Below are 144,179 nucleotides of genomic sequence, written 5' to 3'. Positions count from 1 at the left end.
ACAGTGAAGAAATCGCTGGGAAAATGGCAGTAGACTCTGGCCAGACTAATGCCCAGTGTCTACGCCCCCTTGCTTTGCCAATCTGGCTGCCCCCTCCCGGAAGTCTTACAACAAAAGAATAACATGTAATTCTTCATTTATACTTCTCCCACTGATCATACTCCATGCACGCCCAACCATACTGTACAAGAGGCATAGGCAAATCTTGGCACTCTTGACCTTCTGAGTGTCAGTCCCTCTCCTACTACATCAGTTGAGCTGCTCTTGCTCCTCCTCCTTCCTTCATGCAACACAAGTTACATTTTCTACTCCCCTGGCTTTTAGCTCTCCAAACTGGAGAACCAAAACTTGACCATGAAGCCTGGGCCTCTGGTGAGTGACCCTGCCACAGTCAGTACAGCTCACAGTGGAGTAACAGTGCCAAGTTCTGAAGCCTGTCCTCATCTCCAGGCTACAAATTATCAACATAACCAGAGCAAACCAGCTTCAGAAAAGGACAAGGAAGCCACTAAGATTTTTAGTGTCCATCTATTACTTATGTAATTGTTTGTGTGATGTAATAGTAGTGGCACTCCAGAAATGTTTTTGGTCTGGCAATGTTGAAAAAGGGTTGGTCAGAATCCTGACACCGGCATCTAGATAGAGTTAGGATACCGACACTTGTCAGTCACTATACTAACCCTCCCCCTCTCTCTACCTTTAACCCTCCCTCCCCGGTGCCTAAACCTAACCTCTTCCCTAGTACCTAAACCTAATCCCCCCCCCACTGCACCATAAACTTAACCCTCCCCCTTAGTACCTAACCTTAATGCTCCTCCTGGAGCCTAACCCTAACTCCTAACCCTCCCCCTAAACCCAGTACTTACCATTGGTATGTCGGCGCCGGGATTCTAACAGGTGTCTGGATTCCAGCACTGGCATTTTATGCACCCGGCACCCCGACTGTCAGGATATTGCAATTACAAAAAATGGAAACATCTGTAGCCCCCAGTCATCCTTTCACTTTCTCAGTTGCCAGAACTTCTCTGGTCACACGCTCCATCTCACCTCCCCACAAAAACACACCAGACAGTGGACATATGTGCACACAACAACACTGGTGAAATCATAGCCTTTACAATTCTCATTCACTAAGCAAAAGGGAATGGGCATGAAGTCCCGGTGGCTGAATATCCCAACACTGGCAGCCCGCAGGGAGAAGATCCAGACAGGGCAGGTAAGTACGATATCCCTACCCCTCTCCTCCCCCCCTAACCATCCATTAGTGGTGCCTAACCCTAACCTCCCCCCTAGTGCCTAATCCTAACATCCCCCCGGAGGTGCCTAACCCTAACCTCCTCTTACCGCACCGAAACCTAACCCTCCTGGGGTGGTGCTTAACCCTAACCTCCCCCCAGAGGTGACTAACCCTAACCCTCCCCTCTAGGGGTGCCTAACCCTAACCTCTCCCACAAAACCTAACCCTGCTAAATTCCCTAAACCTAACCCGCACCCTTCTGCGTTCCGGGCTGGCGTCCTTCGGTGTTCCGGCATCAGGATTGAGATATAGTAGGCGTCGTATTTCGATGCCTATCTTAAGCCCCTTGTTGGGATTTCCTTGCCAGTATTAAGACTACTACATCCCAGCAAAAGACAATTAACATATTCTCCAAAAATTCTGGTTATCTAGTTCTCTGAGGGGAATGTAAAAGCTACTCGCAGGCATCGGCGAGATCCTAGTGAGTCTGCTCACTTCAACTTCTTCTAGATCTCTCTGCTGCTTTTGACACTATTGACCACTCTCTTCTCATCTCATACAAACACTACAATCCCTAGGTCTTCAAGACACAGCCCTTTCTTGGTTCTCATCCTACCTATCTAATCGCTCTTTCACTGTTCGCTTTTCTGATTCTACCTCCACTTCACTACCTCTATCAGTTGGAGTCCCACAAGGTTCAGTCTTAGGTCCTCTGCTTTTCTCAATCTATACCACCTCTCTTGGTAAACTAATCAGCTCTTTTGGTTTTCAGTATCATCTGTATGTGGACGATACTCAAATCTACCTATCTTCCCCAGAATTGTCACCATCTGTGCTGGTCCGTGTCGCTGAATGTCTCTCTGACATTTCTTCTTGGATGGCATCTCGCCACCTCAAACATAACATATCGACAATCAACCTCACCCCACAAGCTTGTTGCCTTGGTGTCATCCTTGACTCTGGACTATCCTTTTTTCCTCACATTCAATCTGTTTCAAAAACCTGTTACATGCATCTAAAAAATACTCCACTGCCTAGAAGAAGACCCCTAGAGGGTCAAAACGTGTTGCAGCCTTCCACAAATTAATTATATTCTACGGAGAGTGACCAGGAGCCATCTATTAGTGCGTGCACCACCCCCCACTACAGCATTCATCACTAACCAGCCGAAGACAGCTCAAGTGACCCAGAAGTACCAGCCACAGATGAGAGGACTCCAATCAAGCTGAGGCCGGCAAGGGGACACTGAGGCGCCATCGAGACAACAGGGAGGTAAGTCTCCTTACCTGAGGAGTGCGGTCCCTGGTGTCATGAACCTACACCACTACACCTCCTCCCCAGACACACGCAGCCCACCATCGTGCGCCAGCGGTGCTCGTCCGCTCATCTGGGCGGGCGTCACCGCTTCGCACCACCACCGGACTGTTCATCCAGGAGACCCCTATTCCTAGCTTCTCCTGCACCTGATCGGTCACCCATCAGAACACCGCATCCCGGGCACCGACATCTTTCCCTATTTTCAGCAGGCATTGTCATACTGACTAGCGGGACGCTGCAGTCAGCATCATTACTCACCTATTCACTGAGCTACATTGCTCCCTCCTACCCTCCTACCACTCCCAATATATCTATAAGATTATTATTCATCACCATGTGCTCATTGTGACACTCACAATTCTGCATAATCATTCCATTTTATCCTACGAACTGGGTTTCACAGGTCCTCTGCACTGTGACACTATTTATTTTTAATTTTAAGTTGCCAATAAACTACCTAAATACAACATTGATACTGAATCAACATTCATTCATCATTCATCCCTAAATCTAAAAAATATAGCCAAAATTTGACCATATCTTATACAACACTGCAAAAACTATAATCCATGCACTGATTATTTCCAGCATAGACTATTGCAACAGTCTCCTTACTGGTCTTCCCAAAAACAGACTCTTGCTGCTACAATCCATTATGAATGCAGCTGCGAGGCTGATCTTTCTTGCTAAACATTCATTGTCTGCTGACCCACTCTGTCAGTCCCTCCATTGGCTGCCGGTCTTCTATCCAGGGCTGTAGCTAGGGTAGTGCGGCCCGTGCCATCGCACAGGGCACCACAGGTCAGGGGGCGCTGTTTGGGCCTATCAAATTTCAGTTTATTATCATTCTTGCTTGTAGCTGCTTCTTATTTCATCCCCAGCATCTCCTGGCCTCTTCTATCTCTACCTTGGCCCTTCCCCATGAAGCCATGGGCCTTTTTTGGGTGCATTATGTCCCTTTAAAAAAGGAGAGGGGGCGCCAATGCTCTTTCTGGCATAGGGCACCAAAAAGTCTAGTTACGTCTCTGCTTCTACCATATTCAATATAAAATACTTACACTTACACATAAAGCTATTAACCAAACCGCACCAACATACATCTCTTCACTCATCTCAAAATATCTACCAACCCGACCTCTCCGCTCAGCACAAGATTTGCGTCACTCTCTCACCCCCACGCATTACTTTCTCCCATTAGCGGTTACAGGACTTTTTTTGGGTTGCACCCACTCTGTGGAATGCCCTCCCATGCTAGCCTCTAAACATTCAAGCGTTCCCTGAAAACTCACCTCTTCAGACAAACTTATCAGATTCCAGAATCTCCCACATAAACTTCATAGCTTCCATATCTAATTACATCACCTCTCACAGTCCACACATAACCTCATACATAGTCTTTCATTCACATCCTCCAGACCCTAGGAAAACTTTCTAATGTGACTGGATCATACAGCTCACCAAGAACCTCTGCAATCTGGCCCAAAATGCAATATATAGCACTTATCCTTGTGTATCAACACCTATTTCCCTATAGATTGTAAGCTTGTGAGCAGGGCCCTCTTACCTTTATGTCTGTCTCTTACAGCGCAGTCTTGTTCTATTAATGTTGTTTCAAATTGTAAAGCGCAACGGAATGTGCTGCACTACATAAGAAACTGTTAATAAATAAATTAATAAATAAATAAAGTGGCAATCACCAGGGTGGTTTTGCCTTTTAAATGATTGCCACTTTAAAACATTGGGCAGACTCACTAGGATCTCGACAATGCCTACAAGTTGCAGGCGATTCCATCCTCTAAATTTATCTGGGACCACAGTCAGCAATAGATAATATTCCTGGCATACTCATTCTCACTTCTATTTTTGACCTGAACAGCACCATATGGCTCATTGGCCTCAAACTCTCCTGTTTGCAGATATTTGGTATTAGAAAATATAGATCTATAATTAAAGAATAGAAACAACTTATTTTTTAAATTCAGTTAACAATGGTAACATTTTTAATTAAGAACATAGTGATTGGTAGTTGGGGGGGTGAGGAGGAGGCACGGTTACAATGGTGTAGATAGCAGGCTTGCTTGGGTTCTCCTACATACCTCCTGCAAAGTTCCTGATGTCTGGAGATTGATGCTGCTGGGCTGACTTGCTCCAAAGCTCCCCACCGCATGGTCCTGCAGGCCCCTCCATTTGCTGCTACTTGCGGCCCATAGCAGCCTAAAGGTTTATTATGCAATCTAGAGGAGCCCTTATAAGTATATGTGCAGCAGTGCTGGGCTTTGGAATGCTATTGTGCATGTAGCAATTCCATTTTCAATAGCACTTAAGCTAACACTTTTGGATTTGTGAGTACCTACTTCTATAAAGATATATTAGTAGGAGACTGGTGAATTCTCTATTTAATGTATGGCTTTGGAGCATCTGAGCCATTACTCCTGTATCTCATACAAGCCATTTCTCCTGGACTTGTGAGTACTTGCGCTCACTAAGAGATTAAACTCCCTATGGTTGATATGTGCACTATACCTTACAGACTTAACACAACTAAAAACTTAATTTAAAATAAACACACAGACAACAGGAGTTGGATTTAAATTTAAAGGTCAAATTTATTTGGCATCAGATTATTAATAATTAATTAATAATTAATAAAATATTGAATTTTGGCTATCAAATTAGATAATTAGATGTTGCCCATTGAAATTGATTGTGAACTTAAAGTTACTCCGGATTTCCACCCAGCAAGAGCCTGAAGCTCTGATGTTGAAAACCGGAAGCAACAGTAGACGTGGAAGCCCCGATTCAGAACGAATGAGTGCCATATTCGTGCGAAGGTAAACCGAGAGCTGCAATACACTGCTGCAAAAACTGACTAAATTGGTATGTACTAACTGGAACCCAATCCTGATGCGCTTGTTCAGCGTGGGCACACCACAGATTGACAAACGCCCGCACGACCACAATGTCACAATTGCGCAGTCGTTTTGAGGTTTGCTAGCGGGCATGTGTCTTTAGGCAAGCATGAAGACATCCACGTACATACCTCTATTGCTACGATCATGCACACACCTGCAAAATGCTCGATATGGCCATAGTAACGCAATACACAAAGCCGCCCCATCAATCTGGTCAGCAGAGGTCATAGCCGCAGCAAAATCTGCAGAGGAGGAAGAAGGGATAATAGGGACAAAATCCATAGCCACATACACGGACGTAGAAGGAGAAACCAAAAATGCAGCACCAGGACTTGAAACCCCTTGCAAACCGAAAGCACGCAAAAGCTAACCCGTCAGGGGGAGGGGGTGCAGAGTTTCCTGCAAGTGTGCAGATGACTGACCCAACACTGGGGGGAAAGCGATGTCGACTGCGCTGCCAACAAAGGTGCCAAAGCACCTGCCAAAAGCACCAAAGCATTAGCGGCCGCATAAGGATCCGTGTTTGCTGCAGATAGGGAAGGCTGCGACCCAGCGCCAAGTGACCCCCACCAGTGGCAAATGCCGGATTTCTAGAGGGGAGTTTCCCGATGCGTGATTTTAGAGTGAATGTATCCAGTCCATGAAGAGGGTATAATTAGCACTTATCCTGCTTTAACATGCGTCATACAAAATATATTGAGTGTCCATTTTTCCAGCATATACAGGACCAGCGATCGCAATAAGCCATTAGATGTGTCATACATAGTGTATTGTGTATCATAATTCCAGCATATACAGGACTAGCAATCACAGTAACCCATTATATGTGTCAAACATAGTGTATTATGTGTCATAATTCCAGCATATACGGGACCAGCGATCACAGTAACCCATTATATGTCAAAGACAGTGTATTATGTGTCATAATTCCAGCATATACAGGACTAGCAATCACAGTAACCCATTATATGTGTCAAACATAGTGTATTGTGTGTCATAATTCCAGCATATACAGGACCAGCGATCACAGTAACCCATTATATGTGTCATACATAGTGTATTATGTGTCATAATTCCAGCATATACGGAACCAGCGATCACAGTAACCCATTATATGTCATATACAGTGTATTATGTGTCATAATTCCAGCATATACAGGACTAGCAATCACAGTAACCCATTATATGTGTCAAACACAGTGTATTGTGTGTCATAATTCCAGCATATACAGGACCAGCGATCACAGTAACCCATTATATGTGTCATATATAGTGTATTGTGTGTCATAATTCCAGCATATACAGGACCAGCAATCACAGTAACCCTTTATATGTGTCATATATAGTGTATTGTGTGTCATAATTCCAGCATATACAGGACCAGCAATCACAGTAACTCATATGTGTCAAACATAGTGTATTATGTGTCATAATTCCAGCATATACGGGACCAGCGATCACAGTAACCCATTATATGTCATATACAGTGTATTATGTGTCATAATTCCAGCATATATGGAACCAGCGATCACAGTAACCCATTATATGTGTCATACATAGTGTATTATGTGTCATAATTCCAGCATATACGGGACCAGCGATCACAGTAACCCATTATATGTCATACATAGTGTTTTGTGTGTCATAATTCCAGCATATACGGGACCAGCGATCACAGTAACCCATTATATGTGTCATACATAGTGTATTATGTGTCATAATTCCAGCATATACGGGACCAGCGATCACAGTAACCAATTATATGTGTCATACATAGTGTATTATGTGTCATAATTCCAGCATATACAGGACCAACGATCACAGTAACCCATTATATGTGTCATACATAGTGTATTGTGTGTCATAATTCCAGCATATACCAGACCAGCAATCACAGTAATCCACTATATGTGTCTACATAGTGTATTGTGTGTCACAATTCCAGCATATACAGGACCAGCGATCATAGTAACCCATTATATGCATCATACTTGCAGGGGTATTCAATATAAAATCGTTAACTTCGCCGTTTTGACGGGTGAAGTTAACGCCGCACATCGCAGTTTTAAACTGCGTTAAAGTTACGCGCGCGCCGTTGCTTATCCCCGTATTCAATTTGAAAAAGTCGAACGCCCAAAGATACGGAAACTAGCCAATGCTGCGAATCGGGAGGTGGAGACTTTTCGACGAGGACTTGTACGTCACTTGGGATTTGCAAGGGGGTGGGTAACTGAGGGCTGGCCTTTCGCCCTTTTCCCCAGGGTATATAAGGCTCTGATTGGCTGTTGGTGAGCCACCATTTTGATCAGCCTGCAGTGCGGAGAGTGCAGTGTCCCTGATCAATTTGGCTTGCTGACAAGGGCACCTGTTGGTGAACAAAGTTGGCAAGAGAGACAGCAGCAGCAGTGACAAGCAATCCAGGACCCAGAGGAGAGAAGACAGCGACTGGGAGCAGAGGAGTCAGCCCGTGGAGGAAGAGATATGTCATATTTCTATTTGTTTTTTTTAAATGCAATCTGTCCCTATACCCTATAGTGCTTTCCTTAGCCACACCTTGCCCCTTTTTTAATATTTTTTTCAGTTTTAGAAAATCGTCCCCTCTCCTCTCCCCCCCCCTCCTGCCAGCACCCCCCTCCCACGCGCTAGATGGCAGAGATCTTTAACCTATGGCCCTCCAGTTTTTGTAGGACCCCAGATCCCAGGATGTCCTGCCATAATGTTAGCATGGTGTTATGTTAAAAATGTTTGCAGGGCATGCTGTGATGTGTAGTTTTACAGTAGCTGGAGGGCCATAAGTGTTTTGTATTGTAAAGCCATGCACACTTTAAAAATTGTGGGGTGCCTCTATGTTTTTATCTGGCACAGGATACCAAAATGTAGAGGTATGGCTGTGTTTAACGTGGTATGTACCATAACTTTCTGGTGCCCTGTTGCATGAAAAAACATTGGTGCACCCCACAATTTTTAAAGGGACATAATGCACAAAGTACAAAGGAGAATGGCCTCATGGGGAAGGGTCAGGGAAGAGAATGATAATAAGAGAATGATAATAATCAGACATTTCACAGGCCCAAACAGCACCCCCTTACCTGTGGTGCCCTGTCCCATGGCACCGGCCGCACTACCCTAGCTACAACCCTGACGGTAACAAACCGCAGTAAGTACATGAATGGCAGGGCCGCATTTACAACATACAAATAAATTTGCCTAACTTAACTGTACATGATAACATTTGATACCATTTAAAAAATGGAGGGGTGTATTTTTATTTTTAGCCTCTATTTTTTTATTTCTTACATATGTGTCCATAGCTCACTTACTTATTATTTGACAAATTTCGGTGTACACCGTTATAGTTTTTTCAAATTGTTTTTTATGCGTTAGGCTACGAGCAACAGTTACAAATGTATTTGCATATAATATCCTTGACCACTTTAAAAACATTAATAATTGTTTGTCATTTCAGGTACCGAAAAGAAGAAATGTCAAGGGAGAAGAGAGGCCGAGTACCCTCTCGTCCTCATCCTCTGAACAGACTCCGGACACTGGTGACGAGTGGCAGGCGTCAAAGGAAGATGGGTCAAGACAGAGGGAGAGACGAGTGGCAGGCGTCACAGGAAGATGGGTCAAGACGGTGGGGGGGACGACATCACAGGACCGTGGAGATCAGCCTTCGCAGGTAATTTTTCTTTTTTCACACATGTAGGGGTATTCAATGCGTTATCAATATGAAACGTAAACTTCGCTGTCGAAGTTTACGTTCCATTTTGGATTTTTTTCTGGGATAAAGTATCAGGTGTGCGCCCGCTGTATCCAGGTATTCAGATTTCAAATCTAGGAAAAGGGGAAGGTGCGTATTGGGATTTGTGTGAAAAATAAAAAATTTTCCTTGTCAAAATGGTAGGACACCCTAAAGTTGTAATAACATGGGGGATCACTATGGGTACCCTCGTTTTAGCCTGCAAATGAAAGTTAGGGATTTAAATAACCACAGCAGGTTTTTTTTCCCCCCCGACATTGATGAAGTGTTGCAGAAGAGCACTTTGTTTTTTTTCTTCCCTTTTTGTAAGTGCTCCCATCAAATTTGGGGTACATGAAAATGGGTACTAGCATATTTTTATGTCCCTAAAGTACTTTATTAATAATTTTGCATCTATGCACCTTGCGCAAATAACCTATTCTACAATACACCTGCTGCATATTTGCAGAATAGCCCTGAACCTATTTCCCTATTTTGAAACAGGTTTTTTTTTTTTTACCTCAATGTTGTAAATTTTTTTGGGGGGTGTCCCTTTTTTTTTGACACAGTTCTTTTTAAGATGTCATTCCCAGGGGTGCAGGCTTTTTTTTTTAAACCTGCACCCCTAATCCCCAATTCTGCACTATTTTCCCCAACTATTCAGTGGTGACAAGTTATCTCCTTTTTTTTATAGACTTTTTTTGAATCTGCAAAAAGTCGTTGAAATTGAATACAGTGTAAAACTAAAACCTGCGATAATGACGTTATAGGTGCGTTAACGCAAAAATTTAGTTTTTGCTCAATGGTTAATTCAATATGGAGCCATAACTCCTTTTTTTCCGGTAATATCGCACCTATGGCGTCATTATCGCAGGTCTGACGTTTTCTATTTCAAAGACTTTTCACAGGTTCGAAAAATCTTTGAAAAAAAACGAGGATAACTTTTCACCACTGAAAATTTGGGGTAAAAAAGTGCCGATTTGGGGTTTAGGGGTGCAGGCTTTAAAAAAAAATAGCCTGCACCCCTGGGAAATGACATTTTAAAAAGAACTGTGCTAAAAAAAAATAAAAATTAAAAAATAGGGACACCCCAAAAATTATTTTCAACTTTGGGTAAAAAAAAAATAAGAAGGACAAAACTGTTTGAAAATAGGAAAATAGGTTCAGGGCTATTCTGCAAATATGCGGCAGGTGTATTCTAGAATAGATTAATAGCGGCAGGTGTACAGTTGCAGGATTTTTTAAAAAAGTACCTTAGGGACATAAAAATATGCTAGTATCCATTTTCTGGTACCCCAAATTTGATGGGAGCACTGAAAAAAAATAACCTAAGTGTTCTTCTGCATCACCTTTTCAATGTTGGGAATAAAATCACCTGCCACAGCTTTTTAAATCCACGATTTATTTTAGTTTTTATTATTTGTCTGCATTAGCAAATGTAAAATTAGTAAATAAAATGTTTGATCTGCTCAAAGTTTAAGGTCTCCCTGGAGGATCCTGCAAAGTTAATCGTAAATCATATTTTAAATACTGATTGGTGTTGAATGTTTATCTGTATTTTATTATATACCCTTACAACCCCAAGTTATGTTTAATTCTAACCCTTGTTAAAATTAGAAGAGTCGACTATTGAAGAAATTACAAGAGGACCTGGATTGGAAGAAACCCCGGAAGATCGTGAACAACAAGAAGATTTGGGCATAGGTGTGCAAGACTCCTCGGAACCGTTAGGTAAGATGTTTTTTGGGTAAATTCTATGTAATTGTAAACAGTTGTCAATTTTATAACTAGTAGCTGAATTTTTTATTTTTTTGCCATTTTTTTTTAAATCATTGTGCATAATTTTAATTTTAATCAATCTTCTAAATAATTTTGATAGAAAAAAAGTAAGTGTAAACTCTTTTCTATAGAAAACGTTGGACCCTCAACAAGTGGAGGTCTAGCATCAAATATTGGAGCATACTTCAGACCGGATCTACTGGAATCACAGGATGAAGAGGATGTGGATGTTGAACAAATTACGCCTTTGAGACCTACAGCAGTTGGTAAGTTCCAAACATATCTTGAAATGTAATTTCGATTTTTGTTTTTGTATTTGTTTTTTAATATGGGTGTTAAAAATTCAAGAATGTAGTGTTTTTTTGGGTTACAAATCAAGCACACAAAAGACCTATGTCAGGGTCATTGTTTTATTTAATTTTTTTTGATTAAGTAAAAATTGACTTAAAAAATTACACAAGATGGACCTTATTGTCACCCGCTTGCGACCGCATAGCATACACAAGCGGTTCCATAGATGGTCAGTGAGCATGTCTAGCCTCATGATTGTGTGTGGAAGCAGTTTAGCTAATGGTTTTAAAACTTTCAGTGGGACTAACTGCAAGATGGGGGGCATGTTTGCCTTTGAGTGTTCACCACCTGCTTTTAGGTTGTCTAGGGGGGTGCCTGGTGTAATTGAGACTTTTCATAAGGAAGTCCTGTTTTTTGGGTGTCCCTACTGACATCACCTGAGATGTCAGTAGTTAAGTCCCAGCTCTATTACAACAGGAAGTTCACTCGGTCTCGCGGGTGACAATTCCCTACCACAAGGGGTTTTTTTTGCAAAATCATTTTGGTAGTGATAAACGTGACTATGGACAAGCTGGCCGCTAATTTCTGGGATGTAACCGACATGTTACCATACAGGGCTCATGGCCTTAGGCATATCAAATGGATCCACCTTCACTTACAGTGACCGTTTGCATATTGTATTTTTTTATAAAAACAGGTGCTAATTATGTTTTGACATTTTTTTTATTTTTGTTGTAATGTTTTTTTCTGCATTTTTCTAACAGTTTTTCTATTTTATGTTTTATTCCTAGTTCAACAATTTCAAGTAGTGGCTGACGTTCAACAGACCCTTCCACCCGCACAAGTGGACAAGATTGTTGAACTGGCTCAAGACATGGAAGATCGCCAGAACAGCTTCAGGGACGTCGTGGACCGAAGACTGGAACAAATGGATGCAAGCTTTCAAAGACTTTTGGAAGCATATCAAGAGGATCAAATACAGTGTAGACAGGAACATTTGGAAAGCCTGGAGCGATTTCGCGGAATTGAACATCAGCTGTCTGTCATGACCACCGCACTCAATAGGATGGCTGAAAACGCCGAATGTCAAGCCACATGTCAAGCCACATCACAGAGAGACCTCGCCACCAGCAACAGCCTCATCGCCACATCTCATCAGCAAATAACACAGAACATGATGATGTACCTTGGAACACACAGGACACCAACGTTTCATGGATCTCCACGAGCCTATGCCCATTCAACGCAACAGCCATGGTATGGTCAGGAGGCCCAGAAGTTTCATCCACCAGCATATCTCTACCGACGGGTAGCACCGGCATGGCCATCACGACCACGCCGTCCAACAACGCCAGACCCACCAGGAGCAATTGTCAGAAGAGCAGAAGAGGAGGATGAAGGACCCTCATAAAAATATTAAATTTCCTAACAAATATCAGGTTGTATGATTCTTTTTTTTTGAATGTGTAATTATTTTAATTAACATGTAACTTCCTTCCATACCCCCCCTCAAAACAGGATAATTAATGGGAGTTTTGGGCATTTTGAATACATACATGGGATTGTATGTTAAGTGGGTAAATGGTGACAGCTCCCAAAATATTGACTTATTGTAAATATGGTCATATACTTGCTTTCTGAGCCCACTTTTTAAAAAAAAAATCAGTTTTTTATCCTATGAATGTATGTTAATAATGATATTTGTGTATTTATTTTTGTAAACAAATCATTTGTTTATTTCCTTTTTTTTCCCCCCCGTGAGCCATATTATGTGATCCGTCTTTCAAGTACGTTATTTGGTGAGAACTACATGATAACAACCATTTTGAACAATTATACATTGGTGAGTTTTAATGTACATATTGATTATATTTTAGTCTTTCATCTAGATGATTAATTGTAATATGAAGTTTTAAAAGTTTACCTTCTCATGTAATATTTGTCCTTTTTTTATTTTGTAGATTACTGACTGTTCAGAAAAAAAGCAGAACCTCAAGAAAGAAAACATGTTCAAGAAAGTGTTTAGAAATAAAATGAATAAATATGAACTTTACACTTCATTAAAAATGTAATCTAAATGCTCAATTAACAAATTTTTTTCACAAATAAAAATCTACTTTTTTCATTAATGTTTCTGTTTCTTTTAATTCCGATAGTTTATTTGAAGTAATTTATGGGTGTTTTGTAATTATAGATATAATAGATTAGGTTACTGTACTCTGTGGTTGATTTTGCATGTTTTTCTTTTGTTTTGAGGCACACATGGCTCATTTGTATGAGGCTTGTGTGCCTCCAAATGTTAAAGGGATGTATGCAAAGTCTGCCTCAAAACACAGTGTTGTCTTAAGGTGCTTTACTTGTGGTAGACATGAAATAGGGGCCTATTTATCAAAGTTACTTTGAGGTAATTTAACCGAAAACACCTGTTTTCCAGTTTTTGCTTCAAATTTTAAATATCCCCCCGGATGTATGAAAGAGGGACCGCAGAAGGAATCTGGGAAACCTACTGCATTCCCTCCATTGCTGCCCGCAGTCGCCTCCCCCATAGGTTTCTATGGGGGATGCGATGCTGCAAAAAGTATCAATATTGGGAATGCAAAGCATTCCCGATATTGGCTCCAGCAGTTAACGCCATCTGAAGATAGCATTAGCTACTGCAGTCTATGGGTACCTACCGCATTTCAGCCGGCGGAGGGATCTCCCAGATCCCTCTGCCGGCAATGGGGGCCGCTCATGTGCAGCCCGCAGGACTGCGCATGCGCATCAGTCCCGCATGCACTCCGGCCACATAGCAGGGACAGGGCTCCTTTCGGGGCCCGTATCCCTGAATGTGCCAGATTGTACATTCTGCTTGTATGATCACATTTTGCAATGCGAACATAAGTGGTACTGATCCCTATGCAAAATGAAATCATTAATAAATGTTGTTTTTTATGTCCGTTAACTATATTAAATACGGTGAAATTTGGTAATAACCAGAGTGTACATGGTGCTAATGTGTGTGTGTGTATAATATACATATATACACACACACACACACACACACAGAGCTTTGTAAGAAACTTAATATTTTTTTGAGGCCTATTAGGAAAAGAGTTTTTGATAGAAAATAAAGTTGAAAAAAAGCCTGAGTGTACTTGCTTTTAACGAGTGATTATTTATATATCTATATATATTAGGGGTGAGCGGGTTCGGATTTCTGAAATCCGAACCCCCCCGAGCCCCCCCGATCCGAGTCCGATCCGAGTCAGGCTCGACTTTTCCCGCCTGACTCGGATCTGAAATCGAGGCAAAACGTCATCATCCCGCCTTCCGAGTCTCGCGGGTTTTGGATCCTATATAAGTTACCCGCGTCGGCGCCATTTTCTCACTCGGCTGTGGACAGTGAAGAGGGAGGGTGGGAGTTAGGGCTGTGTAGTGTAGTGTAGTGTAGTGTAGTGTAGTGCTGCTGTTGTCCACTACTTCAAAGTCCATAGGGGCTGGCTGTGTTGTGCTGTGCTGCTGTTGTTAATAGGGGCTGTGTCCACTACTTCAAAGTCCATAGGGGCTGGCTGGACTGTGTTGTGCAGTCAGTTCTCCATAGGGGCTGTGTCCACTCCAAAGTCCTGTGCAGTGTCCCAGTCCTAAAGGAGTGCTGTAGTGTTGTCCAGGGGGTGCTCTGTCCATCAGGGGTGCTCCCCCCAAGTGCTAAAAAAATAATATATTTTCTGTGTTTGTGAATTGTGTGCGCAGTAGCCGCACGTGCATCAACAAAGTAGTGCCAAGCGTGCGCCTGTGTCATAAGTAAAGGGCCGGCTGGCTTGACCGTTAAAGGGTGCTGTAACCCCCGAAAGTACACTCCAGTCCAAACCAAAAAAAAATTATTTTCTGTGTTTGTGAATTGTGTGCGCAGTAGCCGCACGTGCATCAACAAAGTAGTGCCAAGCGTGCGCCTGTGTCATAAGTAAAGGGCCGGCTGGCTTGACCGTTAAGGGTGCTGTAACCCCCGAAAGTACACTCCAGTCCAAACCAAAAAAAAATTATTTTCTGTGTTTGTGAATTGTGTGCGCAGTAGCCGCACGTGCATCAACAAAGTAGTGCCAAGCGTGCGCCTGTGTCATAAGTAAAGGGCCGACTGGCTTGACCGTTAAGGGTGCTGTAACCCCCGAAAGTACACTCCAGTCCAAACCAAAAAAAAAATTATTTTCTGTGTTTGTGAATTGTGTGCGCAGTAGCCGCACGTGCATCAACAAAGTAGTGCCAAGCGTGCGCCTGTGTCATAAGTAAAGGGCCGGCTGGCTTGACCGTTAAAGGGTGCTGTAACCCCCGAAAGTACACTCCAGTCCAAACCAAAAAAAAATTATTTTCTGTGTTTGTGAATTGTGTGCGCAGTAGCCGCACGTGCATCAACAAAGTAGTGCCAAGCGTGCGCCTGTGTCATAAGTAAAGGGCCGGCTGGCTTGACCGTTAAAGGGTGCTGTAACCCACAAAGTACACTCCAGTCCAAACCCAAAAAAAAATTATTTTCTGTGTTTAGCCGCACGTATATATCAAATCGATATAACATAAATGGAGGACCAAACTTTCTCCGATAAAAATAAAATAGAGAAAGATCAAGAACCACTTCCTCCTAGTGCTGAAGCTGCTGCCACTAGTCATGACATAGACGATAACATGCCATCAACGTCGTCTGCCAAGGCCGATGCCCAATGTCATAGTAGAGGGCACATACAATCCCAAATGGCAAAGTTCAGGAAAATGACCTTGAAAAAGACATTTAAATCAGCTGAAGAGAAACGTAAACTTGCCAATATGCCATTTACGACACGGAGTGGCAAGGAACGGCTAAGGTCGATCCCTAGTATGTTCATGACTAGTGGTTCAGCTTCACATGACGATGGAAGCCCTCCTCCCACTAAAAAAATCAAAAGAGTTAAGCTGGCAAAAGCACAGCGAAGAACTGTGCTTTCTAAGAAGATATCACAAATCCCCAAGGAGAGTCCAAGTGTGGTGGTGGTTGCGATGCCTGACCTTCCCAGCACTGGACGGGAAGAGGTGGCTCTTTAGACCATTTGCACGCCCCCTGCAAGTGCTGAAAGGAGCACCCACAGTCCACTTGCTGATATGCAAATTGAAGATGTCACTGTTGAAGTACAACAGGATGAGGATACTGGTGTAGCTGGCGCTGAGGAGGAAGTTGGCGAGGAGGATTCTGATGGTGATGTGGTTTGTTTAAATCAGGCTCCGGGGGAGACAGTTGTTGTCCGTGGGATGAAAAAGCCCATCACGGTCATGCCTGGGCAGAAGACCAAACATTCCACCTCTTTGGTCTGGCAATATTTCTATCCAAATCCGGACAACAACTGTCTTGCCATATGTACCATATGTAAAGGTGAAATAAGTAGGGGTAGGGACGTCAACCACCTAGGAACATCCTCCCTTATACGGCACCTGCAGCGCGTTCATAAAAAGTTACTGTCAAGTTCAGAAACTTTGGCTAAGACCGTAAGCAGTCCAGGGACACCTAAATCCCGTTGTCCTGTTGTATCCAAGCGCCTGCAAACCACACCGTCAACTCCCTCCTCGTCAATTTCCTCCTTAGTTAGGATCGGAAGTAGTCCTGCAGGCCATGTCACTGGCATGACTGACTCTCCTATCCGGGATTCCTCCGGAGGATCCTGCATTGCTACGCCTACTGCTGCCGCTGCTGCTGTTGCTGCTGCTGGGAGTCGTTCATCATCCCAGAGAGGAAGTAGGAACACCACTACTTTTACTAAACAATTGACCCTCCAACAGTCCTTAGCGAGGAGGATGAAGTACGACAGCAGTCATCCTGAAGCAAAACGTATAACTGAGGCCTTGACTGCTATGTTGGTGTTAGACGTGCGTCCGGTATCCGCCATTAGTGCAGTGGGATTTAGACAATTGATGGAGGTAGTGTGTCCCCGGTTCCAAATCCCGTCTAGATTCCACTTCACTAGGCAGGCGATACCGAGACTGTACAGAAACGTCAGAAAAAGTGTCCTCAGTGTCCTGAAAAATGCCGTTGTACACAATGTCCACTTAACCACGGACATGTGGACAAGTGGAACAGGGCAGACTAAGGACTATATGACTGTGACAGCCCACTGGGTAGATGTATCACCTTACGCAGCAACAGCAGCAGCGTCACCAGTAGCAGCATCTCAGAAATGCCAGCTCGTTACAAGGCAGGCTACGCTGTGTATCACCGGTTTCAGTAAGAGGCACACCGCCGACAACCTCTTAGAGAAACTGAGGGAAATCATCGCCCAGTGGCTTACCCCACTTAGACTCTCCTGGGGATTTGTGATATCTGACAACGCCACCAATATTGTGCGGGCATTACATCTGGGCAAATTCCAGCACGTCCCATGTTTTGCTCACACAATAAACTTGGTGGTGCAGAATTTTCTGAAAAGCGACAGGGGCGTGCAGGAGACGCTTTGGGTGGCCCGAAAAATTTCTGGCCACTTTCGCCATTCAGCGACTGCGTGCCGAAGACTGGAGCGCCAGCAAACACTCTTGAACCTGCCCCGCCATCACCTGAAGCAAGAGGTTGTGACGCGGTGGAACTCAACCCTCTATATGCTTCAGAGGATGGAGGAGCAGCAAAAGGCCATACAAGCCTATACATCCACCTATGACATAGGCAAAGGAGGGGGTATGCACCTGACTCAAGCGCAGTGGAGAATGATTTCCGTGTTGTGCAAGGTTCTCCAGCCCTTCGAACTTGCCACACGTGAAGTCAGTTCAGACACTGCCAGCTTGAGTCAGGTCATTCCCCTCATCAGGCTTTTGCAGAAGCAGCTGGAGAAAGTGAAGGAGGAGCTAAGACGGAGCGATTCCGCTCGGCATGTGGGACTTGTGGATGAAGCCCTTCATTCGCTTTGCCAGGATTCCAGGGTGGTCAATCTGTTGAAATCAGACCACTACGTTTTGGCCACCGTGCTCGATCCTAGGTTTAAAGCCTATGTGGTGTCTCTCTTTCCGGCCGACACAAGCCTGCAGAGGTGCAAAGACCTGCTGGTGAACACACTGTCAGCTGAAGCGGAACGTGACACGTCAACGGCTCCTTCTTCATTTTCTCCTGCAACTGGGGCTGCCAGGAAAAAACTTAGGTATCCTAAGCAACCCGCTGGCGGTGATGCAGGGCAGGCAGGACCAAGTTTGGACATCTGGTCCGGACTGAAGGACCTGGCAACAATTTCTGACATGTCTACTGTCACTGCATATGATACTGTCACCATTGACAGAATGGTGGAGGATTACATCGGTGACAGCATCCAAGTAGGCATGGCAGACAGTCCATACCTGTACTGGCAGGAAAAAGAGGCAATTTGGAGGCCCCTGTACAAACTGGCTCTATTTTACCTGAGTTGCCCCCCCTCCAGTGTGTACTCCGAAAGAGTGTTTAGTGCAGCCGGGAACCTTGTCAGCGAAAGGCGTAGGAGGTTGCTTCCACAGAATGTGGAGAAGATGATGTTCATCAAAATGAATTATCAGCTCTTCCAGGGAGACCAGCCTCCAGAAGGTACAGAGGGACCTGTGGTGGTGGATTCAAGTGGGGACGAGTTAATACTTTGTGAGGATGAGGATGTACACACTGAAGAGGGTGAGGAATCGGTGGATGAGGAGGATGAGGATGACATCTTGCCTCCATAGAGCCAGTTTGTGCAGGGACACATTAATTGCCAGCTTGTTTTGTGGGGGCCCAAACGAACCAATCATTTCAGCCACAGTTGTGTGGCAGACCCTGGCGCTGAAATGATTGGTTTGTTAAAGTGTGCATGTCCTGTTTATACAACATAAGGGTGGGTGGGAGGGCCCAAGGACAATTCCATCTTGCACCTCTTTTTTTTCTTTGCATTATGTACAGTTTGGGGCCTAGTTTTTCAAACTGCCATCCTGTCTGCCACTGCAGTTTCACGCCTAGATGGGTCACGTGTTTGTGCCGCCCACTCGTGTCGCTTAGCATAGTCATCCAGCTACCTCGGTGCAACGTTTTGGACATAAAAACACTATTGTGAGGTGTGAGGTGTTCAGAATAGACTGGAAATGAGTGGAAATTAAGGTTATTGAGGTTAATAATAGCATAGGAGCAGAAAAACCTACAAATTCTGTGATTTTAGCTGTTTTTATGCTTTTTTAAAAAAAAATACAGATCCAAAACACAAAACCCAGAACCCAAAACACGGAAGGGTGGTTTTGGCAAAACCAATCCAGATCCAAAACACGAAGAAAGATCCAGATCCAAAACCAAAACACAAAACACGAAAAGTGGCCGGTGCACACCCCTAATATATATATACACACCCACAATTACAGCTTTGTAAGAAACCTACATTTTTTTGAGGAATATTGGGAAACTATAGCTTTTGGGTTACAAAAATGTTGACAATATCGTGAGCAAACTTGCTATTAACCTGTGATAGATAGAGATATATATTTATATCTATCTCTATGTATACATATAAAAAAATTATCACACGTTAAAAGCAAATACGCTAAGGCATTTTTTCTAAATTTTTTCCTTTCAAAACCTATCGTTTCCTAATAGGCCTCAACATATAATATGTTTCTTACAGAGCTGTTAGTTAGTGTCTGTGTGTATATGTATGTATGTGTGTGTGTGTGTATATATATATATATATATATATATATATATATATATATATTTATATTAGGGGTGTGCACCGACCACTTTTCGTGTTTTGTGTTTTGAATCTGGATCTTTCTTCATGTTTTGGATCTGGATTGGTTTTGCCAAAACCACCCTTCCGTGTTTTGGGTTCTGGGTTTTGTGTTTTGGATCTGTATTTATTTTTTAAAAAGCATAAAAGATAAACGAAATGACTGTATAGGAGTGGAGAGGGTTAAACTTCCTAGGCTGGGGGCAGACCAGTGTGAGGAATCATGTGATAATTAGGGCCAATGGGTTTTTAGGGTTGTAGGTTATAGCAGGGATATTAGAGATTGTTGGAGGCGGAGTCAGCCTCTTTTGTTCCTGTCTTGGAGTGGGGTAAGTGCTCTTACCTGAGCTGTTATAGTATCTGCATAGCTATCCTTCTCTGTGTTTCTTTACTCTTCTTATCTTTATTCTTCAGCTTCTTCTGCATCTATCCCTCTCTCTTTTCCACACACCCCCCCCACATACTTGCGCTGTGCACTCTCTAGCTACCTCCTAACCCTTATAAGGACTGTGAGCCCCAACCCCCCCCCCATTTGTTACCATGCCCCGCCCACACCGCGCATCGCGGACCCCCGCCCGTTACCGGGTGCAGGAAGAAGGCCCAGGGAGTTCTGGGGAGGCTCCTGCCTCTCAAGAGGGAGCTGAAGGGGCTAGCGCGAGTCGCACGGCCCCACGGCGTCATGGGCGGCCGGGCGCGGCCACGCTTACCCGCGGCCGTCAAGCAGGTGGTGTCAGGGCGGCTGGACACAGCCGCCAGCGGGGGGAAGGCGCGGCTGCTCTGAGCAGCCGCGAGAGGCAGTTAGTGAGCCCGCGGGAGGGCAGAGCTGCCGCGATTAGGGCGGTGAGCGCTCGCCCCCCGCGGGTTCAAAGGTCACAGGCGCACACGCGCACCGCGAGAAGGGCTGCTAATAGCCCTGTTAGTGCCCAGAGGGGCAGGGGGGACTTCCCCACAGTTAATGAAGTGGGGAATGTGGAGGTAGGGGAGATGAACAGCCCTGGCAGCACATTAGGGGCTTTGTCAGACAGGGAGGCAGGCAGCCATTTTAGGACAGGGAGAGCTGATGAAAGGGGGGCGGGGCTTGCACTTAATATGGAGGATGATTGGCAGGCTAGTCAGCAATCAGCAGACAGGGCCATGTCTGGGGCAGCAGCTTCTGGCTATGTGGATACTCAGGTCCCTAGTGGGGGTGCAAGTCAGTCCTTTGACCCTGCAGCTTTTGCGTCCATGATGTCATCAATGACATCTGCTTTTGCTCCCATGGTTGCGGCATTGGCTCCTAGCCAAGCAGATAGTGAAAGGGTGGATCAGAGGCAGCGTTCAATTTCTGCTACTCTAGGGCCAGCGGTAGATCAGTTCATGCAGGCTTGCAGGGCTATGGGCTCCGCTGCGGCTCAGTTGGCAAGACCAGAGGCATCTGGGGCTGGTGCGGCTGTGTCTTCTCCTGCTGTGTCGACCGTGCCCAGGGTTTCGGCCCAGGGGGCGGCTTCATCGTCTGTTTCAGATACTGCTGAGGGCGAAGCTATGGAACAGGATTTCAGCGTCGAGGAGGCTTCATCATCGGTCGTGTCCGGGAGGGAGCAGTCCGGATCGTCAGGTGAGATCTCAGAAGATGATGATGTTGCTGACTCTGCCTCCTCTTCTTCCTCTGTCTCTGACTTGTCGTCGACCTCTTCTTCTCTGGCTTCTTCTGTCAGCAGCGCGAAAAAGGCGCGGAAGAGGGCTGCTAAATATGCGCGCAAGGAGGCGGATAGGCGGGATAAGCGGGCTAAGCGGCAGCGTCAGAGTAGTAGCGCGCGGAAGTCCAAGAAGCGTCAGCATCAACCAGGTGTGGTGCATTGCGACAATACAGCAGTATTGCGGGGTCTGCGCGATTGTTGCAAGAAAAAAATCAGGAAGGGCGATTATGTGGACATGTTCATTTTAACTGAGCAAGCCAAAAAAGATTTCAAGGCAGCTAAGCTTAAAGGCGGGGTGGGGTTGGAAGCTTTTCGTTCCTATGATAACTGGCTTGCTGGGTTTTGCGTATTCGCAGCATGCTACTTGAAAGATCGCCCAGGGGAGCACCTGAACGTAATAAGGTATATCCACCTGATTCATGGGATGCAGCGTAAATCCAGGGGCAGCGCCTGGAGAACATATGATGAGGAATTTAGGCGCAAACAGGACGGATCCAAGCGCTTAGATTTTGGGTGCAAGGACGTGGAAGTGTGGCTTGACATCACGCAACCACCAAAAGGTGGAGTGGAGGATTCTCGGGTAGGCGGGGATACTCATAAGGGGGGGTCTGGGGCGTGGCGCCCGAGTTCTGATCCCTCCCCGGGGCGTCGACAGACGGGCCCCGGTCGGCTTTCTGCGCAGACACCTTTTAAAGGTAAATGTTTTGCCTTTAATAATGCCTCCTGTTCCCAGGGCCAACGGTGTCGTTTTCGACACCTTTGCTTGCGTTGCAACGGATCGCACCCCGCCTCTAATTGTTTCAGGTTGTCAGCCCAACAGGGATCCAAGTCGGGAGGAGGAGCTATTCCCAAAGCGGGAGGTAGCGCAGGCGCTAAATAGGGCACCAACCCCTATCCGTTTGGATGCTATGTCCAGGTGGCTAGGGTGGTACCCTAATAGGCAGGACGCTAAGTTTTTGTTTTTCGGGTTCAAGTTGGGTTTTCGTTTACCAGTTATAGGGGAAGTTCGAGTCGGTTCCCCGAGAAATTTACAATCAGCTCGACTTTTTCCTGACGTTCTTCAGTTAAAAGTCGAGAAAGAGGTTCAGTTAGGACGTATGGTGGGTCCATTTGCGCATCCTCCAATGGGGAATCTGATTCTTTCCCCAGTGGGGGTGGTGCCTAAGAAAACTCCAGGAAAATTTCGGCTGATCCAGCATCTGTCTTATCCATTGGGGTCCTCCGTTAATGACGCTATACCTCCTGAATTCTGTTCAGTGAGGTATCAGTCTTTTGATGATGCTCTCAGTATCGTTAGGGCATATGGACGCAGGGCCCTCATGGCTAAGATGGATGTGGAGTCAGCTTTTCGTTTGCTTCCTTTGCACCCCGAATCGTTTAGGTTCATGGGTTTTCGCATTGGGGGGAATACTTCATAGACAAGTGCTTGCCTATGGGGTGTTCGATTTCCTGCGCATACTTTGAAAAATTTAGCACTTTCCTTCATTGGTGCGTAGAGTTTTCTTGTGGGGGTCATGGGATAGCGCACTATCTCGATGACTTCCTCTGCGTGGGGCCCGCTGGGTCAGAGCGTTGTAACGAGTTACTTGGTTCCATGAGAGCGCTGTTTTTTCATTTTGGAGTACCTGTGGCAGACGAAAAGACAGAGGGACCCCTCTCGTGTTTGTCATTTTTAGGTATCGAGATTGATACCTTGGCTGGATCCTGTCGGCTGCCGCGCGATAAAATTGACAAATTGCGAGATTCCATTTCAGAGTGTTTGGTTGCGCGCAAAATTTTGCTCAGGCAGGCCCAATCACTGTTGGGTTGTATGAACTTTGCCTGTAGAGTTATACCGATGGGGAGGGTATTTTGCAGAAAGCTAGAGAGGGCCACAGCGGGGGTTTCCAAACCTCACCATTTGATCCGTTTATCGTCAGAAATAAAGAGAGACCTGGAAGTTTGGGTTTCCTTTTTGGCAGATTTTAATGGGATCAGGATATGGTTATCCCCTCTGGTGGGCAATGTCGATTTGCAGCTTTTCACCGATGCAGCAGGATCTTCGGGGTTCGGTTGCTACCTGAGGGGATCCTGGTGCAGGTTTGACAAGAGATATGCTGCTCTTAGAACTGTTCCCAATAATGGTCGCCTTGGAGGTCTGGGGCGAGCGCATCTGCAATCGCAGCATTCTGTTCAGATGTGACAATCTGGGCGTGGTGCATGCGATAAACGGGCAGCGAGCAAAGTCGTTGCTGGTTTAGCGTGTGCTAGCGCAGCTGGTGCTTGCCTGTTTGCGCCATAATGTGCTGTTTCGAGCTCAACACGTACCCGGAGTTGACAACGGGATTGCCGATGCGCTGTCCAGATGTCAATGGGGTCGGTTCCGTACATTGGCTCCTGATGCAGAGACTGATGGTGTGCTGTGCCCCTCTTATGTTTGGCAGGTTATCAAGCCGGACTGGAGGGGTTAGCGGAGCTGTCCATTGCACCAAGTACCCTCAAGGCTTACCGTCGGTCTTGGGAAGAATGGGAAGTTTTTTCCCGTAGCCAAGGCCTTGGAGGTAAGGGTCAGCATCAATTGATGCTTGCTTTTATTTGGCAGCTGTATGTATCTGGCAAATCGAGAGCGGCAGTTTCACGGTACCTGGCAGGTATTTAGTTTTTCTCCAAATTGAAGGGAATCCCTGACCTTACAAGGAGTTTTGTCATCACAAAGGCCTTGAAAGGTTGGGCGCGCGCTGAGCCGGTTAACCCCGATAAAAGACGGCCTATAGACATTTATCTGTTACCGTCCATTCTAGGAGCGGTTGCGGACGTGGCGGCCTCCGGTTTCGAAACGCTTTTGTTTAAGTTAGCTTTTTCCATGGCTTTTCATGGTGCTTTCCGGGTGTCGGAATTGGTTGCTCCCTCCAAGTGGAGGGATTCAACTATGCTGCGTTCGGATGTGAAGGTGGGTGAGAGGTCCTTGCTGTGCAGATTGCGTCGTTCTAAGACCGATCAGTTAGGCAGGGGTCGCTGGATAACATTGGTCCCCTCGGCGGATTGTCGAATTTGTCCGGTCGGCTTGGCCACTCGTTATGCATCTGTCAGACCCTCAGCGGAGGGCTCATGGCTGATGCATGGCGATGGGCTTCCGCTGACAAAATTTCAGTTTAGTTGGATGCTGCGGCGATGTCTTTGCAGCGTGGGCCTCTCACCAGGAGAGTTCGGCACGCATTCGTTTCGAATTGGTGCTGCCACTTCCGCCGCTGCTGCGGGATTTCCAGAGTCACAGATTCAAGCTCTGGGCCGATGGAAATCAGCCAGTTATAAGCGTTACATTCGACCGAATCATTGAGGTTAATGTTGTGCATGCACGTTACATATGGTTTGTTATGTTTTACTAAATGTCATTGGTCCTGGTCTTGTTTGTTTTCCCCTGTCTTTGCTACTCGGGGACTAGCTACTCGCCATTGATTTCAGTGGGAGTCTGGAGAGTTTTGACGATTTTTTTTACCTGATCTGACGGATTTAATTCGGCTATTTGGTTTATAATTACAATTATATGTCCCTCAGCAGGTTTTACGTTTTCTCTCTGGTCGAGTTCACTTGTGTTATCCGATATCTCTCCCAACCCCCCCCCCCCTGCTCTCCCCCCCCTTCTTTTTTATTTTAACTTATCCTCTTGTGTCTTCATGTTGCTTCAAATTGGTACAGAAGCTTGTTGATCTTTAAAGATTCAAATCAAAATTTTTTCTTTTTGGCAGATCCTCAGTAATATGTTCCCCGTTAGATATACATGATTAAATATGCTAAAATTTGACAATAACTTTAATGTTTTCTTTGTTTTTCCCTCATTATAGGAATGGCTTTTGATGATTGTACTGTATGGATAATTGGCCATTCATTTGTTTTTTGGGCGGCTAGGTTCATGCAGGCGCAGGACGCGCCGTTGTTTCCGGGGGCTAGTGGAGTTAGATGGATAGGGGTCAGAGGTATGTTGTGGGAGAGCCTTAAGCCTAAACTCTTGCAGCAGGTTCAGCGGTATGGCTTACCGAGAGTCGTGGTTATTCATCTAGGCGGGAATGATTTGGGCAAGAGGACATCTCTGGATTTAAGGCATGCGGTGGTGGAGGATTTGGGTCAGATTATAATGGCATGGCCAGCTTGCACAATAGTTTGGTCTTTCATGGTCCCTAGATTGTGTTGGCGTGGTGTGGTTGACGGCAGAGCCATTGATGAAGCCCGGAAGAAAGTGAACTTTACGGTTTCAAAATTTGTGTTGGAAAATGGTGGGGCAGTGGTCAGACATCCTAGGATAAAATTTCGGTATACTTACCTTTTTCGGTCTGACGGGGTTCATTTAGCGGAGGAAGGTATGTTTATTTTTCTTGAGGATCTGTTTGAGGTTGTGGTTTCTGTGCGTTAGTTCTATGGTGGCGGTGCAAGGTTTCTTTTGGCAGAACCTTGCTTTTGGCGGGAAAGAACGGCAGGTTACCTATTAGCACTGTGAATATTTGTTTACTCATTGTTTTGCTCACCTTCGTTGACTCATAAAGTCTGCTGGACCACCCTGCCGGGGGCAGCATCATCACCTTACCGGGTGGGTAGTCAAGATAGAAGGCTTGAGCGTATTGTGTTGTGGTTGGAGTGTTTATAGTGTTAGGCTTGGGCTGTTGTTAGCCGTTCTTTCTTTGCCACCATATTTAAATTAATTTAATTAATATAGTAACTAATTCATTATATGTTTTAAAATAAATAGCTAACAAATTCTGCCAAATACAAGTCTCCGTGTCTTTATTTCAATTAAGTATGTTATTGTCACTGATTCACACGCAGGTCAATCCTCAGACGATGGGAAGTTTAGATAAACGAAATGACTGTATAGGAGTGGAGAGGGTTAAACTTCCTAGGCTGGGGGCAGACCAGTGTGAGGAATCATGTGATAATTAGGGCCAATGGGTTTTTAGGGTTGTAGGTTATAGCAGGGATATTAGAGATTGTTGGAGGCGGAGTCAGCCTCTTTTGTTCCTGTCTTCCCACCCTCCCTCCCTAAAGTTTATTTTTATGGGCTCTTTTTGATTTGGGTTTGGTGATTGTTTCGTTGGCTATTTTAGGCGGGAAAGAACGGCAGGTTACCTATTAGCACTGTGAATATTTGTTTACTCATTGTTTTGCTCACCTTCGTTGACTCATAAAGTCTGCTGGACCACCCTGCCGGGGGCAGCATCATCACCTTACCGGGTGGGTAGTCAAGATAGAAGGCTTGAGCGTATTGTGTTGTGGTTGGAGTGTTTATAGTGTTAGGCTTGGGCTGTTGTTAGCCGTTCTTTCTTTGCCACCATATTTAAATTAATTTAATTAATATAGTAACTAATTCATTATATGTTTTTAAATAAATAGCTAACAAATTCTGCCAAATACAAGTCTCCGTGTCTTTATTTCAATTAAGTATGTTATTGTCACTGATTCACACGCAGGTCAATCCTCAGACGATGGGAAGTTTAACAGCTAAAATCACAGAATTTGTGGGTTTTTCTGCTCCTATGCTATTATTAACCTCAATAACCTTCATTTCCACTCATTTCCAGTCTATTCTGAACACCTCACACCTCACAATAGTGTTTTTATATCCAAAAGGTTGCACCGAGGTAGCTGGATGACTATGCTAAGAGATACGAATGGGCGGCACAAACATGTGGTCCATCTAGGAGTGACACTGCAGTGGCAGACAGGATGGCAGTTTGAAAAACTAGGCTCCAAACAGTACATAATTCAAAGAAAAAAAAGAGGTGCAAGATGGAATTGTCCTTGGGCCCTCCCACCCACCCTTATGTTGTATAAACAGGACATGCACACTTTAACAAACCAAACATTTCAGCGCCAGGGTCTGCCACACGACTGTGGCTGTTCGTTTGGGCCCCCACAAAACAAGCTGGCAATTAATCTGTCCCTGCACAAACTGGCTCTACGGAGGCAAGATGTCGTCCTCATCCTCCTCATCCACTGATTCCTCACCCTCTTCAGTGTTGTGTACATCCTCATCCTCACAGAGTATTAATTCGTCCCCGCTGGAATCCACAACCACAGGTCCCTCTGTACGTTCTGGAGGCTGGTCTCCCTGGAAGAGTTGATAATTCATTTTATGAACATCATCTTCTCCACATTTTGTGGAAGCAACCTCCTACGCCTTTCGCTGACAAGGTTCCCGGCTGCACTAAACACTCTTTCGGAGTACACACTGGGGGGGGGGGCAACTCAGGTAAAATAGAGCCAGTTTGTACAGGGACCTCCAAATTGCTTTTTTTTCCTGCCAGTACAGGTACGGACTGTCTGACATGCCTACTTGGATGCTGTCACCGATGTAATCCTTTAACAGACAGACGCACGCTTGTCACTGCTGCTTTGAGGATGCAAGTGCGGCTACAGCCCAGACAATTCACAAAGACAGAAAAAAAAAGAATTTTTTTATTGTTTGTGGAGCGCACTTTGAGGGTTACACCACCCTTTAACAGACAGACACACGCTTGTTGCTGCTGCTTTAAGGATGCAGGTGCGGCTACAGCCCACACATTTCACAAAGACAGAAAAAAAAAGAAGAATATTTTTATTGTTTGTGGAGCACACTCTGAGGGTGTCACCACCCTTTAACAGACAGACGCACACTTGTCGCTGCTATTTTAAGGATGCAGGTGCGGCTACAGCCCACACATTTCAGAAAGACAGAAAAAAAAAGAATATTTTTATTGTTTGTGAAGCGCACTTTGAGGGTTACACCACCCTTTAACAGACAGACGCACGCTTGTCGCTGCTGCTTTGAGGACAGTATCATATGCAGTGACAGTAGACTTGTCAGAAATAGTTGGCACGTCCTTCAGTCCGGACCAGATGTCCAAACCGGCCCTTGACTTATGACACAGGCGCACGCTTGGCGCTGCTACTGTGTTGATGCACGTGCGGCTACATCGCACACAAGTCACAAACACATAAAAAAAATAGTTTTTTATTTTTTGGAGCACTTTGAGGGTTACACCACCCTTTAACAGACAGACGCACGCTTGTCGCTGCTGCTTTGAGGATGCAAGTAAGGCAACAGCCCACACAATTCACAAAGACAGAAAAAAAAGAAGAATTTTTTTATTGTTTGTGGAGCGCACTTTGAGTGTTACACCACCCTTTAACAGACAGACGCACGCTTGTCGTTGCTGCTTTAAGGATGCAGGTGCGGCTACAGCCCACACATTTCACAACGAGAAAAAAAGAAGAATTTTTTTATTGTTTATGGAGCGCACTTTGAGGGTTACACCACCCTTTAACAGGCAGACGCACACTTGTCGCTGCTGCTTTGAGGATGCAGGTGGAATCGAGACGGGATTTGGAACCGGGGACACACTACCTCCATCAATTGTCTAAATCCCACTGCACTAATGGCGGATACCGGACGCACGTCTAACACCAACATAGCAGTCAAGGCCTCAGTTATACGTTGTGCTTCAGGATGACTGCTGTCATGCTTCATCCTCATCGCTAGGGACTGTTGGAGGGTCAATTGTTTAGTAAAAGTAGTGGTGTTCCTACTTCCTCTCTGGGATGATGAACAACTCCCAGCAGCAGCAACAGCACTAGGAGGAAGTGGTTCTTGATCTTTCCCTATTTTATTTTTATCGGAGAAAGTTTGGTCCTCCATTTATGTTATATTGATATATACGTGCGGCTAAGGCGCACACAAACACAGAAAATATTTTTTTATTTTTGCTGGAGAGTAGTGCACTTTGTGGGTTACACCACCCTTTAAGAAATGAGCCAGCCAGCTCTTTACTTATGGGACACAGGCGCACGCTTGGCACTGCTCCTTTGTTGATGCACGTGCAGCCACAGTGCACACAATTCACAAACACAGAAAATATTTTTGTATTTGGTTTGGAGTGTACTTTGCTGGTTACAGCACCCTTTAACGGTCAGGTGAGCTGGCCCTTTACTTATGACACAGGCGCACGCTTGGCACTACTTTGTTGATGCACATGCGGCTACTGCGCACACAATTCACAAACACAGAAAATATTTTTTTATTTGGTTTGGAGTGTACTTTGGGGGTTACAGCACCCTTTAACGGTCAAGACAGCGGCCCTTTACTTATGACACAGGCGCACGCTTGGCACTACTTTGTTGATGCACGTGCGGCTACTGCGCACACAATTCACAAACAGAAAATATTTTTTTATTTGGTTTGGAGTGTACTTTGGGGGTTACAGCACCCTTTAACAGTCAAGCCAGCCGGCCCTTTACTTATGACACAGGCGCACGCTTGGCACTACTTTGTTGATGCACATGCGGCTACTGCGCACACAATTCACAAACACAGAAAATATTTTTTTATTTGGTTTGGAGTGTACTTTGGGGTTACAGCACCCTTTAACGGTCAAGACAGCGGCCCTTTACTTATGACACAGGCGCACGCTTGGCACTACTTTGTTGATGCACGTGCGGCTACTGCGCACACAATTCACAAACAGAAAATATTTTTTTATTTGGTTTGGAGTGTACTTTGGGGGTTACAGCACCCTTTAACAGTCAAGCCAGCCGGCCCTTAACTTATGACACAGGCGCATGCTTGGCACTACTTTGTTGATGCACATGCGGCTACTGCGCACACAATTCACAAACACAGAAAATATTTTTTTATTTGGTTTGGAGTGTACTTTGGGGGTTACAGCACCCTTTAACGGTCAAGACAGCGGCCCTTTACTTATGACACAGGCGCACGCTTGGCACTACTTTGTTGATGCACGTGCGGCTACTGCGCACACAATTCACTAACAGAAAATATTTTTTTATTTGGTTTGGAGTGTACTTTGGGGGTTACAGCACCCTTTAACAGTCAAGCCAGCCGGCCCTTAACTTATGACACAGGTGCATGCTTGGCACTACTTTGTTGATGCACGTGCGGCTACTGCGCACACAATTCACCAACACAGAAAATATTTTTTTATTTTGTTTGGAGTGTACTTTGGGGGTTACAGCACCCTTTAACGGTCAAGCCAGCCGGCCCTTTACTTATGACACAGGCGCACGCTTGGCACTACTTTGTTGATGCACGTGCGGCTACTGCGCACACAATTCACAAACACAGAAAAAATATTTTTTTTTTTAGCACTTGGGGGGAGCACCCCTGATGGACAGAGCACCCCCTGGACAACATTACAGCACCCCTTTAGGACTGGGACACTGCACAGGACTTTGGAGTGGACACAGCCCCTATGGACAACTGACTGCACACACAGTCCAGCCAGCCCCTATGGACTTTGAAGTAGTGGACACAGCCCCTATGGATAACAGCAGCACAGCACAACACAGTCAGCCCCTATGGACTTTGAAGTAGTGGACACAGCCCCTATGGACAACAGCAGCACAGCGCAGTACAGCATAACACTACTCTGCACTACACTACACTACACAGCCCAGCCAGCCCTAACTCCCACCCTCCCTCTTCACTGTCCACAGCCGAGTGAGAAAATGGCGCCGACGCGGGTACCTTATATAGGATCCAAAACCCGTGAGATACGGAAGGCGGGATGATGACGTTTTGCCTCGATTTCAGATCCGAGTCAGGCGGGAAAAGTCGAGCCTGACTCGGATCGGCTTCAGATCGGGGGGTCTCGGGGGGGTTCGGATTTCAGAAATCCGAACCCGCTCACCCCTAATTTATATATATATATATATATATATATATATATACATATATATATATATTTTTTTTTATTATTATTTTATTTAGTGCCAATACTTGCCACTAACGCCTATATATTAGTAATTGGAGGTGCTTTCCCATTATAAAATAAACAGACAAGCAGCAGGAGTGGCTGGCACTCAAATCAGTGCTTGAAGTGTGCCGGTATGCAACGGAATAACATACCGCCACTTCCAGCACTAGTTTTTATTTTTCACTTGTCAGTATTGCACAGCTGAGTAAAGAGTCATGCCTTGAGTGCAGAGTGACAGACTCACAAGTGTCACTCAGGCATGCTCCGGAGCCCTGCTGTGCCAGCCGTTCACCGCCACCCTGACAGCATCTGTTACTGGCCGCTGCGGCACAGTCTGGATAAGGGTAATTTTGCCATTAATCAGTAAATCTGGGGCATGTAGCATACTGCTGTTGGCCTTTGTGTCTGTCTCCTGCAGTGTTCTGCGGCCCGCCTATTTGCGTATCTTCTCCTGCCGGACGGGTTTGCCTCACTCAACCACGCTGCAAATCCCTCCAGAGTGCCGCCTGTGTTGCTTTTCCACTGCTGGTGACAGGAGAGCTCGTCAATACAGGTCCGCTGTTAAGACTGTTGGTGCGGATGGCTGAGCCCTGGAGTTATTCCTGATGCAGCAGCCTCTAAGTATAGTATTTGCTGCCACCCACTGTCACCTGCACTGCTCCCTGCTTTGCTCCAAGTCCTCGACAATCTTCTGGATGGATACCTCTCCACTCCACATCATTACAGCCTCAAACATAGTCATACAGTCTCCTCTTTAGCTCACACAGTCTCCACACTTGTGTACCCTACCATCCCTTGTGTACCCCGCCACCCATGTCCCAGGCCTCCTCTGTGTCCCTCGCCCCCCCTGTGTATCCCATCACTCATGTGTGCCTTATTACCTCTGTCTACCCCACTGCATTTTCCTATCCATCGGTGGTGGCCTATGTATTTTTATATTTTCCTATCAGTGCCAATGTGTACATTTCTTTTATGGAAAGTCTGTAGGGGGCAATACACTTCTTCTGGGTGTCGTCTAAAGTACCAGGCGTCCAACGGAGCAATTTAAATGTTCGGTGACCCATTATTTTAGAAGCGCACAGAAGCAAAATATGCTCGCCTAAACTTCTCTAAAGTGATTTTGTAAACACCCAAACTACCGTTTTGCCAATCAAACCACAAACTTTTCTTCTCGCCACGTCAGGATACTGCGAGAACAAATGTGTCTTCGAGAGCTAATGGGAGCTTGACAGAGCAGCAATTGAAATGCTTCATTGGACACCCATTAGCATAGACGCCACCCTGAACAATTGACTTCACCCCATTTGTGTTATATTTATGTTCGTTTTATTTCCTATGGGTCGAAAGGGTAAGAGATGGATGCTGACACCCCCCTTTTGAGTAGCCACTCCTCAAAACACCCAAACTCATTTTTTGGCGTATGCCTTCCCGGCGTACATGCAGGCTACCTCCATACCCCCACTTCATAATTCCCACTTTGACCACTGACTCAAATGGTTAATCAAAAACTACATGGACACACCGTGAGTCTAGTCTAGACTCACGGTGTGTCCGTGTTTGTGTTCATTGGAGTGGCACCCGCTACTGCTGCCTTTAAACATTGTTGGCGTATTCCACTGCAAAACATAATTGTGAAAAACACGTCGATAAATGCTAAAACATTCCTTTATAGCAGTTACTCGACATTTAAGTAATAGATACATACAATTACTGAGAAATGGCAACCCTACATATGATTTTTTAATACAATAAAAGGCAAACAAAAGTTTCCATAAAAAACTTGAAGGTTTATTTTCACAAGGTTACACACAGCGGAATTTGAGCTCAACTTGTACTTTTGAATGTAAATTTCAAAAAAAATTTCACTTTTTTATTGATCAAAAAAATATTTTTATTCTTTTTACAATATCACCAGTACAGATGTGACTTCATCCAATTCTCAAAATAGTTGTTTAAGGTGGTCTAGGAAAAAAAAAAAAAAACATTTTTTTTAGTTTCAACATCTAAGGCATGGTGATTAGGCAACAATTTTAAAAGCATTAATTCAACTACATCTATCTATATTGAAATTACTATAAATGTTGTAATCAATATAATATGTAAGCAAAAATAATTATTTTACATATCTTAAGTACATGAAAACATAGACCTCATTGCTTATTTTGATAATAATTCAATAGCGATGTCATTTACTGCGTAGGTTTAAAAATTTACCAAAAAAAAAACATCCCCACATTTAAATTATTACCCTGTTTATGCTGCTAAACTTAATTTAAAAATAAAACCTGACATACTTTGTTGGCTGACAACAATTACAGCTTTCTGCACATGTAGACGGGCAGGAACTTAAGATGGACAAATACCTTTGAACACAAGTTTCTGGGGAAACCTACGTTCGTGTGATAAAAATGGAAATATCCAATGTCTACAGTGGGTAACATTACGTTCAAAAGTTGCAAACTACAGTGGCCAAAACGGAGATTACTGAGATCATATGTACATACTACTTTGCCAATTATTGCAATGTACAGACACAATTATCCAGGGTTGCTGCTAATATCAGCCATACATGTTGTGCCTTGAGAAATCTATTAATTTTTGAAAATAAAAACCCCACTACTACCAACAGTGACGACTATTTACTTCACATTAAAATTATTATATTTGTTTTATCAAATAAAAATTAGTTTAACATTGCTCCTAAAAAAAAACCCCAATGACAGCTATATTGGCGCGGACACTTTGATAAGACATAAGATTTGCAAAATAAATGTTAAAAAAATACCTTTAGTTGTATATAACAAATCCTAATTTCCAAGGGTCACAACCAGGCAGTGTCTCTTCCTTGAGGATAACATATGAAATGGATGTGTTTTTGAAAGTAGTAATTTGATGGTCAATATCTTCACAAGGTATTTCTTCCATTCTGAGTTAAAAAAAAAAAATTGAAAAATAATGTTTACACTGTAATGATAGTGTAAAATACCATAATATGATTAATTGACAATGCCTTCTATTTAGAGCAAACACAAATGGTGCATACAAATATTAAAGGTCCTCATTTAGATACTGAGAGGAGAATTGATCATAGAAGCAATGTGGCATAGATATTTTTACGATACTAAACAAGAATGAGGATACTTACTGGCAATAATTGAAAAGGCATATATATAATTCAAGTAATCCAATGACTATCTTGGTCCAAAGGGCGATGGCCAGGAAAACAGCAAGCAAAAATGGAAAAATATCCCATAGGACATCAGGCAAAACTCCACCATAAGAAACAAAAAAACACATACATCAAATTAGAGTTTAGAATTGCACATTTACTAATAACCAACAGCTCCATGCCTCTATTTCACTTCAGCTCACCAACATTATTCTGCAGCAACTTACGTCCTATCAGCGTTGAGACTGGAAATATAGAAGCAGGGTGTAAGCTCTTGTTTGATTGGTGTAGCCAGAAATACTTTCGGTATCAATTAGTAAAGTGGATTTTCCAACTGCATAGGCTTAAACATACATTCACCAAACGCAACATTGCCTGCCATGAGATTCTTCAAAAGTCCTGAGTGTGACTTTCACAGGGTGGGTTTTCAAAGGAAGCTGTGTTTTCTGGAATACATTTGTATAGGTAAAAAATAAAGGGGAAAGATTAAACACATTAATATTAAACATATAACAAATTGCTTTACAACATAAGCCATCTCACCTATTTGACACTATAGCATACCTGTATAAGACAGGTGCCTATTTGTTCTTCTTATGCACCGAGCCTTGGAAACAACCATGCAGGTTGAAGTCCTTCATTTGGGATGGTGAGACAAGAGGATGTCACGGAAGGCGAGTGGATAATGGTTAGCTTGGGGGACTGCAGAGGCCTCAGGATACTTTCTCCAATCGCACTCAAGCCAGGCAGGGAATTGTTGGACTCAGGTGCCATGCACTCTCCATGGGTAGGTCCTTGAATGACAGCACGATTAGCTGAAATAGATGAACATAGGAGTAGCAGGGAAAAATAAAATGCAAAATAACAAATGGCTGATAAATTTATAAAAATTCAATATGAAAAATGCATAAAAGTATTGGAGTTTTGAAGTGACTTATCGCCGTTTACAAGACAAACTAAACTAAAATACAACACAAACTAAAAAGCCTGGTTAACATTGTTTAAAAACCGACATTTACATTTTCACCAAGTACAACATAAAAATCACAAACATCCCTTCAACTCACCATGTTCAAAGTGCTGCGTCTTTGTTCTACTTAGCGGCGAGCCTTGGAAACAACCGTGCAGGCTGAAGACCCTCATTTTGGAGGCATTGACAAGTAGTCATAGAAGCTGAGTGGATAAGGTTGCTTGAGGGACTGTAGAGGCCTCAGGATACTTTCCCCAATCCCACAAAGACATCAACCAACCATCCCAACATAATAATTTGATACAGGAACAGAACTACAAAAGCGAAAAATTTTACACATTTTTACTTAATACACATTTTACTTAACATTTTATTTTATTCTTCGTTTTCACATTCAAAACGTACCTTAAGATAATACCACTTCCACAACTGGCAGAAAACAAACCAATTCTTCAAAATAAAAAAAAATTGAGCGGCAATATTTCAAATACAAATAATCCAAAAGAACCATCATGCTAAACACCAACCAAAACAAAAATAAAAAAACAATATTAGGAATTAAAATTTACCCATTTTGGAAATTACATAACATGTACTTATTATATAAAAATGTCATACTTACAATTAAAAAAATCCTCGATCAGTGCTTGGCGCGAAAAAGACTCCGTTGTCCATACCTCCCGGCGGTGCTGAGGAAAGGTCAGCATCCTGGCAATTCTCAGGATCAATATGCACCGGAAAACGGTTTGCAACACAAATATTGTGTAATATGCAAAATGCATTAACAATGCTGCAAACCTTTTCCGGTGAATAAAACAACACACCGCCACTACGGTCTAAGCACCGAAAGCAGCTTTTAAGTACACCGAAGGTCCTTTCTATTACACCCCTCGATGCTATGTGTGCTGCCTGATACCTTTTCTCAGCATCACTTTGGGGATTGGATAATGGGGTCAGCAACCAGCTTTTATTGGGGTAACCCGCATCACCTAAAAGACAAAAAAATAAAAAAAATAAAATAAAGAGTAATTAATGCCAAAATATGATTTGAAAAATATAACAAAAAAAAATATTTTTTTACCAACATCAATTATTTAGATCCAAATTCAAATCAATAACATAAGTTTTTAAATAATTCCCAGACAATGTTTAACACATTTTCATAAAAAAAAAAAAAAATGCTACTCACTCAAAGTCCCGCGCTAATGTCGACTGGCTTAAGACGAAGGAGTCGTGGGCCGACCCAGGAAAGCCCACCAAAAGATCGGTTATTCTTAAGTTGGCATCGCAAACCATTTGGACATTGAGGGAATGGAAATGTTTTCGGTTGCGAAAACATTCCTCCGAATGTCTGCATGGTTGGACAGTCACATGGGTGCAGTCTATCGCGCCCAGAATGTTGGGGAACTGAGCAATTTGAAAAAAAACAAATTTGGTCTCCCTCCATTCACTATCATGATCAGGAAATTTAATGTACTGGGTCGTCAATTTTAGGAATGCCTCGAGGATCTGCGTTAAAATTAGAGATGTGCAGGCTCGGTTTTACTCGGATTTACTCGGATCTCCAAACGGCATTTTATTGGCTATCGCCTATCATGTGTTTTGGATAGCCAATATAATAAATCCGAATTTGTGGTAAAGTGGCGATAAGAACCGAGTAAATCCGAGCCTGCACATCCCTAGTTAAAATACCCGAATATGTTGGTTGGGAAAAACCGGCGACTTGGGACAGGGTCGGCTGGAAAATGCCTGACGTAAAAAAAAATTCAAGGCAGCCAGGAGCTTTGACATGCCACTGACTGCCTTGTTTGAGCGCTTCCGTGGTTGCAGGTCCAGGTCCATTTGATCATACAGTGCATAGATTAACCAGCTAGATAAGCGATAAATCCTTATCACTTCTACCTCGGGGAGACCATCCAGCTCACGCGGGCTGACGCGGGCGTGAAATTGACTCATGAACCAACTCACTGGTGTAAAAAAATGTACTTTTCGTAAGTAAAATACCTCAAAAGTGTTGGAAAACGCAAAGTTTATACAGCTGATTGCACAGATGCTGCTTCTCCCTGAATGTCCCTACCCAGGAGTGATTGACTTCCTGTCAGTGACAGGAAATACTCCTGAGGTCAAATCAGGAAGTGTGGTGAGGTAATATTAAAAACGCTGATTTAAGAGTCCCAAAAACTCGTTTTGTCAAAAAAAAAATACACCCATTACTGAAATCCCTCTACCACCTCAATACCACAGGTGAAAATCACCCCAAAAATGTTTTTCAAATTTTTCACCACCCTCTGATTGGCGTGAAAAAACGGCGATAAGTCACTTCAAAACTCCAATACTTTTATGCATTTTTCATACTGAATACGGAAACGGCATTAAGCAATTAACTTCAATAGGAGACGTATCGCCCGCCGAAAAGCCATAGCGCCGAAAAGTTTACGCATTTTTTTTTTGCGTAAACTCAAAATTGAATACGGTGTAAAAGTCACATTGCCGAAAATGATGTCATTTCTGCAGAAACGGACTTATCGCTCCCATATTGAATACCCCTAATAGTGTATTATGTGTCATAATTCCAGCATATACAGGACCAGTGATCACAGTAACCCATTATATGCATCATACATAGTGTATTATGTGTCATAATTCCAGCATATACAGGACCAGTGTTCACAGTAACCCATTATATGTGTCATACATAGTGTATTATGTGTCATAATTCCAGCATATACAGAACCAGCGATCACAGTAACCCATTATATGTGTCATCAGTGGTCGAAGTGGGAATTTGGTGGGCGTGCCGGGGGCATGGCTGCCCAGACGGAGGCGTTCCCATGGGAACGCCTACCGTCTGGGGCCGGACCCACTGACATCACTAGTGATGTCAGTGGGAGTGCATTTGGCTCTGATAGAGCCAAAAGCACTCCGGGGCTTGCGGCAGCGATACCCTACCGCAAGGGTCTCGTCGCAAGCCCGATGGTATCGCGACCATAATTTTGGCCGCTCGATATAGCTGTGGGTGGTCACCCATAGCTATGCAAGCGGCCAGGAGGCCGCTCCAAAAAGTGGGAGGGACGGCCCTGATTCAGAGCGAGCGCTCTGTCAGTGCGTCTGGCTCTGAATCAGGGCCTCAGTGTGTGTGCCTTTGGCATGCGGGAAGAATGGGCGGGACCACGCATCACAGGGGTGTGGTTATGTGTCATAAGGGGCATGGCCACTCAAAACGGGGAGTGTCATGCATCCATCTCTCATTTTTTCCTCTCATCTCTCAAGCTTTGCACCTCTCACTCCCTCCCTCCCTCCTTCCATCTCTCACCCTTTGCACATCTCACTTCTTCTTTCCATCTCTTTGTAACCTCCTGCATCGCTCAATTCCTGTTTCCTTTTTTCATCCTCTTTACCTCTTACTCTCTCCTTCGCTCTCTCACTCCCTATATAATGTTACTGAATGCTATAGACAGGATGTACACCGCTCATAGATAGTACATACGCGTCATACTCATTACCTAACTCACTGCAGCATACCTGGAACAAAAACACATGCAAGGGATTATGTAATTGGTTGTGATCTGCAGTATGCAAGTGTTCCCGTATTTTTAAAATGGCAAACATTTTAAAGGCAAAACTACCTTGGTTTTGCCTTTAAAATAATTGACACTTAAATAATACGGGAAGACTCACATAAATCCCTGCTGCAGATGCAGTTCACAAACTTATTACATAAGGCCCATAGGCTTCGCAAGTAAAACACACAAACATTGGCATTGATAACAAACAAAACACATAGGGCCCAAATATAAACATGCATTTTGCATGAAACACACATACACAGGCTTTACATGAAAACAAAACTCACATTAGCACCAACAAGGGAATAAAGAAATACATAGGCCTTTGCAGAAAATATATAAATCACATAAGCTTTGCAGACAAAAAAAAATAAACACAATGGTACCCATATAAAAAAAAAAGCATAGGGCCCCTGCAGAAAATATATCACATAAGCGTTGCATGGAAATAAAAAAAAAAAACACTCACACACATTGGTACCAATAGGAAAAACCAAACACATAGGCCCCGCCGCAGAAAGTAAAAAAATCATATAAGATTTGCATGGAATAAAAACACATTGGCACCCATAGGAAAAAAACAAACTCATAGGCCCCCGCCACAGAAAAATAACTAAATCAAGATATTTACATGAAACAAACATATAGGTTGCCACAGGATATATATAAATCACATAAGCTTTGCATGAAAATTAATCACACACATTAGCACCTGAAAAAAAAAACACATACAGGGGAATTTAATTGTTCTGGGTGGCACCTATGCTAATAGGCGCCCGATGCATCAATTCAAATGCTTCTCCTTCAGGCATGCATTACTCTGGGTGACACAATGCTTCTCGCAGCATCCTGAAGGTACAGGTTTAGACAGGTCTGGCCGCTATGCACAGCTAAACCCAGTGCTTCTGGGTGCTTCAAAAGTAATGGACCCCCGAATAAATATAATTGATCTGTTGGGCGCCCATTACTTTAAACAACACCCAGAGGAATTTCCCCCATAGGTTTTGAGTTCCCAGTCGGGAGATGCTGGTTAGTGCGCCCTAAGCAAGGTATTTAGACGCGCAACCTGGCATTTTCCAACTAAAGTGCCTGTTGCAAAGCTGTCAGTGCCTCGCTAAACTGAAAAACAGCATCACTAACGTCACTTTAGTTAGATTTCTGCTCACACGTTCAGGAGGGTACAAGCATAAATCCTTTAGCCGGACTAAAGTTGAGTACACATTAGACGACGTGTGTAGCCAATGATGCGACCGGCGACTCCCCTACCAACAGGCCGACATATTGGGTGGCCAGTAAACATTAGAGAATCTTGTACCCGATCACCCGATATGGCAGCCCCCGCCACATCCTACTTCATGAGGTCATCAGCCCAGGGGCATGTCTAGAGAGGAGGGGGCCTGTGTGCAGTCTCCGACACGGGCCCCCTACTCTCTGCGAGGCGGCCGGCAGCGCACTGAACTGTGCGCAGCCAGCGCCGGAGTTACAGACTCTGGGCACTAGAGTGTGCCCAGAGTCTATAATGTATGCACAGGTCACCGGGAAAATGACCACGGCAGCCATTTTCCCTGTACTGTGCATGCGCAAACAATGGGAAAATGGCCGCCGCGGCCATTTTCCAGTCGTTTTACAGCGCTGGACCCCTGCGCTGACATGGGACTCCGGAGAGGTAATATTATGGGTTCAGTGTGTGCGGTGAGGGGTCCCCCTGGACCCAGGGGCCCGTATTCCCTGCACACCCTGCACCCATTATAGATACGCCCCTGCGTCAGCCATATAGTCAGATTGAGCTGCATGTAGGGACAACCTGATGACGAGTAAACGGGAGCGCGCATTGGCTGACCTAGTAGTTACACATTAGACTATTTTGAACGATTTGTCATTCCGATCCATCGGAATCACCCAAATCGTTCAAAAAAATCATGTAATGTGTACCCAGGTTAACAGTCCGAGCAATTGAACAGCTCCGGGAACCCCAGAGCCGGAGCTATTCAACATCATGTTGACTTACCCTCAATAGCACCAATAACAAAATAAAAAATACATAGACTACAGGAAAAAAAAACACACACACATAGGCACCAACAGGAATATGTTGCAAGGTACACAGGGGTAAGGATGTACACAGGGGTGGGAACCTACACAGGGGTGGGAAGGCACACAGGGGTAAGGATGTACACAAGGGTGGGAACCTACACAGGGGAGAGAACCTACACAGGGATGGGAAGGCACACAGGGGTAAGGATGTACACAAGGGTGGGAACCTACACAGGGGAGAGAACCTACACAGGGATGGGAAGGCACACAGGGGTAAGGATGTACACATGGGTGGGAACCTACACAGGGGTGGGAAGGCACACAGGGGTAAGGATGTACACAAGGGTGGGAACCTACTCAGGGGTGGGAAGGCACACAGGGGTAAGGATGTACACAAGGGTGGGAACCTACACAGGGGAGAGAACCTACACAGGGGTGAGGAGGCACACAGGGGGTGAGGAGGCACACAGGGGGTGAGGAGACACACAGGGGTGGGGAGGCACACGGGGAGGGAAGGCACACAGGGGTGAGAAGGCACACGGGGAGGAAAGGCACACAGGGGGAGGAAAGGCACACAGGGAGTGAGGAGACATACAGGGGTGAGGAGGCAGACAGGGGGTGAGGAGACATACAGGGGTGGGGAGGCACACAGGGGGAGGGAAGGCACACAGGGGTGAGGAGGCACACAGGGAGGAAAGGCACACATGGGGAGGAAAGGCACACAGGGAGTGAGGAGACATACAGGGGTGAGGAGGCACACATGGGGAGGGAAGGCACACACTACTTACATAGGAAAAATAACAAAGCAAGTATTACTCACCAATTGCTGCTGCAGCAGAGCTGAGGAGGAGGCTGGCTGACTTCATCTAGGTGGAGTGGAGAAGGGGTTTATTCAGAGGAGTGAGGAGGGAAGCTGGGAGAAGTACAGGAGTCAGTGGCACCAACAGCTGGAGGGGGGAAGCCCCAGCCCCCAGCAGTAGACCAAGCCTCAGGACTCCCTCATCCAGCGCACAGTAACCGCTGAGGCCAGTATGAGGGGCTGTTTGGCTGTGACTCCTGTCACTGAAATCGGCGGGGGATGGGCACACACAGACGGCTGGGAGGGAGGGCAGTGATGGAGACACAATTCCGGTCTCTGCACCTCCTGCAGCATGTAATGGATGCTGCAGATCTTCCGGCAGACACAAATACCAGGCATGAGGAGGTGGGGGAGAAGCACCTAGGCAGACACACGCTGGTAAGTAGGTGGGCGTTGATGCTGCAATCTGACTTTGCAGATGGGAAACAGCACCCGGGTGTGGGCAGGGATTTGGAGCCACAAGCCAGTAACCACAGCTCTGGACTGGGGACTCGCTCCAGAGACCTCCCGACGGGGGACGGCTCCCAGCACACATGGGCGGATGGATGGGCGCGAATGGGTGGGCTGATAGGTGGGAATGGGCAGGCAGCAGCACACTGCAAACAGTTCACCCTTTTCATTGAGCCAGCCACAAAAACAAACACTGCGGTTGGCTTTAGGGGCTGTCCCGCTCATACATCTGTCCTATTAACTTGAAAAAATGTTTATTGCTTGAAGTGCCGGTATGCCATACCGTTGTATACCGGCACACTTCGAGCACTGTGTGTCATACATAGTGTATTGTGTGTCATAATTCCAGCATATACAGGACCTGCGATCATAGTAACCCATTATATGCATCATACATAGTGTATTATGGTCCTCATTCAGAGCCACTCGCTAGCGGCAGTACGCTCGTTCCGAGCGATGTTTGCACATCTGCGCATGCGTAGGGATCGTTATATGCATGCGCGAACCAGTCAGTGCGGCCGAAATTCATGTGCTCGCAATATAGCGAATGCCTGCTATTTTGAGTGACAGAATGAGGCGTATGTGGGTGGTAACAGGGGAAGGTGCTTGAAAATGGGGAGTGGAGATCCGAACGCAGGCGTGCTTAAAGGTCAAAACGGGCGTTTTAAGGGAGTGCATAATTAATCCAGCAGCGTCATTGACCGCGTCACTTGGTTTTTTTTAACTCAGAACTGCTCGCAAAATACTGGTTGAAAAAACCAACCACAAGAATAGCGAGCAGTTCATACGCTGGTCGATGTACTCGATTAATCTAATAAATAGCGGACATGACGTATGGTGCGAGCGGCCAGGGGGCGTTTTTAACAAATAAACGAGCGTATGTTTTGCTCGCTTGTTCAGACTTAGAGGTGTGAACAGACTGCAATTTGCGAACGGATCATTTGAATAGCCACCCCTTGTTTTTGAACGAACGACCGCAAATAGCGAACGGGTCTGAATCAGGCCCTATGTGTCATAATTCCAGCATATACAGGACCAGTGATCACAGTAACCCATTATATGCGTCATACATAGTGTAGAAGGGACTAAAGCACCCTGCTGTGCCACAGTTGTGGAATCACTCAGGGAAAGTCACCTAGGAAACACACGCGAATTACGGAGGCGTTCCCACCTCATGCGCTACGCCAACGGGGAGGGTGGTGTATGTGGAACCTAGTGCAAATGACCAAAAGCCGCCCTCCCTGCAGCCACCACCTCACTCTACAGTGGCACAGTGAAAGACATCTGGCTGTGTGCAGAACCCATGCCCACCTGCGTTGTAGCACTCTGCAGCACTGGGGGCCCGGAGCCATCCTGACCACCATGTTGATCCACGTGGGCCACAGCAGGGTTCCTACTTCCATTCCCTGTCCTATTGCTCCTTCAAGGCGGGGCAGCAGCGCACCAGAGCCCCGCCCCCTGACCTGACAGCCGCTGACTCCGTCTGGAGCCAGCAGCGCCAAAAGGCCTAACAACCCTATTCACACCAGCAGCGGAGGGAAACAGAGGCCCCGCCGCCGTTATATACAATGCCCCTAGAGACGCGCCCGCAGCAGTCGCGTGGGACACATCTCTCATCATTATCCTGCGCGACAGGGCCCGTTGACGGCGTAAAAAGCCGGCGCAGCTGTCACAGGCAGTGATCCGCCGCGACCGAGAGTGACCACCAGCCGCGCAACTCCCGTCTGGTTTCACTCCAGCAACAGAAGCCGAGCAGGCAGCACGCTGACACAGGCGGTGAGGCATGGCAGCAAGTTACTAGTGTAGGCAGAGAAGACCTCACAGACGAGGGAGGGGGGAGAGAAAAACAGCAAAGGATAAGTCAGAGAGACAACGGAGCAGAATAAGGAAAAATCAAGAGATAGAAGAAGAAATAAAGGAATGACAAGAGATGAGTTAAAGAAATAAAAAGGAGAATAAAGAGTAGAAAAGCGTCGACAGCAATATGCACTGATAAATCAATATACATAGACCACTTCCCAACTCTCCTGCTGGAAATTTCCAGAAACAAAGGCTGAGGGCCTGATTCAGACCCGCTCGCAAGCGCACAGCGATCGCAAGCGGGTCAATGTTTGCCCCCTACGCATGCACCGCGCCTGGCGTGCGCATGCGCGAGCCCCAGCGAGCGACTGAAGTTCAGTCTCTCCAGGGCTTGCTACAAGATGGGGCGGCTGTCGATGTTGATTAACAGCTCGCCCCATTTTGTAGGCGGGTAGGAGGGGTGGTTAAGCAAACGCAGGTGTTCCCAAAGGAACATCTGGTGTTTGTGGGAGGCCCTACTGACATTACTCGTGATGTCAGTAGTGGACTTCCTGCTCTATTAAAGCAGGAAGTCCACTCGGGCTTGCGGGAGCCGAGACCCTACCACAGGGTCTCGTCGCAAGCCAGATGGTCGCGATAATCGCGACCATCTACAGCCCGCTCGCACAAGCTGTGGGTGGGCACCCACAGCTTAGCGATCGGGCAGGAGAAGAAAAGTAAATAAAAATCCCCGCCCTGATTCAGGGCGAGCGCTCGCAAATAGCAAGCGGCTCTGAATCAGGCCCTGAGTCTTTGGATAACAGACCTAATATACCAGCAAGGCCAAACCCCCAAGGATCCCTATAGGCTAACACTTATGATTGACACCAACATCAAAGTCCTTAAAGGTATACTGCTACCCAGTAGCGGCTCCAAGCACGGGCAAGCCGGTCCGTCGCCCGGAGTGCTACTGTTTCCGGAGGGCGCAGGAAATGCCCACCTCCCTCCCATTGCTATGGGATATATTTAAGCTCAGAGGGGAGGGAGCGGAGGAGGGAAGGGGTGGCAACACCGGATGGTGCTGGGCGCAGCGCAGCCTAGCGCCGGCCCTGCTACTACCACAACCACGGGGTTTAAACTGGCTCAGTTAGATTGCACATGCCTTACGCTGTCCTTCAGTTGGAGACTTCATTATTTGTGCTCCTTTGGAAAGACTCAGTATTATTACTGCCGCAAGCTCCTGTGTTTTATACTTCAAAGTTTTCTACTGTGCTGGCAGCATCTTCATATGCTACAGTATTTAAGTTGCTACTCTCTGATTTGAGAATACATATTTATACTAAGAAGCAGCAGTGGGAGCTTAGCAGACAGCGGAGTGTGCCCTGGTGGGAGAATCAAGTAACATTGCAGCAATCATTTTTTGTGTTTTATATCTAAAAAGTCTTCTTTTTCTCAAAGTCATAAACTTTTATTATATTGCAATATGGGCAAACAAAATGCAGCAGCAGCAGCTAAGCTTGAAAAATTTGCCAGGTCTTCAACATCATCTTCCTCAGGGCCTTCTGGGAGAAACTCTCTTGGGACGTCTATGTCAGCTGCATCTGGTTCCCAATCTCCACCTGAGGTTACACTACAGTAGACAGTTTCTGATGCAGCACAGATGGTGTAATGGTTAGCGTTACTGCCTCACAACGCTGAGGTCATGGGTTCAATTCACACCACGGCCCTACCTGTATGGAGTTTGTATATTCTCCCTGTGCTTGTGTGGGTTTTCTCCAGGTACTCCGGTTTCCTCCCACACTCCAAAAATATACTGGTAGGTTAATTGGCTCCCAACACAAATTAATCCTAGTATGTATGTGTGTGAGCATGTGATAAGGAATATACTGTAGATTGTAAGCTCCACTGGGGCAGGGACTGATGTGAATGGCCAACTATTCTCTGTAAAGCGCTGTGGAATATGTGTGTGCTATATAAATAACTGGTAATAAAATGTATCTCTTTAATTTAAGTTTAGGCAGAATGTTGTTGTGGAGGGGATGTTGCTTTAGACATGTAATTTCAAATAATATTTTGGCTTATATGGTGTTAGATCTATGGACAATAAGGATATATGAAGAGGCCCCTTGCACTGGTGGCTGTTTTTTCTAATTATCCTTTTTTTTTCTACTTTAGTTTTGTTATCCTTGCGTCAGTTAAGTCAAGGGAAAAGTATACCTCAGGAAGGGGCTTGTACAGGTTGGGGGGAGGTTGGGATTGAATTGTTTTTGTATGTTCTTTTTCTTCAATTCTTTTCTGTACTTGTCTCTCCTTTTTCTTTGTAATATTTTTTGTTATTTTTAATGTAAAATTTTATAACTTGGGGCTCAATTCAATTCAACACAAATTGAATAGCGCCGGGAAAGAGCTCCTGAAGCTATTCAATTCAGTGCGCTCATATGTTGGAGAATGCCTGTTCTTGCACCTTAAACATGGTGTTTATTCGTTAGAACCGGCATTCTCCGACTTAAGTGCTTGCCGTGATGCTGTTTTCGCCACTCTAATGGCAGAAAACAGCATTGTGCCAGGAGTTTTGTTGGATTTCTGAAGAAATTCTTCTGTCAGGCTTAACAGCGCACCGAACTGAATAGCTCCGGGAGGTCCTTCCCGGCGCTATTGAATTTGCATTGAATTGAATTGAGCCCTTGGAATTGGAATATTAGAGGTGTAAATGATCGCCTGAAAAGGTAATTGGTTTTTAAGATACATAAACAATATCATTCTGATATTTTGTGTTTAACGGAGACACATTTAGAGGGGAGTAAATCATTGATGCTTAAACGTCCCTGGGTAGGTTGGGCTTACCACTCTATGTACACTTCATCATCCAGAGGGGTCTCCATTTTGATTAATAAAAAGGTTCCATTTGTGCTACAGTCATTACAAATTGATACTTATGGTCATAATGTTTTTCTTGCCTGTAATATTTCTTCTATATTTATTTTGAAGGTTTATAGTCCTCCTTATTCATTTGATGTTTTAAGACAGGCTGACTGCTTTATTGCAAAATCCCCTGATACACCTATGGTATGCCTGCAAAACTTGATTGTTGTTATGGACCTAGTCTTAGATATGAGCTCCTTTAGTCAGAGTGCTTCTGGTTTTTCAAATTTTGTAAAAGAATTGGGGTGGGTGGATGTGTGGAGACTTAAACATCCTGAGGTTAGCTAATTTTCCTGTTTCTCTTCCACCCATCACACTTTTTCACGTATAGACCTTGTCTTGGTTTCTTGTATATTGTTGCCCAAGACATTGCATACGGAATATAAAGCAAGAGGTGTATCAGAGGTGTATCAGACCATTGACCGTTGGTAATAAAATTGTATTGGGGCGTTCCCAAAGGATTACGATAATGGAAATTACATCCATCATGATTACTACAAATGGGGGCAGAGTTAGAGCTGGAAGAGATGTGAGATGGATATTTTGCAGTAAATGTTGGTAGAGCCCCGATGTCAATTGTATGGGACGCCTTTAAAGCTTTTCTTCGAGGGTCCTTTATACGGCGAGTGGCTAAGATTAAAATACAGTATAGGAAAATTGAAGTGACATGCAAACTACAATGCAATATCTTGGGGACAAACTAGATTCTACCCGTATCCAATGGATGGCATCCCTATTGAGGTATATAAAAAAACACTCCAAAAAATTTGTTCCGAAATTGTTAGAAGTATTCAATATGATCTTTGAAGAAGGTGTGGTACTCCAGAACCTACTGTAGGTGTGCCTACTGATACTAGGTCCTATGTGAGTTATATATTTATATATAGATGTATGTATATATAGTGTCAATATTCATATTGTTGTTGTTTATTTACTATATTGGGGCTCTGGACCTCACATGGATAACCCAGAGCCAACAGGAGAAGAGAGGAGGAGTGATTAAGTGGTGAGCAGCAGCAGGTCACATGACATAGAACCAGTTGAAACCAGCTGTAGGTGGCTGACGTGGACAGTTAAGGCAGTTACGGAGAGTCCAGTGAAGGAACAGCCAGCAAGCAGGCCCTCCGCTGTGAGGAGGTTACCTGAGGTTCTCCCTCTGGTTGTTGGTCAAGGAGACGGCAGAGTGGTGGCCTCTGGACACAAGCAAAGGCAGTGAGGGATGTAACTGATCCTCCTATAGGTTAGTAGGAAGGCGGTACAGGTGGTTCAGAACAGACAGATCTCCATAAGAGGCGAATGGAGGGGGATCTTCTCCCTCACAAAGACTGAGTAGGAGGCAGCTCACTTATCCTGATGGACCGATGGTGAAGCAAGGTGCAGCTTCTATAAGGGAGATAAGCAGGGAGAAAGAACTCCTCCAGAGACTTCCCTCTCCAGGACAGCTGGATGAGCTTCTGGACCAGGGGCCTGATTCAGACCCGCTCGCGAGCACACTGCGCTCGCAAGCGGGTCGATGGTCGGGCAGTGCGCATGTGCGGGGTGCTCACTGCGGACCTGCGAGCCCTGGAGCAAGTGAGAACTTCACTCGCTCGGGGCTCGTAGCAAAACGGGGCGGCACAAACTGAGGCATTCCCCAGACTTCAATCACTAACTCCAGATGAAGCCTTGGAGTTCTGTGATTAATTCCTCCGTTGGGTATGGAGATTCAGCTGGTACTGGTCCATATGTACTGTGCGGTCAGTGGACCGGTGCCAGGAAAAGAAAAAAACCTTAATTTCTCTTGCCAACCTCAAGACATTTTTAGACCCCTCTTCACACACATGTATATGTATGGGTGGATATGTATCTATGTGCATATATATGTGTGTGGGAATGTATGTATATATACATGTGTACATCTACCTCTGATCGGTATACCGAATATGTCAATTAATATAACTATTATGTAAGGCTCGCTCTTTCCTTTTATCTTATCTTTTCGCTTGCAGTGGGGATGTGCATTATCTTGCTCTCAGTTAGCTCACCCATATGTCTGAGTTGCTCTGGGCTACCAGCATATGACCAGACATTATTTTCTCCGTACAGTGTTTCTCCCTGATATATCGGTTGGGTCTCATTAGAGATAGTCCCATTCTCATATCTTTAGCCACATTGTATAATATCAGGTGTCTCTATTCGATAAACCAATTCTACTAGGATCGATATTGATATTTGGATAATTGGTGCTCTTCCGTGAGTCTAGTATTACTACGGATGCTAAAATATTTCATCAGTATTACCATTAGCATTATTAGCATTATACTATATTTACATCATTCAATAATAATAATATATATATATGTACATATGCATATTTGTGTGTGTGTGTGTGTATATATATATATATATGTGTGTATGTGCTTACATACATGTATGTGTGTATATGCATTTGCGCTTTTATGGTATGTGTATTAATTTAGTTGTTCACTTATTTACTTTATTCCAGTTCATGTCCAACTTATTATGTTAACGATATACTGGAATTCAGATGCTATTGTTCGATGGTGATCATCGATGGTCAGCTACATGTTTGTTAGATATAGATAGGCTATTTTTTCCTTTCTCTTTTTTCTTGTCTCTTGTTTCCATTTATTTTAGTATACTACTCAGGATATCGCAAAGTAGCTGATTCAGCACAGGCGATGTTTTAATTAATCATTAATAATGAAGCTCTATATAATTTATATTCTCCGATGGTCTATATTTCTCTGTCATGTTTATTGTTGTGACATAAGGGTAGACAGCTAAACATATGGTCACACTTGTTGACATATGGGGGCTGAAATAGGTATGCTTATATATGTATACATACGTGTTATATGCACATAGCTATATATGCATACTATATGTATCATCATACGCCTATCACTAATTGATTTTAGTTGTTTTAATAAATATTTTTCTTTTTTCTATATTTATTGAATGTTTTGTGTTTAAGATGCCTTAAGGAATATTAAGACTATATTGGTAAATGATATGGATACATCTTTTTGGAACCGATCGTTAAGGGTTAAGGAGAGTTGGATGGTTAGTAAAGTAATTATCTAATTACCCAATGGGTTCCACCCTGATATACTATATATATATCATCTAGCCATGAAGGGGAGCATTACAGCTTGAAAAAGGCTACAGTAGTAGCCGAAATGCGTTGCTGCTCTCCACACCAGCCACTGAAGCTACTACCCATCTGGAACCAGGTGCCGCCACATTGAAAACTAGCCTGAAAGTTTTTTCCTGCGAGATTTGAACCACCGTTAGACAATTGCCCAATCAGCATCCTCCGGTGCCCACTCCAGTTACGGAACCGGGTCACGTGGCCGCTGACGGAGGCCTCGGCAGCTGTAAGCACAGGACGGGTGCTGATGCCGAATAAGAGACCAGCAAGCGGCTTGCAGACCTGTCGGACATCAATGCTTAGCACATCTTGCTGAAATACACTGGTCATTTTCAGTTACTATTTCCTTTGTGAAAATGACGACATAGTCCCTATCTACAGGTATCTATCAACAGCTTTAAATATTTAAGTACCCAGCAGAACTTTGCGTGACTGTCTATTGCACAGTAGGGTACTTTTCTACATGTTATATACAGGCTCAACTTCGGGAACATATGGTCAACCTTATTAATCACGCTTGAGATTGGCTATATCACTTGTGACTTTGATACAAAACTGGAATTTTTTCAACGGGTTCCACTAATATCATTATTGATACATTGTTGGGGATAGCTATCAGTGGCTACAGGCTTCACCAGTGCCTTAACAATTCACTTGCTACAGCATTATACAGCTCATTCTGCACAGGTATATGGTGTAGCTATTCTCACAGGAGAGTGTGTTTAGATCTGGGAGCCTGATCAACTCCTACATTTGCATGCTTGTCAATTTCCTGTTTGCTATGAGCTTCTAGCAGGCTCGCTTATTTTTCATATTTATCTTTGTGTTTATACATGTGTCTTTGTTTTTTATTATTATTATTATTTTAAGCATTAAATTCTTTTAATACATTGATGTGTTGTTCTTATGTCCCAACATAAATATCAGAGCGCAGTTTTTTTCTTCTATTGTTTATGCTTGTGAGGTTGGCAATCACCTCTTTTAACACTGCTGCACTGATATTTGAATTACTGGCTCATTAGCGCTGAGGTGTTTCTTGTGAATTCCCGAAGGAACGCCTACCGTTTGTGTGCGGCTCTACTGACATCACGCGTGATGTCAGTAGTGAACTCCCTGCTTTATTAGAGCAGGAAGGTCACTGGGGCTTGAGGTGGATGAGACCCTACCACAAGGGTCTCATCGCAAGCCTGATGGTCGCGATAATTGCAACCATCGCCAGGCCGCCCACACAAGCTGTGGGTGGTCACCCACAGCTATGTGAGCGGCCTGGAGGCGGATTTTTGTTTTAAAAAAATTCGCCCTGATTCAGAGTGAGCGCTCGCAAATAGCAAGCTCCTCTGAATCAGGCCCTAGGTCATTCCACACAGCCCGCACTACATGTCTACTTACCAGCTGCAGTTTCCAGAGACTGCAGGAATGTAATGGGCAGGGAGCAGCATAGCTATTCAGTGCACCAATGCATAGCTAGATACTATAATAGTGCCGGACCCACTGTATAAAATACCATCAGTCGCAGAAAACAGTAGGTAGCCTAAAGACTGGCCATTCACTCAGGAGAGTTGCTCACATCTTAAGCCTATTTCAGCCGTGCAGGAGCTATTTATCTGTCACTCGTCAGCACAGGCAGAGACAGCTCAGAGAGCCAGTGCAAATTGCAGCAGGCAGAACCGAGGGAGACACAACCTGGATGCCGGATTGCATTCCTATAAACTAAGCTAGAAGAGATAACAGTTAGCTCCATTTACACAATGAACTGCATCACCCTCTCTATCAGCGCTGATACAACTCTGCTCATTGATACAATATCAGCAAGTGCACCACCTTTACAGAGAGCACCTGATGGTGTTATAGACAGTAACTTGCATGCATTCAGCGAGTATTAGGAGGGAGTGAAGGAAACTGAATTCAGTTGATATAGTACCTAATGGGGCAAATAATTTTGCATATTTGTAATATATTGTGGTAATATTTATGTTGCTGACTTAAAAGCCTGGTCAGGTGAACCAGGTTTATTGTGAACTGTCTTATGATAATGTTCAACTGTTTGTGTTTACTGAACTAACCTATTAATCCACAGCTTCCCAAGGCTACTGTTATCGCTGTAGCAAAATGATATACAGCTGTTCCAGTGATCCAGAGTAATAAAACATTCATTTTTTAAGTGTGTTTTACTAGCTACAGAGTATTTTGACCTGTTGATGCATGCGATTTGCAAAAAACATATAACGTTTAATCATTTCAAACCCTTATTTGAAACTATACTGGTGACGATCTGTGCCTGCAACTATCTCCCTACCTCTCCCATACATCCAAAGGACCAAGAGATCTGTTTAGTCCTGGTAAGATAGAACCATTGCACCACACCAGTTTTAATCTATTAGCGGGGTATTACAAAGGCTGCCTCCCTTCATCTATGTCAGACAGTGGCATCACAAGGGGTGTGTGGTCAGCACCCGGGTGTCACCCGCCGAGGGATGACACCAAGGTGTAGACTCCCCATCACTGACAGGAGCCGGGTTCTGCACTGTAGAATTATTAAGTGCAGCCCTCAGCTCCTGTCACTGAGGGAGCCAGCTGACCGGCACTGCACACAGGGACCTCCTGCACCCCCCCTTCCCTCCCAAGTTATAGGCACGGGTAAGCACGTGACCACGCCCCATTCTTTCACGGCAACGCCCCTTTTGCCAATGCACAGCAGTGCTTCGCGTACATTGTCTCTCCCCGCACCAGGTGGCACTGCGGGGAGGGATGCCTTTGATATCAGAGGCAATTATTATTGCTCTTCCCAAATCAGGGAAAATCCCAAACTTTTGTATTCCTACCGTCCTATTTCATTACTTCCCACAGACATAAAGACTTTAGCTACAATCTTGGCCATCCGTTTAAATGGTTATAACATCAGTGATCAGTCTGGTTTTATGCCAGGTATGTCGACCGCAGTTAACATCTGTCGGTTATATACTCACTTGCAGATATCCCATGTTGAGGAGTCCTACTCGGTTATAGTGTCATTGGATGCAGCTAAGGCATTCAACTCCGTGGAGTGGCCCTTGCTGTAGGAGGTAATGCATCAATTCGGATTTGGCCCAGTATAACGGAAATGGGTACAATTATTATACGACAGGCCGAGTGCCAGATTCTATGTGAAGGTTCTATTTCTTCCCCTTTTTTTTCTTCCCAAGGCATGTGCCAGGGATGCCCATTGTCTCCGTCTTTAGCATGTATGCTACGGTCTCATTCAGACATTATAGGTTTGCGAGTAGCTGGAAGGGAAGGGTGGCTTTATATGCTGACAACTTATTATTGTTTTCATCTTATTCTGTAATCGGGCAACCATCAGCTCTTGAAGTCATAGATTTATTTGGAATGTACTCTGGCCTAAAAATTAACTGGGATATATTCTGCCACTTAGAGGTAGCTGTTCAGTAACCCCTTTAGTCTCTTTTCCTTTTTGTTGGGTAGACCATTTTAAATATTTAGGTATTTGGATAACAAATACACCTAGTGATTTTGATTCCCTTAATATAAACACTTTAATTATGTTAACGATAAAATTAGGGTGGTGGAGGCAACTCCCCCTTACAGTTATGGGTTAGGTCAATTTAATAAAAATGGTCCTGAGACCCAAGCTTTTATACATACTTCAACATTCTCCTGTTTTTCTTTCTTCTGGTATATTTAGGAAACTAAATAGTAGAGATGAGCGACTCCGGTTCTCCGAATTATTTCCAATTCTGAGTCGGGTTCAAGACTGGCCTGGATTTTCCCGCGTGACTCAGATCTCAAAACGAGGGAAAACATCATCTTCCAGCTGTCGGATTCTTGCGGGTTTTGTATTATATAAAGGTCCTCACGATCTGCGCCATTTTCACTCCGGCTGTGGAGAGAGAAGCTGTCAGTCACTCAGTGTGTGTGTCCAGTCGAAGTCTTGGTCTGAAGGCTGCTGCTGTGTTGTCCATAAAGGGGCTTAGGCTGCAGTATATAAAATGGGGCTTCCTTCAGTGGGTGCTGCAGCTGCTGGGTCACTTGCCCTGTCAATTAACTGTGCATGCTGCTGTGTTGTTGTCCTGTCCTGTAGTCCATAAAGGGGTGCTGTGTTATCCAGGGGGGTGCTTTGTCAATCAGCGGTGCTCTTCCCCAGTGTAGAAAAAAATAAAAGTGCTTTTTTCTGTGTGTGTGTGTGTGTGTGTGCATTAGCAACTTAGCTGTGCTGTTATTGTTTAGTGACACTACCTGCCAGAGCGCAGTTTATCGTCCACGTATTTGTGACTCTGCACTGCAGGTGGTCTGTCCGCACTCGGAAGGGGTGCTGTCTGTGTTATTCATCAAGGGGCTGCTGCCTCATTCAGGGTGCTCTTTCCCAGTGGCAAAAAAAATAAAAGTGTTTTTATTTGTGTGTGTGTGCGTTAGCAACTTAGCTGCGCTATTATTGTGGTGACACTGCCGGCCAGACCGCAGTTTATTGTCCACGTATTGTTACACTATAAGTTGTAATGCAGTGTGTTTTCCTTATTCATAAAAAATATTGTAACACTGTAAGAGGTAGCGCAGTGTTTTACTCATAAAAAATATTCTGACACTGTAAGTGGTAGCACAGTCTAATATTTAACTTTTCACTTCTTTCCTCAATCGTGAATAAATGATTATTCTACATGCCGACTACAAGACCACAACAAAGTGCTAAATAACATGCGTTATACAGTATATAAAACATAATGCCATCACTGTAAGTGGCAGCGCAGTGTGTTATTCTTATTCATAAATAAGCTTATGACACTGTAAGTGGAAGCGCAGTGTGTTATTCTAATTCATAAATCTTGTGACACTAAGTGGAAGCACAGTGTGTTATTATTTTCTTATTCATAAATAAGCTTATGACACTGTAAGTGGCAGTGCAATGTGTTATTCTTATTCATAAATAAGCTTATGACACTGTAAGTGGAAGCGCAGTGTGTTATGCTAATTCATAAATCTTGTGACACTAAGTGGAAGCACAGTATGTTATTATTTTCTTATTCATAAAACAATCGTGTGACACTAAGTGGCAGCACAGTGTGTTATTTTCTTATTCATATCAAATATTGTTACACTGTAGGTCATTGATACCACAGTGTAATATTTTAAATTGGTACAAATTGACGTGTGTGCTGTACCCCACTTCATTTGTGTTTGTTAATATGGAGAATGATCAGTTGAGAGGATGTAAGCACAAGTGAACATGCTGACATAGAAATCGAGGATGCTTCTGTGGAAGTGCACCAGGATGAGCAGGATATTTGTGTAGCTGACGCTAATAAGGATGTTGTTGATGAGGATGTTGTTTGTGTAAATCAGGCACCAGTGGAAGAAACAGTTGTTGCCCATGATAAGGAAAAGCCCATTGTCATGCCTGGGCACAAGACAAAAAAAAATCAATTTCTTATGAGTGGAATTATTTCTACTTAAATCCAGACAACAATTGTTCATCTGTACCCTTTGTAAAGCCAGAATAAGTAGAGGTAGGAACCTTAACCATCTAGGAATCTCCGCCCTGTTATGTCATGTGCAGCGCATCCATCCAAAAGTTTTTGTGTTGACTCATCTGCATCACCAGTGGGTCTTTTGGGAAAGTTTAGTTTTTTCTTGGCAGATGCACTTGCTGGAGAAACTGAAGGAGAAGCCATCGCTGCATCATGTGCCACTTAAGCTGACAATTTGCTTACCAACAGCTCTTTGCATCTCTTCAGATCAGTGTCCATTGGGAAGAAAGGCATAACGTATGACATCTTAAATCTTGCATTTTCTCTATTCAGCTTGCCCAATGTCATTTACATGTAAATGTCATTTACTGGTACAATGGCATTTTGGAGGCCACTAATTAAGTTTTTTTTAATGTCCCTGTACATGTTGGGAATTGCTCTTCTAGTGAAGGGATTTGGTAGCAGGGACACAGGACCTCAATTAACTGTACAAAACCCACTGCATTATTGGCAGATATTGGACGCACATCTAATACCAGCATAGATGTGATCTGCTATGCAACTTGGTGACTGCTGTCATACTTGCTCTCCCTTGCAAAGGAGTGTTTAACAGTCAATTGTTTTTTAAAGTACTACTAGTAGTCATCCTGGTCCCCTTCTGGGATGAGAATCCACTCCCAGCAGCAGCAGGTATAGTGCTCAAGGATTCTTCTGGGGCAAGGACTGATGTGAATGATTTCAATATTTTGCTTTGCAATAAAAAATTTTTATTACATTTACTACTAATCAAATATTCCTTTCCCTGCCTTCAACTATATACATACTCCAACTCCCTCAGTCCTCTTGAATAATAAAAACATTTGTTTCCTGATGTGCCATGGAAGTTGAACTGCCACTGCTGCTGCAATCTTTGACATACGGTTCCTGAATGCCAAAACTGTCCAGAAATGTTTATGGCCACAAACAGCATCTCCTGCATGCCCCTTTAATTAAAAAAAATATTCTGAACTACCATGTTGAATTTGTGGGCAAAACATATAGTTCACCCATGCTCTCCCCTCCTCCCTCATAAATTTACTTTGGAATCAAAAAATGTAATTACATTTACTACCAATCAATCATTCCTGTCCCTGCCTTCAACTACATACATACTCCAACTCCCTCAGGCCTCTTGATTAATGAAAACATATGTCTCCTTATGTTCCATGTTGGAAGTTGAACTGCCACGTGTTTGTGCCACCCACTGCTGCCACTTACCTTAGTCAGCCAGCTAGCTTGGTGCAAATTTTGGGCCTAAACTGGATGAAAACAATATTGTGAGCTGTGAGGGTCAAAATTGACTGGAAACGAGTGGAAATAAATGTTATTGAGGTTAATAATACTGTAGGATCAAAAAAAAGCTAATTATGTGATTTTAGCAGTTTTTATCAATTAAGAAAAAAATACTGATCCAAAATCAAAACATGCAATGGACAGTTTTGGCAAAACCAAATCCAGATCCAAAACACGAGAAGATACAGATCCAAAACCAAAACACGGGGGTCAGCACACATCCCTAGTATAATTGTAGTTATTATTTCAGCATACACAGTATACTGTATATGGTTTAATAACGGTAATTAATAAGTTATTCATAGTCACTATTATTGCGACTATATTATTAGTTAGTAAAATGATAGATATTACACCTATAGTTAATACACTTATAGTTATTATAATTGTAGTCAACAGATTATAACTGTTGATTATAAATCAGAGTCATAGTCCTATATGAACTGATTCATAGAGACTATATTGCCTCCACTTTGTATAAACTCCTTGTAGGCATAAATTTAATGGTATAGTTAGTGCTCACCGATACATTTTAGGGCTAGTTCTCCCAATGTTTGTCTCAATGAGCTGGGAGACCAAATCTTGTGTTTGCCCGATGTAGAGAAACAGCCTTGTGTTTTAGCAGCGGTAAGTATAGTGTGCCGGTAAGGGGACTGTGGTTTACAGCTAGTTGTGGAGAGCCTTGGATTTTTAACAGCAGCAGTATGGCAGTTAAGAACGCCGATTCTCTGTAGCGGCCAGAGATCGTGATGAACAACCCCTATCATGTGTCCCTTTGCTAGCTGTGTATAGCACACCACTGTAGGATTCTCCTCACCTTGCTACCACAGTACTGGATGGACTCCGACCATGGGTCAATTGCTGGGATCTCCTTTATAGTGGGGAGGCAGTGGTAAGCCGCAAAGAATGAGAACAGCCCGTATAGGAGGCAGCAGGAACTGGAAATCAACCATTTCAAAAGATTTAGAGAAGCCTCTTTTATTGTGATCAATCAAGTATTTATATATATATATATATATATATATATATATATATATATATATATATATTAGGGGTGTGCACCGGACACTTTTCGTGTTTTGTGTTTTGGTTTTGGATCTGGATCTTTCTTCGTGTTTTGGATCTGGATTGGTTTTGCCAAAACCACCCTTCCGTGTTTTGGGTTCTGGGTTTTGTGTTTTGGATCTGGATTTTTTCTTAAAAAATAAAAAAACCCCGCTAAAATCACATAAATGGGCCTTTTTTTGTTCCTACGCTATTAATAACCCCAATAACATTAATTTCCACTCATTTCCACTCTATTCTGAACACCTCACACCTCACAATATTGTTTTTAGGCCAAAAGGTTGTACCGAGGAAGCTGGATGACTATGCTAAGCGACACAAGGGGGCGGCACAAACACGTGGCCCATCTAGGAGTGGCACTGCAGTGGCAGACAGGAAGCCAATCAGCGTTATGGTGCCCATTTGCATGTAGCACGAACCCGGGAGATCCGTGCTACATGCATCTGTGTGATTGGCACAGAGCAATGACAGGTCCGTGAGACCCGTCTGTGCTGCTGTGGTAAAAAAAAAAAAAAAAACCTGTGTAAAAAAAGAAAAAAATGGCGTGCACCCCCCCAAAAAAGAGCAACCAGCCCCGGGCATTAGTAACCCAGTGCTGGGTGTGCTTAAATACAGGGGACAAACGACGTAGGGGTCCCCTGTACTTAAGCACAACCAGCACCGGGCTAGTCAGAACCAGCGCTGGTTGCCAAAATACGGGGGACAAACGACATAGGGGTCCCCTGTATTCTGCGCAACCAGCTCTGGGCTCTGATCCGGTCCTGGTTCTGGAAATATAGGGGACAAAAAATGAGTAGGGTTCCCCTGTATGTTCCAGAACCAGCACTGGACTTTTTCTAGCGGGGGGCTGATGCCACAGCCAGGGGAGCCCTTTCACCGGGCCCCCCAGCCGCAGCATCAACCCTGACCGCTAGTCAGCCCAGGCCGGGGATCCCTGGAGAGCTGGGGACCCCCCCAATAAAGGGGTCACCCTCTCCAGGGCACCCCAGGCCCAGGCTGATAGCCCGGGGCTATCCCCGCCACCCCTGGTGGCGGTGGGTGGCGGGTTGATTGTGTGGTGTGGTGTAAATAAAGAATATCAAACATTGTCTTTACAAGTAGAACTGCAAGTCCCAGCTAGCCTGCCCCGCATGCTGGTACTTGGAGAACCACAAGTACCAGCATGCAGGGCATTAAGGGCCCACTAGTACCTGTAGTTCACCTGTAAAAAAAATGTTTAAAAAAACACAGGACACACACACCGTGACAGTATAAGTTTATTAAACATACATACACACACACACACACACACACATGTACACATACTCACCTATGTAACCCTGTAGCATCGGTCCACTTGTCCGGTAAAGTATCCATAGGGGACCTGTGAAAAAAAACATACTCACCATCTCCTATGCGAGGTTCTGTCCTCTTCGTTCCAAAGTAGGCATCCCCGGACTTGGCAAAAAAAAAAAACGAAAACGCGATCCACGAACTTAGTACCGTTCTATAGAACGGTACTTCCCGAATGAGAGCTTAGCGGCGGGGTATCACCATGGAAACCCCGCTGCTAAGCGTTCATTGGCTGAGAGAGGTCATCTCCCGTCTCTCAGCCAATGAACGGCTCCCTCCATTGTAGTCAATGGTGGGAACCGCAGGGTAAACTTTAATAACCTTGCGGCTCCCAGCATTGACTACAATGGAGGGAGCCGTTCATTGGCTGAGAGAGACGGGAGATGGCCTCTCTCAGCCAATGAACGCTTAGCAGCGGGGTTTCCATGGTGATACCCCGCCGCTAAGCTCTCATTCGGGAAGTACCGTTCTATAGAACGGTACTAAGTTCGTGGATCGCGTTTTCGTTTTTTTTTTTTGCCAAGTCCGGGGATGCCTACTTTGGAACGAAGAGGACAGAACCTCGCATAGGAGATGGTGAGTATGTTTTTTTTCACAGGTCCCCTATGGATACTTTACCGGACAAGTGGACCGATGCTACAGGGTTACATAGGTGAGTATGTGTACATGTGTGTGTGTGTATGTATGTTTAATAAACTTATACTGTCACGGTGTGTGTGTCCTGTGTTTTTTTAAACATTTTTTTTACAGGTGAACTACAGGTACTAGTGGGCCCTTAATGCCCTGCATGCTGGTACTTGTGGTTCTCCAAGTACCAGCATGCGGGGCAGGCTAGCTGGGACTTGCAGTTCTACTTGTAAAGACAATGTTTGATATTCTTTATTTACACCACACCACACAATCAACCCGCCACCCACCGCCACCAGGGGTGGCGGGGATAGCCCCGGGCTATCAGCCTGGGCCTGGGGTGCCCTGGAGAGGGTGACCCCTTTATTGGGGGGGTCCCCAGCTCTCCAGGGATCCCCGGCCTGGGCTGACTAGCGGTCAGGGCTGATGCTGCGGCTGGGGGGCCCGGTGAAAGGGCTCCCCTGGCTGTGGCATCAGCCCCCCGCTAGAAAAAGTCCAGTGCTGGTTCTGGAACATACAGGGGAACCCTACTCATTTTTTTCCCCTGTATTTCCAGAACCAGGACCGGATCAGAGCCCAGAGCTGGTTGCGCAGAATACGGGGGACCCCTACGTCGTTTGTCCCCCGTATTTTGGCAACCAGCTCTGGTTCTGACTAGCCCGGTGCTGGTTGTGTTTAAGTACAGGGGACCCCTATGTCGTTTGTCCCCTGTATTTAAGCACACCCAGCACTGGGTCACTAATGCCCGGGGCTGGTTGCTCTTTTTTTGGGGGGGAGGACGCCATTTTTTTCTCTTTTTACACAGGTTTTTTTTTTTTTTATTTACCACAGCAGCACAGACGGGTCTCACGGACCCGTTAGTGCTCTGTGTCAATGACACAGATGCAAGTAGCACGGATCTCCTGGTCCGTGCGTGCATCTGTGTCATTGAAATACACAGCAGCACAGACGGGTCTCACTGACCCATCTGTGCTCTGTGTCACTGTCAGTCACACAGATGCATGTAGCACGGATCTCACGAGTCCGTGCTACATGCAAATGAGCACCATAATGCTGATTGGCTGAGAGCCGTGACAGACGGCTCTGTCAGCCAATCAGCACTTTGCCCATTAAAGGCAAAGGCATTTTTTTTTAAATGGCCGCTCGAGGCAAAACCTCGAGATCCGACAGCAGATCTCGAGGTTTTGCCTCGGGAGAGGGATCCGGGGCAGACAGGGAGATCCGAGCTTGGGCTCGGATCGCCCCGGATCCCCGAAGTTCGGGTGGGTTCGGTTCTCAGGGAACCGAACCCGCTCATCCCTAATATATATATATTGTGGCAGTATCACCAGATATGGTGCTGGTGAGCAGCAGATTCTGTGTGGGCAGGAGAGATCCACCCACACAAAGAATAAAAGGATTCTGGGAAGAGGTGTAAGGGCTGCCGAGTGAACTCAGGGCCTGATTCAGAGCCGGACGCTCTGACCAGAGCGCTCGCTCTGAATCAGGGCCCTCCTCCATGAAAATGGAGCGGCCTCCTGGCCGCTCGCATAGCTGTGGGTGACAACCCACAGCATATGCGAGCGGCCATGAATCGCGACCATCGGACTTTGCGACAGAGTCCCTGCGGTAGGGTCTCCCTGCCACAAGCCCTGGAGTGATTTTGGCTCTATCAGAGCCAAAATCACTCCCACTGACATCACTAGTGATGTCAGTGGGGCCGGCTTCAGATGGTAGGCGTTCCCATGGGAACGCCTCCATCTGGCAGGCTCGCGCACCAAAGGGGGCGTGCTATCAATCAACTTCGACAGCACGCCCCCTTTGGTGCGAGACCCGGAGCGACAGCTTGGCTGTCGCAGTCCGGGTCTCGCGCATGCGCACAACGGAGCTCCCTCCGTCGTGCGCATGCGCAGTGGGGAACATCGACCCACTTGCGAGCGTACTGCCGCTCGCGAGTGGGTCTGAATGACCCCCTCAGTCCAGGGAGGACTGAGGCAGACCAGTCAGACGGAGCTCACTGTGCTAGCAAGCCAGTGAGGGCCAGGAGGCCTGAACCTAGACCTGTGAGATACAGGGAAGGCTATCAAACTCTGGGACTGAGCTATGGTACCTGCAAGGAAGCAGGTCAGCATGTAAGAGGCGGCAGCCAACAAGCTAAGGAAGCCATACCAGGCCAGGAGGCCAGTGTCCAGTCCTGCATGTGGTAGGAAGTACCACCAATCTCAGAGACTGTGAGACATTCATGCAGAGTAGCTGCTTCTGTAGAGAGGGTTCAAGAAGTGAGCTAGTGCCCTAAGATAGGGCTAGGCGTTTGTTATTTTCTGTTTGTTTCCTGATTATGCTGGAAGTAAAACACCACATTCATTTGTTTTACTGGAATGCCATGAGTGGAGTCTGATTCTGCACCTAATCACTGCACCACTGACACTAGTCTACCAAGCTAATTACCCCAAGTTATCACAATATATATATAATATATATAATCACCGGCACTTGTCCTGTCTTCTTTTTACAGAGATCTCGTTTAGGGTTTGAATGTCAGTCCGGCAACTGACCTAGAGATTCGCAGCACTGCTAATTTGTTAGTACAAAAATTATATATATATATATATATATATATATATATTCTTTTTTTATTTAATTTTTTTACTATCCTCTCTTCAATAAATAAAACGTGCTTCTTCACCTGATTCGCAAAGTAATCACTGATTTGGAAACAGCGTCAAAACCAGCGGCCAAATATTCACGTTTATAAACTTTTGCAGAACAGACTGAACATTTCTCTAAAAACTATGTGTAGTTATTAATAACTATGTGTATTCATTAATAAAGTTGAGAGAAATGTTTGTTAAAGTACTTTAAAACATACCACACGAGCAAATGTAAATATTATTAAGAGTAAACAGAACTGTTCTGACAGCCAAAGAAAATAACCACAGTAGAACATCCCACCTCTGAAACATTCCCAAATATTATTGTTGTTCTGTCCATATACATCTATAAATGCATGTATCAGAGGCCGTGCACATCTCACCAGGCCTGGACGTGCATCACCAAAAAACAGGAAAACATTGTAAATCTATAATTAGAATGGTTAGGACCTGGGTGTATGAGAAGTTGTACAGAGCAATTCTGTTGAGTATTGCAGAGGGTATTCCTACAATAAATAATAATAAGGGTAAGGGTCATTTGGAAACTGTAAAACAAAAATGCAGATTTGCATCTAATACATTTTGGGTCAAGTTACCCTTGAAAGTGGGCAATGCATGGAGCCAACAGAGGGATGCACCTCTGCCAAAGTGGGTGCTGCCAGAAAACAATGCATGTGGCTATTGCCTTAGACTAAGTACGCAGCTTTGCGATCACTCTTTTGATACAATATTTTGTTTGACTTAACTCAAACCGATCAGAAGTCCCACTCATAGTCCCGATACATGCATACACACCTATACAATCTTACTTGCTACCTTTGATCCCCAGCTGCCAAAATATCGAAAGAATATGATTGTACTGCCGTACACAGCTCCCGATGTTCCAGGTTACACTCACAGTTGATGTACCAGGAATTACCATAATGGGCTGGAGAAGGGCACGAATACAGAACAAAAACAAACCTCCCAGAAGAGGACAGCAGAACTAGAGAAATCATGTGACCATTCTCTACAAGGATGCCGAGGGCAGAATACGTTCATCCTTTTCGTTCCCCATCAATAAGTTTGAACAGAAAAAATGCTTGTGCTTATATTGTTGCTGCTGATATAAGTGGTCAAACACCATGAAATATGGGCTGCAATTACAGTAGCAAATAAAAGATGAATCACAAAAATAGATAATCAATCACCAAATGTTTGTCATGGATATACAAAATGTAAAAATAACAAAATAGTTTTAACTATTGTAGACAACAATGGTTAGAGGAATAGTGAGTTGTATTATGTTATGATGCCATTAATCTAACTGATAAATCATTTCATTATTGATTATCTATTTTTTGTTAGGTACACACTCTTGCAATATCGAAAGAACTGGTAGAAATCGAAAGAACGGCCCGACGATTGTGTAAGTGTATACCCAGCTTCAGACAGTGCCGGACCACTGCCCAATCCCTTCCGTACCAATATATCAGCAATGCTGTGTGTACTACTCTTCCATGAATAAAGCAATGTGAAGCAATACATACTGGGGTAGATGTATTATCTGTCGATATGGGGTAGAAGTGGTATCATCGCACGTTATGTGCGCTGATACCACTTCTCCCCCATGTATTTTGAGGGGTTGGCCAGTAAACGACAGGGCAATATGCGCCCTTGTCATTATCGGTGCTGCAATATACAAGATTGGGCAATGTATGAACGGTCAGTGACACTGACCGTTCCGACAGCTGCAGCTATAGATATCGACAGCTGCAGCTATTCTTGCCCTATCACCACAGCAGGGAGAGCACGGTCCCTGCTGTGGCGGCTGCCGGCTTGGGGGCTCAAGCAGGATCTTGCGATGCGCTGGATCTCACAGGAATCATGAGAGCACGCACATGCCCAGTAGAGCCGACAGACAGCGCATCAGAACTAGGCTGAGGGGGGACCTTTCACTCCCCAACTCCGGCAGATTAGATGTTCCGGCATCCATGGCGAACATCCATTTGGACACCGATAATTAACATCATGAATAGACCCTTATAACTGATGAGTTATAACAAATTGTTTTTTTCCCTAGTTTTTATAAATAGGTAGAATGATGTAAATGAGTTTATCTAATGTGTACAGCACAGTACATTGTGAGATAGCAGAAGTGGTTTCTATAGAAAGATGTGAAAGGCAGCCATTGATGCGTAAACAGGGATGAACGTGCCAGCCTCATTGAAGTGGCACTGATGTGCTCAGATGAGCTGGCTAAACCATCATTATGTACCAGGGAGCTGCTGGCTCCAGCTACACTTGTATGGGACGTGTTTTACATATTCATTCCCTAATTCAGTTTAGTAGATTTGGCTACATTTTGGGAAGACAGCTATCTCTACGTGTTACATACATCGGCAGATGGCTTCACCCCACTAGGAGAAGAATCGAGCATTCTCAGCATTTTGCAGATTAAAGTACAACTAGGTGCTTGCTGAGTATGATAAACCTATATCGGTGCCAGCACTATGTGTGGTTGGGAGATATTAGTATTTGCAGACTGTTGGGCTGAGAATAAATGGCCTGGAAAGGCAATCACTTACCAGGTTGTTATACATGTGCAAATTGCCCAGGAAAAAATTAAAATATCTTCTGAGTTGTGATTTGGCAGAGCCGCCAGAAATATTTCCTGGGATGTGACAGCCTTTCTCCTCTCTCTAGCTTTATCCACACAATCACCAACTGTATTAAAATGTATAATAGGAGTAGTAGAAAATATGATTTATAACTCTCAACTAAAAAAGCAACATTGATGAAGGCATCAATCAATAAGAATGGATAAAAAGATTTTATATTCCATGTGGATTGCAACGGACCATGCAAGGGGTTAATGCAAGACTAGCTATGCATTAAAAAATGTAACTTAAAATCTCAATTCTTTTAGTTCAATTATAAAAGAAAATGTTTATAGCAAATGGTAAAAATAACATACAAAAGGCAATAGAATAAACTCCTTTCATAAGTAATCTTCCCCACACTGGCCGTGTTTCTGTTTGAGCTTTATATTTATATAGTATATGTGGTTAGCATCTGTCTGTTTGATTCTTAGGGGCATATTTATTAATAGTTGCAGCCAACCTCCACAATTTGTGTCAATAAAGGATCCTTATTCACCTAAATGTATTACTACTGAATCGCCGATAGCGTTAGTTGCCGGGGCCAAACTCCGGAATACTTGGCATTCCCATACTTGGTAAATCTAACAGCTCCGCAACAACCATAGAGCCATTTACTAACCAATCCTGCTGCAAATTTCCTTCCTGATTATCTTCATTAAAAAAGTACATTAAACTTAAATACAGTATAGAGGTGGTTGTTACTGGTGAGATAGCTGAAACTGCAGCTATCTTGTCTGTCATCTTTTAAACAGATGACATCAGTAGACAAGGAACCCATCTCCCCTTCAGTTAAAATGGTGCCGGTGCATTTTCCTGGTGATATTATTACCGTGCATGCTCCACTTTCCCAGTGTTTTCTCCAGCACCATTGGAGAGGTAAGCATTGTGAATGGTTGCAGTGTGTGCTGTGTGTACCCAGCTGGACTGCCCAACCTGCACCCACTATAGATACACTTCTGCTATGCCTAATTCCATGTGCACCCCCTTATTTTAATTAATAAGATTTGTGTCACCTTATTTTTTGTAATAAAATATATTCCTTCTATTCAATTAAAATTTGTGCTCGTTCATAATAAGAACTAAAAATACTAAAAGTAAGATTAATGATCCATTTATTTGTTAATATAAATATTTAACTTTCTACTTTTTATCTTGTTCCTACATACTCCCATGATCAAGGCAGACTGCTTGCTTTAGTTTCCTTATGCAAATGAGGTAAATTTTGCTAATCCTGTCTACTTTATAGATGGGCAGCCAATCAGGAGCGGTCACTCGTTGTGGATAATAAAAGCTTTTTGCTGCATGCAAAATAGGTGTCTGATATCACCAGACATACAGTAACTGCCCATCGACCGGGGATTAAACCTCCAAACCACTGTATAAATAATCCATAGGTATTGGAGGTCAATGTGCGGCAATATGCAATTAAAACTCGCTGGAAAAAAAAATCCTATGATAAATTAACCCCTTAAACTGGGTACACATTAGCCGATGTGTACCCAGCGCGATATCGCAGGTGACGAGACTCGGCATGCAGAAGCTGCATACACACTTGCCAATGCGGGGTCTGATGGGGGGAGGTATGTGCCATACTGCATTCTGCAGCATGACATCATTAGCGACATCCCCCATCTGCCCTGCAGTAGGGCCGATGGGCGATGTTGCTAACGACTCATGGGAGCGTGCATATCATGGGTACACACTAGACAATGTACCCGATACGTTGCTCTGATCTGCGGGACCTTACGGCATATAGTCTAGTGTGTATCCACCTTAAGTGAAATTCCTTTAATCTGACCAATACTCAAAGCCCTACATAACCAGGGTTCAAGGCACCTGAAGCAGGTTCTGATTCCTTACTGCCCCACTCGCTTACTTCCATGTGCAGATGAAGGCGTATTAGCAGTACCTAAGAATCTCCATTGATTCATTTGGAGGTCGAGCTTTTGGCTTTGCAGCTCCGACTCTATGGGGACAATTCAATTGTGGTGCACGCCCCCCCCCCATAGGCCATTTATAGTAATGGGCGTCTAGCAGCGCAATTCAATTGTTTCTCAGTTAGGCGCCCATTAGCTGTGGTAGTGACATTTTTTCTCGCAGCCTCCGGAGGTGCGAGAAAAAATGTGTCTAAAGTTAAATTTTTTGGGTGCCCCAATGGCTAAACCCGGTGCTTGTGGGTGCGGTATATGCTAATGGGCGCCTGAATGGAGAAACAATTGAATTGCTCCGTCAGGCGCCTATTGGTATAGACACCCAGCAGGGGGTGCGCTCCACAATTGATTTGCCCCCTATGGAACTTGCTTCCTTGCAGTAAGAGGCCTCCACTCTAGAATCCTTCAAATACAGACTCGGGACTTAAATGTTTACCAACAAGCATTTCACCAATGTCCCTTTAGTTCCTCAAAAAATACAACCCAAATGCTGAGTTCTCTTTTCTGTTAAGTCTATTTTTTATCCTGTGTTTTTTAAATGCAGATGTAAAGAACTTTTAGCCCTATTGGGAGAAAAGTGCTATGTTATAACATTATTATTACTATTATTGGGCCTCATTCTGATGTTGCATGCAATGCCATCGCGCAGTAGCTAGAAATTGCTCAACCATACAGTATGTACAGAGCCGTAACTAGACATTTTGGTGCCCTGTGCCAGAAAGAGCATTGGTGCGCCCCTCATTTTCAAAGGGACATTATGTACCCAAAAAAAGGGCCATGGCTTCATGGGGAAGGGCCAGGGAAGAGACAGGAGATGCTGGGGATGAAATATGAGGAAGCTACAAGCAAGAATGATAATAAACAGAAATTTGACAGGCTCCTTCAGTGCCCCCTGACCTGTGGTGCCCTGTGCGATGGCACCGGCCGCACTACCCTAGCTACGGCCCTGAGTATGTACATCAGCATTATATGTGTCTCAGAATCAGGCCCCTAGTGTGCTTTCTGTACAAACACGGTTTTTAATTAAAACAATTATTTCTGTAAGTATTTATCTAGATTGGGAATTTACAGAAGACAAATTTAGAGTCAGTGGATATTATTCTCTGTAATTTACTGCTATTATTATTACATAGAACATCCTTGGTATACTGTAGAATCATTTATTTGGAATCAGTGTGCACATTGTTCCATTAAGAATTGAAAAAGAACAGGACTGTTCAAAGAACACTAAGGGGTCTATTTACTAAGCAGTGTTAGGAGTGAAAAGTGATAAGAAAGTGATAAGGTGCCAGCCAATCAGCTCCCAACTGTCATTTTTCAAACACAGCCTGTGAGATGACAGTTGGGAGCTGATTGGCTGGCACCTTATCACTTTCTTATCACTTTTCACTCTGTCTCCTAACACTGCTTAGTAAATAGACCCCTAAGCTACTTTTTTTCTCCTCCTCTCCAAGAGAAGCCTGGAGACAGTGGCGTATCTATAATGGGTGCAGTGTGTGCGGGGCACACGGGTCCAGGGGGGGCTGGCACCGCACAACCTGCACCCATATTATTTTAAACGTACCTGTCCGTGGTCCCACGATGGCTGTCAGTGCTGCTCAAAACACTGGAAACTTGCCGCCGCAGACTTTTTCCAGTGTTCTGTGCATGCGCAGTAGACTCCGAGCACACTCTAGTGCCCGGAGTCTACAAATGCTTCGGTGGCTGGCCAGCTGCATCAGTCAGCTGCCGGCCACCGGGGAGAGAGGAGGGGTCCCCGCACGGGGAGTGCACATGGGCCCCCTCCTCTCCTAAGATGCCCCTGCCTGGAGAGGAGATGCAGATAATCATGCTGGGGGTGGGGCCAATCCCTTGACATCATTAAGCCTCGCCTCTCCCTACAGACCCTTATTATTCATCCCTGCTTGACCACTTCATTAGGAAGTGGACGGGATGCTGGAGATCCACCCACTCTCCTGGAGGTCTCGGGGACTTCTCAAAAATCATGAGTCTCCGCACCTTCTGGGAGGGTAGGTAAGTGTGTTTCAAAGGCAGGATCAGAACTAGAAATGTTTGCACCCAGGGGCAGAACTATGGGAGACAATGGAGGCGCCTGCCGCCGGGCTCCAGCTCTGAAGGGGCACCTCCTCCATTGTCCACAACATATTCACCCCACTTAGGGCTGTAACTATGTACCTGTAGTGTACCGTCACGGCCACCCAATACATGTCACCCCTTCCCGGCACCTGAGAAGCCCCAATACACTAGTGGAGAGCTCAGTGTTAGACCATCAGTTGCTGCCTTCGTCTATCTATAGCCTGTCTGCATGTGAAATGCTACATTACAGTGTCAGCGGCTGTGGCGGGGGGTGGCACTAAATTATAATTTGCCTCTGGGCGACTGGGATGAACTTACGCCACTGTTTGCACCCCATATTCAAAGCCACAGCAATGCCTGCTCCTCTCACAGTCAGTATCCAGATAAGCTGGCCACACATCTAAAGATTATCTGTCCAACCAGCCAACTAATTGATTGGTTGGAATGAAAATCTGGTAAGGTATGAAAGCAAATGACAATCAGCAATTTGCTCCCAAACACCGGAAAATGGACCAAAACTGTTGTTTGAACAAATTGTTTAGATCAAACATTTAACAAACTTGTCTGACGACCATTTTCATTTGTTTTCTGGCATTTAGGAGCAAATTGCTGATCATCATTTACTCCTATACATTACCAGTCAACTAGTTGGCTGGTAGGACAGATAATCTTTAGATGTGTGGCCAGTTTAAGGGAAAGTACTAACCATATTAGCTGCAGTCTAGCTCATTAGTCTGAATTGTACATACTGTACAGTAACTTTTTCTGCATTTTTGCAATCCTATAACTGGCAACGTACATTAATTATAAAGCCATATTGCTTGTGCTTTAACCACTTTTCCGATCACACCAGGGTGTGCGTTATCTGATCTGGTCGCAATAATGCGACCAGTCAGATACACAGTATTAGCTGCTGCTCTCAGGGGGACCTTCCGGTCCCTCTGCTTGCCTGCACCTTCCCCTAGTGTCTGCGGTGCTGCCGATCACTACTGATCGGTCAACACAGCAGGACCCCCCAACCAGCAGGACAAGCCCAAGACAAAGACAAATATCCTATACCTAGTGGCAACAACTAAACCATAGAGTGAGAATATGGATATACTTCAATTAATTATATAGCAATTATCGCACACTTTTAATGAACTATTTTCACACAGTTTTGCACAATTATTCTCCCAGGCTATGGCCAATGTAGAGTGCACACATGCCTAATCTCTTGAAATCTCTGGGAAATTCACGGAGGTGGGCAACCTCCTTGGATGCCATCTAATTCCTCAGTGAAGTGGGCAGCTTGGGCTGTGATGACAAAATTTGATGTTTATTGAGTCATTGTGGCCCTGTCCCCACTGTTAAATGCATTTTGCTGTTGAAGCAGTGCAGGGATGATGTAATTCACAGCATCACGCCCATTGCCCCTGGGACCTTTCCTACAGAGGAGGGTAAGTGTGTAAGTACGGTATGGTGTAAATAATTGTATTATGATCAGGTCATGTTGTGCAGGTGCAGTGTTCTTTGTTTGTATAGAACTGAATAATTATGGCATAATGCACTACCTACTGTATGTCTATGGATATTACACAAATCACCAAGCTGTAGGCAGCTGTAGGCAGCTGAAAAAGCTGTAGGCAGAGTGCTTTTGTCTCAGAAATTAGAGGTGACTTCTAATATAATAATTTACAATATACCTTATAAAGATACAATATTTCCTAATAAGTACTGAAGTGATAACATCAGCGTTCAATGTTTATACAAATAATATAACAGAAGTGCTGTTTATACATGTATAAATGCTTGTAAATAACAACTGTATAAATAGAGTTCTGATGTAATTGCTTTTAATCGCTGAGTTCTGATTAAATTCACTGTTAGGAATAATGCATCCCTAACAGTGAATTACTGTATTATGGTTATTAGAGAAGTCACCTAATATTGCTGTGGCCTGCATAAAATCACTTTTGCTACAACCCTGTGTTCTTATATGTTTACTGAAGTTCTTGGCACAGGAGCTAGGCTTTCTATGAGGTGAGGGGGGCTTAATTAACTTTTTCCCAGAAGCTGCTAATTTCTGCAGCCGCTGGTTGGGGGGGTCCTGCTGTGCTGATCGGCAGTACTGCAGACACAGGGGGGAGGGTGCAGGCAAGCAGAGGAACTGGAAGGTCCCGCAGAGAGCTGCAGCTGTGGGAAGATTCTCTTCCTGCATCCACCCACACTGTGTATCTGACTGGTCGCATTATTGTTACAGATATAATGCATAAAACATCACAGTGAACTCCATTTAATACAGAGAACACTGTGCCTGCAATTTAACACAGAAATTATCACTGTGACCACCATATAATGTGGAGAGCATCAGTGACCACCATATAGTACAGAGAGCATTAGTGATAATACAGAGAGCATTAGTGAATGACTGTATAATACAGAGAACATCAGTGACCACCATATACTACAGAGAGCACCAGTGGCTGCTATATTATACAGAGAGAATTAGTGACCACCTATAATACAGAGAGCATTAGTGATCACCATAAAATAGAGAGCATCAGTGACTGCATTAATATAATTACAATCTAATTCATTGCATTATAATTATAAGTACAGAGAGCATCAGTGACCACTGTATAGTACAGAGATCATCAGTGGATGCCATGTAATACAGAGTGCATCAGTGACTGCCATATAATACAGAGAGCATCAGTGTGCTGCTATACAATAGAGAGAGTATCAGTGACTGTGATACAGTACAGAGAACATTAGTTTCACCACCATATAATAAAGAAAGCATAAGTGACTACCATACAATCCAAAGAATCAGTGACTACCATATAATACAGAAAGCAGCAATGACTGCAATACAATACAGATAGCTTCAGTAACCACCATACAATAATGAGAGTAGTTTTAACTGCCATATAATAGACAGTATTTTTTATTTTCTTATATTCATTACCTTCATAATCACCATTATTAATTAGTCCCAACATCATCAAATAATTCAATTTATATACATTATTGCCATAATGACCTCCCTCAGACTCATTAATTAACCCCAGTACAGCATAAAGAATTAACCTTTTATTCTAAATATGACCTTCCATAATCTATACCCATTACCCGTATACAGTAATGTACCCTGTTGGTTATCTCATCTGTTGCTCTTTTTGTTATCACACAGCATTTGGGCAGGTCCTGCTGAGGCCATGAGTGAGGAAGAGGGGCCACAAGAAGAGAGGTACGGTCATGCAGCCTATTGGTGCAGTGTGCAGTCCCTGGGAGGGATAAGGCTATACTGCCATCTGTCCTACCTTCAAACTCCCCCCGAAGAGCTCCCTGATTTACAAAGAATAAAATACTGAATTTCTCATCCCACCCAGAACAGAGGCTCCAGCTGGCACCTTCCCCTCTCTGTCAACTACGGAATGTTCTCCATCTGCGCCCCTACCTTGGTGTATGTTATATCCATATAGTTTTACAGTAGGGAGTACATTATCCTATAAATTGATATCACTTGTGAATTATAATTGTTTTAAGACAAGGGACCAGATTTTTCAAATCTTGGAGAGATTGGAGATAAAGTGCCAACCAATTGTATATATACATGTTTTTATGTATAAATGTCACCAATAATACATTACATTGCTAGCTTATAAGATACAGGTAAATCATCATCTTAAATGCCCTGAGAACTGTGAGATAACTTAAACAGAATGAAAATGAAAAGCTTGAGGAGTCTATTCGTTATCACTTAATTTCTACAAAAGCAGGTGAAAATTAACATTTTCACCTGCTTTTGTAGAAATTAAGTGGTATATTTACTAAAGTGACAGTCTTTAGAAGTGGAGATGTTGCCCATAGCAACCAGATTCTACTTAACATTTATTTAGCACCTTCTAGAAGATAATAGCTAGAATCTGATTGGTTGCCCTGGGCAACATCTCCATTTCTAAAAACTCTCACTTTAATAAATATACCCCTTAAGTGTCCGGGCCATTCATCGCATGCGCAGAAGGACACCAGAGTGGCTTCTGGGTCATAGGGGATGCAGTTAGATTACTGGCGGCCGGGATGCCAGCAATCGGAATTCCGACAATAGAAACCCGGCTGGGAGTGCAGATAGGTGTCGAAATCCCGACACCAATATTTAGCCCCACACCAATATCCCAACAGCCGGCATCCCGAGCAAAGGTAATCGGGGACAGGTTAGCGTTAGCCGTGCGTGGGGGGGTTAGCTTTTGCCACCCCGGGGGGACTTAGGGTTAGGCAACCCCCTGGGAGTGTTAGGGTAAGGCTGTGGGGAGGGGGGTTAGGGTTAGGCACCACCGGGGGGAGGTTAGGGTTAGGCACCCCCATGGGAGGGTTAGGTTTAGAGTGCGGGGAGTTGGGTTAAGGTTAGGCACCACCAAGGGAGGGTTAGGGTTAGGTTGGGGGACAGGGGAGGGTTAAGTTACTTACCAGACAATTTTTATTTTCTGACTACACCTAAGCACCAGTTAATACTACATCTTACTTTTTGTATTTCCTTTTTGTCTTTGGGTAGGACCTAGATGTTATAGGAGGCTTTCAAAGGTTGAAGCACCACTTGTGTCCTTTACCTAGATCTAAATATATATATTCATCCATATACAGTGCTGTGCCCATCCCAGCATTTGGGCCGCACCTATCCGTGCACTTAGTTTCATAGCCCCCATTATTACCAGTACCTACATGTACCAGCCTTGTTCCTCATGCAAAAGATACAGCTGACAACAGGTGCATTTACTGCTCACATGCACCTCTCTGTAATTCCATCAACATGTCCTCTCTAGACTTTGCCTACGTGAGAACACCCCATTACAGCAGAGTTACACCTACTCTGCATAACCCATAATTGCATACTGTTGGATCCTGTGCATGTGAAAAAGGACTTGCATTCAGCTCTGCATCAGTCCCATCATTCAAGGCACCAGTTAACCTTGCAGGTAGTTATCCCTGTGTGGTTTAACCCTGTCCAGTTATCTTCAATTGTACATTTATAGTACTTTTCAGCTCTTGCAGTGTGTGGGCAAGATGTAAGCATCCAGATGCACAGAGGAATTCCTCACCACACAAAGGGCAGATTGGGAAACGGTGAGGAAAAATCCCACCCACTGTGACACAGAAGATGGCAATGATGGAATTACTCATGTCAGCATGAGGACTTCTGCTTCTTTGAGGAAATATATGCCTGTTGGCAAACATATTTTACCATTGACCTGTCCTGCATCTCTGGCTGTTTGTGTTGCAGAGTACTCCTGAGAAGATGAAATAGGTAGTGTTTGAAGACTGCTTAAAGTTGCAAAGTTTTAACTATTGTTAATTTCTAAAATGATACTACAGTGTTTGCACATTTACAAATAATACACCTGACTAGGAACCTTGTTTAAAAAAACATAATCAGGGTGTCCTCTTGCTTATATAATGCACATATATTTTTATAATCAAATTGCTTAAATCTTCTTCATGACACCTAAGATGGGGGTCTTGAAGTCTCCCTTCTGTTGTGATCCAGGGTATTCTAAGAAATAAATCATGTGTACAGTAATAATGGAACTCAACCGGAGAGTTGTTGCCAGCAGTCATATGGGAAACACATCCAGATTGAAACTCTCAAGGGGCAGAATAATGCACAACTTTCTTGTAGAACACACAAGAAATTACAGCAGTGATTTTACAGTAAATGCCATAAAATGGCTTATACGTTATCTGGCAAACTTCATCAGATTAGGAAATTTGGCTTAATTATCAACACAGCGTATTATCCCAGAACTATTGCTAATGAATTTTGATACTACTACAAAACTGGGAGTCAATTACACAAACTGCCAGATTATTGTGCTATTCCGCCATGATTCAGCATTTCTCTGTATTCTGATGCTCATGCATGATCTTGGCTATCTGTGACTACCCTCACGGCTCTCTGGCTATCAGTTCACTGACTTACATAGGAATCCTTACTTCAGTCCATTAGACCCAAACTTCCATTGTATCAGGAAGTCCCTAACACTGATATTTCATAGGAAGAAACATTGTAGCCCCAGGCAACATAGTGGTGATTGCAAAACCTGGGAGAGATTCCATACTCTTAGTAAATTATAGGCCATTATCAAATATGGACCTACATACTGTATGTAGGCTAAAGCACTTGCAATCAGTTATAATTCAAGTCTCTCATTTTGATTTACTTAGATCAGGTTGGTTTAGTCCAGTTCTAGAGCTTGACTCAGAAAACCCATTGTGTAAAATTTCCTCCCATATTTCATATCCTCCAGATGATTTGTTCTTCACAGGAAAATATAATGACAGACTGATGAGCTACATAACTGCCATACAGCTACATAACTGTCATACAGCTATATAACTGCCCTACAGCTACATAACTGCCATACAGCTATATAACTGCCATACAGCTACATAACTGCCATAAAGCTACATAACTGCCATACTGTTACAATCTAAGTTAACAGAGTTACCGACCTCTTTGTGTGATCACTAATAACACAATATAAGATGTCCCCCTCACTATTAATATTTTCACTAGGTTACAATGAATGGACCCCTTAAATACTTTTTGAAAATTATGACATTACAGGTGTAAAGGTAGGGAATTCACACAAAACATCCCTCTATGTGAATGAAGTCCTATTAACACTCACCAATGTGGAACTCTCCATTCCAAATCTTTTAAAGAAAAATTGATAAGTATATGAGAATTATTCAGTATATATATATAAATAAACACCCCAAAAACACAAGGTCTTGGATTTCTTCATCTCTAACATGTTAAAAAATATATTCTAGCAAAACTTTCCTTTCAAGTGCCACCTAGAGAAAATAAAATACTTTAAAATATATATAACCATGCAATATCGTCAACGCTAATTTTCCAAAACTGTTATATGTATTAGATCCTCTTCTGGAGTTATAATTTTATCCTCTGGATTTATATTAATACATAAAACTGAATGTATTAACGAGACTCCTTTACTTATTACAAACCCTCCCCTTCCATATACACCTCTGAGTATTCACATTTTTAGAATCACTTCATAATTTATATAAGAAATACCCAATGCTCAGAGACATTGTCACACCAATTACACGTGCACGTTTGGTTGTTAGATAACTGCATCTCTGCTTAGAGCCATACACACTGAGGTCAAACATTTTTTAAAGGACTCCTGGGAACACTTCAATTCCAAAAGCCCTCTGGTGAACATACAAAAGTCTTGTTAGGCCCTCTTATATGAGACTATTTTGCTCCTTATCAGGGTGAATACATTCTTTATATACTTAGTGATTGCTACATTTTATTGGATACATCTGTACTCTATTACAGACACTGGCTCGGCTTTATGGGACTTATGTTACTAATCAGAGATTTATTTTTGCTATTTTTAAGAACGCCTTTTGCATAATGTCTGGAAATGAAATTACATTACTCCACCTTTTGGTTTGATACTCTTAATAGGAATGATGAAATCTCACTTAAATGGAGAAATATACATATTGCTGTCATTGCAGCTGCATCTAGCAAAGTGAAAAATTTTCATGTCATCTTATGCCGTACATACACTGGGGTAGATGTATTATAGCGGCCCTTAACGTGCTGCTATAACGCTTCCCGCTTCGCCTCTTTACCGAGGCGAAGCAGGAAGCACTACCGATGAGATGTATAAACATCTCATCGGCCGGAGAGGGGGAGTGTTAACTCCCCCCTCCGGCGCTACCCGCTAGAGACAGCAGCGCATCAGCCTAGTGCTGATGCGCTGTGTCTCTGTCCCGGCCGGCTCCGCTGAGCATGCGCGGGATCCCCGCGTTGAGCCCTGAAGCCAGCAGCTGCCGCAGCAGGGGCAGCGCTGTCCCTGCTGTGGAGATAGGGCAACGCCAGGTTGTAGCTGTCGATAACAACAGCTACAGCCGGCCGAACGGTCATGCATTATGACCGTTCGTACATGGCCCTGCCGTCTGCGCTGCTATCTTGTAGATAGCAGCGCCGATAATGACAGGGGCGCTCATTTACCGCCCAGACCCCCGATCATACATCGGGGAGAAGCGGTATCAGCACACATAACGTGCGCTGATACCGTTTCTGGGCTTCGTACATCTCTCCCACTGTCTGATTAAAGTCACTATCAGACAGACAGAAACTGTCAGACAGCATACATCACCAGATACACTGTCAGATAATTCGGCTCTCTGTCTGATGATGAGTATATCGACTGTCAGATCCAAGCAACAATTATCAGAGCTTTCAGGCATGTTGAAAGATTTTTTATGCCCAACCATCCGATCCAATCAATGGTGCTTGGTCACAGCCATGCACTGTACAATTATCAGCCCCATCAGCTGCTAACTTAAACCATATTATTTATATTCAATCAAATTGACATAATCTTCAATATATATTGTATTTTTTTATACAATACTGTGCTTTTTATGTTATAGAGAGTTTGTCCTTCTCTACTATATGTTCTTTTTAACATTGCACTAAATGGCAGTGGTGTATTTAATACCATACATTGTGATGATTATTATTGTTTTAATTTGCACCATAGCCAGCTGCATCTACTTTAGCACCACAATATCTTTTTACTTGTTATTTCCATTGTGGGTAAGCAGACTATGTACCAGTATGTACTGTCGCTGCAGGATCCCACAGCCCATATTTATCAAGACCTGTTGTAGAACACAGCTTCAGATACGGCTTCAGATAGAGAGAATGGAAAGGTAAAATCATCTTTTCACCGTCCTTTCTACTATTAATTTAGGTCCAAACCTTAATTACACTATACTTCATGCAGTACCATTGCACTTATTTTATGTCTAAGCTATGAGAGTGAGGGGACATCCGGATTGTTTATTATATTTGAAACTATTATATGTATATTTGCATTTTCCAGTATAAAATTTGTAAGGTGCAAAAAGTGTCCCATTGAAAATATAGGTTGAGGGTGATGATCGGTGGCCACTTAATAAATCTACCCCTAAAAATCAAGTGCAAAAGTAAAGTCCCTTTCTATTTTATTTTTTTGCAGGGAGATGCCCAATGGTCCCCTGCTAACCCTGGATTGCTGGCGACTGTCTTCCCTCCACTCACTGTGGCTCTTTTCAATATGTAATAAATATTAGATATTTAAATACGTTTTCCTGAGAAATTAAATGTTTTTGCAGATTATTTTAATTAGAGATGAGCAAATCGGTTTTGCTAAAAACCGAACACACCCGAACCTTGGAGTTCCTAGTCAAACCGAGTGCTGGCTCAGATCACTGTGGGGTTCCAAGTAGGACCGAGACCCTACTCGTTTCTTCTCGCCAAGTTTGAAGTCGGATCTAAAAACCAGATCTTGCATATTTTTGATTCCAGCCATTGTGATTTCAGGTACAGTGAGGTGGTCAAAATTGACTGGAAATGAATGTTATTGATATTAATATTACTATAGGAACAAAAACATGTTCAGGTTACATGATTTTAGCTGTTTTTATTAATTTGTAAAGAAATTCAAAATCAAAATCGAAGCAAAACACATGAGGGTGGTTTTGTCAAAATCAAAATATGGAATTAACGTATAGATTTGAAGTGTTCAACTCCAGCCTGCTTTCAGCAAGGAGCGTTCCAATGTTGGTGCTTGTTTGCATAATGCACAATATCTATACTTGCTGCTGCTAATCCCAGTTTATCTAGTACAGTACTATAATGCACTGTGATATCTGTGGTGATCTAGTTTATTGGTCTGAGAGATGAGAGACAGGATCACTCGAATTTGGTCAATCATGTAGGTGGTCAAACTCTTTGGCCTTTAGCCATTCAATATTTGGCCCAAATTCCTGGAATACATCCAGTGTCACAGAGGCCGTAAGAGGAGATGTATCAAACTTTGGAGAGAGATAAAGTGGAATAGTTGCCTGAAGCAACCAATGAGCTCCTGTAATTTAAAAAGAATAGTGGGCACTAAAAAATACAGGAATTCTTACATTTACCTCCAGTGAATAAATAATAACACCAACAGGTCCAGCTGCCCCTACAATGTGGGTCTGGATACTCCATAAAAATTATGCAAGCTAAGAAAAGAAAGAAATGGTAGCACATGGACTCTGCTAATTTAGAATATGAAATTTTACTTCAATTGAATCCATTAAAAAACACATAATTATAAACAAAGGTTCACAGATGGCATAAGTCACAGGTTCTCAAACTCGGTCCTCAGGACCCCAAACAGTGCATGTTTGGCAGGTCTCTTTACATAATTACTAGTGAAACTGTTTGGGGTTGACCTCACGCCACCAGTGCATGCAACACTGTGGAGATGAAGCAACAGTGACAGCCTGCCTTGATTTATTAATCCTCCCCGACGTTAGGGAGAGGTAAGAATTGTCATACACTGCTGAGGATATCCTCCGCGTATAAAGGGTAGAGCTAAGAACCGCACTATACATTTATATCTTGTCACTAAGCCGTGGACTGGTTCCAATGTATTGGAGTTGACTACATGATTACCATCGCTAATTACCAGCTGGTTTACTAACAACATTCTATGCATGCATGCACTGTTACAGAGATTAACCATGTAATCATTTGGACTTTTGTTTGTGCTCTGCTACTAAATACTGTATATCGCTTGTTAACTTACCACTTCACAATTATCCTCATTACATCCAGTAATGAATATGTGCAATAAGTTGTAAGTTATAAGTGTTAACTTATTCCATCTGTGAACCTTTGTTTATATTTATGTGTTTTTTAATGGATTCAATTGAAGTAAAATGTCATATTTTAAATTAGCAGAGTCCATGCGCTCCCATTTCTTTCTTTTCTTAGTTTGCTGTAATATAAAAGACTGTGCTAGATAATTGGCAGTTAGAAGCTGATTGATTGCTTTGTGGAACTTCTCCACTTGAACTCTCTCCAAGGCTTGATACATCTCCCCCCTAGTGTGACTAGAAGATGTATGCACACTCATATCAATAGCAGTTATCATCTAATGGTATTTACAACATGCTTGTATACTGAGCCTATTGATTTTAATAGGGTACCAGTGCATGACAAGGAGGTACAGGAACGCGCCTACATGGTGTGGCCATACCCTCTCCAGTGGCACGATGGTGCTCTATGGTAGCAAAGCTTTGTAGTTGGTCCTAAATGTTCACAGGAGGATAATCTCCTATACTTCGCAAAGTCCCCTAAAAAGTGTTGTTGACCAACAGTTTTTATGAAGTCCCTGTACAGCCCCTGACCCTTAGTGCATACAGATATGTCCTCACACATAACCCAAACAGCCCTCTCGGCTCGCCATATCACGTGCAACTCTTTTAGCGCAGGGCTTCTTTTTTGTATCTTCATTGCCGAAAATACTTCTCATACCCCTTTTACACCTAAGCTAAAATCCGGGTTATTGCAGGGTTAACCCGGGTAGCTCCTTGGTGTAAAAGGGGACAGGGTTGGATTCCTGGGTGGAGTAACCTGGCAATCCATCCCAGGTAACTTGCAGTGTTTTACATGGGAATAACCCGTAAAACCCTGCAGTGTAAACGGCGCGTTCCGGGTCACGATGACCTGGATCGTGCCACATGCCTGCTGATTGGCATCTTCAAGTGTCCACTTCAATGCCAAAAAAGCCGGGTCACTGGAGACCCGGCTCCGGTGTGAACGGCGTTGAATCGGGAAAATCCAGGGTCGGCGCCGGCTAAATTCCGGGTCTGATCCGGTTTGGAACCCTGTTCCAACCTCGGGTTCAGACCCGGAATTTAGGTATAAAAGCAGTATTAGTTACTTACAATATTATGAGACTAGGATGCACCAGGAGACTTCGCTGATTAACCTGATATGTGACAGCTGTATATCTGTGTGTGATTGAGTCTCTGAAAAAAGTGTCAAAATGATGCAGTGGCCACGGCTTTTTTTTTTCACGCCAAGTGCTATTGAACTTCGTATACAGACTCAGTCACACACACAGTTGCACAGGACCTGGTGACATACTCATGTCAGCCATCTTGCTCTGCGTGGCATATTGATGCTATGGGGTAAATTTACTAAAGTGAGAGTTTTTAGAAGTGAGTTTTAAAAGTGATCTTGCCCATGGCAACCAATCAGATTCTACTTAACATTTAACTAGCACCTTCTAGAAGATAATAGCTAGAATCTGATTGGTTGCTATGGGCAACATCACTTTTAAAACTCACTTCTAAAAACTCTCACTTTAGTATATTTAACCCTTGATTTATGAGGACTAGAGATGTGCAGATTCTCAGAGAACCGACAACAACTGAATTTAGGGGTTCCGAGTCTAACCGAGTCAGAATCACTTTGGGGATCAGAGACCCGGTTCAAATCTTCCCGTAGTTCGGAACTCGAATTTAAAAACTGATCTTTGAATGGATTTTGGATTGCATGTAAACAGTAAAAATTTAAGTAATTTTAGCTGTTTTTTATTTAAAAAAAAAAATAAAAAAACAGATCCAAAACCAAAACCCGTGAGGGTGATTTTGCAAAACCAATACATGAAGATGAATCTAGATCCAAAACCAAAACATGGGGGTAGGCGCACATTTCTAATGAGGACACATCTGTATCTCCTAAATTAATAATTCTATTTGAGCTTTTTAAAACTACTTGATTTTTTTCAGTGACCATTTATAAATATCTTTTGTTAGCAATTAGTCATTTGTCCCAAAAAATTGCCCACATAGTGAAAGTTCATCCCTGATTGCCACCAGGGCCAGATTAACAATGGGTCAGATGGGACTACAGTCCCAGGCTTCCACATAAAAATAGGCCCATAATCATGACATCATCGAATTGAGTGTGAGAATTATATGACCAGCTCGTCCTAACCTGGTACAACCTTTTCAGAGAGGTATATCCTGTTGCTGGTGTTCCCAGCTAGGGCCATATTAACAATGGAGCAGATGAAGCTATAACTCCAGGCTTCCATATAAAAATACAGTAGGCCCATCTTGTTGATGACCAGCTGTCCAGTTAGCCATAAACCATAAGTATTAAAATTGTTTTTCTAGTTTTCTCACAAAGGGCTCTATTTACTACAATCCGCATATTGAATGCGGATTGTAGTGTGATATTACCGAGTGAATTCGCATTGCGAATTCAGGCAATATCACAGGGATTTACTATAAATCCCTTGCAGGGACAGAGCTTGCGATAAAGCTCTGTCCCTGCGGATCCCATCCGCACTCTAGTCGCGGTATTTTCAGAAAGAATACCATGACTAAGAGCCCGCGCATGCGACAACCCGTCGCTGCTACCCCCACTGACGCTAAGTCCTGCCCCCCGCGATCGCGGACCCCCGCGACCCCCCCCCTCCCTTCATTACACTTACCTGCATCCTCTTGGCCTTCGGTGATCTTCTCCGGGATTCCCAATCAGGTGATCTCCCATACTGCACTGGGACCCGATCACCTGATGACCGGGCAGCAGTGCACTGTGGGAGACCAGCTGACCGGAGAGGAGCCATCACCGAAGGCCTGATCACCGGTCCCTGGAGTCAGGTAAGTAAAAAAAAAAATTTTAATTTTTTTTTTTCTTTTTTTTACAGCAATCAGCTTGCGTTCTGTTTAGACCACACAGCTGATTACTGGTACCGGCTCCCGCCTCTGCTCTCCCCGTTAGAGCAGAGTGGGAGCCCGGTAACCAGGGGAGACCCTGGATAATGCCACCTCCAGGTGGCGTTATTATCACACGGCTTCCCCCGGTATTGTTTTACAATTTATTTTTAGTAACTCTGGTCGGATCACATTTCCCATTACAATTATGGGAAATGCGATCTGCTTTACTAAAAATAAGTGATACTAGGGGTTGGAGTAGAATTTTACTAATTCTACTCCAATTGCCCTGTAATAACTACAGGTGAAACTAAAATAATGTGAAAAGGGTGTGAAAACACCCTTTTTCACTTTATTTTAGTCAAAATAATGTTAATAAATAGAGCTCAAAATGATGCAATGTTTCTACTTTTATGTATCTAGGGAGGCACTGGGGCTGATAGTGTTAGAGGTATACATGCCCTTGTAGCTCTGGCCGCACCCACACAGCACTGCTCACAGCACCTAAACTTCTGATAAGACAAACTGAGTGATTCCATGAGAACGGAATGGGTTATACTTCGAGTCTGGGGGCTGGCTTAGGTAACACCATGTGACTTAGTTTGCCCTATTAGGATAGGTGTGTGTGCTCCCTTTTTTATCCCATTCCTTTTCTTTCCTTTCCCTATCCTCCAGTGCCCTCTCCCTGCATCTAGATATCCTCCTCTGGTCCCATGTCCCGCTCGCGCCGCTCAAAAAAAACCCCGCGCCGTTACCTAGACGGAGCCGGGTCCCCTCCCGCTGCCGCCACCTCATCTGGCATTTTTCCAAGCCAGGGTGGCCATGGAGTGCAGGTGCGCGTGCCCGCCATGGCGATCCCGGCTTCTACAGCTGACGGCTCCCGCGTCGTTGATGCTCCGGGGGCCACGGCTGCTGGCTCTCATCGCCGGGCCGGTCAGTGCACGTCTGTTGCTGTGCCTGTCTGCCCGCATATCCCGGCTTGCAGCAGTGCTGCGGGCTGTGGATGCGCGCAAGAGCCCGTATACCGTCTGGGATGTCTCTAGTGAATGAGGAGGTGGACGCGGGTTCGAGACCAGTCCGGTCTCAGGCCCTGGCTCGGATCTCCAGGAAAAGTAGGGCCCACAGAGGCCCTCAGGCCCAAATTGCAAATGGTGGCCCTGCTCAGCTCCCTAAGCCTGCTTGGTTGGTGGGGCTTAGCCACCATTTTAGTTATGTGAATCAGAGCTTGGTGCAGGTGGGCTCTGCCAGCAACTCTGCAATGATGGATAGCCAGGCTCAGGGTGCTAGTCAGAGTGGTGGGCCACAGGCACAAGGGGCTAGTCTTAGTATAAGGCCCCCCAGCATGAATGCTCTTACAATGCCCATAAGCTCTGGGGATCCTGCAGGAGTTATAAATGTCATGTCCTCCATGGTCATGTTATTTTCCCCTTTTATGGCTGCCTTATCACAACTGCATGCGGCCGGATCTCCAGCTTGTGCAACCCCGGCAGCTCCTACATCTCAATTACCAACACCCATGCCCGAGCAATTTCTGTCAGCAGTGCGCGCACTTGGGTCCTTAATAGCACAAGGTACCTCAGGAGCGGTCCCTTCCCTGGTTTCGGCCAATTCAGCTGCACCTTTGTCTGCATCGGGGGCTGTGGCGCCAGATGCTGTGTTACCCTCTTTTTCAGATGGCGATGCCATCGACAGTCCCGAGGATGCAGCGGTGGATGAGGAGGTGACTTTGGCCGATTCTTTGGGTGGCGAGCAGCCGAGTACATCAGGTGGGTCTCCTTATGAAGAGGATGATGACAGTAGCAGCTGTTATTCCTCTTCATCGTTGGTGTCAGATGCCAGCAGCTCTGCCAGGGCATGCAAGTGGGCTGCTAAATATGCTAAACGCGAGGCCGACCGGCGAGATAAGTCATCTAAGCGCCATAGTTCACGTTCGCATGGCGCTTCCCACAAATGTTGTAAATAGTTACTGGTGGTCCGCTGCGATAATACGCCAGTTTTGCTCAGCTTGCGCCCAGGCTGTAAGCGAAAGATAACTAAGGGCCTCTACATGGACATTTTTGTGCTCACCGACAAAACAAAAAAGGATTTTAAGGTGGCGAAGACTGAGGCAGGAGTTTGCCTGGACGCTTTCAATTCCTTTAGTAATCGGATCACGGGTTTCTGCTTGTTTGCCTCTTGCTATTTAATAACGTCCTGAGGAGCACTTAAATATTATCAGGTATCTGCATCTGATTAATAGCATGCAGCGCAGTTTGCCTGGGGGGCTTACGATATTAGAGTTTCATCGAAAGCAGGATGGCAGGCCTGTGATTGAGTTTGCTGGTAAAGACATGGAGGTGTGGCTGGATGTCACTCTGCCGCCGCGTCTTCCAGTCGAAACTACCCCTATGCGGCATCCACCAGGACCAGGTAGTTTTTCCGCTCAGACTCAGAATAAAGGCAAATGTTTTGCTTTTAACAATGCCACCTGTACCCAGGATAAGCTGTGTTGTTTTTGTCACTTCTGTTTGCGTTGCGGCGGAGCCCATCCCATGTCCAATTGTTCCCGGTCGGCTGGACAGCAGTCTTCCAAGCCACCCAGGAATACCGGGGCTAAGTAAGGCATCGTCCCTAGTGTGTTTGGATGCTATGACCAAATGGTTGGGTTGGTATCTAAACCTTGAGGACGCGCGTTTTTTGTATTCCGGTTTCACTTTTGGTTTTTGGTTACCCATTAGGGGTGAGGTTAGGGTTGGCCCCCCGAAGAATCTGCGGTCAGCGCGAGTTACCTGATGTCCTAAAAGACAAAATTCAGAAGGAGGTGAGCCTAGGGCGAATGGCAGGCCCATTTGAACAACCTCCGCTGGAGGATTTGATTCTTTCTCCAATGGGAGTTGTCCCCAAGAAGTCTCCTGGTAAATTTAGGCTCATTCAGCATCTGTCATACCCATCAGTGTCATCGGTGAATGATGCAATATCTCCGGAATTCTGTTCGGTGGTGTATTAGTCATTTGATGAGGCTTTGGAGATGGTTAGGTCATATGGCCCCGATGCTCTCATGGCTGATAGATGTGGAATCAGCTTTTCATCTACTTACCCTGCATCCTGACTCCTTCAGGTACATGTGGTTTTGCATTGGGGACAGATATTTTATAGACAAGTAGACAAGTGCTTGCTTATGAGATGCTCTGCTTCCTGTGCCTTTTTTGAAAGATTTAGCACCTTTCTTCATTGGTGCGTGGAGACTTCTTGCGGGGGTAACGGGATAGCTCACTATCTCGATGATTTTCTGTGCGTGGGCCCTGCCGATTCGGACCATTGTGCGTTTTTTTTGTTTTCTTTGTGAGCTCTGTTATTCCATTTCGGGGTACCAGTTGCCGATGAGAAGACTGATGGCCCTCTCGCTTGCCTATCATTTTTGGGTATCGAGATTGACACCGTGGCAGGGGTTTGCAGGCTTCCTCAGGACAAGATGGCAAAACTGCGCGACGCGATTGCTACATGTTTGGCTGCAAACAGAATTTCTTTGCGGCAGGCGCAATAGATCTTAGGTCTGTTGAATTTTGCCTGTAAGGTTATCCCGATGGGCAGAGTTTTCTGTCGGAAGCTGGAGCGGTCCACGGCTGGGGCGTCCAGGACGCACCATATGGTTCGCCTGTCCTCTGAAATCAAGATGGATCTTTCCATTTGGGCATCTTTTCTTGATAAATTTAATGGTGTGGTGATTTGGATGGCTCCAGCTGTCAACATCTTTCAGCTGCAGCTTTTCACCGGCGCGGCGGGTTCAGCTGGTTTTGGTTGCTACCTTGCTGGGTCCTGGTGTTCGGCACCTTGACCTGAGGAATGGGTGCATTTGGGTCTCACACGGGACCTGTTGCTCCTCAAACTCTTTCCAATCATGGTTGCATTGGAAGTGTGGGGCGAGCATTTGCGTAAAATGCAGCATAGTGCTCAGGTGTGATAACCATGGCGTTGTGCATGCGATTAATCAGCAGTGTGCTAAATCATTGCTAGTGTTGCGAGTTTTGGCACAGTTAGTCTTAACTTGCTTGCGCTGCAATATTTCATTTAGGGCGTGACATATTAGAGAATTAAATTGCTGACGCGTTATCTCGGTTTCAGTGGCCTAGGTTTCGATCTTTGGCCCCTGGGGCTGATGCTACTGGTGTGCTTTGTCCCTCTTATGTTTGGCAGGTCATCAAGCCGGCATGGAGGGCTTAGCACACCGGTGTCTCGCCCCGGGTACTCTGAGAGTTTACAGCCAGGCTTGGGAAGAGTATTCCCATCGCCACAGACATGGAGGTAAGAGCAGGTATCAGTTGATGCTTTCTTTTATTTGGCATCTCTATGTCTCTGGCAGATCCAGAGCTGTGGTTTCGCTTTATTTGGCAGGTATTTCATTTTTCTTTAAGTTATAAAGCCTTCCAGACCTGACAAAGAGCTTTCTGATTCTGAAGGCCTTGAAATTTTGGGCTCGTTCAGTTCTGGTTGCGCCCGACAAGACGTCCTATTGATATGTCCCTACTTCCATTACTCGTCCGCGGCCACAGCAGCCGTGGCGGATTTGGTTTTTGAAGTTGATTTGTTTAAACTAGCTTTTTATATGGCCTTTCATGGGGCTTTCCGGATGTCGGAGTTGGTGGTGGTCTCCAAACGAACCGATTCTGCGCTTCTTCGGACGGATGTTCTGGTGGAGGGAGAGGCTTAGGCGCACCAAAACTCATCAGCTGGGTAGGGGACGTTGGATTTCGCTTCTGCCTTCCAAGGACTTGCGTATTTGCCCCATTGCCCTGGCCAAGCGTTATCTTCAGGTCAGGCCTGCTACTGCGGGCTCTTGGCTTCTGCATGTAGATGGTTCTCCAATAATCAACTACCAGTTCGGATGGGTTTTGAAGCGCTGTGTCTCTCGTGTTGGCCTCTCCCCACAGGATTTCGGTACGCATTCATTTCGTATCAGGGCAGCGACTTGCGCTGCTTCAGTGGGATTTTCTGTATCCGAGATTAAGGCTTTAGGCTGTTGGAAATCCTCCTGTTATAAGCGCTACATTCGGCCTATGCATTGATTGCATTTCGCATTTAATAATGTTATGTTTATTCGACTGTTATGTTTTTTGTTTGTTTACCTTCAATGTATGGTCTTGTGTGTCTTGTTTGTCCTGTCTACCCGATTTGGGATTAGCTGCTTGCCACTGTGGCAGCGGAAGTCTGGAGGCATTTGGCCTTTTATTTTTGCCTGAACTGACGGACCTAATTCAGCTTATTGGCATCACTAATTACAATTCATATGTCCCTCAGCAGGTTTTTCAGTTTTTTTTCCAGCTGAGTCATCCATGTTTCCCTGCTTTCCCCCCTCCTCCCCACCCCCTTTTACCCTCATGTGTCTTTATGTTTGCTTTGAATTGGCACTGAAGCTTGTCTAAATTTCAGCCTGGCAGCTGGTTACACCAATATTTTTCATTTTGGCAGATCCTCCGCTAATTAATTATGATTGCAAATTCATTTAATTTTGCATTCTTTTTTTTTTTCCCCCTTCAGGTGTTAAGCTTGACTCTCTCAAAGTATGGATTGTTGGCCACTCATATGTTTTCTGGGCTGCTAAGTTCATGGATGCTTGTGGTGCTCCTTCATTTCCTTGCTCTGATTGTGTGCGGTGGATTGGTGTGAGAGGGATGTTGTGGCAGGCTGCCCTAAACTTTTAGAATCTGCAAAGCGTTTTGGGACTCCCGAGGTTATGCTGATTCACTTAGGTGGAAATGATCTTGGTAAGACGACTGGGTTGGAGTTGAGAATCTCCATGGCTGACGACGTTGCTAGGATTTTGTCAGCATGGCCTTCTTGCAAGATTGTATGGTCGTGTATTGTGCCTCAGCCTGACGTGAGGTGCAGAATAGTAGGGCGATTGATGAAGCCATAAAGAAGGTGAATACAGCAGTCATAAAGCATGTGTTGGCCTCTAGTGGTGGTATTGTTGTGCATGACAGGATACGTTTCCGGCATGCATACCTGTATAGGAGAGATGGCGTTCATTTGACCGAGGGGTTTTTTATTTTTGTTGAGGATCTGTTCAAGGTTATTTCTTCAGTGTTTTAGTTGTGGTATTGTGGCGGTGCGTTGGTTCTGTAACCAGACCTTCGCGTTGGTGAGAAAGTACGGTACGTCACCGCTTAGGGTGCAAATATCTTTCAGTTTGTGGTATTATAGTCTTTGGGTGCGCTCATCCTCTTTGACATGTTAAGTTCGCTGGATCACCCTGCCGAGTGGATTAAACTTTGAGTCTGTGGGCTGGCTTAGGTAACACCATGTGACTTAGTTTGACCTATTAGTATAGGTGTGTGTTTTAACTTGGAATGTGAGGCTGTGTGGGCTGAGACAAAGCCTCTTTTGTTCCTGTCTTCCCACCCTCCCTCCTTATGTGGATTCAGTGGGATTGTCTGTAGTTATCTGCTTTCTGTGGCAGGAAAGAACAGCAGGTCGTTGCCAAGTGTGCAAATTTCTTTCAGTATGTTGTATTATAGTATTTGGGTGTGCTTAACCTCGTTGTCTTGTTGAGTTCACTGGATCACCCTGTCGGGGATAGCGTCATCACCCTTCCGGGTGGGTAGTCATGTTAGAGGGTTGAGTGGATACCTTTTTGTTGACAGTTGTTTAGTTAAGGTTTGCTCTGCACCTTGGGCGGTGTACGCTTGGTATGCATGTCTGTGTGCTGGATGGCTGGAGTAAGCTGAATGTTGCCGTCCTTTCTTTGCCACCATATCTTCAATCAGTTTAGATTAATTTAATACTCATTAGATAATTTTATAAATTGCTAACTAATTATTCTGCCAAATCTCATGTCTCCGAGTCTTTATTTCATATAATTTATTAAGAAGGTGTTTTATCGCATGGTGTTACACAGGGCACACCTCTGACGATTGAAAGTTTATAGGTCCTTGACTATTTCTGGCCTCAGGACCATGCAGGCCTTAATCCAGCCCTGCCTGCCACATTAAAGTAAACCATATAAACAAATCTAGCTAGGATAACAGGGAGTTCTTTGAGGCAACTTGTAACCTGAGGCAGCAGGTTTTTCTGGGGGCTGTGAGGGACAAGAATGTGCAACAATAGCTGAGTTTGTCCCTGTATGGACACTATAGAAATATATAGCATTTTTTTCTTTAAAATAAAATCTGAAAAATAAGCTATCTGCTAGTAACAAATTGTTAGCTTGTTCAACATTTACACTTTCCAAAATGAAGTGTCAGTGTCCTTGGATCTTTCTTTTTCTGTTATTAATAGGAAGAAATGCCATTGCTTTCAGAGCACAACTTATGTATCTGACAGTTCCATAAATCAACTCATATTCTTTAATCCAACTAAACTCTTCATTCATCTGGATGACAGACTCCTTAAGGGTAAGAATGTTTGCTAATTATGACAATGCATTGGAATGGCCTCAAAAATGTTTACATGTTTCATGTAAATCCCAATAACCAAACCGCAACTAGCCAGATGTTGCTTATGGAGCTACATCTCGAAATAACAGTGTTATAAAATAAAACTCAAACTGGGCAGGTTTATGTGTCATTTGGTAAAATAATACAATAATTGACAGTTCATATGCTGTCAGCACTCACACAACAGTGAAGCACACACGAAAGATGCCACAAGACTCTATTGTGTCCCTAAAGTTGTTTATGCTCTGCACATCATCATATACTGCCAGCCAACACCTGCTTCACTGACAGAAGTGTCAGGGCCCAGTGTGACTGCTGGATTCTCATCCTGGGAGTGACTGTGGGGGGTAACTGCGCAGTAAAAGTCAGAGCCTAGTAGTGGTGTAGCCACGTGATGTATAGATGTGCGCCGAACCCCGTGCTTTGGTTTTGGATCTGAATTCATCTTCGTGTTTTGCTTTTTCAAAACCACCTTCATGTGTTTTGGTTTTGGATCTGTATTAAAAAAATAAAAAAAAGCTAAAATGAGGTCATTTTGGCCTATTAGCATGCAATCCAAGACAGAGTTCGGTTTTTAAATCTGAGTTTCAAACCGCAGGGAGATCCGAACCGGGACTCGGTTTAACTCGGTACCCCAAAGTGATTCCAAACTGGGTTTGACTCGGAACCCCTAAATTTGGTTGTTGTTGGTTCTCTGAGAACTGGATCCAGACATCTCTAATATGAGGTAATTGGTCAGAACAGTCCCTTTTCCCACATACTATAAGGGGTAAATTTACTAAAATGAGAGTTTTTAGAAGTGAGTTTTAAAAGTGATGTTGCCCATAGCAACCAATCAGATTCTAGCTATTATCTTCTAGAAGGTGCTATTTAAATGTTAAGTAGAATCTGACTTGTTGCTATGGGCAACATCACTTTTAAAACTCACTTCTAAAAATTCTCACTTTAGTAAATTTGCCCCTAAGTCTCAGTCGGATAGGGTGCCCCACTGCACCATCTCTGAGTCTTCATCGCTATCACAGTTATGCTGCATACTACTAAACTATATGTAACTATTATTTTGGATCCATCATTTGCTAGGCTGCTAGCTATTGTGTCCAGTGCTGCAGGGGCTTTTTTTCCTATCTGCCTTGTCTCTCTCTCTCTCCCATGTCTCTTTCACCCATGTTTCTCTGTTCCTCCTGTGTGTCTGTTTTGGATTCGCTAAAAGAAGGGTTGGAGCAGCAGGGAACCGAAGAACCAAATGTGGTTCAGTTTGCGACCCTGATGTACTGTATGAAAGGCTAGAAAAGATAGGGCCCATAGTACGCCAATATGGTAGAAAAAAAGTTATGAAACCACTGCTGTGATTGGGACTTTCAGTCCTGGGGATAAGGTCCTAGTCCTGGTACCTACCTAGGAAAGTAAGCTCTTTGCTCACTGGGAAGCCCCTTATGAGGTAGTGGAGGCTGTTGGTCCTGTAAATTATAAGGTCAGTGAACTGGGAAGGAGAAAAGAACAGATGAACCACATAAAATTTCTGAAACCTTGGCATGATGATGATCCAACACAGGGGTTGTCAGGCACAGTAGTTAAAAGGTGTGAAGTTCCCATAGAACCTGCTTTGTCTATGGGGCAAAGGCAATTAGCTGAGGAAATGGTACAACAGAATAGGGATGTCTTCTCCCCCTTCCCAGGTATACTATTGTATTTTAATCGAACATGGCATTGTAACAGCTCTGGGCGTAATTGTAAAACAGATACTGTATTGCATCCCTGAGGCTAAGCGAGCTGCGGTAAGGAAAGAATTGGTAAACATAATCCAGCTTGGTGGGATTGAGGAGTCCTTCAGTGAATGAAATAGTCTGATTGTGGTAGTTATAAAGCCCAATGGAACATATGATTTTGCAACTAGTTTAGGCAGTTGAACAGCGTCTCCCAATTCAACTCATACCCGATGCCATGAATGGTCGAGCTTGTAGAAAGTATTGCTGGTAGTAAGAATTTAACAACCTTCAATTTCACAACTGGTTATTGACAGATTCCTCTTACTCTCTCAGCTAGGAACAAAACTGCATTCTCTACCACTGATGTCCTCTTCCAAGCATTTGGGGTACATAGGGCCTGATTCAGAGCTGAATGCTCTGACCAGAGCGCTCGCTCTGAATCAGGGCCCTCCTACCTTTTTTTGGAGCGTCCTCATGGACGCTCGCATAGCTGTGGGTTACCACCCACAGCTATAGCGAGCGTCCATGATGATGGTCGCGATGGTCTTGACCATCGCGACCATCGGGCTTGCGATGGAGACCCTGCAGTATGGTCTCGCTGCCGCAAGCCCTGGAGTGATTTTGGCTCTATCAGAGCCAAAATCACTCCCACTGACATCACTAGTGATGTCAGTGGGGCCAGCTTGAGACGGTAGGCGTTCCCATGGGAACGCCTCTGTCTGGCAGGCACGCCCCCGGCATGTCCACCAAAGGGGGCGTGCTGTCAATCAACATCGACAGCACGCCCCCTTTGGTGCGAGACCCGGAGAAATGGAGAGCCCGTCGCTCGCTCTGTCGTGCGCATGCGCAGTGGGGGAACATCGACCCGCTTGCGAGCATACTGCCGCTCACGAGCGGGTCTGAATGACCCCCATAGTCGGGCAAGGACAAGTGAAACCCCAGGTAGACAAGTTTGAAGGCGTGAAAAATCGGCCAAGTAATAAGAAACAAAGGTGATGCCTCACAGGACTAGAACATTATGATATAGTATATTTTATATACTGTAAGCATTGTTGATGGTCCTCCCATGGAGTAAAGTAATGATTAAATATGACAGGGACATGCCAAGCTAAAAGGCAGGATAGAAAGAAGAAAAAACTATTTTTGGGGGGGGCACACTTGTGAAAAAAAAATATAGTTTTAAATATAACATTAATATTTGTTATAAAAATAGTCAAAAAAGAGAGAGGCTTCGAAATATATAAATAAAGAGGTGGTGTTTTTATTACAGAAAGAGAATCTATACCGGGGCCAGCTCAAGACATGTTCGACCAGTGCAGTCGAAAAGGGGTGCCACCCCATAGAGGGCGCTACCCTCCCAGCCATTCCTGATTTCAGCAGGACAGTCCCCTTTTTCTGGCACTGCCCCGCTGTTCCACCTACGGGACAAAGTGTCCTGAAGGCAATTGGGGGGTTGGGCACGGCGAAGAATGGATGCCGCTCGCATGACTATGACATCCATTCAGTGCAGAGAGAGGGTAGCAAAGCTACTGACGTAGTGCTGGGCTCGCCCCCAGCCTAATGTTAAATGTGAAGCATGCCATGGGGGCATGCCCCCAAATAGCTTCATTTAGGGGGCATGGTCTATGGTAATTAGGTCACACACCCTTTTTGGTCGCATGCAGCGGAGGTTTGGGGCATCCGGGTCCCTCGCTGCACAGGGCGCGGCTCCAGCTGGAGCCAATCCTGATCTCTACAACACCATCAAAACAAGTATTAAACATGGGTTATCTTACCAAATGACCGGATAAAATTACAAAATATAGATATGAATATAGATAAATATTAGAGATGTGTGCTGACCCCCCGTGTTTTGGTTTTGATTTTGGATCTGCATCTCCCCTGGTTTTGGAACTGGATCAGTTTTGCCAAAACACCTCCGTGGTTTGTTTTTCGGTTTTGGATCTGGATTATTTCTTAAAAAATCATAAAAAATGTTTGTTCAACTGTTTTTTAACTGTTCAGAAATCACACGTAGTTATAACTACACTTTGTGCATAACTACATCAAGCTGCAAACCCTAATTAAGCTGCCCTTAAGACTGATTGTTAAGAAATAGAATGGTTGATTAAGACACTGGCCTAAATCTGAGCCAATTGGTCAGCTGATTGAAATGCAGATTGATCAATGGACATACATTGCACTGTGGGTTTAAGCAAACAGGCAGTATGACACTATAAACTATGTTTCAGTGATCCCCATTAAAACACAGGTAATGACTATTGCTAGCAAGTCATAAAAGATTCACATACATTTAAAACAGATGAATGATAGTAGGTTGCAGATGCAGAGTTTGAAAATGCTTGGTTGGAAGAATCATATACATTTAAAACAGCTGAATAATAGTAAGTTGCAGATGCAGAGTTTGAAAACGCTTGGTTGGAAAAATCACATACCTGGGAGATGAAATGAGATGAAGAAAGATGATTAGTCCAGTGTCATGCAGGATATAACTGTTTTTTAACTGTTCAGAAATCACACTGTTATATCTACACTTTGTGCATAACTACATATAAATATATATAAATGTAAAGCCGGCACTCCACACTTTAGGGGAACAAATGCCCAGGTGCCCTCAGCGGGATATTGTGTAATACCCAAATAGATACACAAAGAAAAACTGCGGCACTCACAGGTCCTTTTGAAAGAAGATTTCCAGACAATGCTGTGTCAGTTTCAACGTTTCAGTCTCAACGACTTTTATCAAGAACAATAGACAAAGTGAACAAGACATACCTTTATACCAGAAACCTATTCATGCAAGTGAAGCCATCCATGTCCTCATGCAGACTATCCGGCACGTGATGTTATCAGAGACGGACCGGCACGGACGCACTGATGCCATCACATCAGGCGTCCACTTGTCCGTTTATACCCTTAATGTAAACATCACTGCCTGTGTGTCGGACATCGAGTTTAATATGTTAGCATGCAATACAGAAAGTGTAATAGACAATAAATCACTTTGCCTGGTATCAGGTGAAAAAGCATAACTTGTTTATTCACATGCATGCGGGTGTCTCAGCTCAAGGGTGGCTGGAGAGACAACTTGGTACAGATATTCAAGATATCCTCAGGTTCTTCTCCCGGTGGAACAGAACGGACCTTTTTGCAAAGCGATGCATGAATCCAGGTGGACTTCTCTCTGACCTTCACTGCTGTGGGAGTTGTCAGCAACACCTGGTACGGTCCTTCCCACTGATCTGATAAGGAACTGGAACTCAAAAAGTTTTTAATCATCACAAAGTCACTAGGCATTAAATCATGACAAGCCACAGGATTACTAGGCTGTTGAGAAACTATAGCTTCATGTATCTGCTTGAACTGTTTGCTCATGGTGATTAGATATTTAACTGTGACATCTTATACTGTAGAAATGTTTGGAGCAGGGACCATCATAAGGTTAGGTAGTTTTCCAAATAGAATTTCATAAAGTGAGATATGCAAGGGTCTTCTGGGTGTGGTTTGGATTCAGGCCAAAGTAATCCAGTCTGTGTCATACATTTTTGTAACTTAGTCTTTATGGTCTGATTAAACCTTTCAATCTTGCCACTGGACTGAGGATGATACGGCACGTGAAGATTTTGTTTTATGCCAATCATAATGCACATTTCTCTGAATACCTTTCATGTAAAATGTGTACCTTGGTCAGAAGATATGACATGCGGTAGCCCATATCTATACACTAGCTCTTGTACTATTTTCTTAGCTGTTAAACTAGCTGTTGCTGTGGCCACTGCCCAGGCTTCGACCCACCCACTACATAAATTGATACATGTCAACACATTTTGCAGTTGTCTTACCTTTGGAAGCTGAATGTAATCAATTTGTACCACCTGATATGGTCCCTGTGTGGCAGGAAGGTGTGATGATATTGTAATCACTGTTCTCCCTGGATTGTTTTGTAAACAAATAAGACTACTCTGAAAAAATTTAGAAGCCAAAGTGGAGAATCCAGGAGCGTACCAGTAGGCCTTGACTAAATTAGTCATAGCAGTTTTAGATGCATGGGTCAGACCATAAGTGACCTCAGCTAATTCAGGTAAAAGTGACTTAGGTGCTACCGTCTTGCCCTCTTTACTGCGCCACAAACCATCAGCATCTGTCTGGCATCCTTCCCGCTCCCAGGTGGAGATTTCCTGTGGACAAGAAGCTGATTGCATAGAGATTAATATTTGCTCATCAGGTATACAAATTACAGACATTAAATTTAATGGTTCTTTTGAAATTGCTGTTTGTTTAGCGATTTTATCTGCTCTGGCATTTCCTTTAATTATCTACTCTGGCATTTCTTTTAGTAACTTCATCTTTACCAGTGGTATGTGCTTAACATGTAATTATGGCAATTTGCTTAGGTTTAATTACTGCATTCAAAAGTTTCTGTACTGCTTCAGCATGTGCAATGGATGTACCATTAGATGTTAGGAAAATTCTCATTTTCCACAAAGTTCCAAAATCTTGTACTACCCCAAAAGCATAACGGGAATCAGTATAAATGTTCACACTCTTATCATGGGCCAGTTCACAGGCTCTTGTTAAAGCTACAAGTTCTGCTGCTTGAGGTGAGTGAGGGGCGGGCAGGGATCTGGCTTCCAGGGTGTCAGTTGTTGTGTATACAGCGTATGCAGACCCAAGATTGCCATTCTCTCATCTTAGACAGCTGCCATCTAGAAACAAAACTAAGTCTGGATTTTGTATAGGTGCATCAGTGAGATCTGGATGTGGGGAAAAATGTTGTGGTACAATTGAAAGACAATCATGTGTACTCCCATCCCCACCCTCCTCCCTCTGAGTCTGTAAAGACTCATCATCAAATGACAGAAGGCTTGCAGGATTTAAAATGTTGCACCACTGAATGATGAGATTACTGGCTGCAAGTAATGCCAATTCCCATTTAGTGATCCTTGAGGTAGTTAGGCGCTGAGTTTGTTTGCAGGTAAGTAAAGTAGCTCCTGCATGAGGTACATACAAATACAACAGCTGGTTCAGGACAATGTCTGCAGATTTGTCAACTAGTGTAGCAACTGCTGCTATGACTCTCAGACAGACAGGGAGAGCCCTCGCTACTGGGTCCAGGACAGTGCTGTAGTATGCTACTGGACACTGTTTGTCCCCATGATGCTGAGTTAACGCTCCTGCAGCACAGACCAAAACTTTGTGGCAAAAAAGAGAAAAAGGTTTGTTGTAACTGGGAATTCCTAGTGCAAGTGGCTGCAAAAGTGATTCCTTTAATGCTTGGAAAGCTTGTTTGGTTTCCTGCGTGTGCTGTAAAGGTTCTGGGATAGCATGTTTTGTCAATTCATACAAGGGTGCAGCTAATTGTGAAAAACCAGGTATCCATTGTCTGCAATACCCTGTCATTCCCAAAAAGGCATATACATGTTTCTTATTCTTAGGCAACTGTACTTGTTAAATTGCTTCAACCCACTTTGTTGTTACATGCCTGTAACCTTGAGAGATACAATGTCCTATGTATTCAACTCTGGGGGAACACAAATGCATTTTATCTTTTGAGACTTTATGTCCTCTGTCTGCCAAAAAACACAACAAAGCTTTGGTGTCCTATTCAGACACTTCAAGTGACGGTGAGCAGAGCAAAAGATCATCCACTTATTGAATAAGAGTGGAGCCACCTGTGGTATAAAATGACTCAAATATTAATTTAGTGCCTGACTAAAGATTGTAGGAGCATCTGTATAATCCATAGGTAACCTGGTCCAGGTGTACTGCTGACCCCTATAGGTAAAGGCAAAGAGGTATTGACTGTCTGGGTGTATTGGTATAGAAAAGAATGCTGAGCATAAATCAAGCACAGAAAAGTAGGAACTGTCTGGTGGTACTTGCTTTAGAATGGTAACAGGATTTGGGACCACGGGGAACAAAAGGAGCACCACTACATTAATGGCCCTCAAATCCTGTTCGAATCTCCACACCCTGCCATACCCCTTTTTAATAGGATAGATCGGTGTATTGGCAGGACTTAAGGTTTTAACTACCACCCACTGCTCTAGAAGCTTTTGCAGTATGGGAAAAATACCTAGCTCTGCTTCTGGCTTGAGTGGATACTGAGGTAGTTTGGGGGGCTGTTTGTGAGGTTTCAGGGAGATGCATACTGGTTCTACAGATTGTATTAGTCCTACATCTGCATTGTCTGTGGTCCACAATTGTTCAGGGATTTGTGACAGCCAGCTGGGTAGCATCTGTGAAACAGGTATGAATCTACATTTGTCGGGCTGCCATAAGGCATCCTGCCCCATGTCAGCATTATAATCTGGCACGTGTAGGTAGACTCCATCAGGTGTACAGCTGATTGAACATCTGAGCTTTGTTAACAGATCTCGACCCAGCAGGCTAATAGATGAACTTGTGGACAACAGAAATGAATGTGTCTCCGTGAGGGGACCAAGTGTGACAGTTAAGGTGAACACACACATACCGACATTTTACACGATCTGGCCGATTTCGACAAATCGTGACGACGAATCGGGTAAAAAAAGTACAAATCATGAGTTAATACTCACGAGCACGATGCCGATGCGCGTCCCCGCTCATCGTACATCGCATCTTCTGATCTGCCATGCTGTAGGGCAGATCTGCCAACCATGAACACGATGGAAGCCAATCGTGAGGGTTTTTTCCCTCATGATGAATCGTACGATTCATCACACAATGCGGAATTTGACTGACAGAAGCCTGGACACGCCCCATCGCCATCGTGTGCAGCATCGTGTATGGAGCAAGACAGTCACACATTGAGGAGCTTACACACTGGATTCTTGTTTTGGACAATTTTTGGTGAGTATTGGTACAGTTTAAATACAACCACACTGACCACCAATATGTGCTCCCCACTGCCCACCAATGTGTGCCACTAGGTAATAAATGCATGACCCAGCCACCGCCCCCCATATTGAGGCGGGCGGTGGCTGGGTAATGAATTAAGCTCCCCCACTGCCCACCAATGTGTGCCCCCAGGTAATAAAAGCATGACTCAGCTACCGCCTGCCGTATTGAGGCGGGCGGTGGCTGGGTCATGCATTTAAGCTCCCACTGCCCACCAATGTGTGCCCCCAGGTAATAAATGCATGACCCAGCCACCGCCCGCCGTAATGAGGCGGGCGGTGGCTGGGTCATGCATTAAGCTCCCCCACTGCCCACCAATGTGTGTTATATAACAAAAAACTAAATAAATAAACATGTATTTTCCAAAATAATCACCATACATTACATTTAAAAACACACATTATTTAAAGCTGGGGGTCTTCTACCTTTCGGTCTCCAGCTGTTGTGGAACTACAGATCCCAGGATAACCTGCCACCCACCTTTGTAATTGTTTTTAGGACATCCTGGGATCTGTAGTTTTAAAACGACAGGCCCAAAGGTGGAAAACCCATACTGTCAAACAAAGAAAAACATTATATTACCAAGCAATGAACACATGACATTCCTGTAAAAGAAAACACGATTAGAATACCATAACAAACCTTTAAAAACCTGTAAAAAAGAAAATATTAAAACATTAAAAATGTGAACTATAACAACATTACATTTAACAAAACTATATACACAAATATTTAAATGTCCTTTTTTTTCTTATTCATAGATAATGTCCATGGATTCTGAACGTGAATTCATTACAGGATTCATTGAAATCCTGCACTCGAAGTGTCTGTGGAAGATCAGTTCTCGGAAGTACCAGAATAAGTCGCACAAGTTGGCCGCACTAGAGGAACTTTTGGTGTATACGAAAAAATACATATCTGATGCAGACCTGAAAACTGTACGGCAAAAGATTTAAAATCTCAGGACAGTGTACATCAAAGAAAAAAAGAAGGTAGATGACTCCAAAAAATCAGGAGCGGGCACAGATGAAATATATAGTCCTGCACTGTGGTACGACCATATGATGTAATTCATCAGTGAACAAGAGCCTCAAAGGGAATCTATCGTCTTGATGGCTGAGCGTGAGAGAGAAGAGGAGGTTGCAGAAGTCTTGATAAGTAGTGACACATTTTAAACCAAAATCCTGAATGTTTTTGTTGTTAAATCCAAAATGTCCAATTTAGTCAGTAGTTCACAGACAGTCCTCCTGCCATGGTACAGCACCTGGTACATTGAAATAGGTCATGTACTCCTCCCTCACTTCTTTGGCACATGCAGTGGATGTTGTTGTAGTTGGTGGTGCAGACACAGATGTCAAATGTTCAATGTCCTCCAGGAGTCCTACATCTTCTGGTCTAGCTGGGACTGGTCCTCGTTGAGTAGATTTTCTTCGCAGAAAGTTGTGCAGCACACAGCAAGCTATCACGACCCATTGTATCTTCTCCACATGTAGATTGATGGTGGTGTGGAAAATGCGGAAGCGGTTGCTCATTATTCCAAACGCATTTTCCACAATGCGCCGTGTCCGGGATAGACGGTAGTTGTAGATCCTCTTCTCTCTGTTCAGGCCCCTGTGTGCAAATGGCTTCATCACATGTTCATGTAATGCAAAAGCCTCGTCTGCAACGAAAATTTAATTTAGGCCGTGCTTTGTCTGGTCCAGTGAGGGCAAGTTGAGGGTTTTGTTGGCGAGTCTCTGGTAGAAAGCCGTCTTTTTGAAGGACCCACCATCCAAAGCACGGCCATTCTTGCCGACATCCTCAAACAGAAATTCATAGTTGACATTCACCACTGCCATGAGAACGATGCTGAAGAATCCTTTGTAGTTGTAGTAATATGATCCGGAGTTGGCAGGTGGGTTGATGCGGATGTGTTTCCCATCGATGGCTCCTGAAATTCCAACGTTGTTAAAAATCTTCCACGATGCTGGTCCACTCCTCCACAGTGTTAGGAAACTGTAAAAATAATAAAAAAAGGGTTAAAACATGACTATATTTTTTTTTATATCTCTTTTTCCTATATAGACTCCCACTCAACACCCTGATTTATCATATACACCAGACCTCAGTCTACTCGGTGGTGACAGTGAGCCGGAGAATACCACACAAGTGGAAACTCCACTTCCACCTGGACCCTCATCTTCTCAACAACCCCAAAAAAAGAAAAAAAAAACAAGGGAGAAAGGAGAATCTTACAGGACAATTTTTTCCAAAATGCAGAATGGCTGCTGCAGAAACCCCCAGATGCAATAGATGATTTCACAGCTCATGTGAACAGCACATTGAGAAATATGGATACAGATATCCAAATACATTTTCTAAGGTTAACCCACGACCTGTTGAGTCGCTGTATGAGCAAAAATCTCACAAATTCTACATACATTGCAGATCTAATGCTATTTTCCCCTGCCCCAAATAGATATGTCCGTCCCCCCCCTGCCCAGTTAGATATTACTCCCCCACCAAGTACCCCAAGCACCAGCACGACCTTGTATAATGCTCTGCTGGATACAGCAGATGAGTCGCCCCAATATAGATGTAAATTTTTTCTTGCTTTTAATGTCACCAAATTTTATGATTTCTAATAGGTGCTTGCTGCATGGGATAGGGTGGTGATGACGCCATTTGGACAAGGTCACTACACACACGGCACAAGTACACATTGCTGGAAGCCGGGGCCACCATGTGTACTTGTGCCATATGTGTATCGGCCTGTTCAAACTGGCGTCTGACCCACCCTATCACATACAGCTGGCTACCTATTGGGATTCATAAAATTTGGTGATATTTAATTTGGCTGTTTTTTTGTCTTGCTTTTAATGTCACCAAATTTTATGATTTCTAATAGGTGCTTGCTGCATGGGATAGGGTGGTGATTACGCCATTTGGACAAGGTCACTATGCACGTGGCACAAGTACACATAGCTGGAAGCCTGGGCCACAATGTGTACTTGTGCCATATGTGTATTGGCCTGTTCAAACTGGCGTCTGACCCACCCTATCACATACAGCCGGCTACCTATTGGGATTAATAAAATTTGGTGATAATGGGCCTGATTCAGACCCACTCGCGAGCGGCTGTCCGCTCGCAAGTGGGTCGATGTTATGGACTGAGCATGCGCACGACGGAGGGAGCTCCGTCGTGCGCATGCGCCAGACGCGACGAGCGAAGGAAAGTCCTTCGCTCGTTGTGTCCGATCAAAGGGGGCGTGCTGTCAATGTTGATTGACAGCACGCCCCCTTTGGTGGGCGTGCCAGGGGAACGCCTCCCGTCAAAAGCCGGCCCACTGACATCACTAGTGATGTCAGTGGGAGTGATTTTGGCTCTGATAGAGCCAAAATCACTCCGGAGCTTGCGGTTGAAATCCTCAACCGCAGGCTCCGGCTCGCAAATTCGATGGTCGCGATGGTCTCGACCATCGCGACCATCACAATGCACGCTCGTATAGCCATACAGCTATACGAGCGTCCAGGAGGACGCTCCATGAAAATGGAGCCCGGCCCTCATTCAGAGCGTGCACTCTGCTCAGAGCGTACGGCTCTGAATGAGGGCCAATGTTCTTTTGTGAACTTGTTACAAAAAAAGTATATTGCACACAGTTTAGTGCACACTTTCAGTTGCCTGCAGGTCAATGCAGATTGTACTAAATGAAGGCTATTTTTTGCTTTATGTTGAGTAAAAATTTAAAAAAATTCTTTAAACAAGAAACCAATGTGTGGTGTTTTTTTTTAACTTACCTTGCAATACTGGTACTGTAGCACTTTTACGATGGCTTTGCAGGTCTCCGGAATGATGACGCCCAAGGACTGAGGTGAGATGAGTGTCCCAAAGTTCAGGTCTTCAAATGACCTTCCTGTAGCCAGGTACCTTAGGGTAGCCACCAGTCTGTCTTCAGCAGGGATTGCCCTCCGCCACCTTGTGTCCTGTCTCTGGATGTGGGGGGTCACCAGCTGCAGCAATTCTTGGAAGGTGGCGTGATCCATGCGCAGGTAGTTCCGATAGTCGTCCAGGTTGTTCTCCTTGATCTCCATCAGCAGGGTCATGTGAGAGCGGGTATCCCTTTGTAGAAGCCACTCCTTGGTCCAGCATGCTCTCGTCCTTCTTCGCTGGGCCCTCTTCCTAATCTCCCGGACCCCAGCTTCAACGACCGACACTCTATACCGATAGGGATGCATCAGTACAGAATTCAGGAACAGGATAGAATGCAGGTAGCACACACTTGCAGGTAGAATAAACTTTGTAAAAAGCAAGCCAAATAGAAAGAGCACAGTAGCAATGTACAGGATTCAGCAGGAATACACCTAGCCTCATCTAGTAGCAGAGCAGAATGTACACAGAGTTTAAAGGGTGCCTGCTTTTTATACTCCCTAGATAGCCCCTCCCATTGTTATGGCTATTTAAATTTCCCACCAATAGTTAAGAGCCTGTTTTTTGTTTCTTTTAAACTCACGATTTGTTATGGCCAATCTCACGATGCGTACGATCCAATAGATCGTGAGATCATAAAACAGATCGGGTGTCTTTTTTCCAAAATCGTGATCACGACAGCAAGGGAGCTCCCGTGAAAGTTCATGAGGAAATTGGACAAAAAATCGTATCGTGAGCACATCGGTATGTGTGTGGGCACCTTTAATGGTTCAGAAGTCATCATTTCAACTGGATTGTTAGATACCCCTACTGCTGTGACTGTCACAGGAAAGTTTAGGTTCCCTGCAAGTACAGAGGAAGTGACTCCGGTGTCAATTAGACAGGGAATTAATTTATCATTTACAATTAAACTTACCATTGGGTCATCACTGTCTGCAGTCTCTATTGGACACATGGAAGCCACAGCCTCCTGTCAATTATTATTTACTCTAGTCTGGTTAACATTCCTTTCAAACCATCTTAGTTTCCCCTATCTGGGAGGTCATCTACAGTCATAGGACAAATGTCCCTTCTCCTGACAGTTGTAACATATTACCTCTTTCTGGAAAGTTGATCTCCTCACTTGGGAAGTGTCTGTTTGTCTGCTGCGCTGTCACTTCAGCTGCTTTAATCTGTACATTCATAAGCTTATGCTGTCTGTTTGTGTCTTTTCCAAACAAATTTATTCTCATGTTGCCTACACCATTCAATAATGTTGTTTAAAGTTTTAGTTTTCCAGTCTGGTGCTTGTGTCTTAAGTCTAGACTGTATAGGTTTCTTTAAACCTTCTACATAAGATGTAACTAGTAAAGGAGCTAAGTCCTGCTTTCCCTGAATGTCTGGAATCCCACTACGGCATTGTACAGTTTTAAAGAATCTGGCAGTGGAATCTACTACTGATTCCTTAGGATCTTGAGCAATGCTCATTATTTGTATCTAGTCTATGATAGCAGGGAAAGTCTTGTTGAAAGCTGTTTCTAATTCCATCCACAGTTTCTATATCATCAACAACGTCAATAGCCTGCCAAGTCAAATGCTGCTTTAAAGAGGCATAGTCATTTGTTTTCAATAAGGCAGGTAACAATTGTAACAATTCTTTATAATTTGGACTGTGTATATGTTTTGTTAAGACTATGTGATCCCATGCAGCTTTAGGATTTTTGTGTGGATCAGGCATTTTTTCTGCTAGGGCTCTAAGATCAGATGCCGTCCAGGGATCGTGCTTGAAATACGTAACTGCTGGTCCTCCGGCTACTGCCACGGGAGCAGTAATGAGTATCGCAGGGTTCAATAACTGCTGTGACACTTCAGGTGCTAATGGTGTGGACGTGAATGGTATCATTCGCCAGCCTCTTCCCTCAGATAGAGGTGTTCTGACTGATTCTAGAGTATGCATACGAGATGAATCTGGTGACTGAACACGGCTCGGAGATGCTTGTAGTGTAGTGTCATTAGGAGGAGGGGAAGGAGCACTGGCAAGCAGCTGGGAATTGTCCGCAGCCTGAGCACCTTCTTCTGGTTTAGTCAGAATCTGATGGAGGTAGGGATACGCCTCCTCCCTCCTGTCATCCTCATCTACAGTTGTTCTTAAAACCATGGTTTGTTTTGCATAGGGTGGGGGACATAAAGAAGGAGGTAACATTGCAACAGATTCAGATACCCATAAACAAAAGGATTTCCATTCATCACAAGTTCTTACAACATTTTCTAGAGTATTCAAAATTGCTCTGTCAAATGTACCTGTAAGGGGAAAGGTTACATTATCATGTGTTCGCTTATTCCAATTCTTCAACTATTTCACCGCAATCATACCATGCTTTTGATACATATCACTGGCTAGGTAATTCAGGGGATAATTCCCCTCGACAGATCGTCCCTGTCCCATTCTCTTTGTCACACTTTTGGTGCACTCTAATCCTCTTAACCCAGCCTTCCCCAGAAAAATGGGACCCCCTACTGCAATAGGAGATGGGAACAGTATTTCAATGACCCAGTCAAACCTGTTGTTGCTCTGTCCAGCAAAATACGGAACCTTAAAAGCTAAATTTCCACCTGAAATAAAGCCCGGACCCTTTGTTTTTCACAAGCGTGTGTGAATGCTTGCTAATTCTAACCACAAGTCCTCGTACCTTAAGTTTCATTCACAACTGCAAAACACACTCAGCTGTCTGCATAGGTCTTATTTCACTCCCAACACTTCCCAGTTATCACAGCTTCTCCAGTCATTCACACATTTACAATAACACAGGATTTTCTAGTGGCAATAAAATACTTTTTCGCTTGGTATTCACTTATTATTGAAACAATGCAGAGATCATGGAACCATTATCATGAAATATAACGACCTAAAAACATGACATATGAAACATGAAATTCACAGTTCAATAATTGTTCAATTCAATAATCAAAAAAACACAATAAGCAATAATTAATAATAGGAGAACGTATGCATTCGCCTGTCCTCACCCCAAAAAAGGAGTCCATTTTGGAGTTAACTTCACTGTATTATTCCATCACAGAAAATGAAAGGTAAAATGAAAAGTATCTCACCTGCAGCTGCGTTATTTCTGCGACAGAAAATCCAGTAGCCATATTGTCCTGTGTAGGCAAAGATTCTAAGCGGGCAGTAACACCAACTGTAATAGACAAGGATATAGCACAGTGCTATATCCTTGAAAAAAGATTAAATATCTGAAACATTGGAATTCAAGCCTGCGACTAGCAGTTTATAATTTCTTGGTTTAAACAAGTCCCGTGAGTGGCGCTATACTTTGGATACTATATATATATATATATATATATATATATATATATATATATATATACATACACACACACACATTTATAATTTATATATAAAGTATATAGAAAACATCTATATATTATATATAACAAACATATACACACATTAACACATCGATACACATATAAACTGACTAACATATACAGTGTACACACACTAACACATATATATGCACTATCATACATACAGATACATACACACCAACACATACATATACACTACCATGCATACACACCAACACATATGTACACACATACATACACATATATACACACTAACATACATACACACCACACATATATACACAATAACATACATACACATATATACACACTAACATACATACACACCAACACATATGTACACACTAGCACATACACACTAACACATACAGGCAAATACATACTGTATATACACATATACAATATTCGCACATATGCACTAACATACATACACAATATACACACTAGCAGATACATACACACCAACACATATATACTAACATGCATACACATATATACACACTGACATACATACACACCAACACATATGTACACACTAGCACATACAGGCAAATACATACTGTATATACACATATACAATATTTACACATATGCACTAACATACATACACATATATACACACTAGCAGATACATACACACCAACACATATACACTAACATGCATACACATATATACACACTAACATACATACACACACACCAACACATATGTACACACTAGCACATACACACTAACACATACAGATACATATATACACACTAGCACATACCTACAAAACCATACAGACATGTACATACACATGCTAAAACACATACATACTTTTAACTTACACTTCTGAAGCAACAGCAGCTTGATAATGGGGGCGGGCACCTTGCCTCATTAGGCTCCGCCTCCTCTGGGATGATGAGAATCGTGGACGTACGGGGCTTACTACTTTGGCTCCGCCCCCATTTTGATCAGACTGAACAGTGAGGGGAATTTAATCGGTGCAGCGCAGGGGGCTCTGAGGTTGGAGTTGGAGCAAGTGCAGGCAAACGAGTAGTGTGGGCTGGCGGGCGGTAGCAGCACCCCACAACAGTTTTAACTCCTGGGGGTAGTGCGTGCTATGCATTGGTGGTAGGAGCGGGCGGTACTAGGTAGGAGCCGCGCGGGCCCTCTCTCATGCTGACGGGGTGCGGGCCCGGGACTCCAGTCCCGGCAATCCCCCACTGATGGCGGCCCTGAACACAGCTGAAAGAATTAACCTTTACACATTCAGCTTCCATTTTGATCCATATTTCCCTGACAAAAGTGACCAACTGCATGTTAACAACATATAATAAAAACATGAGTCTACAATGTGAAAAAGAGGGAAAAAAAAGGGTGGTACAATGGGAAAAACAAGTAAACAAGTGGAGGGAATGCTTACACATAAATAAGAAAAACACGAAAAACATAACATGGAATAAAAACACATATCGGTGCAATATACATCTTCTTGATGATAGTACATCCAATGCCATTATCACATGTATCATGGAAACCGAGCTCATATATATATATATATATATATATATATTAGGGGTGAGCGGGTTCGGATTTCTGAAATCCGAACCCCCCCGAGCCCCTCCAATCCGAGGCCAATACGAGTCAGGCTCGACTTTTCCCGCCTGACTCGGATCTGAAATCGAGGCAAAACGTCATGATCCCGCCTTCCGGGTCTCGCGGGTTTTGGATCCTATATAAGGTACCCGCGTCGGCGCCATTTTCTCACTCGGTTGTGGACAGTGAAGAGGGAGGGTGGGAGTTAGGGCTGGCTGGGCTGTGTAGTGTAGTGTTGTGCTGTGCTGCGCTGTGCTGCTATTGTCCATAAGGGCTGTGTCCACTCCTTCAAAGTCCATAGGGGCTGGCTGGACTGTGTTGTGCAGTCAGTTGTCCATAGGGGCTGTGTCCACTCCAAAGTCCAGTGCAGTGTCCCAGTCCTAAAGGGGTGCTGTAGTGTTATCCAGGGGGTGCTCTGTCCATCAGGGGTGCTCCCCCCAAGTGCAAAAAAAAATAATATTTTTTCTGTGTTTGTGAATTGTGTGCACTGTGACTGCACGTGCATCAACAAAGGAGCAGCGCCAAGCGTGCGCCTGTGTCCCATAAGTAAAGGGCCGGCTGGCTTGTCCGTTAAAGGGTGCTGTAACCCCCAAAGTACACTCCAAACAAAATAAAAAAATATTTTCTGTGTTTGTGAATTGTGTGCACTGTGGCTGCACGTGCATCAACAAAGGAGCAGCGCCAAGCGTGCGCCTGTGTCCCATAAGTAAAAGGCCGGCTGGCTTGACCATTAAAGGGTGCTGTAACCCCCAAAGTACACTCCAAACAAAATAAAAAAATATTTTCTGTGTTTTTGAATTGTGTGCGCAGTAGCCGCACGTGCATCAACAAAGTAGTGCCAAGCGTACACCTGTGTCCCATAAATAAAGGGCCGGCTGGCTTGTCCGTTAAAGGGTGCTGTAACCCCCAAAGGGCACTCCAAACAAAATAAAAAAATATTTTTTGTGTTTGTGAATTGTGTGCGCAGTAGCCGCACGTGCATCAACAAAGTAGTGCCAAGCGTACACCTGTGTCCCATAAATAAAGGGCCGGCTGGATTGACCATTAAAGGGTGCTGTAACCCTCAAAGGGCACTCCAAACAAAATAAAAAAATATTTTCTGTGTTTGTGAATTGTGTGCACTGTGGCTGCACGTGCATCAACAAAGGAGCAGCGCCAAGCGTGCACCTGTGTCCCATAAGTAAAGGGCCGACTGGCTCTGGCTCATTTCTTAAAGCATGGTGTAACCCACAAAGTGCACTAGTCTCCAACAAAAATAAAAAAATATTTTCTGTGTTTGTGTGCACCTTAGCCGCACGTATATATCAATATAACATAAATGGAGGACCAAACTTTCTCAGATAAAAATAAAATAGGGAAAGATCAAGAACCACTTCCTCCTAGTGCTGAAGCTGCTGCCACTAGTCATGACATAGACGATAACATGCCAGCAACGTCGTCTGCCAAGGCCGATGCCCAATGTCATAGTAGAGGGCACATACAATCCCAAATGACAAAGTTCAGGAAAATGACCTTGAAAAAAACATTTAAATCATCTGAAGAGAAACGTAAACTTGCCAATATGCCATTTACGACACAGAGTGGCAAGGAAAGGCTAAGGTCTTTCCCTATGTTCATGACTAGTGGTTCAGCTTCACATGACGATGGAAGCCCTCCTCCCACTAAAAAAATCAAACGAGTTAAGCTGGAAAAAGCACAGCGAAGAACTGTGCGTTCTAAGGAGATATCACAAATCCCCAAGGAGAGTCCAAGTGTGGTGGCGGTTGCTATGCCTGACCTTCCCAGCACTGGACGGGAAGAGGTGGCTCTTTCCACCATTTGCATGCCCCCTGCAAGTGCTGAAAGGAGCACCCACAGTCCACTTGCTGATATGCAAATTGAAGATGTCACTGTTGAAGTACAACAGGATGAGGATACTGGTGTAGCTGGCGCTGAGGAAGAAGTTGGCGAGGAGGATTCTGATGGTGATGTGGTTTGTTTAAATCAGGCTCCGGGGGAGACAGTTGTTGTCCATGGGATGAAAAAGCCCATCACGGTCATGCCTGGGCAGAAGACCAAACATTCCACCTCTTTGGTCTGGCAATATTTCTATCCAAATCCGGACAACAACTGTCTTGCATATGTACCATATGTAAAGGTGAAATAAGTAGGGGTAGGGTCGTTAACCACCTAGGAACATCCTCCCTTATATGGCACCTGCAGCGCATTCATAAAAAGTTACTGTCAAGTTCAGAAACGTTGGCTAAGACCGTAAGCAGTCCAGGGACACCTAAATCCCGTTATCCTGTTGTATCCAAGCGCCTGCAAACCACACCGTCAACTCCCTCCTCGTCAATTTCCTCCTTAGTCAGGATCGGAAGTAGTCCTGTAGGCCATGTCACTGGCATGACTGACTCTCCTATCCAGGATTCCTCCGGAGGATCCTGCATTGCTACGCCTCCTGCTGCCGCTGCTGCTGCTGCTGGGAGTCGTTCATCATCCCAGAGAGGAAGTAGGAACACCACTACTTTTACTAAACAATTGACCATCCAACAGTCCTTAGCGAGGAGGATGAAGTACGACAGCAGTCATCCTGAAGCAAAACGTATAACTGAGGCCTTGACTGCTATGTTGGTGTTAGACGTGCGTCCGGTATCCGCCATTAGTGCAGTGGGATTTAGACAATTGATGGAGGTAGCGTGTCCCCGGTTCCAAATCCCGTCTAGATTCCACTTCACTAGGCAGGCAATACCGAGAGAGACTGTACAGAAACATCAGAAAAAGTGTCCTCAGTGTCCTGAAAAATGCCGTTGTACCCAATGTCTACTTAACCACGGACATGTGGACAAGTGGAACAGGGAAGACTAAGCACTATATGACTGTGACAGCCCACTGGGTAGATGTATCACCTTACGCAGCAACAGCAGCAGCGTCACCAGTAGCAGCATCTCAGAAACGCCAGCTGGTTCCAAGCAGGCTACGCTGTGTATCACCGGTTTCAGTAAGAGGCACACCGCCGACAACCTCTTAGAGAAACTGAGGGAAATCATTGCCCAGTGGCTTAAATCTCTTAGACTCTCCTGGGGATTTGTGATATCTGACAACGCCATCAATATTGTGCGGGCATTACATCTGGGCAAATTCCAGCACGTCCTATGTTTTGCTCACACAATAAACTTGGTGGTGCAGAATTTTCTGAAAAGCGCCAGGGGCGTGCAGGAGACGCTTTGGGTGGTCCGAAAAATTTCTGGCCACTTTCGCCACTCAGCGACTGTGTGGCGAAGACTGGAGCACCAGCAAACACTCTTGAACCTGCCCCACCATCACCTGAAGCAAGAGGTTGTGATGCGGTGGAACTCAACCCTCTATATGCTTCAGAGGATGGAGGAGCAGCAAAAGGCCATTCAAGCCTATACATCCACCTATGACATAGGCAAAGGAGGGGGTATGCACCTGACTCAAGCGCAGTGGAGAATGATTTCCGTGTTGTGCAAGGTTCTTCAGCCCTTCGAACTTGCCACACGTGAAGTCAGTTCAGACACTGCCAGCTTGAGTCAGGTCATTCCCCTCATCAGGCTTTTGCAGAAGCAGCTGGAGAAAGTCAAGGAGGAGCTAAGACGGAGCGATTCCGCTCGGCATGTGGGACTTGTGGATTAAGCCCTTCATTCACTTTGCCAGGATTCCAGGGTGGTCAATCTGTTGAAATCAGACCACTACATTTTGGCCACCGTGCTCGATCCTAGGTTTAAAGCCTATGTGGTGTCTCTCTTTCCGGCTGACACAAGCCTGCAGAGGTGCAAAGACCTGCTGGTGAAAACACTGTCAGCTGAAGTGGAACGTGACACGTCAACAGCTCCTTCTTCATTTTCTCCCGCAACTGGGGCTGCCAGGAAAAAACTTAGGTATCCTAAGCAACCCGCTGGCGGTGATGCAGGGCAGGCAGGACAAAGTTTGGACATCTGGTCCGGACTGAAGGACCTGGCAACAATTTCTGACATGTCTACTGTCACTACCTATGATACTGTCACCATTGACAGAATGGTGGAGGATTACATCAGTGACAGCATCCAAGTAGGCATGTCCATACCTGTACTGGCAGGAAAAAGAGGCAATTTGGAGGCCCCTGTATAAACTGGCTCTATTTTACCTGAGTTGCCCCCCCTCCAGTGTGTACTCCGAAAGAGTGTTTAGTGCAGCCGGGAACCTTGTCAGCGAAAGGCGTAGGAGGTTGCTTCCACAAAATGTGGAGATGATGTTCATAAAAATGAATTATCAACTCTTCCAGGGGGACCAGCCTCCAGAACGTACAGAGGGACCTGTGGTGGTGGATCCTCTGTGAGGATGAGGATGTACACAACACTGAAGAGGGTGAGGAATCGGTGGATGAGGAGGATGAGGACGACATCTTGCCTCCGTAGAGCCAGTTTGTGCGGGGACAGATTAATTGCCAGCTTGTTTTGTGGGGGCCCAAACGAACGAATCATTTCAGCCACAGTTGTGTGGCAGACCCTGGCGCTGAAATGATTGCTTTGTTAAAGTGTGCATGTCCTGTTTATACAACATAAGGGTGGGTGGGTGGGCCCAAGGATAATTCCATCTTGCACCTCTTTTTTTTCTTTGCATTATGTACAGTTTGGAGCATAGTTTTTCAAACTGCCATCCTGTCTGCCACTGCAGTATCACTCCTAGATGGGTCACGTGTTTGTGCCGCCCACTCGTGTCGCTTAGCATAGTCATCCAGCTACCTTGGTGCAACCTTTTGGACATAAAAATACTATTGTGAGGTGTGAGGTGTTCAGAATAGACTGGAAATTAGTGGAAATTAAGGTTATTGAGGTTAATAATAGCATAGGAGCAGAAAAAACAACACATTCTGTGATTTTAGCTGTTTTTATGCTTATTAAAAAAAAAATACAGATCCAAAACACAAAACCCAGAACCCAAAACATGGAAGGGTGGTTTTGGCAAAACCAATCCAGATCCAAAACACGAAGAAAGATCCAGTTCCAAAACCAAAACACGAAAAGTGGCCGGTGCACACCCCTAATATATATATATATATGTGTGTGTGTGTGTGTGTGTGTGTTGGATTAAATAAAGAATGACAAATTGTATATAATCTATAAAGTTCAATGGTCTCAAAAGATCTAATGTGACTGTGGAGGATACTCAAAAGAGAATAAAGATGATGAATATGTTTTGTCCAAGGAGTGGTATCAGTGCCGATGGCTGTTCAAGTTATCTAGGCAATTTGTGTTGGCATCAACGTACAGAACCTGGTGTTCCAAGTCGGTCTCCCAACCAAGTACTAGCCAGGCCACACACTGCTTAGCTTCTAAGATCTTACGGTTTTAGACGTGTCCAGTGTGCTTTGTTTGCACACAAGAGCCAGCTAGAGCACTGCCGAGTACTGCCTACAGCATGAATCGGATGACCCAGTATACATGGCCTCCACATATGTGACCTGTGTAAATCACAGAAAAATAATGGATATTAGGTTAGACTGGACCACAATATATGAGGTTGTCATGATCAAAACAAGACATGTATTTGTGTAGCAGTTAAAGAGTGCTGCTTGATGTCACACCATTGATTAGGCTATGTGGCAGGCTATAAACCACAGAACAACTAAAGTACGTAACAATGTAGTAGCCCAAAAAAAGCTGCTTCAAGTAGGACAAAGTGTAACCAATGGTATCTGACATGCATAAATCTGACCAGAAAAAGAAAACAATGAATGAGCTCAGCAATATTAAGGGGAAATAGAACCCCAAAACACAAGAATGCAAAAACCAACGAAGGTCAAGAGAGAAAAAAAGGCCAAACCTCAAGAAATCTCATGTGAAATATGAAAAAAGACTATAAGCGGACTACAAAAAACACGAAAATGATAACTGTTCATTCAGACCAAACGGAGACACATTGGTTATTCTGTATATCCAAAACGCCTCCAATTGTAATAGCTTTTTGTCTCTGTCACCTCCTCGTTTCGATGCCGGAATGTGATCAATAGGTTTGTAGCTCAATGTGGCTAATGAGTGTCTTTGTTCTTTAAAATGTCTCGCCACAGGTTGGTCACTATCTTTCCAATCCAAAGCTTGTCTAAAGGCTGTTCTGTGTTGCGCCATCCTAATTATTGCTGTACAGGTGGTCTTCCCGATATATGCTAATCCACACGGAGAGTGGATGATATGGATTATAAATTTGCTCGTGCTAGTCAGATTGTGTCTGATAGGGATTCTTCTGCCAGAATGGGAATGGACCACCTCTTGGCTGGTTTCCATATAGCCGCAAGTTGTGCAGCCAATGCATCTATAACAGCCTGTTTTTTTTTTAGAGAAAGTGTAGTTTAGGATTTAGGATAGATAGATGGATAGATAGAAACATCTTACACAGGATTTAGTAACTATATAGTAAAATATACCACTCAGCCTATGACAGGGTACATACACACACTGACTGACACACGCCTCATGAATGCAGCAGACATATAAATACAGCCAGCATGATTTATTAAAGACTCCCCTCCCCCCAGTAGTGCCCCTTATACAGTGCCCCCAATAGTGGTCCCCCTATGCAGTGCCCCTTATAGTGACCCCAGTAGTGCCCCTTATGCAGTGCCCCATATACAGCGCACCCTATGCACAGTGCCCTCCCTCAGTAGTGCCCCTTATACCGTGCCCCCAGTAGTGGTCCCCCTATGCAGTGCCCCTAGTAGTACCTCTTATACAGTGCCCTCAGTAGTGCCAGTGCCCCAGTAGTGCCATTTATGCAGTGCCCCCAGTAGTACCCCATATACAATGCCCCCCGTAGTGCCCCATATACAGTGCCAATTATGTAGTGCCCCAGTGGTGGTTCCGCTATGCAGTGCCTCCAGTAGTGCCCCATATACAGTGCCCCCAGTAGTGCTCCATACAAAGTGCCCCCAGTAGTGGTCCCACTATGCAATGCCCCCAGTAGTGCCCCTTTAGGCAGTGTCCCTTTATACAGTGCCCCCAGTAGTGCATACAGTGCCCACAGTAGTGCCAGTGCCCCAGTAGTGCCAGTGCCCCATATACAGTGCCCCGTATGTACAGTGACCTCAGTAGTGCCCCCTAGTAGTGGTCCCCCTATGCAGTGCTCCCAGTAGTGCCCGTTATACAGTGCCCCCTTATACAGTGCTCCCAGTAGTGCCTCTTATACAGTGCCCCCAGTTGTGCCCCTTATAAAGTGCACCAGCAGTGCCAGTGCCCCCATTAGTGCTCCTTATGCAGTACCCCCAGTAGTGCCCCATATACAGTGCCCTCCTATGCAGTGCACGAGGAGTGCCCGTTAAACAGTGCCCCCAGTAGTGGTCCCCCTATGCAGTGCTCCCAGTAGTGCCCCTATTACAGTGCCCCACTATATAGTGCCCCACTATGCAGTACCCCCAGTAGTGTCCCTTATATAGTGCTCCAAGTAGTAGTCCCCCCTATGCAGTGCCCCTTACATATATAGGACAAAGACACAAAAAAAAACCACTTACCTGAATCCCAGTACCTGCCGCTATCTGCTCCTCCGTCTTCCTGGCCCACTCTGCACTACAGATGTCATGATGTCTCTCCCGTCACCCACTGCGGGAGCCGTGAGTTAGCTCCAGCCCGGCCGCGGCAGCCAATGAGAGTCTGTCTCACTCTGATTGGATGCTAAAACAAACACATTGCTGCCAGGTAGTACAAGTGTACTACCCGTCGCCAGCGGTGGTGTGCTTGTTACTGTATAATGCAGACCGCACTCACTACGGTCCGCACTACACTTACTGATCGGCGGGCAGTGGGGGTTTCTAGGTATTCAGAAATGCCCCCTGTGTGCGCATATGTGCAAATCTAATTTTTTAATCATCTTTATCTTTTTTGTTTGAAAAAAAGTGATGGTTTGTGCTTTTTTAATCAATCTTTTGCTGTAACCTCTTTCCCTGAGTCTTGATGCTAATTCCATACTATTTTCTTTGCAGATCTTATCTTCAGAGCAATTGCATGTGAGTCTCAGAAATTCTCCTCTATGTATATTGTTAACCATTGGTGAAAAATGGGAGCAAGTACTATGCAAGAGGCTGTTAATAGCCATTTCTTTCCTATGTTATCCTGTTACCAACATGTTGTTGTGATCCTTATATATGGTGAGATCTATGGAAAGTTATCTTCTCATTGCTGATATCATGTGAGAGTTTAGGATTAAGATTGTTGTCATTCAGGGAGTTGATAAACTCTAAAAGACCCTCCTTGCTGCTGTCCCATATGACAATGATGTCATCAATATATCTAATCCATGTAATTATGTGTCTCTTGTAGTGGGCATTGTTTTCATACAAAACCTTTTCCCAATCCCATCAACCCATAAATAGATTTAGGTGTGGGCACAGGCTGTCCCCATTGCTGTGCCCCTCACCTGCCAGTAGAAATGATCATTGAAAGTGAAGATGTTTTTATTGAGAATAAAATGAAGAATATCTAGTAACAATTCTTGGTAAATCATCTAAACCCACCATGGTGAGAAAGTATCTCACTGCGCAATGCCCAAATCATGTTCTATACTGGTGTATAGAGATTCAACTGACTGAGGCCTGCTAATAGGTAGTTATTCTTCATCTTGACATCATGGAATTTCTTCAGTATGTATCGCATACATATAAAGGTAATGCAAGAACATTTTTCCTCAAAAGAATATCAACAGATGTGCTGGCCTTCACTGAGAGTCCACCAATGCTTGAAATGATTTGTCTGCCAGGGGGATTTTTGATGTTTTTATGGTAATATAAGTAGAAAGTTGGAGTCTTGGGGTGTTCTATCTGGGGATATTGATGTTCATGTTTGGTGATGGTATTATCATGTTATCATGGAGGGCTTGGTTTATTATTTTTGTGTAATAGATACTACAATTGTCTGCAAGGTTAAAGATTGACTGTCAATAAAATTTGGGATCATCTACTTGTTTTAAGTCCTTTTGTATGTACATGTGTTTTTGGCATGGGGTCTCAGCGAAGCACAGCGGGACCTCCAGCTGAAACATTTATGGAGTTTAACGCACATTCACTGTTAATCCCTATAAGGTACCTTTCTCCTTTTTTTATACATGCTCTCTCACAGAGTGAGATCCTGTCTGAGCTGCACTGCAATACTTGTTATCAGTGCAGTCTCTGCTTTTCCTTCCCTACAGTAGAAACATCTCCTTCTCTTTTCTGCATTCCTTCAGCCTGTGAGTAGCCCTATCATCCTTTCACTCACTGCGCAGCACATAAGTGGCAACAGTTACTGGAGCTGTACCTTTCCATCTCCTTTACTCAGCCACATTTCTGTCATTTATCTTAAGGAATCTACAATTTATTTTTCTCAACACATTGAAATCTATGGTTACACATTATCCTACATGTGATCATTATCCTGCACTTACTTTTTTGCATGCAATCAATGCTTGCAAAAATACATTTCTTTAAGCTGATAATGTAGAGCAGAATATTTAAGACAGATGAATTGTTGATATTCAATTACAGTTTATTTACATATTACATGTCAAATTTTTTCTGCATGTATTCTTGCAACTTAATTACTGTCTGCAATCATCACATAAGCGGGTTTTGTCTATTTAAAGAACCATCTATGCCAGGACATGTATGTCCTTTTGCTTTTCTGAAATTGATTGATGTTCACTTTTTGAGGGTACACACTATATATATGTAGAGACTAAGGGGTCTATTTACTAAACTGTGTTAGGAAATAAAGTGAACAGTGATAAAGTACCAGCCAATCAGCTCCTAACTGCCATGTCACAGGTTGTGTTTGAAAAATGGCAGTTATGAACTGATTGGCTGGTACCTTATCACCGTTCACTTTATCTCCTAACACAGGTTAGTAAATAGACCCCTAACAGACAGTATTATCTCTTCTTATTGACCTTCCTTCTTTGTGAGTACCTGTTGTTATTTCATGACATGCTGCCTTGTAACACAGACATAAAACACTACACATATGACATACTATTTTAGAAAGAATGTCTATGTTTTTGCGTCTGTCTATGCTGCTTCTTCACATGGTAGATTCCTGTCATAAAAATTAGCCAAGACCTGGAACAAAGTCCCAGCTGAGAACCTTCTTAGGCTTGGTAGGTTACTACTGATGGTTCATAAACCATTTTGTCAAAAGAACATCTCCACTGACAAACCATTTCAAAAACATTGTCCAGACTGTTTAGAATGGTTTAATTTTTTAGAAAGGGCATAGGCAGTTATTCTCCTAGCCCTCTGTGCAGTAGGCACTTGATTTTGGCTGCAGGTTTGTCCTACAGACAGGTTCCTCCAGTGTTGGGTTGGGCGCACTCCTGTAACAGGAATAGGAGAGGGTAGTGAACTCTGTAATTATTACCAAGGGAAAAAGAGTATGCCTTCATAGAGAAGGAGTGCCTTGCCATAAAACGGGCTACAGAAGCACTTCATTATTATCTCTTAGTCAGAGTGTTCACCCTAGTAACAGACCATTCACCATTGTGGTGGATGCAGAGAAACTGCAAGGGAAACGTCAACGTAACCAGATGGTTCTTAGCACTACAACATTTCAGGTTCACAATAGAACATAGACCTGGAATCTTGTAGAAAAATGCGGATGCCCTATCACGGAAATTTGCGCTCTTCATAAAGTCCACACAGCCTGACTTGTCAATGCTAGGAGGAAGGATCTGTAATAAGGGGAGTGGTTTCCCACAGAGGACTCAGGTGTTTAGCTGACAGACCCCAGGGAATACCTGCAGGCAGAGTTGCACACAGGTGCAGCACTGCATCTAACTAAAACATATGCAAATCAGAGACATTTACTTGTGGTAAAAAATAATGAGACTTACCTGTCTTGTTTTGTCTAAATACATTTTCTCCAACAGCTTTCAGCAGCTGACAGGTTGTGGCTGGCTAACAAGAGCACTTGAGATCTCCCTTGAAAGGACAAGGTGGGAGTATCAATCTAGGGGAGGGGGTCTAATGTATTTAACCTGTCTGTGGCAATTTTCTGGAAAACTGATGCCAAATTATTTGGCCAGTGACTAGAGAGGTGATCTCTGTTAGCTAGTGGTAGTGCCTTTGGGGAAGATCCTGTAATGTTTGACTGTTGGTCTTCATGTAATTTTGACAAATAAACCATGTGGATTGAACCTGAAAGTGTGTGCATCCCCTATATGGTGTCCTTGCCATAAGTGGTGTCAGAAGTGGGATACTAACATTTCACCCAAAAGAGAAGTGTTTATTTTCCTATGGAGCATATGTGTTAATTATAGGGTTTTAGACCCGATATTTATAATTTCTTATAGCCGTTTATTGTGGCAATAAGAAAATATGTTTCACTGGAATGTATTAAAAAACACATCCAAGGATATCGGCTCAAATAAGAGCTTATCCCTGTGATTTGTACAAACTAAAGTGATTGCTAATGTGATCACTTTAATTGCTGTTTCAGGGACCAGTAACGCTATTGTGCAGTCATCAGACCACACAAGTGTAAGAGCCCATTACCATGAGGGGCCTACCTACCTATTGATCAGGATGGCACTCACCAGGGGCGCCGGCCTAAGGTGGGGGCGCCGCCCAGCAGTGCCACCAGCAGCCAAGGAAAGGGTGAGAGTAGTGGGTGGGAAGGTAGTAAGTGGGTACTTTGTAATGTACCAGCAGCACTAGTACCACTGACTCTGTAAGTGTTGCTGCAGTAGCGGCACCAATCTTCCTCCTTCCTCCGGTGATGTCACTGCCACTGGGCCGCTGTGCTGGGAGATCCCTCCTGCATGGAGTTCCTGGTGTCTGCACAGAGCCGGAGCAGTTAAGCGACTAGGTGGCAGGCAGGCAGTCATGGAGGCCAGGAGTACACCCGCCGCACACAGCTGCTACTGAACAGGTACCACAAAGGTGGGTCACAGGGAATCTCTCAGCCTCAGCCACTGATACAAGAAGTCTGAATCATACTGTCTCTGTTACTGCAGTCAGTGCAGACTCCTCAGATCACTGGCTAAGAGTTCCGAGGAGTCATCATTCCCTGCCCCTTCCTCAGTGCTCAGCCCCTCCATTTCAGTCCTGCCCAGCAGCAGCTGCAGAACGAAGCAGAGAAATAGCATGGCAGCCAGCAACCATCCTTCCCGGTCAGAGGAGCCAGCTGAAAGTGAAGATGGTGTCAAGTAAGTGCATTGCAGACTGTGAAGGGGGGCAGCAGCTGCTGGGATGGGAGGGGGGGGAGGGGAGGGGGGAAGAGCACTGAATGTAAGAAGATCAATATGGAGGGGGAAGAACCAGCAGCAGGGGGATGGAGGGGAGCAGTGAGCATAGGCAGACCCTATGGGGACAGGGGAGTACATGGGATTTTGATGAAAACAGGGGGTATACAGTGTGGGATGTGTAAGGGGAACAGGACTGTACAATGTGGGATGTGGAGGGGTGAACAGGGGCACACAGTGTGGGATGTGGAAGGGGAACAGGCGCACAAAGTGTGGGATGTGGATGGAGGTACAGGACTGTACAGTGTGGGATGTGGAGGGGTGAACAGGAGCACACAGTGTGGGATGTGGAAGGGGAACAGGCGCACAAAGTGTGGGATGTGGATGGAGGAACAGGACTGTACAGTGTGGTGATGTGGAGGGGTGAACAGGAGCACACAGTGTGGGATGTGGAAGGGGAACAGGCGCACAAAGTATGGGATGTGGATGGAGGAACAGGACTGTACAGTGTGGGATGCGGAGGGAGGAACGGGACTGTACAGTGTGGGATGTGGAAGGGGGACAGGACTGCACAGTGTGGGATGTGGGAGGGGAACAGGACTGCACAGTGTAGGATGTGGAGGGGGGAACAGGACTGTACAGTGTGGGATGTGGAGGGAGGAATGGGACTGTACAGTGTGGGATGTGGAGAGGGGACAGGACTTCACAGTGGGGGATGTGGAAGGGAAACAGGACTGCACAGTGTAGGATGTGGAGGGGGGAACAGGACTGTACAGTGTGGGATGTGAAGGGGTGAACAGGAGCACACAGTGTGATATAGGGGAGGAGAGGAGCACACAGTATGGGATGTAGGGGAACAGGGGAGCACACAGTGTGTGATGTAGAGGAGCACACAGTGGGTGATGTAGAGGAGCAGAGGAGCACACAGTGTGGGATGTACAGGAGCAGAGGAGCACATAGTATGGGATGTAGGGGAACAAGGGAATAGACAGTGTGTGATGTAGGGAAGCAGAGGAGTAGACAGTATGTGATGTAGGGGAGCAGAAGAGCACATAGTATGGGATGTGGGGGAACAGGGGAGCACACAGTGTGATGTAGAGGAGCAGAGGAGCACACAGTGTGTGATGTACAGGAGCAGAGGAGCACACAGTATGGGATGTAGGGGACCAGGGGAGCACACAGTGTTACTGCAGTCAGTGCAGACTCCTCAGATCACTGGCTAAGAGTTCCGAGGAGTCATCATTCCCTGTCCCTTCCTTAGTGCTCAGCCCCTCCATTCCAGTCCTGCCCAGCAGCAGCTGCAGAACGAAGCAGAGAAAGAGCATGGCAGCCAGCAACCATCCTTCCCAGTCAGAGGAGCCAGCTGAAAGTGAAGATGGTGTCAAGTAAGTGCATTGCAGACTGTGAAGGGGGGCCGCAGCTGCTGGGAGGGGAGGGGGGGGGGGAGGGGAGGGGGGAAGAGCACTGAATGTAAGAAGATCAATATGGAGGGGGAAGAACCAGCAGCAGGGGGATGGAGGGGAGCAGTGAGCATAGGCAGACCCTATGGGGACAGGGGAGTACATGGGATTTCGATGAAAACAGGGGGTATACAGTGTGGGATGTGTAAGGGGAACAGGACTGTACAATATGGGATGTGGAGGGGTGAACAGGAGCACACAGTGTGGGATGTGGAAGGGGAACAGGCACACAAAGTGTGGGATGTGGATGGAGGAACAGGACTGTACAGTGTGGGATGTGGAGGGGTGAACAGGAGCACACAGTGTGGGATGAGGAAGGGGAACAGGCACACAAAGTGTGGGATGTGGATGGAGGAACAGGACTGTACAGTGTGGGATGTGGAGGGGTGAACAGGAGCACACAGTGTGGGATGTGGAAGGGGAACAGGCGCACAAAGTGTGGGATGTGGATGGAGGAACAGGACTGTACAGTGTGGTATGTGGAGGGGTGAACAGGAGCACACAGTGTGGGATGTGGAAGGGGAACAGGTGCACAAAGTGTGGGATGTGGATGGAGGAACAGGACTGTACAGTGTGGGATGTGGAGGGAGGAACGGGACTGTACAGTGTGGAATGTGGAGAGTGGACAGGACTGCAAAGTGTGGGATATGGGAGGGGAACAGGACTGCACAGTGTAAGATGTGGAGGAGGGAACATGACTGTACAGTGTGGGATGTGAAGGGGTGAACAGGAGCACACAGTGGGTGATGTAGAGGAGCAGAGGAGCACACAGTGTGGAATGTACAGGAGCAGAGGAGCACATAGTATGGGATGTAGGGGAACAAGGGAGTAGACAGTGTGTGATGTAGGGAAGCAGAGGTGTAGACAGTATGTGATGTAGGGGAGCAGAAGAGCACATAGTATGGGATGTAGGGGAACAGGGGAGCACACAGTGTGTGATGTAGAGGAGCAGAGGAGCACACAGTGTGTGATGTACAGGAGCAGAAGAGCACACAGTATGGGATGTAGGGGACCAGGGGAGCACACAGTGTTACTGCAGTCAGGGCAGACTCCTCAGATCACTGGCTGAGAGTTCCGAGGAGTCATCATTCCCTGCCCCTTCCTCAGTGCTCAGCCCCTCCATTCCAGTCCTGCCCAGCAGCAGCTGCAGAACGAGGCAGAGAAAGAGCATGGCAGCAACCATCCTTCCCGGTCAGAGGAGCCAGCTGAAAGTGAAGATGGTGTCAAGTAAGTGCATTGCAGACTGTGAAGGGGGGCCGCAGCTGCTGGGAGGGGAGGGGGGGAGGGGAGGGGGGGAAGAACACTGAATGTAAGATGATCAATTTTTAAGGGGAAGAACCAGCAGCAGGGGGATGGAGGGGAGCAGTGAGCATAGGCCGACCCTATGGGGACAGGGGAGCACATGGGATTTGGATGAAAACGGGGTATACAGTATGGGATGTTTAAGGGGAACAGGACTGTACAGTGTGGGATGTGGAGGGGTGAACAGGAGCACACAGTGTGGGATGTGGAAGGGGAACAGGCGCACAAAGTGTGGGATGTGGATGGAGGAACGGGACTGTACAGTGTGGGATGTGGAGGGAGGAACGGGACTGTACAGTGTGAGATGCGGAGGGAGGAACGGGACTGTACAGTGTGGGATCTGGAGAGGGGACAGGACTGCACAGTGTGGGATGTGGGAGGGGAACAGTACTGCACAGTGTAGGATGTGGAGGGGGGAACAGGACTGTAGTGTGGGATGTGGAGAGAGGAACGGGACTGTACAGTGTGGGATGTGGAGAGGGGACAGGACTTCACAGTGTGGGATGTGGGAGGGGAACAGGACTGCACAGTGTAGGATGTGGAGGGAGGAACAGGACTGTACAGTGTGGGATGTGAAGGGGTGAACAGGAGCACACAGTGGGCCTGATTCAGAGCCGGACGCTATTTGCGCTCGCTCATTCAGAAAAAGTGGCCGGATATTTAAATAGAGCGCTCGCTCTTTGCGGTCTGTTGACGCCTCTATGTCTGAGGGAGCGAACGAAATATGCGCTCGCTATTTTGTAAAGACGCCCCCTGGCCGCTCGCATCATACGTCATCTCCGCTATTTATTTGATTAATCGAGTACATCGAAAGGCATCTGAACTGCTCGCAGTGCTTGTGGTTGGATTTTCCTGCCGCACTCATGCGAACAGTTCAGGCTAAGAAACAACCAAGTGACGTGGTCGATGACGCTGCTTTGTTAATTATGCACACCCTTAAAACGCCTGTTTTGACCTTTTGGCACGCCTGCGTTCGGATCACCACTCCCCGTTTTCAAGCACCTTCCCCTGTTACCACCCACAAACGCCTCATCCTGTCACTCAAATTAGCATGCACTCGCTATTTTGCGAGCGCTCGATTTCCGACCGCAATGACTGGTTGGCACATGCGCATTACGACCCATACGCATGCGCAGATGTGCGAACATCGCTCGGAGCGAACGAGCGGCCGCTTACGAGCAGCTCTGAATCAGGCCCAGTTTGTGATATAGGGGAGTAGAGGAGCACACAGTATGGGATGTAGGGGAACAGGGGAGCACACAGTGTGTGATGTAGATGAGCAGAGGAGCACACATTGGGTGATGTAGAGGAGCAGAGGAGCACACAGTGTGGGATGTACAGGAGCAGAGGAGCACATAGTATGGGATGTAGGGGAACAAGGGAGCACACAGTGTGTGATGTAGGGAAGCAGAGGATTAGACAGTATGTGATGTAGGGGAGCAGAAGAGCACATAGTATGGGATGTAGGGGAACAGGGGAGCACACAGTGTGTGATGTAGAGGAGCAGAGGAGCACACAGTGTGTGATGTAGAGGAGCAGAGGAGCACACAGTATGGGATGTAGGGGACCAGGGGAGCACACAGTGTGTGATGTAGAGGAGCAGAGGAGCACACAGTGTGTGATGTAGAGGAGCAGAGGAGCACACAGTGTGTGATGTTGAGGAGCAGAGGAGCACACAGTGTGGGATGTACAGGAGCAGAGGAGCACACAGTATGGGATGTAGGGGAACAGAGGAGCACACATTCTGGGATGTACAGGAGCAGAGCACACAGTATGGGATGTAGGGGAACAGGGGAGGATACAGTGTGTGATGTAGGGGAGAAGAGGAGCAGACATTATGTAATGTAGAAGAGCAGAGGAGCACACAGTATGGGATGTAGGGGAGCAGAGGAGCACACAGTGTGGGATGTAGCGGAACAGGGGAGCACACAGTGTGGAATGTAGGGAAACAGGAGAACACAGCATGGTATGTGGAGGGTAAACTTGGGAGCACATAGTGTGGGATGTGGAGGGAGAACAGTGATGCACAAAGCGTGGGATGTGGAGGGTAAACAGGAGCGCAATTTGTGGGATGTGTACGGGGAATCAGGAGTACACATTATAGGATGAGTAAGAGGGAACAGAGGAGCAGACAGTGTGGGATTTGTGGAATGGGAGCACAAAATTTGGGGTGTTCAGGGGGAACAGGAAAGCACACCGTCTGTGATGCAACACTGCTTCTTTTAGAGGCACCTATTTCTGGGGAAGAAGGGGGGAGCACCAGCTTTAATTTTACTTAAGGCACCAATTTGTTCAGGATTGGCCTTGAGTGGAGGGTGTCCCAAGCCACCCTACACTGACTAGCACTGATCACATTCCTGCCATCACTAGTCACACCTCTTGCAGCGGCACGCAATAGGCCCTTCATAATATTCAGCTCCAGGCCCATGTAGACCTTAATCTGCCACTGGGCATATCTACCTATTGGAAGAATGCTGGTGGTTGAGGAGACAGAAGAGGGGTAGCTGGGGAGATAGAAGGGGGGTAGCTGTGGAAAACAGAAGAGGGTGGCTGGGGAAACAGAAGGAGGATGGCGGGAAGACAGAAGAGGAGCTGGCTGGGGAGACAGAAGGGGGACTTGCTCGGGAGACATTATAAGTACTTATTTATTGTATAGTGTAATTATTCAGAAACTATGGAGAGCACCAGTCCATTAAATTGCCAGGGACGCTCGGACCCCAAGATACACCCCTGATTACCATGGAGAGATCCTGTGGATCCTTCTCTTAGTAAATTGTGCAAAAAAGTACCCATAGGCTATAATGGCTGAAGATAGCACTAGCTACCAGGGCCAGGCTTGGCAAATTTCACAAATAGCATTCCCCATAGAAATCTATTACACGGACATCATCGACGTATCCCATAAAGCATATCAAACATAACTAACTAATCAAGAGACCTTGAAACGTCGATGATGTCCGTGTAATCACCATTATGCTTTGAATACAATCTCCCTTTTCTATATTGTTACTTGGAGTGCTGCCTTGTTCTTTATCTAATGACTTTGGAGCTGTGTATGAATTATTCTATGAAGGCACCCTACAGTTGATTAAGTTATCTGGAGTGCTGGACTATCCAGGGACTTATATATATAATATAAATATATATATATATATATATATATATATACACAAACAAAGTCCCGTAGGGTGGCTTTCCAATTATCCAAATAGCCAAAGTCCCCGGTGCCCTCTGTTAGAGCTCCCCCAACTGAGAGCCTAAAATAAGCTTCCTCTACCAGCGGCACACAGGTAAATAATCTCACATCAAAGCAGGTAAGTTACCAATGTCTCAGAGCTTCTTTATTGCTCCATGTCAAAGGTACAAAAATGTAATGCAAACACAGACCTTACTTATACCAACCGATGTTTTGTCAGACACTACTTCATTTCTGAATTGAATTCATGAATAACAAAATATACCGGATGACAGTTTATTGTGCAGTATTGACATCAACAGCTTGCAGACTGTCATTCCCAATTCAGAGGGTCTCATTGCAGTGAGTAGATTCATTGCAGAAAGTGATGTCTATGAGAGACTTAGTATTGGTTTTGTACATGACCTTTTGGAAACTATTCTGACATGAAATTTCTTTCTATTTGATGGGAAGTCTACCTACAGCTCAATGACTGTACGATGGAGTCCAATGTGGCCCTATCATTCAGCAACGCATATATGTTTCTAACTGAACAGTATATCATTTTTAATGACGTCTATGTGCCTGGCAAGATTTTTTTCTATGCCAGATACAGTACATAGATGACATATTTCTCATTTGGACAGGGTCTAGTGAATAGTTCACTGATTTCATAGAGAGATATAATGGTTCAAGCAGCCTCAAAAAATGTAATTATTGCTTTGACAAGCAGAATGTCAGTTTTTTGGATGTACAGGTACATTTAAATGATGGTAAGATTGTTACAACTGTCTATAATAAGCCAACTGACAGGAATACCACCTTACACTGTAACAGTTTTCACCCTAAGCCGTTAAAACTTGGCTTACCCTACCCTAGTCCCAATTTATTCATGCAAATAGCCTTGGGGACTGATATAAACTTGGCTGGTGGCAGCCTTGAGGGCTGATGTGTATTTGGCTGGTTGCAGCCTTGAGGGCTGAGTTATACTTGGCTGGCAGCAGCCTTGAGGGTTGATGTGTACTTGGCTGGTTGCAGCCTTGAGGGCAGAGGTATACTTGGCTGGTAGAAGCCTTGAGGGTTGTAGTGTACTTGGCTGGTTGCAGCATTGAGTGGTGAGGTATATTTGGCTAGTGGCAGCCTTGAGTGCTGATGTGTACTTGGCTGGATGCAGCCTTGAAGGTGGCGGTATACTTGGCTGGTAGCAGCCTTGAGGGCTGATGTGTAGCAGGGAATCCACACAGACACTAGAGTATGCTGAGACTGCTGTGATGTAAATAATTAAAAGTCCACACAGATGCTGTAGTGCGATGTAAATAATAGGTAGTATACACAGACACTGAAGTGTGGCAGAGACTGCAGTGGTGTACTAGTAGAAAGTCTAATTAGACACTGAAGTGCGTCAGAGGCTGTTGATGTAAATAGCAATAGTCCACACAGGTGCTAAAGTGCAGTAATGACTGCCGTGATGTAACTGGTGGATAGTCCACACAGACGCTGAAGTGGGGCAGAGATGGCTGAAAGTCCACACTGGCGCTGCAGTGCGGGAGGAACCGTTGTGGTGTTAATAGCAAATAGTCCACACAGATGCTGAAGTGCAGCAGAGGCAGTTGAAATACACGCTGGACACGAGGAGCTGGAACATACAGAAACATGAACTCATTCACAGGAGCCGGAAGCTACGTACTGAATGCTATAGCAGGCATCAGAGCAGAGAACCAGTCTAGGTAAAAAAGGAAGATTAAATCAGTGCAGGGAGGAGTTGACGGAGCAGTAAGGTAGGAGGATCTCATGGAGTAGTCCTCGTCTCCTAGCAACAGGTGCAAGAGGGCTGCCTGCAGTACTGATGTCAAACAAGATGTTACGGCGGCTTGTGACATGTACGTAGGGAAGACCGATAGGACCCTACAGGCATACATGGCACTACATATGTCGGCCATCAGGGCCACCATAGTAATAAAGGCAGCAGCCAGCCGGTGACACGGCACTTTTTCTAAATTGTCCACAATGTATCTAATATCTGATATATTATAATTAATCACAACTCTAAATCGGTGAGGGGGCGGAGGTAATACAGTGCATCCGGAAAGTATTCACAACGCTTCACTTTTTCCACATTTTGTTATGTTACAGCCTTATTCCAAAATGGAATAAATTCATTTTTGTCCTCAAAATTCTACAAACAATACCCCATAATGACAACGTGTAACAAATTTGTTTAAAAAAAACACTAAGAAATCACATGTACATAAGTATTCACGGATTTTGCCATGAAGCTCAAAATTGAGCTCAGGTGCATCCTGTTTACATTGATCATCCTTGAGATGTTCCTACAGATTAATTGGAGTCCACCTGGACATGATTTTGAAAGGCATACACCTGTCTATATAAGGTCCCACACTAGCACACTAAACATTGCACGTCAGAGCACAAACCAAGCATGAAGTTCAAGGAAGTGTGTGTAGACCTCCGAGACAGGATTATCTCGAGGCACAAATCTGGGGAAGGGTACTGAAAAATATCTGCTGCTTTGAAGGTCCCAGTGAGCACAGTGGCCTCCATCATCCATAAATGGAAGAAGTTCGGAACCACCAGGACTCTTCATAGAGTTGGCCGGCTGTCTAAACTGAGCGATTGGGGGAGAAGGGCCCTAGTCAGGGAGGTGACCAAGAACCCGATGGTCACTCTGTGGAGAGAGTGACCATCTCTCCAGAAGGACAACCTCTCCAGAAGTGACCATCCTTCCAGAAGGACAACCATCTCTGTAGCAATCCACCAATCAAGTCTGTATTTTAGAGTGACCAGACAGAAGCCACTCCTTAGTAAAAAGCACATGGCAGCCCACCTGGAGTTTGCCAAAATGCACCTGAAGGACTCTCTGGTCTGATGAGACAAAGATTGAACTCTTTGGTATGAATGCCAGGCGTTATATTTGGAGCAAACCAGGCACCGCTCATCACCAGGTCAATACCATCCCTATAGTGAAGCATGATGGTGGCAGCATCATGCTGTGGGGATGTTTTTCAGCGGCAGGAACTGGGAGACTAGTCAGGACAGACGGAAAGATGAATGCAACAATGTACAGAGACATCCTGGATGAAAACCTGCTCCAGAGCGCTCTTGACCTCAGACTGGGGCAACGGTTCATCTTTCAGCAGGACAACGACCCTAAGCACACAGCCAAGATATCAAAGGAGTGTCTTTAGGAGAGCTCTGTGAATGTCCTTGAGTGGCCCAGCCAGAGCCCAGACTTGAATCCAATTGAACATCTCTGGAGAGTGATGTCACAAGTGATGTCAGTAGGGCCGCCCACAAACGGCAGGCGTACCTGCAGGAACGCCTCCGTTTACCCAGCCACCCCCCCTCCCCGCCTACAAAACGGAGCGAGCTGTTGATCAACTCCGACAGCCTCCCCTTTTGTAGTGAGTCCTGGAGTGAGTGCTTTTTGCGCACTGGCCCACCATTGACCCGCTTACGAGCGCTATGCGCTTGCGAGCTGGTCTGAATCACGCCTCAGGCCCTGTGTAGGGTGCCCTTGCAAAAGCTACAGGCACTCTCTGGGCTAATCCCTCTACAACAGGTAAATATATACCAAGGGGTACACCTTTCATAGTGGGACACAGTCATATGATGAACAGGCATAGCATTGGCCCACAAAAAACTTGAGTGAAGCATGTGTTGGCTCTTTCACACATTCCAGTGAGTATCAGAACTTTTCCCAAATACTGTACTTAACTGAGAAAAAGAAGGATGAGTGTTTCACAGTATCCCTAGTAATAACTGTGTCAGCTATCTTCTTAAAAAATAATTGTATTAGATAAATGAGACAGGAACATTCCAACAGAAAAGTATATTGCACCTTTATAGATCGTAGGGCTGTTGAACAATTCCATTATCTTTTTGAGATGTAATACCAAAACAAAAGTAAGAATTTTCTTCTTCTGGTAAATGTTTGCTTTGTTGACATGATATACTGAAACCTATCAGTTTGTGTAAATTAATCTTACTGAGTGATTAATTCCTGTGTGATTACAATTGTTAGAAATTCCCTACTCAGAGTTTTGTTTGGGAACAAAATATTCAAACAACCAAAACGTCCAAAACAAACATAGAAAACATTTCTGAAAACCACATCTTGAACATAGAACTGCCTCTTGTGCAATATAATATTCTATAGTACAATTATTGGCAAATAACAGTGCCCACATATGGCTGTTGAATGAAAGTATCTTCCTTTGATTTGGCACTTATGACATCATAGAGGTCCTGGCACACATACTATACTGGTGATGGAATATTATTTATGGAGCTGTAATATTGTAAATGCCAGTTACATTGACATAAATGGACTATTGCATAGGTTCTCAAACTTGGTCCTCAGGATCCCTAACAGTTCATGTTGTCCAGGTCTCTATCACAGAATCACAAGTGAAATAATTAGCTCCACATGTGGCTCTTTTAAATGTGTCAGTGAATAATGAATACACCTGTGCACCTCTTCAGTGACCTGGAACATGTGAACTTTTTGGGGTCCTGAGAACCGAGTTTGAGAACCACTGGACTACTGGAATCAAGGTGAAATACAGTACATTGAGCATACAAGTGACAGTCACACAGTATATTGAGCTTCCTCAGTAACAGCTACGCAGTGCACTGGCCATCCAAGTGACAGTCATACAATATATTGAGCATCCCCATTAACATCCATACAGTGCACTGACCATTCAAGTGACAGTCATACAGTACATTAAGCATCGCAGTGAAAATCATACAGGACATTGAGCATCTCAGTCCCAAGAAATCAGGGGCTTGTCCCATTTGTTTTTCTCCCCTACAGTTCACTTACAGTGCTGCTTAGGCATCCCCCTGAAATAAGAGGTAGCAGCTAAGTTGAACCCATGACCATAGTGATGTGCGGTAGAAATGCTAACCATTGTTCCACAGTGCTGATAAGTAGAGTTGCACAAACCCCCGTGTTTTGGAGTTGGCAAAACCACCCTCAATTGCTTTGGTTGTTTTCCATTTTGGTTTTGGATTTCTTTAAAATTGATAAAACTAGAGATGAGCTGGCTCGGTTTTCTAAAACGGAGACACCTGAACTTCAAAGATCTGAGTGAAGTATGATGTACACACTGATGAGGGTGAGGATGATAATAGAGAGGACAACTTGCCTTCGTAGAGCCAGTTTGTATGTAGAGATCTTTGCCAGCAATGTCAGCTGCCCTTTAGTAGCTTGTTTTGTGGGGGCCCAAACAAACTAAACACTTCAGCCGCAAGTGGCAGTCCCTATTGTTGAAGTGATTGGTTTGTTAAACTGTGCATGTCCTGTTTAATATACAATATAAGGGTGGGTGGGAGGTCTGAAGGACAATTCCATCTTGCACCACTTTCTTTGCATTATGCGCTATTTGGGGCATTGCTCACTATCTGTTTGCATAGACAAACATTTTTATAGTTTTTTTAACTGCCATCCTGTCTGCCACTGCAGTGCCACTTTGTTTTCTAAATGTGCCATGTTGGAAGTTGAACTGCCACAGTCACTGGAATCTTCAACATGTGGTTGCTGAATGCTGAAAATGTTATGGCCACAGACAGCATGCCCCTTTCATTTTTTAATAAAACCACCAAGTAACTCCACTGGGGCAGGAACTGATGTGAATGTGAAAATTTTCTCTGTAAACTGCTCCCCTCCTCTCATAATATATTTGCTTTGGATTCCAAAAATTTAATTTAATTTACAAACAAATCAATGTTTCCTTCCTTTCCATGCCTTCAACTACATAAATACTCCATCTTCCTCGGACCACTGATCTATTTCTTAATTATTGAAAACATTTTTGGTTCTAATATGGGGTTGTATAGTTTATTAAACTGCCATCCCGTCTGCCACTGCAGTGCCACTGCTTCCTAGATGTGCCCTGGTGGTAGTTGAACTGCCACATGTTTGTGCCACTCACTTTTTAAGCAGAAAATAAAACTATTTTAGTAGCCAAGGATTCCTGATATGGGCTGATAAGAAGTCAAGACAATGAATAGTTGTACTGCAAAGCTGGAAACTCCAAATCAGCCAATCTTACATGAACAAATATTAATTTAGTAGGCTTACCAGCTGCCCATACTACCCCACCTACTCCCTCATAAATTTGCTTTGGAATCCAAAAATGTTATTAAATTTACAAACAAATCAATCCCTCCTTCCTTTCCCTGCCTTCAACTACTGTACATACATATTCCACCTCTATCAGGCCTCTGATCTAGTTCTTGATTAATGAAAACATTCTTGGTTTCCTTCTATGAAGTCGTATAGTTTATTAAACTGCCATCCTGCCTGACCCTGCAGCCCCTGCACTCTATTTCCTAGATGTGCCATGTTGGAAGTTGAACTGCCACGTGTTTGTGCCACCCACTGCTGTTGCTTTGTTTAGTCAGCCAGCTTGCTTAGCGCAACCTTTTGGCCTAAACTAGATGAAAACAATATTGTGAGCTGTGAGGAGGTCAAAATTGACTGGAAATTACTGGAAACTAATGTTATTGAGGTTAATAATATTGTAGGAACAAAAACAGTCCCTAATTATGTTTTTAGCTGTTTTTATCAATTTAAAAAAAAATACAGATCCAAAACCAAAACATGTGAGGGCGGTTTTAGCAAAATCAAAACCTCCCTGCCCCAGATCCCTGACCCGAGGCAAAACCTCGCGACCCCTCTGTCGAGTCGCGAGGTTTTGTTTTCAGCGGGCTTAACGCTGATTGGATGAGAGAGCCGTCTGTTACGGCTCTCAGCCAATCAGCGTTAAGCCCATTGAAAACAGCACAAAAGATGAAAAAAGATGGCGCCTGTCATCCCCCGCCGCCGGCACCCCCAGCTGCCGACACCGCAGGCACCTGCACTGGCAGAATCCCCCGCTCCCGACACCACCACTGCCAACATTCCTGCACTGCTGCAGAACGTACTGAGGACACCATCACCAACCCCCACACTGCCGACACTGCCACACTGAGGACACCACCAGCACCCCTGCGCTGCCGACACAGTCAGCAAACCTGCACTGAGGACACTGCTGGCACCCCCACTCTGCCGACACCGCCAGCACCCTGCATTGAGAACACCTCTGCACTGCCGACACAGTCAGCAAACCTGCAATGAGGACAGCGCTGACATCCCCGCACTGCTGACAAAGCCAGCAAACCTGCACTAAAGACACCGCTGGCACCCTCGCACTGCTGACACAGCCAGCAAACCTGCACTAAAGACACCGCTGGCACCCCCGCACTGCCGACACAGCCAGAAAATCTGCACTAAGACACCGCTGGCACCCCTGCACTGCCGACACAGCCAGCAAACCTGCACTAAAGACACCGCTGGCACCCCTGCAGTGCTGACACAGCCAGCAAACCTGCACTAAAGACACTGCTGGCACCCCCGCACTGCCGACACAGCCAGCAAACCTGCACTAAGACACCGCTGGCACCCCCGCACTGGCAACATCACCATTACCCTTCACTAAGGACACTGCCAGCACTGCAGCACTGCCATTCCATGTACTGAGGAGGACACCATCAGCAACCCCGCTCTGCCGACACTGCTGTCACAGTAAGTGCACTATTGGTGTATCCAACCCATACTGTATAACCCACTGTATATGTGTTGGAACTTAGAAACTGAACTGCCACATGTTAGTTCCACCCACTGTGTCACTTAGCTTAGTCAGCTAGCTAGCTGGATGCAACCTTTTGGCCTTAACTAGATGAAGCAAATAATATTGTGAGGTGGTCAAAATTGACTGGAAATTACTGGAAATAAATGTTATTGAGGTTAATTATACTGTAGGAACAAAAACAGGCACATTTTATGTGATTTTAGCTGTTTTTATGATTTTTTAAGAAAAAATCCAGATCCAAATCCAAAACACGAAAACAAAACATGGAGGTGAGGTTTTGGCAAAACCAATCCAGATCCAAAACCAGGGTAGATCCAGAACCAAAACCAAAACATATTACAATCAAATGATGCAATACTCTTCTCTATTTTCAACTTTGCCATTATTATTTATTACCAGTTATTAATATAGCACACACATATTCCGCAGCGCTTTACAGAGAATATTTGGCAATTCACACCAGTCCCTGCCCCAGTAGAGCTTACAATCTATAGGCCTGATTCAGACATGCTCGCGAGTACATATCGCTCACGAGTGGGTCGATGTTAGGCCACTGGGCATGCGCACGCCAGAGCCAGCTCTGATGACACGGGCATTCCGTCGCTCCGTGTCTCGCACCAAAAGGGGGCAGCTGTCGATTTTGATCGACAGCTCGCACCGTTTTGGAGGCATGGCGTAGGGGTGGCTTCACAAACGGAGGCATTCCCATGCAAATGTCTGCTGTTTGTGGGCGGCCCCACTGACATCACCAGTGATGTCAGTGGGAGAGCTTCCTGCTCTATTAGAGCCAGAAGCTCTCTATGGCTTGCGGCCACGAGACCCTACCACAAGGGTCTCGTCGCAAGCCCGATGGTCGTGATGGTCTTGACCACCGCGACCATCATCCTGGCCACACACAATGGCTGTGGGAGGCTGCTCCAAAAAAAAATAAAAAACGCCAAGATTCAGAGCATCCGGCTCTGAATCAGGGCCTATATTCCCTACCACATGCTCACAAGGGTTAATTTTATTGGGAGCCAAATAACCTATCAGTATATTTTTGGAGTGTGGGAGGAAACCGGAGTACCCGGAGGAAACCCACGCAAGCACAGGGAGAATATACAAACTCCACACAGTTAGGGTCATAGTGGGAATCGAACCCATGACCTAAGTGCTGTCAGGCAATAATGCTAACCATTAGACCATCTGTGCTCACTGATCTCTAATGGTAATTATTATTAGCTAGTCAATATGTTTTTTTTGGACCCTTGTGAAAACTAATCTTTTCCTTACTGTGATATATTTCTAGTACTTTTTATTAAAATGGTGTGCTCTTTCCCTGTTGTAATGTACGAATAAGAACTAATATCTCTATATCTTTAAGTTCTGTATAAATAAATCTATATTTGACACTACTTGTGTCAACTGTGAGAAACTGTTAGTAAAGGCCACAGCTCATCCCATCAATAACAGGCGGCAGATGGCCTGCTACATAAACATAATTGCTTGTCACTCCTCTACTCACTTTTTAGAGATTAAACTTAACATATTCCAGTTTTTGGTGGATGCAAAAGTAGAAAAGTTCACCAAGGATTCTAATCCACGTGTGGTCATTCCTCACTGTCTTGTATCTTCCTTGAGAACGAACCTTGCTGCCCTGCATTCACTCCAACCAGAGCTGTTACCCCACATTGACGCTGTCCTGGTTACATCCAACAATAAGCACAGCACTGTTCTGTGAATGAACCTCTTTAAACACTACTGTTCTGAGAGTTATTCACTTCACCTGTGCTTTCCCTGGGATCTCCTCCAGCACATCTGTCTCTCCTCCAGCACATCTGTCTCTCCTCCAGCACGTCTGTCTCTCCTCCAGCACATCTGTCTCTCCTCCAGCACGTCTGTCTCTCCTCCAGCACATCTGTCTCCCCTCCAGTACGTCTGTCTCCCCTCCAGCACATCTCACACGCGCACGCAGGGGGGGTTTCTGAGTACCTGGAAACCCCCCCTGGCTGCCAATCCATCGCCAAGCAGCTGAAGGATTTCAGACAACTGTGTCGTAGGTGGAAAAGCTGCCTGCACAGTGCCCGCCCACATTGACATGCACTAGGTCCAGCCATCGCGGAGAACGGAAAGGCAGAAGCAGCAGGGTGGGGGTGGCTCCTCCCACCCTGCTCCTTCTGCCATTCTGTTCTCCTCCAGGAAGGACAAACTGCATGACAGCAAGAAGAGGTCAGTTATTGTACAGGGCTACAGAGGGTTAATCTGCACAGCGCAGGGGAGAGTCTCACCTCCACCATCTGGGTCCCAGGCACATGAAGAAACATGAGTCAGCTGATGCAGGCATGCAGGGACTGCACACACTGGGGAGTCTTCTGCAGAGCTCCTCCCTGCTGCTGCCTGGCTGGGTCACAGGACCGGCTACTCTGACTCTGGAAGCAGCAAATGTAAGTGAAATCTACAAGTTAAATGCTTGTAATTTGATTGTTCCAGTAGCTGCTCCTAATGAACAGGGGAGGCACAGTATGCACAGGCATAGGGGGGGGGGGGGGTGAAGTGAATGTGACCAGTGTCTGTTTGGCTTGGGTGTAATTGTCACCTTTCATACATGTTACTAACTTACATGCAGCTAAAGGTGGAGCCATGTCATAGCCTGCTCCAAAGTGTGTGTTCCCCTACACCAGCTCCCTGTCCCCTCCATACCCACCCAATGCTAATCTGCATCACCTCCCTGACACTTTCATAGACTCACTACTTCTCTGCATCACTTCCCTGACTTCCGCATTACCCCCTGGGCTTCACCCCACTATACCCAACACTACCTCTCTGCATTACATAAATGATTTTTCCCTAAATAGCACTACATCACATAGCCTTAATTGACCCTCCATACCTAGTACTACTACACAGATTACTCCATATCAAGCAGTGCACCTTCTTCCACTTTTCCAGATAAAGCAAGGTGCTGGGTCTTCGTCATAAACCAATCATAATTCAGCTTTTCTGCCCAGAAGGCAAAGTTATCTTCAAGCAACAATTTTCTATAACTATTTATAACTTGGTTCAGTTAGTGACAAGTTTAAATGATGAAAAAAAATCAAATTGTGACCATCTTCAGTTGCCATAGTGTATTTGGGGCTAAATAGCTTGATATACACACAACAGCAAGTGTGGTGATGTAGTGTAGTTATATAGTGTGGGGAGGTAGTGTAGGTATATATAGTGTGGGGAGGTAGTGTAGGTATATATAGTGTGGGGAGGTAGTGTAGGTATATATAGTGTGGGGAGGTAGTGTAGGTATATATAGTGTGGGAAGCTTGTGCAGTGATATAGTGCAGGAATGTAGCGTGGTGATGTAGTGTGGAGAGGTAGTGTAGTGTGGAGAGGTAGCGTTGTGATGTAGTGTGGAGAGGTAGCGTTGTGATGTAGTGTGGAGAGGTAGTGTAGTGATGTAGTGTGGAGAGGTAGCGTTGTGATGTAGTGTGGAGATGTAGTGTGGAGAGGTAGCGTTGTGATGTAGTGTGGAGAGGTAGCGTTGTGATGTGTGGAGAGGTAGTGTAGTGTGGAGAGGAAGCGTTGTCATGTAGTGTGGAGAGGTAGTGTAGTGTGGAGAGGAAGCGTTGTGATGTAGTGTGGAGAGGTAGTGTAGTGTGGAGAGGTAGCATTGTGATGTAGTGTGCAGAGGTTGTGTAGTGATGTAGTGTGGAGAGGTAGCGTTGTGATGTAGTGTGGAGAGGTAGCGTTGTGATGTAGTGTGGAGAGGTAGCATTGTGATGTAGTGTGGAGAGGTAGCGTTGTGATGTAGTGTGGAGAGGTAGCGTTGTGATGTAGTGTGGAGTGGTAGCGTTGTGATGTAGTGTGGAGTGGTAGCGTTGTGATGTAGTGTGGAGATGTAGTGTGGAGAGGTAGCGTTGTGATGTAGTGTGGAGAGGTAGCGTTGTGATGTAGTGTGGAGAGGTAAAGTAGTGATATAATGTGGAGAGGTAGCGTTGTGATGTAGTGTGGAGAGGTAGTGTAGTGTGGAGAGGTAGCATTGTGATGTAGTGTGCAGAGGTTGTGTAGTGATGTAGTGTGGAGAGGTAGCATTGTTATGTAGTGTGGAGAGGTAGCGTTGTGATGTAGTGTGGAGAGGTAGCGTTGTGATGTAGAGTGGAGATGCAGTGTGGAGAGGTAGCGTTGTGATGTAGTGTGGAGATGTAGTGTGGAGAGGTAGCGTTGTGATGTAGTGTGGAGATGTAAAGTAGTGATATAATGTGGAGAGGTAGCATTGTGATGTGCTCCCACTGCCCGCCCGGGAGAACTTCTCTGCACATGCTGTTCACACCCCTTGCAGTGACACACATAAAGGCCCTTGATACATTTCAGCTCCAGGCCCATGTGGACCTTAATCTGGCACTGCTGGTAATGCAGTTTGAGTCACCCGGTGGCGGGTTTCCATGGGAGGGGGGTGTTCTTTTATAAATTATGCTGTGCTAGTTTGCCTGCGTTCATGTTTTTAAGTGAAAGCGGTGTCTGTTAGTGTATGTGTGTGTCTGTGTCAGTGTGTGTGGTTCGGTATTTGGAAATCCCCATTTCAAAATCCTGCGTTTGCCACTGGCACATCTGTCTATACTAGCTGCAACACGGCATGACGCCCGCTAGATGCATAAAGTTAAACCTATCTCCAACAGAATGGAAGTGGGTGACCCTGCCTGGTGACATTTAAGAATATATACTGTATATTGTAAGTAATACACATTGGTGTGTGTATTCATGAGCTGTTTGTGATATTTTAGCACCAGCAAAACCCCTCATAACCAGGGCAAGTTCTTTATTTACAGTGTGCCAGCCCCTGGTGTTCTATATATACAGTGGGACAGCCCCCAGCGTACTAGATATACAGTGTGACAGCCCCCGGTGTTCTAGATATAGTGTGTCAGCACCTGGCGTTCTATATATACAGTGTGTCATTGCCCAGGGTTCTATATATACTGTGTCACATCACCAGGTGTTCTGTATATACCGTGTGTCAGCTCCCACCATTCCATATAAATATCCAGTAAAGATCCGCCTTCTTGGGCACACTTGGCGCACCCCTTCCCCGAGCACACACCATCCCTGGGTGAACTTGGCATATTCCCTTACCAAGCACACATTTGGCATATACACTCCTCCCTTACAAAGCACACTTGGCACACCAGTTCCTCCCTTACTGAGCACACTTAGCACCAGCAACTCCCCCCCATCTCCCCTAACTGGGTACACTTAGCACCAGCAACCCCCCACCCCCACCCTTACTGGGCACAATTAGTACCAGCAAACCCTCTTCCCTTCCCAGGCACACAGAACCATCAACACCCCCATTGATCACATAGTACCAACAAACAACCCCTTACTTGGCACACCCCACTCCCTTACTGTGCACACTTGACACCATGTTCCTCCCTTACTGGACACACTGAGAACAAGCAATCACACAGTACCAGCAAACAACCCCCTAAGTGGGTACACAGCACCAGCAAACACCACCCCTAGCTGGGCACACAGCACTAACAATGCCCCCTATTAATGTGCTCACTTGGCACCCCTCTCTTAATATGCACTCTTTGCCTCCCCCCTCATTAAGGGCACACTTGGCACCAGCAACCCCCTCCCCTTTCTGGGCAAGCAGAACTAGCACCCTCCACCCCACTGCCAGGCAGACCTAGCACCCCTCTACCCCACTGCCAGGCAGACCTAGCACCACTCCACCCTCTTGCCAGGCAGATATAGTAGACTCTACCACCTTGCCAGCAGTCGTAGCACCAGTCCAACTCCTTGCCAGCCAAACCTAGCACCCCTCTGCCACCCACATCTGCCATAAGAAAGAACATTGCATCCACGGTCACCTCCACACCAGTAGCAGCCGCGAGCAACACTTTCAGGAGCACCCACCAAGAAGTGGGCAGTGACAACAGCCCCCAGGCGACCAGCAGTTTGCTCTATACAAGAGACTGCCTCATCATCACCCCCCCCATCGCAACGCCGAACCCAGGCACCCTACCAGTAGGTAAGTTGCACAAGAGCGGGACGCAGCCACCCACTCACACCCTCTGAGACTTTCACCACACCATTGCCGGGACCGTAAGACTGTCGACCATAGGTCCAGCAGGGATGACGTGCTGGTCCTGAACCGCACAGTAAGGAGCCCCCTGAAAGGGTCCACCCACCTTCCCCCCGAGCAAACAACCCTAATCTACCCCACCCACCCCTGGGTCTTTTGTCCTAGCAGTATTGTGCATACTAAATAAACCAATTGACCCGACACCATAGCTTCAGTTTCTCTTTTTTCAACACTACACTGTACACAAACCACCACCCCACATTCCCACACCAGCAGAGAGCGCACCTTACCAACCCTCTTACCAGTTCACCCCTTGGGTAGGAATAGGTACTCCTACCTTAGGTGCAGCACTCTCCCCCTCCCCACCACCCACAAACCCCCCACACATCAGGTACACATACATACTCATACACTCACCTACCCCCTTCCCGCCACCAACCCCCCACTTACCTACAACACCACTACCCTATCCCCCTACACCCTCCCTCCTGCCCCCCCCCTCACCTTTTCCTCTACCACCCCCCCATCTCTCCCCGTCCTACAGTAACATAATTGAGCGCGGCTCACCAACCTATAACTAGCACCCCTCTACCCCACTGCCAGGCAGACCTAGCACCCCTCTATCCCACTGCCAGGCAGACCAAGTACCTCTTACTGTTAGCCAGTCGGAAAGCCACCAGGTGCTGGCTGCATCCACTCCTGGGGTCCCGATGCCACTCCCACCCCTGGGGTCCTGCTGCCATATCCTCTCCCGGGGTCCTGCTGCTGCTACATCCTTCTCTCATGGGGTCCCGCTTCCACCCGCTAACCATACGCCCCAGTGGGAGGGACTGAGACTCTGTTCTTTTTATAAGTTACTCAGACTTTGAGTCATGCCGCTGCCTTGGGCCCTGAAATCAGCTCCGCCCGGCGAGTGACGACGAATAGGTCCTTCCGGTGAAGGGGATCTAGTCACTACCCTCTCCCAAATGGACAACTCATCTCTTCTTTAATACTGAGTTGTCAATATGGGTGAGCTATTGATTTTGTTCAGCTGCTTTTATTTTAGTATATGTGTTTATTGTTATGTACATTTTATTTATAGTTTCCAGTGTAATAAAAAAAATATTTTTTTGCTCTAACATATTCTGAAATATTCTCTTTTTTTTTAATTTTTTGTATTTTTGGACATATTTATATACATTTATTATCATTGTTTTCCTAGCGCAGCCAATTTTATGTTTGTTGTTTGCATTCCATAGTGTTCTTGGCTTAACACATCTCCGTGTTGCAGCTGCACATTTGTCTGAGTGCCAGAGGCACCTCTTTCTTTCATCTTCTCAGTAGAAGTCAAACTTTTCAGCACTTCTTTAAATAGCAAGGTGCTGTACTTAGAGTAAAGGTAACAGTCCTTGCACTTCATTGCCAAGCACAAATATACAAAGTCAATTCAATACAAAGAAATGTCCCAGGTACTGGCTGCCAGTAACACTACTCAAGTTTATTTATTACATGCATTAATCACTATCCATTTTATAAATCAAACAGCAATTGCTAACATAGGACCCGATGTAGAGTTGAACACAACGTGTCCACAGATGCTCCCGCTTTGCATGGAAATATATTATGCACCTGTATAAAGAGTTGTACACAGTGTTGTGGCCAGACCACTCTGCATGTTGTTTCACAGCCATCATCATTGTCCGGATGTGCCTGTAAGTATGTGGTGCCAAAGATGCACCTATACACTGGTGTATTAATGCTTCAACCAAACTTGGCATAGCCTGCAGTAGCATCAAAACGCCCCACTGAACATTGTCTTTCTGAGTATGCCCCATACAGCCCAGTTACTCCTATTCAGTGGTAAGTGGAAAGGTAAGTGACATGTGCCTGCCATAGTTGCGTACGCTTATCTCCAGAGCATGTGCACTGTGAATAAATGCAAGATTCCCTCTCTATTCAGGTGTTTGGTATTACTCTGCATTGGCCCCATAGTCTTACAAAACACAGTTTACTAGGCCTATGTTAGATTATGGGTCACTAGCAGGTGCAGGCAGCAGCAGTTGTTTTGTGGTGTTCATTTAATCATTTCATATACAAATTTATAGTTTGTTTCATCTTTTTTGAAATGTGTCTCTATTCTCTTCAGTCCTTAGTAGGGATGAGCAGGTTTGGTTTTCGAAATCCGAGCCCCCCCAATCCATGCCGGGATCCGAGTCCGGCTTGGGTTTTCCCGCCAGAGTCGGTTCCCGGAACGAGGCAAAACGTCATCATCCTGGTGTCAGATTCTCGCGAGACCCAGACTTTGCACATTTTGCGCTTGCCGCCCCGCCATCTTCACTCCAGTCCTGGAGTGGGTAGTGAGAGGATGTGTCTCTCTGGTGTCTGTGGGAAAGTGTTGTGGCGTGGGGTGGGGTGGCGACCTGCTCTGCTGTATCAGTCTGGGGGTGACCTGCTCTGCTGTATCAGTCTGGGGGTGACCTGCTTTGCTGTATCAGTCCAGTCCAGTGGTGCTGTCCTTTGCTGTATATTGAGCCCAAATAATTTTTACAGGGGCTGCCCTGTGTGGTGTAGGGCTACGTGCCCTGAGCTGTGTATTCACTCCAGTCTCCAAATAAAAAGGGGTGATTTAATTAATTCAAATCATTTTTACAGGGGTTATTTAATTAATCCAAAAATATACAGGGCTTTCCCGTGTGTATTGTAGGGCTACAGTGCCCTGTGCTGTGTATTCACTCCAGTCTCCAAATAAAAAGGGGTGATTTAATTCATTCAAATAATTTTTACAGGGGTTTTTTAATGAATCCAACAATACACAGGGCCTTCCCATGTGTATTGTAGGGCTACGGTGCCCTGTGCTGTGTATTCACTCCAGTCTCCAAATAAAAATTAATCCAAATAATTTTTAAACAGTTATTTAATTAATCCAAATAATTTTTAAAGGGCCTTCCTGTGTGTATTGTAGGGCTACGCTGACCTGTGCCCTGTGAATATATTCACTCCAAATAAAAAGGGGTGATTTATTTAATCCAAATAATTTTTACAGGGCCTTCCCGTGTGTGGTGTAGGGGTATGCTGCCCTGTGCCCTGTGTATATTCACTCCAAATAAAAAGGGGTGATTTATTTAATCCAAATAATTTTTACAGGGCCTTCCCGTGTGTGGTGTAGGGGTATGCTGCCATGTGCCCTGTGTATATTCACTCCAAATAAAAAGGGGTGATTTAATTAAAATAAACAATTTTTACAGGGGTTATTCACTGCATAAAAATAATGCACTCCATAAAAACAATGGAGGACAAAAATTTGGAGGATAAAATAGGGAAAGATCAAGAACCACTTCCACCTAGTGCTGAAGCTGTTGCCACTAGTCATGACGTAGATTATGAAATGCCATCAACGTCGTCTGCCAAGGCCGGTGCCCAATGTCATAGTAGAGGGCATGTAAAATCCAAAAAGCCAAAGTTCAGTAAAATTACCCCAAAAAATACATTTTATTTGTCTGAGGAGAAATGTAAACTTGCCAATATGCCATTTACGACACGGAATGGCAAGGAACGGCTAAGGTCCTGGCCTATGTTCATGACTACTGGTTCAGCTTCACATGACGATGGAAACCCTCCTCCTCTCACTAGAAAAATTAAAAGAGTTAAGCTGGTAAAGCACAGCAAAGAACTGTGCTTTCTAAGAATATCACAAATCCGCAAGGAGAGTCCAAGTGTGTCGGCGGTTGCGATGCCCGACCTTCCCAATACTGGACAGGAAGAGGTGACACCATCCACCATTTGCACGCCCTCTGCAAGTGGGCCACAGTCCATGTTGCTGATATTCAAATTGAAGATGTCACTGTTGAAGTACAACAGGATGAGGATATTGGTGTAACTGGCACTGAGGAGGAAGTTGACGAGGAGGATTCTGATGGTGATGTGGTTTGTTTAAATCAGACACCGGGGGAGATAGTTGTTGTCCGTGGGATGAAAAAGCCCATCATCATGCCTGGGCAGAAGACCAAAAAATCCACCTTTTTTGTCTGGAATTATTTCTATTCAAATCCGGACAACAACTGTGTTGCCATATGTAGCTTATGTAAAGGTGTAATAAGTAGGGGTAAGGACGTTAACCACCTAGGAACATCCTCCCTTATACGTCACCTGCAGCGCGTTCATAAAAAGTCACTGTCAAGTTCAGAAACTGTGGCTAAGACTGTAAGCAGTCCAGGGACACCTAAATCCCTTTGAGCCTGATTCAGAGCCGCTCGTAAGCGTTCGCTCTGAGCGATGTTTGCCCAACTGCGCATGCGTACGGATCTTATACGCATGCGCGAACCAGTCAGTGCGGTCGAAATTCATGTGCTCGCAAAATAGCGAATGCCTGAAAATTTGAGTGACAGAAAGAGGCGTATGTAGGTGGTAACAGGGGAAGGTGCTTGAAAACGGGGAGTGGAGATCCGAACGCAGGCGTGCTAAAGGTCAAAACGGGCGTTTTATGGGTGTGCATAATTAAAACAGCAGTGTCATTGACAACGTCACTGGGTTATTTTATAGCCAGAACTGCTCGCAAGATTGTGGTAGCAAAAACCAACCACAAG

This window comes from Taudactylus pleione, unplaced genomic scaffold (assembly GCF_031769625.1).
Source record: "Taudactylus pleione unplaced genomic scaffold, aTauple2 ptg001370l, whole genome shotgun sequence".
NCBI lineage: Eukaryota > Metazoa > Chordata > Amphibia > Anura > Myobatrachidae > Taudactylus > Taudactylus pleione.
Note: the sequence above shows the minus strand (reverse complement) of the source record.